The sequence below is a fragment of the Thermobia domestica genome, chromosome 5 (assembly GCF_964235325.1).
Source record: "Thermobia domestica chromosome 5, izTheDome1.hap1.1, whole genome shotgun sequence".
NCBI lineage: Eukaryota > Metazoa > Arthropoda > Insecta > Zygentoma > Lepismatidae > Thermobia > Thermobia domestica.
Window position 1 is genome coordinate 304,247,070 of NC_137458.1, and position 139,192 is coordinate 304,386,261.

Here is a 139,192-nt window from a genome sequence, read left to right on the forward strand (position 1 = left end):
AGAAATGCCTCAATAATTATTACAATCAGTTTTGTTGCTTTTCTTCTGAACTGGAACAATGATTGATTTTTTTCACTCTTGCGGCAATTCCTCCTTGTTCCAGATAAGGAGAATGAGTTTGTGTATCTTGGTCTGCAATTTTCCCCCTCCAGCTAAAATGAAGTCAGCCAGAATTTCGTCTACACCCGGAGATGTGTGTTTCTTTAATTTTTTAAATAGCAATTTATATTTCTGTCTGGTTAGGTTCCGTAATATACGGTTATACTGCATGCATTTCACTTTCCCCATGATCATTAATTTTTAGATATGTGTTAAGAAAATCGTCAAAAAAATATTTCCATCTATTCAAGATGCTATCCTGATCAGTAAGAACTGTTCTGTTGGCTTTCTTTAATAGATAAAGTACGAGGTTGATAGAATTTCTTAAGTTCGTTGATACATGTCCCGAATGTTTTTGTTTTTACTATTATTTTCAAATTAATTAATTTTAGCTTTCAAAAAATTGCGTTTCTTTCTTCTAAAAGTTTTGGAAGTTTTCCGCCAGATGACAATGAAATTTTATGTAGTTATTTCGTTCGAATTTTGTGGCCAGTGCTGTTTCTTCTGTTTTCTCTTCTCTGCTACTTTAGTGCATTCCTTGTTGAACCACGCATTGAAACCGCCTAAGAGATTTCCATATGGTATTGTGGGAGATGATCAAATACCAGTTCTATTTTTTTTCGTAAAAACTGTCTTTTTCATCGTCATCCTTATTTTATGTTGGAGCATGTGCATTGAAAACAATAATATTACATCACCGACCCTTAAGAGAAGTAAAAGAAAATCTATCAATAACAAATTCAACCCATGCAATTGCTGATATTATTCGTTTGCGAACGAAAAACCCTGTTTCTAGTTGGTAATTTTTAATTCGTTCCCGTAAAAGAACGTAAAATTTCCCGACTTGATTCCTCCATTTCCTTCTCATCTAGCTTCCTGATATCCGACTACGTCCATCCACTATTTCTGAACTCATTCGTTACAAATTTTAACGCACCTGCTCTATAGAGACTTTTTATAATCCATTTTCCAAATCTCACGTCGATTTTACTTTGCTGAATTCGTGCCAAATTATCAGTTCTGATCCGAGGATTCTGCGAATATATCTGAACACGCCTTTTTTTACAGGATGAGGTTGTTAGCCCCACACCAAATCCCCAATCTGGAGGATCACCCCCTTGTCGTCTGTCCACGACTGCTTATTCAGTATATTCGCAGCTAACTTCTATATTTAGAGATCTCCTCGATCCACAACTTGAGGACGCGCAATGCCGTGCTGACAGGAAGACCACATTTCACGGAAATTAATAAAGCTATATTTTAGAAATATAATAGGTACCGATTATCCGAACACTGCTTTAAAACACACAGGAATAATCAATATGCTCAGATATATGGATGCATATTAAGACTGAAAGCTTCGACGCCCTAAAAATCGTAAATTAGAGACTAGTTTCAATGTAGTAAATCGTGAATGCTATCCGAACTATTCTTGATGTATTACATTGTTTCGTTTTATAGCTACCTAACTTTATAATATTTTTGTAAGTGATTATACTCTTTACCTTTTCTCTGGCAGTAGAAACTTTATGAATTTACAACACAAAACTGAAATACAGGAGAATAAAATTTTAAAAATATATAATATATATAATGTGATGTTTCGCAGGGTATCTTCTGTAAAGGGCGCCTTGTATCCTTCACAGGTTCCTTATTAACAGTTACTATTTGAATTTATTAAACAAAGCTAGTATACAGGATAACTAAAACCACTTATCTATAATGTGATGTTTCGTAGGGCGCCTTATGTAAAGGGCGCACTATACCTTTCACGGGTTCTTTACCAACAGTAACTGTATGTATTTATTGTACAGAACAGTGGTATACAGAAGAGTGAATAAAATCGCTCATCTTTGATGTGTTGTAAAGAACGTACTGCACCTTTCACGGGTTCTTTACCAATAAATCTGTAAGAATTTATTACTAAAAACTTGCACCTTTATTTATACTGTGATGTTTCGGAGGGCGCACCGGGACACGTCCCGGTGTCCCGGTGGGCCAGCACGGGCCTGGTTGAGTTCGAAAACCGGTCACCTCCATCGAAGCTAATTTGAGAGGAGTGACAAACAGAACTAAATTAGTCAATATGCATTTGGCATATATGGGTGGTTTCATTTTGGGACCGTAGACAAGGGCGCCGATCCCACGGGGCCCGGGCCCCCCAAAGCTCATGCGGGCCCCTATTATATTTATGAATATACAATATTTGGCATAATTTGAGTGTAATTTGTCTTAAAATTTTCATATATATACTTCTGCATCTGAATGCCCCCCCCCCAAAAGAATTACAGAGAAATCGGCGCCCTTGACCGTAGAACTGGCATTTTTCTACTTTCCAAAAATAGAAATAACCTTATGTGTCAGACACATATTGACTAATTTAGTTTTGTTTGTCACTCCTCTCAAATTAGCTTCGATGAAGATGACCGGTTTACAAACTCAACGATTCAATTATATCTGAGACCAAACATTTTCATCATTACCTCTAAAATTACCAGCAATACTTCTTAAAATGCATTTTTAGTGGGTTTATGTATACAAAATCAGAAAGTCACTAACAAAACATCTGACCTCTTACACGTAGCAGTAATGTAGCAGAAGTAATAACATACAAGTAATCAAATATTAGAGGAAAGCATTTTATTAAACAGTTTATTCATGTAAAAAAAAAATAAATAAATAAAAGATACACTAACTTGATTTTTAAGAAGAAAATAATTTCTTTAGTTTAAGAACGGAAATCTTAATATCACATAAAAAGTAATGAGTATAATTAACTTAATTTTAAGAAAAGGCACAAAATAAATTAAAATTGTTATTAGAAAAGTATAATCATAATCATCACAAACAATACTAAAATGTTATGATTACTGATCAGTTGAACGAGAGGGAGTAAGAATATCTCAATTCTTACAATGATGAAATTGAAGTTCAAATGGAAACAAACTGAAACAATTGGAAGTCTTTGCAACACAATGTAGATCAGTACTTATTAAAAAAAAGAAAGAAAGAAAGAAAGAAAGAAAGAAAAATTGTATATACTGATGCACACGAGTCGAGATTTAAGCCTGTCTCGACTCGTCTCGAGAAAATGTTTCTGTCTCGACTCGACCCGAATTCGAGACGACACGTCTCCAAATTCGAGTCCAGACAAAATATACGAGTTAAAATATACACACACTTCAGCCAGAACATTATGATTACGTATCTAATTGTCAGTATGTCCACCTTTGGCACGGATAACAACGGCGACGCGTATTGGCATGCACGTAATGATCTTTCGTAGGACGCTGGAGAGAGCTGGCACCACATGTGCACACAAGGTCACCTAATTCCCGTAAATTCCGGGGAGGGGGCGATGCGCTCTGGCGTCACCTTCAATCACATCCCAGACGTGTTCTATTGGGTTCTGGCGAGTTGGGTGGCCAGCACATCACTTGGAACTCGCCCCTGTGTTCCTCGAACCACTCCATCACACTCTTGGCCTTGTGGCATGGTGCATTTTTCTTGCCGAAAAAGGTCACTATCGTTGGGAAACATGGTCGTCATGAAGTGTTGTATGTAGTCTACAAGCAGTGTGCGATACTCCTAGGCCGTCATGGTCCCTTGCTCGTGCTCCACTAGTCACATCACACTCACGTCATGTTCCCCAGATAATAATTAGGCTGCCGCCAGCTTGTCTCCGTCCCGCAGTACAAGTATCAAGAAGCTATTCATTTGGAACACCACGGATTCGCATCCTCCCATCGGGATTCATCAGATAATGCAACGCTCTGCCACTGCGCCAACGTCCAGTAGCGATGGTCACGTGTTCATTTCACTCGTACTTGCTGATGTCGTAGTGTTAACATTCGCACATGGATGGGTCGTCGGCTGTGGAGACTCATCGTTAGGAGTGTTCGGTGCACTGTGTGTTTAGACACATTTGTACTTTGCCCAGCATTAAAGTCTGATGTTAGTTCCGCCACAGTTCGCTGCCTGCCCTGTTTTATTAGTCTGCCCAACCTACGACGTCCGACATCTGTAATGAGGGGGGCGCCCAACCCCTCGACATTTGGACGTCGTATCCGCTTGGTTTCGCCACTTGTTGTAGACACTCACCACAGCACTCCTGAAACATCCGACAAGTCCTGCAGTTTCCGACATTCTCGTGCCGAGTCTCCGGACCATTACAACCTGCCCTCGGTCAAACTCAGATAGATCGCGCGCCTTCCCCATTCTACACACGGCCAGCACTTCACTAATTAACTGAATTGAGCTGAAAATTAAATCTTGATCTCGAAATATTAACTACTAAGTTTATGTGTTCTGTACCTTTCTAAAGTAATAAATGCTGAAATTGGTTTTAAGGCTGTTTCTGAGTGAATACTTTCTTCAAAATAATATTAAAAATTATAGAAAGACTTTCGAGACATTCAAGTCGAGTCAAGATTTTTACGAGCAGTCTCGTCTCGAAAATTCGAGTCGAGGAATACGTTTGTCTCGTCTCGTCTCGAATTTTACAAAGTGTGTCTCGACTCGTGCGTATCCCTAATTGTATAAGATTGAATGATAAGAGAAAAATTAATACTACTCCCATACTTTACTCCATCACAATATATATATATATATATATATATATATATATATATATATATATATATATATATATATATATATATATATATATATATATATATATAACAGAAGGAAACTTACCACCAACTCTTTAGAGTTCCAGTAAATAACTGGAAGAATTGAACAGCATACTATCAAAAAATGTATAAAGGTAACCACGAAAGTTTTGTCGCTTTTTCACCCACCACCTTCGAACATCGATATGCAACCTAAAACGTACCTGGAAGATCAAAAATAGTCTCTTTCAGCATTGACGACCTTCTGCCAACGTTCTGGAAGGCCATGGATTCCATCGCCGTAGTACTTGGTGGGTTGTGAAGCAAAGAAGGCATCAACTTCATTTTGCTCTTCTACTAGGGATTTGAACTGGCGTCCTCTAAGGTGATTGTGCAAAATGGAACAGGTGATAATCGGAAGGTTCATGTCCGGAGAGTATGACGGATGCAATAGTGTTTCCCATCCAAGGCGTAGAATGGTGTCCAAAATCATCCTAACCACACGAGGCTTAGTTCTCCTGTAACAAGATGACCCGTTTGTGATTCAGAAGCGCTGGCTCCAGAGCTTTGAATTGATCTTGTACACGGCTCAAACTCTGACAGTACACAGTTGCATTGATGCTCTGACTAGCTAGTAGCAGTTGCCGATGCACGATACCGTGAGCAGTTCAACAAACACACAGGAGGACTTTCTTCTGGTGCAGTGCTGTTTTGCAAACGGTTCATGGGATGCTAAGCAATGATTGCGGCTTCATACAGGACCCACTTCTCATCACATGTCAACACCCTGTCCAGAAATGGCACCTTCCAAAGAAACACAGGTGTCTGTTTGCGTTTCCTTCCGGTCCGGAGTAAAATAATGTGGGACCCATCGATCCAACTTGTAGTGCTTCCCAAGTTGATGGATGTGCTACTAAATGTTTCTCAACTCACACTGAATTGTAGTCCCAGTTCCTTACATGTTTGGCCACTGTTCGCCTCAATTGCTGCCTGAAGATCTTCATTTTGTACATGTGTTGGTTTTCCGGCACGTGGTGCGTCTTCGAATATTTCGTCACCGTCCTTAAACTTATTAAACCACCGCTGCACTACCCGTATAATCACGATAATCCGTATAATGAAAGGCCTGGCATATCTTTCGCCCCGCTGCAATAGCGTTTGGTCCCAGTTTGAACAACTCGTACACGCCCTTATAACGCTCTGTGGAGGTTCCATGTTCACTCTGTCCAGGTAGTATGTTGGATATACACATACCAACAACTGAGCTTCGCCTTATCTCCTTTCGCATTCAACTCACGGTGTGAGGGCCAATGGAACACAGACCTCCACAAAAAGCGTCAGAATTTTCTTGATTACCTTTATTGATAGGTAATATGTACAAAATTCTGTTTGAAATAAACTAAAAACTATTACCTTTTTTTTTTTTTTTTGCATTATAAAAGAAATAAAGGTGCACAGTTTGACTCAGTTTGTGATTTTTAACTCTAGGATCAATATTAAGAGACAAAAACTATATCCATGAATAAATTAAATGTCGATTGAAAGCAGGGAATTCATGTTATTATTCAGTTCAAAATCTCTTGTCGTCGCGAATTCGGTCGAGGAATCTGAAGCTTAAAATATATAAAACGATAATCATGTCTGTTGTTCTGTATGGTTTCGAAACATGGTCGCTTACTCTGAGGAAGAACATAGACTGAAAGTATTTGGAAACAAGATGCTCAGACGAATATTCGGGCCCAAGAGGAACGGGAATAGAAAATGGCGGAAACTTCATAATGAGGAACTACATAATTTATACCAAACAACGTTAGGGTCATCGAGTCTAGGAGGCTCAGATGGCAAGGTCATGCAGGCAGGATGGAAGAAAGCAGGAACGCTTTGAAGTCTTAAGGGCCTTCACTACAGCGAAATTAAACTACCGCTAATTTTAGAGTTTGTCTGTAATATCTTCAAAACAAATAAAAATATTCGAAAAGCAGAAACGTAGTGAACTAGACAATACGATTTTCCATGTGATACCGTTGTCACAATTCATCTATGTGCTTTCGATTTGCAGCTGTAGATAGATTTAGCACTTTTTTGCGGGTTCTGTAAATAACGGCATACAAAAAGCAGATAGGTGAATTGTGATAAAGGGATCACAAGCAAAATCGTGTTGTCTAGTTCACTACGTTTCTGCTTTCCGAATATTTTTTCTTTGTTTTGAAGATATTACAGAAAAACTCTAAAATCAGGGGTAGTTTAATTTCGCTGCAGTGAAGACCCTTAACTGGAAGAAAATCGGAAAACGACCATTAGGAAGACCTAGATACAGATGGGAATACAATAGGAATGCAAATGAGAAACTGAATCCAGTTGGCTAGGGATAGAAGTCAACGGAGAGGTTTTGTGAACGCGGCATTGAATCTTTGGGTTCCATAGGACATACATCATTGTTAGGTAACCAAAGAAAATCCGATCATGACACCAATAAAAAGCTTCCCCACGCTTGGATATATTTCTAATTGTACATTTTATACTAATTTGAGTACGTTGAATCTAATGAAACTATTTTAAAGTATATCTGTCTGTGAGGCCGCGAGAGAAATGACCTCAAAGATGGAGGTCTTTGAAGTACCACGTAGCCAATAGTGAATTTGCCCACGTTTCTAATTGCAATTTTTACACTACAATTTTGAGGATACTAAATCTAATGGAGCTATTTAATTTTTCATGAGACCACGCGAAAAATGACTTCAAAGTTGACAAATACATTTGAGCTTTAATTATCATAAGAAAAATCTTTGAATATGTGGGACTACAAATCATATACATAATTAATATAAATATTGTACTGTTACTTAATCGTATTCAAGTACTTTTTCTTAATAAAATTTTTAGAAGTTACTATAAAGAGTGCAATCAAAGCATGTATACTTTTTTTTAGTTTACTAGTAACGTGATCGTATATTCTTTTTAGTAGTGGTGGGTAATTCCGGAATGATCCGTTCCCAAAGAAGGAATCCAGTAGTAGAATGAAAGAGCCGAATCTCTGAAAGAACCGGATTCACTTAGGCGGAATCAGAAGACGGTTTCCACTTAGGAGAACAAAAAGATAGATTCACTCAGTGGAGTTGACGGATTGTATTAGTGGATTCGGTTGATGGAACCAGGTCATGGAACCAAACAACAGATGAGAGGACCCATTTAATGGACTGGTATGGATAGAAGCCGTCAAAATTAGTCTTTCAGAATAGGGAAACACTGTATGACGAAGAACCATATAACAAACCTACTGCAAATGTCTAGAAACAACCAGCTCTTCGATTTTGTGTCCCTTGTTTCAGGGACGTACGCAGGAATTTATTTCGGGAGTTGTCTAAAGCGTTTCGGGGGGGTTCAAATACAATTTGAGGCTAAATTATATGAACATTTCTAAAATTGCCCCTAAAAGTAGACTACATTTACAAAAAAGTTGGGATTTCGGGGGGTCCGGACCCCCAGAACCCACCCCCTGCGTACGCCCCTGCCTTGTTTGCATAGTAAGAGCAAGAAGACAGGAAGAAAAGGAATAATTCAATTCATCGGAACCGAAAGATTCGATCCTAAGGATCCGTTCCTCCAAGACGAGTTTTTTTTTTTTTTTTTTTTTTATCGTTTCGAATTTAAAAATATAGAGCCTTTCTATTTGAACTGTGCCCCTTCTGGCACTGCTGTCGAAGTGTGTTTTCCCGTACCTCCCTCGAAACAGGAGGAACAAGTTGCTGCGGCCGGCATCTTTCAATTGTTGGATACGGAAGCGTTGCCACAATGAATTATTTCACGGACTTCGCTGTGCTCTGTCTTGCTAACCACTCTAAGTAGCCTACGATCTTCACTCGTCAAGTCCAAGCGACTGAATGACAAATTGGCAACACAGCAGAGGTCATTCATTTATCTTCCCTAAGCAAAGGAAGGGTGTCATCCACCAGAGGATGGCAGGGGTGGAGCCGAAGTATAGTTCGCATAGTTTCCGAGGGCACAGGTGGAACAAACAGGTTCTGGTTCTCGTCTCAATTTCGTCTTGAAGTTTAAAAATTATTCCCAGATTCTATAACAGGAGAAAAAAATATAACAATCTGAAAACATTACATTATTTTGTTCGTTTATGCATTCGTCTTGCTTGTTATCAAATCTAAAACGTTCTTTGAAGCTGCTGTATACACTATATTTCGTGTGGTCATTTCTCGTTCTTGTGAGTTCATGTACGGGATAAACATAAGTGAATGAACTTGAGTGAAAGGATATTAACGTGTTCATTGCCACGGTGCCGTTTTTTTTTTTCTCTCTCTCTCTCTTTAGCTTAACTCCGCAAATCAATTTGGTTTTTGTGGCTTGTTCTTTTGGTAGACGTCTAGCGGCGATCTTGTTCTTCATGGTGGCCTTCAACCAAACTATTATTTAGTTTCAATATCTGCTTCTCAAAATGTCGGAAGTGGTTTTTATGATAGAAGTTCGATTTCTCATAGATTTAGGCTTAACATGTTGTAGTAAATATATTCCTCTTTTTTCCGCCGTAGGGCAAATGACGTAAACAAAAACCTTTTTGCTAATGTATAGCGCTTTCACTAAAGTCTTGGGTTCGGTTATTGGTCGTACCAGCATTTAGTGAAAGTGAGTTTTATCTTCGGCGATATCTGTGTTTTCTTAAACAAACCAGATGTGTCTCTTTTGCACATGTAACATCCGAGTCATAGCCTTGCCTTGCTGACCAAAATACTTTCTAGCCTCTTTATATAGTGCAATTAGCCGTGGCCGCTAAGATGTCAATAGTACGGCAAGTTCACTTTTTTTATCGTCCTTAAAAAATTGATTATTGGTAAATGATGTTGGCGCTTTAGAAATCAGGAGCGAAGCAGACTTTTAAAACTTATTTAGTTTAGGAAAAACAATATAGGGAAAAAATGTACTCACTTCATTTTCAGAGAAACATAGTTCAAACTCAAGAATTCAAATTACATTTTCTCCGAGATGCACTTCAATAGCACTAGGTGCTGTACTGTATTCAAGTTTTACGTCTCGTTTAGCCGCGAGATTATACGAGACATGGGTCTACAGTTTAACGTGAGGTCCGAACCCCATGAGCTTACGCCGAGAATCAAACTCACATATCGAGGATTGGAAACGCGCACGCTAACCATATATAGTCACGAGGGAGCTGGCATGGCTATATCCTAGCTGGCATCTTCCTTCATGTTACTAGTGTACAGCCAGCAGAAAAAAAAAACCCTGCAACATAAGCATGTAAGTTTATTGTGAAACGACGAAGTCTTTAGCTCCAAAATAAGCGTGCAGGGGAGGACGCAGAATTTTCATCTGGCGTGATTCGTGCCACTTACAAGGAGAAGGCAGAATTTGGTAAGTGAACATCGGGACAATTTTTTGCGAGGTGGTAGTGGACATTTAAACAGTTAATTACAAACTGGGAGAGCGCAATGGACAAAAATAACGGAGAAACTGTCTTAAAGTTTTTTACTCGACGGATATGTCGTACGACACGCGAATTTGCGAAGTGACGGTGTGCAGAGTTAGTAAAATCTGTAACTTATGTATAAAGTGTCCCGGGTTCGATTCCTTTTCGAGTCATACATCTTTTTTTTTTGTTTCAACCAATAAAGTAGGCATTTGTAACTATAAGTAAAATATTAATTCATCGTATGTTTATAATAAATAAAACAATAGAAATTTTCAAATCACTTGTAAAATCTTTCAATGTTCCATGTTAACTGTCAAACAAAATTTAATCTATTCCGTAAATATACTGATATCATGAGTTATATTATGGTTACGACCAGTGGCGTATTTATGATTTTATTTCGTGGGGGCTTTGCCGCCTTTAGTCCTGGAAATGTGAAAATTTTCCAAGATATTTCATTTACTTTAATATAGTAAATACCATTTCGGGAGGGCTTAAACCCGGAAGCGCCCCTTAAATACGCCACTGGTTACGACAGTCGTCGTGTAATAAATGTTCTTGACGTTTCGTGTCTACATCTGTTGACAGTTTGCGAATTACAAAGGAGTTGAGGGGGAAATCCCCTTTGCTAATACTGGAAGTTGCTATAATCAAAGGAGATTTCCTCCTCATTCCCCTTGTAATTCGCACACTGTCTACACATGTAGACACGAAGCGTCAAGAACTGCGGCAACAATAATATTTACGGAATAGATTAAATTTTGTTTCTAGTATAGTTAACATGGAACATTGAAAGATATCACAAGTGATCTGAAAATTTCTATTGTTTTAGTCAGTATAAGCATATAATGAATTAATATTTTACTTATACAGTAGTTACAAATGGCTACTTTATTAATTGAAGCAAAAAAATGTATAACTCGAACAGGAATCGAACCACGCCGACACTTGGTAAATTTGTGCGTCGTACAATATATGCAGCGAGTAGAAAAATTTAAGACGGTTTTTCTCCGTTATTTTTGGCCATTGCGCTCTCCCAGTTTGCAATATTAATTCTTTGAATGTGCACTACCAACTCGCAAAAAATGGCCCCGAAGTTCACTTACCAAAGTCTGCCTTCTCCTTGTTAGACGTTATGTTAATTCCCTGCGCTGTTAAACGTAGTTTCACAATAAACTTACATGCTCATGTTGAAGGTTTTTTTGCTGCGGATTTTTCCAATTGTATTGTGCCCGACGCTAGCAATCTGAGCTTCATAAATGTAAGGCAGACATTATGTTAATATACTACAGTGCTTATATCTGCGCAAATGAGTAATATTTGTGCAATCTATGTGCGTGGACTTGGATTCTATCCTCGATGGGGTCTTAGTCTCAGATAAGACTACTAAGCTACCACTTATTTCAGACCATTACGATATCACAAGTCACTTCAGAGATACCTAAATCTCTTCACATCTACCTAGATAGTGGCTTCCAGAATTCCTCATCCTTTACATATTTTCAATTATATTTATTCAAGGATTCCCGATCCTCCGGAGACATCGTTTCACAGTTTCCAGGATTCCTTTCCATATCTCTGATTGTGTCACTTCCAGGACTGTCGATCCTCTGCGCATCTTGTTATATAGCTGCCATGATTCCGGAAAAAAGAACCAAATTTCCTATCATTACTTTGGGGATAAATCAGGATGAGATTGGACTTGATGAATACCAATCCCACGAAGATGCTCACTTCTGGCTAAGATATTTGTGACTATTTGAAAGCAATTGTTTTATCAGTGATGTAGGGCGTTTATACGGCTTTGTTTGCAGAGGGAATCAGGGAATAGTTTCCTCCGCTATTTTTCGTTTCCTTGATAGTGTCTTTTCAGACTGGAAAAATCTTTCTCCAAGTAGCCGTAATTCTGAAGTGAGTGAAGGATATGTAGATATTATTTTCAGCTAATACATTTCCCTTGAGTTGATTATGCGTATGTATATACTCCAAATACATTAAAATGTACCGTACCAATATCACAGTAATGTGACTTTTTTGTTTACCGGGGGCGCGGTGGCTCAGTGGTTGAGCGTTCACCTCCAGTGTTTGGGGTTCCTGGTTCGATCTCAGCTCGCGCCGAGTGGACTTTGTGGTGGACAAACTCCGTGCTCGTGGGTTTTCTCAGGGTTCTCCCATTTCCTCCTACTTTCTTCATTCCACAATTTCATTCATTTCCCATAATCACCGTCTCCTTTAGCCTAACCGGCATAACCATTGGACGTAAAACTCAAAAGAGAGATTTTTTTGTTTACCATTATGATATACTTGCAAACTTCTCTCATCTGTATACAAAATTTAAAAAAATGTTAATGAATAGCTTTACAGAATTCTCAGCAGCAGCAGAGCAGCAGCAGCAGCAGAGATTTCTTGGCGGTTTTTTTGTGGTTGATTTAAGTACCGGGCTTGGGCCCTTGCCTTCCATTTGTGTTGTTGACTGTCGTTTGTTTTGCGTGCGTATTTGTTGTGAGAGAGGACGCAACTGTCGCGCTCCTCTTTTGCTGTTCCTATGTCAGTTTAGTGGTTGTGCGTTTTAGGGGTGCGGCATCTTGTAAGTTCGTCTTCTTGGGTTGGCCGTTCCTATGGTGGCTATGTGTTGGTGTGGCGAGGCTCTGATTGTCCTCCAGAAGTTGGCTGATCTGTGAATTCTGTAGTCATGTAGAAATGGGAGTTCCAAATCTTCATGTATTTGCTCGAGGCGAGTGTCTCTCGAGTGTCCAGTGATAGCCCTGGCTACTCTGTTCTGGATGACTTGTAGTTGGCTGAGGTGCGTTTTTGCTGCGTGTTGCCATGCAGGGTGGGCATACATCAGGATGGGACGAATGCTCATCTGATATATATGGCGTCTGGTTTTCAGGGTGAGGGATGGGGAGAGGAGTAGCGGTAGCAAGGCTTGATGGCGTTGACTGGCTTTCTTGGCGATGGAATGTATGTGGTGAGCAAATGTAAGTTTCCTGTCCAGTATTATTCCGAGGTATTTGGCATCATCTCGGTTCTGGAGGGGTGTTCCAGCCATGGTGATCCTGACGTGAACCTTTCTTCTGTTTCTTGTGAAGTTTACTACTGAGGTCTTCTGTTCGCTGACTTTGATCTTCCACTCTCTAGACCATCGGTGGAGAAGTTCGGCGTGTCGTCTGAGGTATAGTTCAGCGTATCTGATGTTTCCATGGCTGGCAAAGATTGCCGTGTCGTCTGCGAATGTTGCTACCGCTGTGTTGGGGGTTGTGGGAATGTCCGCCGTGTACATGGCGTAGAGGGTTGGGGATAGGCAGGATCCTTGGGGGACTCCTGCTAGGATAGGTCTGGAGGGTGTTAGGTGTCCTGCATGGGCAACACGAAAGGTTCTTCCTTGAAGAAAGGATTTGATGATTCTCAGAAGGTAGTGCGGAGTGCCCTGGAGCATCATCTTGTGAAAGAGGCCTTCGTGCCACACCTTGTCGAATGCTTTTTCTATGTCGAGAAAAAGCCCCAAGGTGTGGACTCCCTCGTTGAATCTGTCACATATTTTCTCTACCACCCGTACCAGCTGCTGATCCGCGCAGTGTCCTTTCCTGAAGCCGAACTGGTGGTCCGGGATGATGTCATGATCTTCTATGAATTGCTGAAGTCTGCTCTGCAGTACTCTTTCAAACACCTTGCTGGTATGCGAGAGCAGGCTGATAGGGCGGTAGTTGGCCGGGTTTGATCTTTTCTTTCCTGGTTTGGCCAGCATTATGACTTTTGCTTCTTTCCAGGCTTCTGGGTAGTGTCCGGTTCTCATAATGGCGTTGCACAACTTACAGAGTAGGACCAGGGCCTTTCTTGGGAGGTGCTTCAGTGCTTGCGGCTTCACTCGGTCTTGACCTGGAGCCCGGTGTGCATTGATCCTCTTGATGATTGCTTGTATCTCCCGCGGTGTTGTGAGGGCTTCTGGAGGAGGTGGGTCTTCTATTCGGGAGAGGTGGTAGGATCTATGTACTGCTGCAGTGGTGGTTGCTGGCGTGTTGGTAGCGTTGATCTGGAAGGTGGTTTCCAGGGTCTGGGCGAAAAGTTCTGCCTGTTCTTCCGGTTCGTGTATTGTTCCTTGTGGAGTTTGAAGTGTGAGTGTTCTGGAGTTTGCTTCTGGTCTTGTGATGTTTTTCACTAACTTCCAGAATTGCCTGCTGGGTGCATCTAGCTCCTGGAGGTGGAGGTTCCAGTTTCTGATTTTGATTCGAAGGAGCCTTTTCCTGACTCTGGATACTAGGTGGTTCCAAAGTGTTTTGAACTGGGGAATTCTGGTACGTTGCCACTGCTTCCGGGCCCAACGCTTCAAGTGGATCAAGGCTGAGGTGCGTCGTTCTTCTGGAGTGGTCTGGTGTGATGGATGAGTCGTTGTTGAGGTGGTTGAGGCGATGGCTATGGCTGAGTTGATGGCTGCGGTCAGGGATGCAGTGGTGGCCTCTATGTCTTCCGTTGTTTCAATTATCCGGCGTGGATCTAACATGTCGCTGAGCAAGGATCTGTAGTGGTCCCAGTCTGTTGTGCGCAGAGTTGGAAGGGTTCGAGTTGTGAAGTGGTAGCTGATTGCGATCGTTTGTAGAACGGGTAGATGATCCGAGTCGAGGCCGTGGATAACCTGAGGTACACCTAGGATTGCCAGGTTCGCTGTCAGTACCATGTCCAGTACATCAGGCATCCCGCCGTTTCTTGGATAATGCGTGGGTTCCGTTGGAGCCGTGGGAGTGAAGTCTATGGTGGTGAGAGCGTGGTGGAGGATCCTTCCGTTTGCGTTTGACACATTGGAGTTCCACGCCGGATGTTTACTGTTGAGGCCTCCCCCTAGTAGAATCCGGTGTCCTAGCTGTCGCAGGGCTTGCAGATCTGTTGCGTTGAGGTTGTTGTTGTGAGGCTTGTAGGCTGCTATTATTATTATCGGTCCATTAGCTGAGTGGAGGGTGATCCCTGTAGCTTCCAGGGATTGTAGAGGTGGTAGAGGGAGAGAGTCGTACGGGATACTGTCTTTGATTAGAATTGCTGTTCCTCCAAGGGGTCGGTCTGGACGGTCGGTACGGATGGTGGAGTAGTTGCGGATTTTTAGGGTAAGATGTGGTTTTAGGTGGGTCTCTGACAATAGGGCTATGTCCACTTCTTCTCTGCGGAGAAAGTCCTCCAGGTTGTTCTTCTTCTTTTGGATTCCTTCTGCGTTCCAGTGCAGCACTTTGACTTGTCTGTTGATTCTTCTTTTAGTCGGTGCCATCGTCAAGGATGGACGCGACTACCTCAAACATGATGGTGATTTTGCTTAGTGGGTCTGTCGTTTCTTTCACCTTCCGGAGTCCTACTCGCAGCTTTTCTAGCATTGAACGGAGATTGAGGCCCGAGAAGAGTTCTCGGATCTCTTTGAATGTGTCTGCCAATGATGGTTCAGTGCGTTTGTCCTCGGTGTCTTCTTCTCTGGATTGGGAGTTGTCCTGGGTTGTTTGATTTTGCTTTGTTTCTTGGTTGGGGGGCCTCCTGGTTTTCTGGTTGGTGTTGTTCTTGTCTTCCGGCGTGACTGCTCCTGCGTAAGATGTAGCGTTGTTTCTTCTGCGGCTGGTATCAGATTTTGAGGGAGGGTCCGACTTAGCTGGTGGTTGGGTTGGCTGTTTCCTCTTGGCTTTGGCCGCCTTGAGCGTGGGACAGCCCATGTAGTTGGCGGGGTGTTCGCCTCCGCAGTTACAACATTTTGCCGGAGTGTCCCTCGTTTTCTTCGGACATTCCGTGGAGAGATGGGATTCTTCGCATTTGATACAGCGAGGGGTCGCCCTGCATGTTTGCGTGGTGTGCCCTACTCGTTGGCATCGGTAGCATTGGAGAATTGACTGACCCTTGTAGGGTTCCACTGCCACTCTGTAACTAAGAAGGTACTTGAGATCGTAAATCTTGTTGTTAGTTGGGTCCTTGGGTAAAGTAACAAGGAATAGCGGAAACAGGGGCCTGTTGCCAGACGGGTCACTGCGTCCCCTCATCTGGACCACATTGGTTGGGGTGAACCCCTGGTCCTTCAAGTCCTGTAGTATGTCAGCCGTTGGAGTGTCGAGTGGCATCTTCCGGATGACTACTTTGATTGGGCGTGTTTGTTTCGGAAGTTCTGTGGCAAATGATTGTCCGGTCTGGATGCAGAAGGCTTCCATCATTTCAAAGTCGCGCCAGGTGGTGCAGTGGATTTTTATGTATGCACTCGGTTGCAGAATTTTGTAGGGATCCTTGCAGTTTGCGGTTAGCGTTTTTATGAAAGTATGTCTTTTCTCGACGTCATATATGAAGAGGGGGGGTATCTTCCTGCTGCGGACGGTGTCCTCCGGATTTTCTTCTTCATATTCGGTGGGTGTTTGACCACCCCCAGCGTTGGATGGGTCGTTGGTGGTGTCCAGCGCCGAGAAAGAGTTCCTGAATTCAACAAGTGGCGTAATGCTACTTTCTGGTCTTCTTTTCGCTTTCTTCTTGGGGTGTTGGAACTCTCCTGCGCTATCGGTAGGGTCGTATTCTTCATCACTGGACCCTGCCATCTCGATGGACTGATCTTGGATCTGGGGGGCATCCGCGTGGACGGTTGCACTGTCAGCTGTTTCGTTCATGTGAGGGGTAGAAGTGGTTTGAGCCGTGAGGGCGTGGAGTTCCTCGAGACTCATAGGAACCAATTTAGCCTGACGGGTTGTTCTGCGGCGTTGAGCAGAGCCTAAGTTACTAAAACTCATAGCTTTTAGTTGTTTCGCAAGGCTTGTTTCCGGTCCTGCGGGTGGTTTCCTGACGGGAGGCACTTGGTTGGTGTGTGGATCACTGCTTCTTGGGGGGGGGCGACCTGAGTGTTTTGCTTCATTTCTTGGCTGACGTCTAAACGCTGTCTAGGAACGTATGGGACGAGCTCCTAGCGGCCAGTTTTTCTTTTAGTCGTATTGCTGGGATCTTTTTTTATTTATGGGAACAGGACCTAATTTTTATTTTTCCCCAGCCTATGAGCCGGGCTCCCGCTCCAGCGGGCAACTGAGCTAGTTGCCAGTGGCAGTGGCAGTGTCATGGCGTGTTGGTCTGAAGTACCGGGCCGAAGCCCTTGCCTTCCATCTGTGATAGTTGTGTGTGATTGGTGGTCCAGCGTTTCTGGTGTTGGAGTCTGCTACTGTCGCAGACTCTGGCTTGGGAAGATCTGGTCGACTACTGGGGTTGAGGCATTCTGTGGTGTCTTCTGGCTGGTGGCGGTGGTCTCGCTAGGTCGGTGACTGCAGGGTTTTCGTGTTGTCGTGTTCGGTCCCAGAAGGTCGCTGAAAGGCTGCGTCTTGTTTCGCTGAGGAGCGGCAGATTGAGGTCTTCGTGGATCTGGTCGACTCTTGTATCCATCGAGTGTCCTGTTATTGCCCTTGCTGCCCTATTCTGGACAACTTGCAGCGGTCTGAGGTGGCTTTGCGCTGCGTGTTCCCATGCTTGATGGGCGTAGAGCAGAAGTGGCCGAATGTATACTATGTACACATTCCTTCTCGCCTCGTGGGATAGTTGTCTGGTGAGGAAGATAGGCAGCAGGGCACGGAATCTCCGGTTCGCTCTGTCTGTGGTATCTGTCAGGTGCTGCCGGAAGGTGAGTTTTTGGTCCAAGAGTATACCCAGGTATCTGGCACTCTGCTGCAGTCGTAGCGGAGTCCCTTGATACGTAATGTTGTATTCCTTCGGGGCTCGTTTCCTGTTGAAGTCCACCAGGGCAGTTTTGTCCGTGTTGATCTTTATTTTCCAGTTCCGCGTCCATGTCTCAAGGAGGGCGATGTGTCTTCTAAGAGCTATTTCCGCGTACCTGTGGTTTCTGTTGCTGGCGAACAATGCAGTGTCGTCCGCGAACGTCGCTGTCATCGTTGCGGTTGTGGTGGGCAGGTCTGCTGTGTAGATGTTGTACAGCAAGGGTGAAATGCATGACCCTTGTGGTACTCCTGCTCGTATTGGCCTCGGATCTGTGTTTGCTCCGGAGTGAAAGACTCGGAAGCTCCTGTTGGAGAGGTAGCTCTTCACTATTCGGGTGAGGTATCTGGGGATGCCAGCTGAGGTCATCTTATGCAGAAGTCCATCATGCCACACTCGATCGAAGGCTTTTTCCACGTCTAAGAACAAGCCTAGTGTGTGACCGCCTTCGTTAAATTGTTGGGTGATTGTTTCTACTGCTCGGACCAGTTGCAGCGTAGTACTGTGTCCAGCTCGAAAGCCGAACTGGTGGTGAGGAATGATGTTCCGGTCCGCGACGCACTGAGTCAGTTTCTTCTGGAGGATGCGCTCCACAACCTTGCTGAGATGACTGAGCAAGCTTATGGGACGGTGATTTCTGAGGTCCGTTCTTGTGCCTTTTGACTTGGGGATCATGATCAGGCGCGCTTCTTTCCAGCTGGTAGGATAGTGGCCAGTTTGTAGAATTGCGTTTGTGATGCGACACACGAGTACCATGACTTTACGCGGAGCGTGTTTGATTGCCGCTGGTGGAATTCTATCAGGACCTGCTGCTCGCTGTGTGTTGAGCTTCCTGACAATCTTCTGGACTTCCCTGGGAGTCACTAGTTGGTCTGCTGGGCAGGGCTCTGGTTGCTCTAGGATCTGTATGCTTCGTGCCACTGTTTCTGTTGTGCGTCGGTCGGGTTGTATGTTATGCTCCTGGAAGACATTCTCCCAGTGTGCTGCAAATAGGTCTGCCTGTTCTTGAGGTGAGTACACCAGTCCTTGAGGTCCGCGTAGAGGCTGTGTCCGGGGTGGGCCTGAGGGTTTGCTCAATGAGCGAAGGAGTTTCCAGAACTCTGGCGATGGCGTCTCCATTCCACGGATCTTCTGGTCCCACTTTTCCATATTTCTTCTCTGGAGTCTCTTCTTGACTCTGGTTGTAAGGTCGTTCCAGAGAGCCTTGTATTGGAGGTTGCGAGTTGTTTGCCATCTTCTTCTGACCCAGCGTTTCATATGGATGAGGGCTGTGGTCCGCAAGTCACCAGGATCTGGCTGGGGTTGGGGTCTGTCGCTTGTGGTGGTAGCCAGTGTAAGGGCGGATTTCATCGCAGCGGTTAGGTCCTGGACTGCAGTGTCGATGTCCTCCGGAGTTTGTAGAGGATGTCTGGGGTCAACCATCTCTGCTAGCAGTCTGGTGTACTCCTGCCAGTTTATTTCCTTGATCGTTGGAATCCTGCGGGTTGAGACGTGATGCCTTGTCGCTAGTGTGAGTACCACCGGGATATGGTCCGATTGGAGATCATGAATCACATCCGGTCCCTCTGTGATAGCTGCGTTAGCAGTGAGCGTAATGTCGAGGTCCTGCTCTTTTATGTGTGCTGCTAGCGAATGCTGGCTTCTGATTGGCTCTCGCACCTGCGTCTCTCCGACCAATCAGAAGCAGGTTCTTGGTTTCTGTCGTCTCGGGGCCACACAACTTGCTGAACAAAACTGTTCTTGTTCGTCGAAATGGCGGTTATAGTTGGATGTTTTTATTTAGCGCACAAGGCATTCTTCTTTCGAAATTGAGAGGTTCCGGACTAGTGCTGCCCTCTAGACGAGACAAGGTGAGTGTTTTTTCAGCTCGTCTCGATTTTCGGAAAAGCTTTTCTGGTCACGTTTCCAGGGGCGGATCTAGAAGGTAAAAAGTGGGGGGCCTGCCAGAGTCCAGATTACGATAAGTATATCATGAGTACTATAAAGTTTCAAAAATATGTAAATAGTAGCTTAAATTATTTTCATCGTTTTGAAAACTGGGGGGCTAGGCCCTAGGCTAGATCCGCCACTGCACGTTTCGTGTTATAAATTTATGCCCTAATTTTTCTTAATTTTATCTATCAGAACTAGCAGATTACCCGTTCTTCGCACGGGCGGGAAATTAGGGCATATGTGCATTTTGGACATAAAGTGCTGAATTTGAATTTAAACGGGATCTGAAGTGTCACTGTCATCTCAGCGACCCCGAAAACTGTGGTTTCGGCACTAATATCGGTCATTTTTGATCACTTTAAAATATCTTCCCCTCCCCCGAAGTTGCACCGTTAAAATGAAATGATAAAAAGCATCTCATGCCCGAACCTTATCTATGCTGAAAATTTTGAGGGATCGGGCGAGTTGTGCAAAAGTTACGAAGTCATAAAAATAGTCACTTTCAATTTTATGATTATATTCAGTGGCGTATTTAGGAGGGGGGCTTCCTGGCTGAAGCCCCTCCCCCGAAATCTTACTTACTATAGTAAAGTATATGAAATATCTTGCAGAATTTTCACATTTTCATTCAAATTCCCCCGAAACAAAATCGTAAATACGCCACTGATTATATTACAACATTATCAGAATCTTTCCGCGTCACGAGAGCTCAACGATAAGTGTGGTATATCAACATTCAAATTGTATTTATTATTGAAATATAATGTGTAATAACTTGGCTATCTTTAAATTCGTACAATCACTCTGAATCACGTAACACATCAAAATAATGTTGCTAACTATGTCATGACAATAAATTTAGTAAAAACTCTCTTGAGTTTACTATTAAAAAGGTTCTAAAATTTTAGTTATTGGAACGAACGAGCGAGGAGAGAAATTTACCGGGTCGATAAACAGAATAGCTTTGCTTTTCTGTGAAGAAGGTTGCCTTCTTTGCGAACAGATGGCTCTGAGCGCAAACGACAATGGAAAAAAGTTCTTGTTTTCTAAACAGCTGGTCCGGAATTTTTAAAAATTATATTTATTTTGTTATTTTGCCAGGTGATACATGAAATGACAATCATCCTTGAAATTACCCTAATGCTTACATTTGGAACCACGGTAATTAGTCGGTGGTAAGGAGATGCATGCACCCATCTTTTTCTCATATGAGAAACGGAGGACAATTAATTTTAAAAAAAGAAATCTTTAAAAAGTTTTGCGTCCCACGGATATGCCGGCTAAGCTAAAGTAGAAGGTGATGATGAGAAATTAATGAAATGCTGGAATAAAGAAATTTTGAGGAAACGGGAGAACTCCGAGAAAACCCACTCACACGATGTTTATCCAGGCGTAGGAGACTCGGCTTCGGTTCCCGGCGGGAGCTCATGTAGTTCGGATTCCACGTTAATCAGTAGGTTCCGTCTCACATACCCTCGCTGCTAAAAAGGGTGTTAAACTCAAAAATTAACTCATCAACGATGTTTGTCCACCATAAGGTCCATTTGGTGCAAGCTGGGATCAAACCAAGAACCCACGCACCGGAGGTGAAAGCTCTACCACTAAGCCACCATGGTCACCGAAAAATCGATTGATTGATTGATTCAATTTTAATGGGGACGTTATCATCTAGGTTGTTCGTCCCCGTCACGAAAATGGGCAACAAAAAGGAAATACTACTCTATACGAGATTTAAAATATCTCATGTCCATCTGCAAGGAATGAATAATAATGTTCGGGGCTGCAAGTATACGTGTAATTGTTACACACTAAAATTAAGAAATGAAGTAATATTGTACTTTACCGAAGTTATTTGTATTCCCTTACTTTAATAGTATTTTTGAATAATTTAGTAAAACGAATAAAAAAACATGGGTTTCCCGTTTTAATATATATATATATATATATATATATATATATATATATATATATATATATATATATATATATATATATATATATATATATATATATATATATATATATATATATATATATATATATATATTATATATATATATATTTAAATCAGTGATCACTTTTGATTGATGATAGGGTTCTCCAGTACGTCGTGTGGAATTTTTCTCTCCGAGGGGAATAACTCTTTTTGCACTGACATTGACACGATTCAACTCACTTTCGTCAGTGCGAAATCACTAGTACAGAGTCGTACCGAATCAGACCGATACACTGCGAGTCGAAACTTGTTTAGCCGAGATGCGTTTGTGTGGTAATCCGTACCCAGGGTCGGCTCTATCATATGTGCAACATGTGCATTTGCACTGGCGTCTCTGGCATGTAATTTTTTTTTTTTTTTGGGGGGGGGGTCGGTGGCGGACATCAAAGAGAGTGATTTAAATGGTACTACCCAGCCCAGCCTGTTTATTAACTTCGAGTCCATTTGTTATATTTCTGCTTATCTTCCGATTACAATCGTTTCACAGCCTGAATATTATATTCCAAATAAATATAATTATTATTATTTATATGATATTCTGTCTTTAGTAAATAAATTAAATTAGAATAAAATATTGAATATTTTGTACTTCAAAATATTGGGGGGGACGCGTCCCCCTCGTCCCCCTCGCCAGAGACACCCATGTGCATTTGCACGGGAAGGCAAATTTCGATGGGCGGTAAAATCTGTTCTAACTATATTATTTAAAATAAATATTTCTTGTTGGAAACAGACTTCATGATGATGATAGTTAAATTTACTAAGCTGAACTTCTATTTCAATACTACTTTCATAAATCATATTTAGGTCACATTAGTTTAAGGTCACATGGTCACATGAACTAAAGCAAATGATCAAACAAATCCCAGTATGAATTTCTTAATTGTTGTCAAATACAGAAACTCAATTTTCGAACACCTGTTCCATTTAGTTAGTTATCACCAGGGCCCGGATGTTGTTGACCTAAAATTTTCTAAAAAGTGACCTATAAAATGACACTAAAATTCCTGTAAAATGACCCTAAAAATCACAAAAATTGACCTTAAAACTTGCGTTTTCTTAAACCTTTATTTCGTTAAACATTGACATTTTTTAATATCCATTGGATTTTTAATTAACATTTGTCACTCATATTCAAAAAGTATTGTTTCACGTAGTTGCAGTCCATGGATCATTTATTTCTATTGATCACTCCATTGTACGGCATTGTACTTACTGAAAGCGTCAATTCACTCCTGAGTTGAAACTAGGAAGCACTCTTAAACAATAAAAGTTCGCAATTGTAGATTACATGAAAATAATAGATAGAAACCTGTTCAAAATACTTGTACGCCTTCTAATCCATTTTTAGTTATTCACATGATCACATCCTTTGTGGTCAACAACCCAAAACTATCTGTTTGGCCACCTACCAACCCCCACCTTTTGTTAACCAGCTACAGCTTAGTTTTCATTAGCTTGTTAAGAATGCAGTTTTTCCACCCCAATAGTCAGGAAGCAAGAAAAGAGATTATTCAACTTCGTCTTTTCCACATTCGTAAACTGTATTCATTTAAAGATTTCCTTATGTAGAAGAAAAATAATAAAAAGGCCATAAGTGACCTAAAAGTTACCTTAAAATATTAAAAAATGACCTGAAATTTCAAAATGGCAAAAAGTGACCAAAAGTTGACCCTAAAAAACTATATTTTTAGAACCTATAGTTGATGGATAACGTTTTTATTTGAACTTGCCTTGTCCTACGCGTAGCAGAAAAAGGTTGACTTGTCAACAAGATCCGGGCCCTGGTTATCACAGTTTTGATATGAAAACTAGTCTTGTCTTTGTCACAAACAAGTTCCTTATCATTGAAGATGGAAACTAGTTTTTTTTTTTAATTAACAGATGTAGAATGAAAATCAAGAAATAAATATAAAAGAGCTAGTTGCATTGGAATTGCAAACTGATATATTGAGATTGAAGTTCGATATTGAATTCTATAAAAAGGATTGCCATCTTTCCTCTGCAGGTGTGTTCGCTTTATCTTTTACTAACATAGTGAATTATTATTTAAAAAAATAAAAGACACTACGAGATTGCATTTGTAGTGTTTATGCCTTTCTGAGTACGAGTGCTTTTTCCCTCCCTTTTGTTGTTCAGGATGGAGTAGCATACTTAAAATCGTGGCTTTTAAGATTTGTTCTTTCTGGAGAATGGGGAAGGGCGGCAAATGGTATCATTGCACGGGACAGCAAACTGCCTAGGGTCGGCCCTGCAGTGTTTAAGATCTAAAACTTGAATTAACTAGTGTTTCTCACGAGATTCGTGAAATCTCTTATCTTTTCTCGAAAACTAGACTAGAATAGTCATGTTTTTGTCCAGTCTGGAGTTAAAAAAAAAAAACACTCTCGTCTTGACTCTCATCTATTACTTGATTTTTTCGTGATCAGTGAGTTTCCCGTATTTTGGGGTGCAAGAAAAAATATGACAAACCTCTCTGAGGAATCCCATAAAAAAAAGTCTAGAGTTGAAAATTTAGTCTTGATTAGTTGAGTGCTCTAGCGTAGATTTCTCAATATTCGGACGGACAAATTTCCAAAAACAGTTTTTCGATCTTAGGACATGATAAAACCCATAAATCCATTGAAAGCTTGAATTTTATTTTACAATAGTTTATAAGATCTTGTTCTACTTTTTGAACGCTTAAAATCGGTGAATAATAACTAGTTTTCTCATTACCTTTCTGAGATATGTCGATCTCTAAGACAACTGTTCCTAAAGTAAGCTACAGAGTGGCCACAAAGCCCCGTTACCACTTGATAAATGCTAATTTAAGTTTTCTCATTATCCTTTATAAATGCTCACGAAACAAGACTTAGGCCTCCACTCATATCGACCTACTACTGTGCAAGAATTATCGGACGCAGACATGGTTCGCAGAGTGGAGGCATATGCAGCACTCCTTCAGACATTCGACATAATACCAACGTGACAAAGTGATCTTTACCGATGGTGTGCAATTTACAGGAGTTCTCGCACACGCAATGTGGTCTTTTGGTCTAAGGTCAATCCACACTTTTATGAAGAGATGGAACAGAATTCGTCGTATGTGATGATATGGGCAGGCGTGGATAGCAGACGCATGTTCAGACCGTTCTTTTTCGACAGTGTTGTGAATTACTAGCGATACCTGGACGCGTTGTAGAACTGGTTTGTTCCTCTCTTGGAGGAGCACGGAATCAAAGAGACAGGATGGTGTCAGCATGATGGGGCACCTGCCCATTATGCCCTCGCCGTACGCGAATATCTTACGGAAGTCTTTCCGGGTCGTTGGATTGGTCGTGGTGGTCCGGATCTGCCCGCACCACTTGTCTGGCCACCACGAAGCTCAGACCTCACCACTTGTGATAATGCGCTATGGAGGGTTCCTAAAGTACATCGTTGCACAAAACCCTTACGATACCACTGCCGAACTGATAGAAACTGTAAAACAAGCTTTCGCTCAAGTTATGCCTGCAATGCTCCGCAAAATGTCGCACAGAACTGATGGCGTATTATCATCCTTCGTCATGAGAATGTCGGTTAACAGATTGATCCTTTGGACACTTAATGTTTCCTACCTCAATATAACTTTTCGAAAGTCCCGGCGGAAGCTCATGTAGTTCGGATTCCACGTTAATGAGTAGGTCCACGTCTCATATAGCCTCGCTGCTGAACGGGACGTTAAACTCAAAATCAACTCAACTCAACTCAACTTCTCGAAAGTATTTTTGTTCATGTCATTCAGTTCTTTTCCGTGTAGTTATTTCCGTACGTTTAGTGGTTTATGTTACTTATTTGCACGAGTAATGGGTCTTTGTGGCCACCCTGTAGTTGCTTTCATAACATTTATTTAAGGATTTATTTCAGAAATGAAGCATAAACTCTCTTATATTGTATCCTTGGACACTTGAAATATCCACAGCATTTCCGGGTGCAAAGCATATAAAAGCAGATTTGATCCACTTTCACTGTTTACTTGTTTCGATTTTTTTCTCTATCTCTTTTTAATCTTCTGAGTTTTATGGTTTGTCAACGAAATTATTGTGTTGCTCCAGAGTTGTAGAAAAGGTTCAAGCAAGTTGAGCAGCGACCAAGAAACGGTTAATAGCAGTAGCGTAACTAAAGGTTTGGGGGCCTCCCCGCACACAGCGTGGATTGGGGCCCCTTCTCTACACCCCACTTCACGATTTGCGGCCTCCTGATAGTTTGAGATCCCCCTCAATGCGGGGTCTGCGGGGCCCTTATTTACACCCCTGGCTAATAGGGCTGCGGTGGCTGAGTAACAGAATGCCACCTCTTTGAGTCCAGTGGCGGATCTAGGAGGTAAAAACTTGGGGGGGGGGAGGCAAATACAACCCAGAATATGATAGGTATATATCATGAGTTTACTATAAACTTTGAAAAATATAAAAACAATAGCTTAAATTATTTTTGTCACTCAAAAAGTTAAGGGGGGGGGGCTAGGCCCCCGACCCTGGCCTAGATCCGCCACTGTTGGAGTCCCTGGATCGATGACGGCTCCCGGCTTTGTTATTGGTTTTTCCAGGGTTCTTCTGTTTCCGCCCTTATTCATTTATCTTTTTCCTCAACCATTTTTCCCCTTAGTCTCGGTGCATTATCATAGGACGCTAAACTAGAAAAAAAAGAAGAAGAAGAAGTAGATTGCTAAGGTACATCCACCGTTCATAGAAATCCATTTTTTTTTTCTACCATATATCGGCAAGTCTTTACTTTGGCCATTTCATTATTTTTTGTTTCAATTCTTCAATTCAGTGATTCTGTTCCGCACAATTTTTATAAAAATGGGTCAAAACTTCCCTGTCCTTAAGCGAACCTTTTCCTACCCCTACCTTACTTATCACTATCTTACTCTTACTCTACCCTACTCTATTACACTATACGGTACCCTTTTAAAGCGGTCCTACTTATCGATGCGGGGATGGAGCATCGGAACCGAAAAAACAAATCGCTGAATCGAAGAATCGAAAAGAGAGAGAGAGAGAGAGAGAAAAAGAAGGAAAATGGAATGAAATGACCAAAGTTAAGATTTCCCCATTTATCAATACTCGTTTACGTTATAAACGTTTGACATGTTAGAATTCGTTAATTAAAAAGTAATTGATCATATAATAAACGAACATAAATTATAAATATTAAAAACAATTTATACATTAGATATACTACAATTTAATAATTTCTAATTGTTATGAATTATTAATTTCCATTGCATTGTACTGTGGAGTATTGTACTGTATGATCAGAAACATGGACATTATGCAAAAATGAAGAAAACATACTGGAAGCTTCCGAAACGTGGGTGTGGAGAAGAATAGAGAGAATTAGCTAGGTCGAGCGGAAACGAATAAGAGCGTGTTAGAAGTAGTGAAAAAAAGAACACTTTTCGATATTATTAAGAAGAGGAAGAGAAAATGATTGGGACATTGGTTAAGAAGGAACTGTATCATGAGCAGCGTACTAGAGAATATGATGGCAAGAAAGAGAGGGAGCGGCGAAGGAGACTACTTTTAATGCAGAACAGAAAAGTCGTTCGTGAAGACGAAGAGGTTAGCGGAAGACAATGGCGCCGATCCTGGGGGTCGAGGGGGAAGGAGCCCCCCAAAGCTCATGTGGGTCTCATCATTGTATTTGTAAATTTACAATATTTGGCATACAATTTGTCTTAAAATCTTCATATACGCTTTCTGCATCTGAATGTGCCCCCCCCCAAAATTTACAGAGAAATCGGCGCCCTTGGCGGAAGACCGTGGAACATGGAAGCTCCTCAGTTGCAGCAAGTGACGTGTCAATAATGGCAGAATACCAATAATGATAATTATGATTATGAGTATCTGTATTAATTTATAATAATACCTATTTCTTGAAACTTATCAGAATTGTTTCTTTTAAATCGTGAAAAGTTTCAAGAAATATTCAGCGTTGAGAAAGAGTAGAGTTTAAGGAAATTTACTAAATATTAGTGAACTGAATTTATGGTTACCACCTTTCGGTAACTTCTTAAATAAACGACAAATTTAAGAATAATTTTGATAGTGTGAATAGAAATGCGTAAACGTATATAGCTAGATACTAGAAAAAAGAGAAATATAAAAACATTCCCATGCCGGGAATCGAACCCGGGCCTCCTGGGTGAAAGCCAGGTATCCTAGCCACTAGACCACATGGGAGTACACCAGACAATCCCCCTATTCTCTTTCACTCTTATGGATGTGATTTGTAAATGAGCGATACTGTTAAGTAGAAAACTGATTCGTGAATGCCTGGAGCTCTTTCAGCTAACCTTGCTGCAATCATATAAATACGTCGTACGATACGTCTCGCGTGGAGAAATCTGCAGCGTCGCACGTGCGAACAAAGATATCTGCAGTGTTGCAAGCAGCGCTTTGTTTTATTAGTTTATCGACTGAATTCTTGTTTAAACTCTTATTGTGCCAAGGCCGAAACGTGGAGGATATTCTGACAGATCCTGCAAAACTCTTTTAAGTTTACTTGGATAAATATTACATTTTAATTCATTTCTAAATCTCTCCAAAAAGTATTTTCTGTTAAGAAATCTCTCCTATTTTCTTTTTTCTGTTATATACGCCTACTGTATATGTTTTAATTGTAGCAGTGTTTCTCAATCTTTCTGATGTCGCAGAACCTTTGAGGCGACTTCGCGGTCAGCCATGAAATAAAACATGATTTAAAAATATTTTTTATATATCCCAGGTCCGAAACTCATCTATGTTGAAAATGTCATTGAGATCGACCTGGTGCTTCAAAGTTACTAACTCAAGTGTAATCACTTTCATTCTTATACAGGGTGTTTCAAAACAACATCGACAACATTTGGGAGTTATTCCTGACACCAAGATAAGACAAAAAGTATAGACCAACCTGGGTGCACAAATGCTTCCTCTCGGAGTTATAGGCTGCCGAAAACATAAAAAAATGAAGTGAATATGATGTTTTTAAAGTGATTTCTTTTATTTGTACTGAAAATTTTCCTTTATACAGTGGCGTATTTAGGGAGCTTCCGGGCTTAAGCCCCCCGAAATCTTACTATAGTAAAGTATATGAAATATCTTGCAGAATTTTCACATTTTCAGGCAAAGCCCCCCCGGAAACAAAATCGTAAATACGCCATACATATAAATCCGTCCCCTGTAATGAAGTATGTCAGTTATATGCCAAGGCTTTCAGAAATTTGGAACGACTGCTATATTGTATATATTAACATTAGCCCAAGCTCTATAGTGTATTAGACGTATACGGAGAAATGTCTTGTAAGTATTGGTGAAGATGGTATTTGGCTTAAACCCCAATTACTTCCAATTTGAATAGGTTCACTCTGTTGCTTCTGTTCATTACAAAGAACATGTAGTTTCCAGTTAACTTTCGAATCAAAGATAAACCCTAGGCATTTTACATTTAAGTTTAGATGTATCCATATACCGTGGTTGATTGATTTTGAGTTTAATGTCTTTTTCAGTAGCGAGGCTGTATGATACGGGAGCTACTGATTAACGTGGAATCCGAACCGCATGCGCTCGCGCCGGGAAACGAACCCGGATCCCCCACGCCAAAGGCGCGTACGCTAACCGCTTAGCCACGAAGAAGCTCCCGTATCCCGTGGTCTTTGACATCAAATACAGATGTCTTGCATTGTACGCGAATTCCAGTCCTCCATAATTGAATGACTAATGATCGTTTTTAATATATTAATTTTAATCTTCCAGTGATTACACCAGATCACACCTTGCCAAATTTAGTTTCTTGCAGGGGGAAGACAAATTTTGAAAAACAGCTTTTTTTTTTTCCATATCGAAAAGGCAGGCGTGCACCCACAATTTTTTGTTGATAGGGGTCCAAGGGTTTGGGAGCAGGGATCCAATACTACTACAGTCTATGTAATACTGAGCGGGTATTATTCTGTACCCGAAAAGACAGTAAGTAATTTTAAAGTACTGTACTTCTCTTGTGCTACCAAAATATCTTGAGCCGTGGCAAAAATGCGAACTAAAGCTCACACCCTCACACACCCACGCGTTGAGCCAATAAGGGTTCAGCTGTTGCTAAGCGAGAGAAAGCGAGTGGAATTCCTTCAGCCGATAGCAGCAGTAGTAGGGACCCGCGTTGGCCCGAATGACTCATCCTCACTCTCTTTTATGACCGGGGTGAAAGGTCAATGACCTTGGTCGGGGTCAATGACCTAGGGGTACCTAGGACCACCCCCTCTAAATTTTGGCAGGGGTACCTTGGCCCACCCCCTAAATTTTGGCAGGGGTGCCTAGGACCACCCCCCTTAAATTTTGGAAATTGCCAAATCTAAAAATTGGGTGTGGTAGCCTAGGACCATAGTATGTACCTCTATCGGTATTGGGTGTCTATGTCGTTCCCTTTTATGGGTAAAAAATTGCCAAAAATTCAAATTTCGGGGGTTTTTGACCTTATTTATCCCCGTTGATGAGGTATTATTACCCTATATAGTTATATGGGCGTATACAGGGGTTCATTACCTTTCATAAGACATGGGTATATTAATGCACCCCTTGAAAAATTTGGGAGGGGTACCATGGCCCACCCCTTAAATTTTGGAAATTGACCAATTTCAACATTGGGTATTATAGTACAGGACCCTAATATGTATTATGATAAATTTGGGTGGTCCACCTCATTCCCTTCTAGGGGTACAAAATTGCCAAAATATAAACGTAAGCAATACGTTGTACCACGTGTTTGGTTTTTCGACCAAATTTATCTCCTTGGATGAGGTCCTATTACCTTATATGATTATATGGTCATGTATAGGGGTTCATTCCTTTCATAAGACATAGGTACATTTGTGCACCCCTTTAAATTTTTGGATGGCCCACCCCCTAAATTTTGGCAGGGGTACATAGGACCACCACCCCTTAAATTTTGGAAATTGCCCAATTTAAAAATTTGGTATGGTAGCCTAGGACCATAGTATGTACCTCTATCAGTATTGGGTGTCTATGTCGTTCCCTTTTAGGGGTAAAAAATTGCCAAAAATTCAAATTTCGGGGTTTTTTGACCTAATTTATCCCCTTGGATGAGGTGTTATTACCTTATATAGTTATATGGGCGTATACAGGGGTCCATTACCTTTAATAAGATATGGGTATATTTGTGCACTCCTTTAAAAATTTGGGAGAGGTACCTTGGCCCACCCCTTAAATTTTGGAAATTGACCAATTTAAACATTGGGTATTATAGCACAGGACCCTAATATGTATCGTGATAAATTTGGGCGGTCCACCTCATTCCCTTCTAGGGGTACAAAATTGCCAAAACTATAAACGTAAGCAATACGTTATACCACGTGTTTGGTTTTTGGCCCAATTTATCCTCTTGGATGATGTGTTATTATCCTATATAGTTATATGGTCATGTATAGGGGTCCATTACCTTTCATAAGATATGGGTATATTTGTGCACTCCTTTAAAAATTTGGGAGGGGTACTTTGGCCCACCCCTTAAATTTTGGAAATTGACCAATTTAAACATTGGGTATTATAGCACAGGACCCTAATATGTATCTTGATAAATTTGGGCGGTCCACCTCATTCTCTTCTAGGGGTACAAAATTGCCAAAATATAAACGTAAACAATACGTTATACCACGTGTTTGGTTTTTGGTCGATTTTATTCCCTTTGATGATGTGTTATTATCCTATATAGTTATATGGTCATGTATAGGGGTCCATTACCTTTCATAAGATATGGGTATATTTGTGCACTCCTTTAAAAATTTGGGAGGGGTACTTTGGCCCACCCCTTAAATTTTGGAAATTGCCCAATTTAAACATTGGGTATTATAGCACAGAACCCTAATATGTATCTTGATAAATTTGGGCGGTCCACCTCATTCTCTTCTAGGGGTACAAAATTGCCAAAATATAAACGTAAACAATACGTTATACCACGTGTTTGGTTTTTGGTCGATTTTATTCCCTTTGATGATGTGTTATTATCCTATATAGTTATATGGTCATGTATAGGGGTCCATTACCTTTCATAAGATATGGGTATATTTGTGCACTCCTTTAAAAATTTGGGAGGGGTACTTTGGCCCACCCCTTAAATTTTGGAAATTGACCAATTTAAACATTGGGTATTATAGCACAGGACCCTAATATGTATTATGATAAATTTGGGTGGTCCACCTCGTTCCCTTTTAGGGGTACAAATTGCCAAAATATAAACGTAAGCAATACGTTGTACCACGTGTTTGGTTTGACCTAAGTTATCCCCTTGGATGAGGTTCTATTACCTTATATGGTTATATGGTTATGTATAGGGGTCTATTCCCTATCATAAGACATAGGTACATTTGTGCACTCCTTTAAAAATTTGGGAGGGGTACTTTGGCCCACCCCTTTAATTTTGGAAATTGCCCCTTTTTACATGTTTGGTATTATAGTATAGCACCCTAATATATATTACTATAAATTTGGGTGGTTCACCACGTTTCCTTTGATGGGTACGAAATTGCCAAATTTTAGTACAACCACGTGTTTGGTTTTGGCTCAATTTATCCCCTTGGATGAGGTCCTATTACCTTATATGGTTATATGATCATGTATAGGGGTCCATTTTCTATCATAAGACATAGGTACATTGATGCACCCCGGGAGGGGTACCATAGCCAATCCCTTAAATTTTGGAATTTTTTTAATTTAAGCATTCGCTATCATAGTACATGACCTCAATATGTATCATGATAAATTTGGGTGGTCCATCTTGTTCCCTTTCATGGGTAAAAATTACTAAAATATAAACATAAGCAATATGTTGTACCATGCGTTTGGTTTTTGGCCCAATTTCTTCCCTTTGATGGGGTTCTATTACCTTATATGGTTATATGGTCATGTATATGGGTTCATTTCCTATCATAAGACATGGGTACATTGACGCACCCCTTGAAAAATTTGGGAGGGGTATCTTGGCTCATCCACTCAGTTTTAGAAATTGTTTTAATATAAGCATTTGGTATCTTCGTACAGGACTTCAATATGTACCACTATAAATTTGGATGGTCCACATCGTTCCCTTTCATGGGTAAAGAACTACCAAAAATCGAATTTCGGAGGTTATTGACACCTATTTAGCACGTTATATGGTTTATTACCTTTATATGTTTATGTTCCCTTTTAAATTTGGGAATTATCAAATAACAAAATTCGGTAAACGTTTTCTAGGACCCATTGGTGTTCCTCTTATGGCCAAATATTCAAAATTTAAATGTTATTGACCGGCTTTATTATTGAATAAGTACAGGATTTATTACTTTTTCATAAGACACAGGTGTATTTGTGTACCAATCTGTAATTTTGGGAGGGGTACATTTCTTATTGTCATATCAATAATTGGTAATTGTTCTTTGGGTAAATCATTATGATCACGTGATCAGTTATTGACCTATGATGGGATTAGGAGTCCAGGACATTGGTACATTGAAACTTTGTAGGATAATTTGAGAATGCGTCATTGGTATTGATTATTACAGCCAAATATAAACGTAAGCAATACGATGTACCACGTGATTGACCTTGATGAGGTAGTGTACAGGGATACATAGCTAACCTTATTGAATCTTATGACTCATAGTCTTAAGGGAATACATGCTACAACACTGGCAAAGTTATTGTTGATGCAATTTGATTGGTTGATCACTATCTTTCGTGCAATCTGATTGGCTGATCACTATCTTTCGTGCAATCTGATTGGTTGCTGATTTTCAAATCTTTGCTGCATTCAGTTTTTAAGTTTTGTTTAACATTTAAAAATCTTGGTTTCGTTCAACATTTTGGACTCACTGATAAATATGATCAAAACCGTTTATTTGTTAATCGAATAGTTAAAAACCGGATAAAGTTTGACGGTTAACCGTGAAACGTAAAAATTTTTTTTGTTTCAGAATTTTGTTTGAAATTTGTTTCAAAATTTTTTGTTTGAAAATTTTTTTGTTTGAAATTTTTTGTTGCAAAATTTTGTTTGAAATTTTTTTGTTTAAAATTTTTTGTTCGAAATTTTTGTTTTGAAATTTTTCGTTTCAGAATTTTGTTTGAAAATTTTTTTTTGTAAATTTTTTGTTTAAAATTTTTTTCGTTTCAAATTTTTGTTTAAAATTTTTGTTTGAAATTTTTCGTTTCCAAATTTTGTTTGAAATTTTTTGTTTCAAAATTTTGTTTGAAATTTTTTTTTGTTTCAAAATTTTGTTTGAATTTCTTTCGTTTGAAATTTTTTGTTTGAATGTTTTTCGTTTCAAAATTTTGTTTCAAAGATTTTTGTTTGAAATTTTTTGTTTCAAAGTTTGTGCACTCATTAGTAAAGAACCGGAACTGTTTAGAACTAAAACCTCTGGCAACATTGTGGTGCAATAGTACACGTCAGAATATGGGGTTGTACTTGAAATGAAAAAAACACAATTCATTGAAATGGATCATTTTATTACACTCCACATACATCCATACCAGATAGTGGTTCTGGATATTGTCGATACAATGTATTTTGAACTTCTTGCACTAGTTTGTCTTTAGCGTATAATTTTAATTCCAATTGAAGTCTTTTAAGGTCTAATGCAATATCAATTGGTGGAAACTCAATGTTCATTTGATCACAAATAAACTGTTTATCAATACAGGTATGCACCCACGAACGATGTTGACAACCATCACAATATCTAGATACATGTTGTACAATATGCATAAATAGTACTTTTTCAGGAATATACTTGTTTTGTTGCACACTTCCACTGCATGTTTCACACACTGGAATACGCTGATGAATTTGTTCCATTCTGTTTGTGTTAGATACACCATGTTGCGAGGGACATGAAATGTACTCTTTTTACGTAACAGCACCATCTTCTCTTCGAGGACTGTACGCAGCACCACTTCATGATTTGAGCCTAATGATTTGACTATGGTCACATTTAGCTCATCGTTCATTTGGTCGATTCGTGCCATTCTTCACAGGTCAGTTGTACACCAAATTGTTCTGCTTTGCCCAATCGAATTACTGGTTCAAATGTTCTAGCACTGATACCAATCATCACATGTTTTGTTTGAAATATATTTATTGGATAATAGCTTGCGAAGATGAACTCTTTATCGTTAGAAGTACACATCTTTCCTCCTGAAAAGCACTTGCTCAAATGATTTCACGGTATTGGTTGATTTACAGAACTACGGCTGACGTCATGTGCTGACGTTTGAATTCATGGTTTCATCACAGTTGCTGACGTCATGCCGACCAACCAAATTCATACAACTACAGCTGACGTCATTGGAAAGAAATGTGCTGATTCATGATTTCATCAAAATTTCTGACGAATCTGGCTGTGTACTAAATTCAAACTGATGACTTCGACCCAAGAGTCTTTTATAGCATAAAGATACAGATCCAGTATTTAAGAAACGCAGCAGTTCTTCTTGTTTTGATGCTTCCATGGGTAAATATCTTGCTGGTAAAATTATATTCTTATCATTTTCAAGCTTCACTACGATTCTTAATCCAAACTCTGTAGGGATCATTTGGCTAGCTAAGATTCTATAAGGTACATTCTGTTGTAAATCAGTAATCTTGGTAAATGATTTCATCACATCACGCGTGTTTAAAAACTGCAGACAAGTAGCCATGATGATGTTATCATGAATACTAACGCGAACGATGATGCAAAACTGATGACGTTTCATTATCATGTTCTGACGTGTACTATTGCACCACAATGTTGCCAGAGGTTTTAGTTCTAAAAAGTTCCGGTTCTTTACTAATGAGTGCACAAACTTTTAAAAATGTCAAACCAAACTTTGAAACAAAAAATTTCAAACAAAAATCTTTGAAACAAAATTTTGAAACGAAAAACATTCAAACAAAAAATTTCAAACGAAAGAAATTCAAACAAAATTTTGAAACAAAAAAAATTTCAAACAAAATTTTGAAACAAAAAATTTCAAACAAAATTTGGAAACGAAAAATTTTAAACAAAAATTTGAAACGAAAAAAATTTCAAACAAAAAAATTTTAAACAAAAAATTTACAAAAAAAATTTTCAAACAAAATTCTGAAACGAAAAATTTCAAAACAAAAATTTCGAACAAAAAATTTTAAACAAAAAAATTTCAAACAAAATTTTGCAACAAAAAATTTCAAACAAAAAAATTTTCAAACAAAAAATTTTGAAACAAATTTCAAACAAAATTCTGAAACAAAAAATTTCAAACTAAAAAAATTTTACGTTTCACGGTTAACCGTCAAACTTTATCCGGTTTTTAACTATTCGATTAACAAATAAACGGTTTTGATCATATTTATCAGAGAGTCCAAAATGTTGAACGAAACCAAGATTTTTAAATGTTAAACAAAACTTAAAAACTGAATGCAGCAAAGATTTGAAAATCAGCAACCAATCAGATTGCACGAAAGATAGTGATCAGCCAATCAGATTGCACGAAAGATAGTGATCAACCAATCAAATTGCATCAACAATAACTTTGCCAGTGTTGTAGCATGTATTCCCTTAAGACTATGAGTCATAAGATTCAATAAGGTTAGCTATGTATCCCTGTACACTACCTCATCAAGGTCAATCACGTGGTACATCGTATTGCTTACGTTTATATTTGGCTGTAATAATCAATACCAATGACGCATTCTCAAATTATCCTACAAAGTTTCAATGTACCAATGTCCTGGACTCCTAATCCCATCATAGGTCAATAACTGATCACGTGATCATAATGATTTACCCAAAGAACAATTACCAATTATTGATATGACAATAAGAAATGTACCCCTCCCAAAATTAAAGATTGGTACACAAATACACCTGTGTCTTATGAAAAAGTAATAAATCCTGTACTTATTCAATAATAAAGCCGGTCAATAACATTTAAATTTTGAATATTTGGTCATAAAAGGAACACCAATGGGTCCTAGAAAACGTTTACCGAATTTTGTTATTTGATAATTCCCAAATTTAAAAGGGAACATAAACATATAAAGGTAATAAACCATATAACGTGCTAAATAGGTGTCAATAACCTCCGAAATTCGATTTTTGGTAGTTCTTTACCCATGAAAGGGAACGATGTGGACCATCCAAATTTATAGTGGTACATATTGAAGTCCTGTACGAAGATACCAAATGCTTATATTAAAACAATTTCTAAAACCGAGTGGATGAGCCAAGATACCCCTCCCAAATTTTTCAAGGGGTGCGTCAATGTACCCATGTCTTATGATAGGAAATGAACCCATATACATGACCATATAACCATATAAGGTAATAGAACCCCATCAAAGGGAAGAAATTGGGCCAAAAACCAAACGCATGGTACAACATATTGCTTATGTTTATATTTTAGTAATTTTTACCCATGGAAGGGAACAAGATGGACCACCCAAATTTATCATGATACATGTTGAGGTCATGTACTATGATACCGAATGCTTAAATTGGAAAATTTCCAAAATTTAAGGGGATATGGAATGGACCCCTATACATGATCATATAACCATATAAGGTAATAGGACCTCATCCAAGGGGATAAATTGAGCCAAAACCAAACACGTGGTTGTACTAAAATTTGGCAATTTCGTACCCATCAAAGGAAACGTGGTAAACCACCCAAATTTATAGTAATATATATTAGGGTTCTATACTATAATACCAAACATGTAAAAAGGGGCAATTTCCAAAATTAAAGGGGTGGGCCAAAGTACCCCTCCCGGGTGTACAAATGTACCTATGTCTTATGATAGGGAATAGACCCCTATACATAACCATATAACCATATAAGGTAATAGAACCTCATCCAAGGGGATAACTTAGGTAAAACCAAACACGTGGTACAACGTATTGCTTACGTTTATATTTTGGCAATTTGTACCCCTAAAAGGGAACGAGGTGGACCACCCAAATTTATCATAATACATGTTAGGGTCCAGTACTATAATACCAAATATATAAAATGAGCAATTTCTAAAATTTAAGGGGTGGGCCAAAGTACCCCTCCCAAATTTTTAAAGGAGTGCACAAATGTACCTATGTCTTATGATAGGGAATAGACCCTATACATAACCATATAACCATATAAGGTAATAGAACCTCATCCAAGAGGATAAATTGGGCCAAAAGACCAAACACGTGGTACAACGTATTGCTTACGTTTATATTTTGACAATTTTGTACCCCTAGAAGGAAACGAGGTGGACCGCCCAAATTTATAGTGATCCATATTAGGGTCCTATACTATAATACCCAATGTTTAAATTGGTCAATTTCCAAAATTGAAGGGGTGGGCCAAGGTACCCCTCCCAAAAATTTAAAGGGGTGCACAAATGTACCTATGTCTTATGATAGGTAATGGACCCCTATACATGACCATATAATCATATAAGGTAATAGGACCTCATCCAAGGAGATAAATTTGGTCGAAAACCAAACACGTGGTACAACGTATTGCTTACGTTTATAGTTTTGGCAATTTTGTACCCCTAGAAGGGAACGAGGTGGACCACCCAAATTTATCATAATACATATTAGGGTCCTGTACTATAATACCCAATGTTTAAATTGGGCAATTTCCAAAATTTAAGGGGTGGGCCATGGTACCCCTCCCAAATTTTTCAAGGGGTGCATTAATGTACCCATGTCTTATGAAAGGTAATGAACCCCTGTATACGCCCATATAACTATATAGGGTAATAATACCTCATCAACGGGGATAAATAAGGTCAAAAACCCCCGAAATTTAAATTTTTGGCAATTTTTTACCCATGAAAGGGAACGACATAGACACCCAATACTGATAGAGGTACATACTATGGTCCTAGGCTACCACACCCAATTTTTAGATTTGGCAATTTCCGAAATTTAAGGGGGGTGGTCCTAGGCACCCCTGCCAAAATTTAGGGGGTGGGCCAAGGTACCCCTGCCAAAATTTAGAGGGGGTGGTCCTAGGTACCCCTAGGTCATTGACCCCGGGCCAAGGTCATTGACTTTTGACCTATGACGTCACAAAAATTTTTGCTGACTCGGCGAGCCATACGTCGGGGACTACTACTGCAGCGCTTGCAACGGGAGACTAGAGATCAAGTCAATGTGGTGTATCTTTACCTACATATTCAGGAAAAATATGACAGATCTAGTTGTTTTTATGAGAAAGAGACACATGAAGTGTAAGATCAAATTTTTATGCTGCATCAACCAGGGGTGTCCGAATAAAATTTTCTAAAGGGGGGCATCTCCATGGTTGCTATATTACGTATTTTGGTATTTAATATACGTGGTTTGCTATATTACGTATATATTTTCGAGAGCCAGGGGAGCTCGGACCCCACCCTGCCCCCAAATATAGTTCTATAGAGAAAGTGTATAAATGTATATTGAGTTACGAAGTTTTTTCGGGGGGATCTGGACCCGGTAGAGCCCCGGTGGGTGCGCCCGTGTAAAAGGTTCCTGATGATAACCTATACTGTTGGTAATTGGAAGAAATGAAGTTTATAGATTAATACACTATGATATCGAAGATTTTTTTCAAGATTGAATAGAAGACAGAAAAGAAGTATTTTTTAAAATAAAAATATTATGATTTAAAAAACGTATTAGTGATAAAATTGCTTAAATATAGAAAATTGTTTATTAGACTGAAAATTTTAGTCAACATCCATTGTAGGTAACTACCAACGGCGCCGACTTTCCAAAATTTATGTGGGTGCATATCAATGGCGGGACGTGATAGCCTATATGTTTTCAGGAAAGTCTCGATATTTGATTCATTTATTTTTGGTTAAAATTTTATGAACTGTGTTATAAAGGGCTGTGCTGTGATGAAGTAAAATATACAAGTGCTATAAGAAAAGATGGGGCTGCATTAGGTCAGTCGGTAACACGGCTGACTTACACGCAAGAGAGACGGGTTAGAATCCGAGTACAAACTAAAACTGTTGAGGATGCGGCGCACCCACAAGCAAAAGCGCCGATCCTGGGGGGCCAAGGGGGCCCGGGTCCCCCAAAGCTGATGTGACCCCGCCTTGTTGTATTTAAGAATATATAATATTTTTCATAATTTGAATGCAATTTGTCTTAAAATTCTCATATATGCCTTCTGCATCTGAATGCGTCCCCCCAAATTTACAGAAAAATCGGCGCCCTTGCCCATAAGATTATGTGTGGGTGCCGGAGCCCCGGAGCACCGACATAGTCGACGCGCATGGTAACTACAATAGATTCCCTTGGCATTTTGATTTAAAAAAAAAAACACTGTCTTAATCCAATGATTTGAAAAAAAATGTTTCACTGAAACAATTAATTACATTTTCTTAGATTTGTTTCGTCTTGATTTTAAGCTTACAAGGGTGAGACACTCTCATGAAGAGGAAGTGTGATCACGGAGCCATCTCCTACTGCTCTTGGAAAGATCATTCTACCAATTGGTTAATTAGAATAAAATAAAATAAAAAAAGAAGTAACACGTAATGACTAAGCATGATTGCGCTTGAATTGTCGAAGACCTTCACTGCTTCTGGTATTTTGTAACACAGAGATCCTTTCGCCGTAATAGAAATAAATAATCGCTTTGGTAACAGTTTTCAAACATTACCTCTGAAACGCTGTTTCCATTTTGAACCGTCATTGTTTATACAGGGTGAACCTGAAAGATGTGTACAAACTCCGGGAGGTGATTCGTGATATCAAAAGAAGACAAACAAGTCCTTTTGCATGTTGTCGATTCCCGTGTCGCGTACGAGTTACAGGGGTGCTAACTTGGAATCGAAAATCGAATTGTCACAATTGGAACAGAACAGAAAGATCCCACACAGCAATGAAATATTTTCAAAACGTTTCTAAAACGTACCATCATTTTCCTTCAGAAAATGTATCCTACTTCCCTTAAGGAAATATATTCCATATGTTGTTGAAAACATTTTCCAAATAATACTGAAAATATTTTCGCAATATACTTAAAAACGTTGTAGAAATATTTTATACGCCGTTAGAAAAGTTTTCCAAAGAATGTTTTCTGTACCATTTCCACACATTACTGAAAATGTATTTGAAACGTTTTATACAATGTTAACGGAATGGTTTTTAAAATGTTTCGCATGGAATATTTTAAAATCATTTGCCAATAACACTGAAAATCATTTGTCTAAAATAAAGAAATTTTTTCTAAATATTTTTACAATGTATTGGGTACTTAGTTGAAATGTTTTCTGAAGATTTCTAATCTATTTTTAACAAAAATTAATGTTCTGTAAAATAATAATTTTAAAATATTTTCCACTCATACCAAAAAATATTTTCTATACATGACAAAAAATATTTAGTGAATATTTTCTGTACATCACAGAAAATATTTAGAGAACATTTTCTGTGCATGACAGAAAATATTTAGAGAATATTTTCTGTACATGACAAAATATTTAGAGAATATTTTCTGTACAAGACAGAAAATATTTAGAGAATATTAGGTAGACATATAAAAAACATTTTCAAATTAGTTTCCTTGGGGTTTTGTAACAGTAGAAAATGTTTAGAAAATATTAAACTAGTTTCAGATATGAATTTGTGCTAAGAAAGAAAATATTTACGATTCATTTTTCAAATAGCAATTGATATGTTTTTGATTTGTTATTGTATGTAGTTTCAGAACGTACTTAAAATACTTTCTAACGAATTCTGGTTTTCACATAGAATATTTTAAATTCTTTCTGAATATTTTTTCGTCATTACCACGATATAGGTTGAACAAAGAAATGTATTTCAAACTGTAGGTGTTATGGTGGTAATGAAGGAAAAATATTCAGAAAGAATTTAAAATATTTCTCTGCGAAAATCAGAATATGTTAAATAATATCTTAAGTACGTTCTGAAACTACATACAATAACAAATCAAAAACATATCAATTTTTGAAAAAATAAATCGTAAATATTTTCTTTGTTAGCACAAATTCGTCTGAAACAAGTTTAATATTTTCTTAACATTTGCTACTGCTACAAAACACCAAGAAAAGTAATTTGAAAATGTTTTTGATATGTCTACCTTATATTCTCTGAATATTTTCTATCATGTACAGAAAATATTTTCTAAATATTTTGTCATGTATCCGGGATCCCTTAATATTACAAGGCGACACCACAGGGGGCACTGTGCAGTATAAGTGGAGAAAAATAAATTATCTCGGACACACTACATTATATCAATGCCAATATTCATTGAAAAATGATATGGAGGAACAATAACAATCGGAACAAATCACATGCATTTTGTGAAAAGTATTCTTAATGGAACTCCTAAAAAAATGCTATAGTACAGTTTCTTACAAAAGTATTAAAAATATACGAAACTTACAAACACGTGTATATAGTGAGTTTTTCTTATAAAGAATCACTGTAAAAGGTGATCATATCACCATGAAACCATTTTATTGCACCATCACTCTTAACACAAGGACGACGTAGACCACTCAGATGTTCACAGTCGAGGTGTCTTAATTGTGCTCTTCATTGTATGTTTTACACAACACTAAAATAGCTATTGTAGTGCGTAGAATAAATGACAGAGCACAAGAAAGACATCCCAGGTATCACCATGTAAGTGGTTCATGTCGTTCTTGTGCTAAAAGTCATGATGAAATAACTCGAGTATAAAGAAATCAGCTCTACTAAGTTAAAGTACATAATTACAAAAGGAAAGAAACTGCAAGAATGGACTAAGATTTGAACCTGTAATTTCAACTTACCGTGTCGATGCATTAACCACTAGGCTACTCACTGTTTCCGAATAGTCATTCATTCTACCACTCCTGAAGTCAGTGCTCAAGCAACCAGACCGCATTGACTATACCGCAACTTGTGAAGTACTTGGGCAACCAGTGTCTATACTACAGAACCCCACTGGTGGTAAGATTTATACATGATAAATGAGGAAAATAACTTATTTTATATCATGTAAATATTTAATGCGATATACAATCGATTATTTCATTGAGTTATCGTATATAATAGAGAAATTATCCTTAAAATGATCTAAATTCCACCATCCTACATTACTTATGATTACATTACAAACGGAAAGCCAAATAAAGGAATGAACCTTTAAAAGAGAATACATAAAATAAAATCCTGTAGATTTATTGAGAATAATTACAGTAGTAATTACTTAATTTTACATTAAGTATACATTTGTAGTACACAATATATTTAATGTGAATATATAAACAAAAAGTCTATATTAATTTAACTCTACTAATTGCATATCGTACATTATAATAGTTTGAAAAGTATATACACTTCATCAGTGTATCAATTTTAACAAGTTTTATATAACATTTAAAAAAAACACTTACTTTGTAAGAAAAGCTCGAACAGAGTTGCACCTTACAAACTCTTCCTCACACCCTAGTATTGTAGTTCAGAAGATGACTGTACCAATCACCTAAAACCAAGCAGCAGAATCATGCGTTTACTTACGTCTCCCCTCCCCTCAACACATACAAAATAAGTTAAACTATTTCTTGAAAAGTTCTCTGTCACCTTCATCTAAGAATATATTTAACGATACGAAGTAGGTATATTATACATTACTTTAAAATCTGAAGTGTGATTTAACTGCCATAAATTAAAACTCAGCATAATATGCACGCAAATTAGCTTAAATGAGTACCATACACATCACACGAAACGAGCTACGCCAATAAAAAAAAAAATCACAGTCAATAAGAATTAATTAGATCTTCAGTCTAGATTTTTAAATTAGTGTTATGTTGACGCTATGAATTTTGGGCTTTCTACACTAAATGTCCCTATGCCAAACTCTCTCTATATAAAACGTTTTTCGTCGAATCTGCAAATTGAGGAAGCCGCGCGCTAATGATGGGAGGCTGATGATAGTTCATCACACAGGAAGACACTTTGAAATGCTAGGTGAGTCACAACACTTTCTTCCTTTTTCTGGGATTCATCCTTACTTATGGTCAAATTTGGTACCGTCTATGTAGTACCTGTGTGCGGCGTACCTTGAAATCATCTCGGTTGATAGCCTCCAAACACAGTGGACTCCTAAAATAAAGCAATTGTTGTAAAATTACTATTTGTAGCATGTGTGGCAAAATTTAAAAACGAAAGATATCTCACACGCAGTGGCTCCGCTGAGATCCGAACGAGACAATCATGTTTGCATTTGATATGTTATAACTAGATGAATCCCAAAGTTATACGTGCCACCGGGCGGAATATCGTGAGTTACAACATATTTTGTAATGTAAAAACTACAAAAAATTACCTGGCAGAATAGTTTGAACCGAGTTATTTGTTCGGAAACGGTTTTGTAAGTGGAAATTTGGACAATACGTATCCCACCATTTCCAAGTACACACTTTTTTCGGATAAAAAAGTTTGCCCCAGGGTCCCAGACGGGGTCCAACTCAAAATTTTCAAACGGCAAGGAGTGTTAAGTAGCACATCGTTTGAAAGCTGTTGTAAAATGAAAGAAAATGCAGCAAGTCTCGACTCTCTACGACAACCCTGTGCAAAATGGCGGAGGGTCAAAGTGTAAACAAAAACTTAATTGAAAAGTCCATGGTCACCCCTATAAATCTTAAACGGTAAGACAAATGTGAAAACAGGAAAGGAAGTGTGGCACTATTTTCAAAGTACAACAATTTAAGTTAAAACCTCTTGTCCCAGGGTCCCAGGTGGGGTCCAACTAAAAAGTTTCAAACGGTAAGAGAGGCAGAACATCGTTTGAAAGCTCTTGTTAAGTGAAAGAAGATGGAGGACATCTCGACTTTCTACGACAACCCTGTCCAAAATTGCGGCGGGTCAAAATGTAAATAAAAGCTTAATTGAAAATCTATGGCCACGTTGAATCCAAGATGGTTGCTTAAAACCTATATCGAAAGGAAAAGCATACCAAACTACTGAAGCTAGGGAAGCTAAATTTGGCATTAATGTTGATTAGTACGGTAGGTGACGAAAATATGCGAAATGTTTAAAAACGCGACATCTTGAGTTCAAAATGCCGCACTATGTATCGAACGCATGTCCGTCCAGCTCACACCACTAGTGTTGGAGAAGCGAAATGTGGTATTTGCGTTTATGGTTAACAGTAGGTATCCACAAAATATTAAAGACTATAATCTGTAATCCAATATGGCTGTCAGCGTAAAAAATGAGTTCGTATATAAATATGTTATTTCTTGGAATACTGTGACCAAGCAACAAAGTCTGATGCAGCTCGATGTACTAAAATGACTTACACATGATTTAGTACTACTCGCCAATTTTGTAAATGAATCTTTTTTTTTCTTTTTTTTTTTTTTTGTTTTGTTTATTTGGGATTGCTTGAAGTATTGCGATCAAACCAACGTATGCCATGCAAATGTAACCATCACGAATACGTTGCAATAGAGCCCCAACCTACTGGTCCAGCAAGTCCTTTATGCATGAACTATGTATGACAAAATTAGAAAAAATACTCGAAGATATTCAACTTTTGTTTAGCAGTATGAGTAGGAAGTCAGAGTTGTGTGTTCATCGCATATTCGTTATATTCAAGTAAATGATGTAGAGAGTACCGTGACGAACGTGCATTAAGAACAAAACGTATGTGTTGTTACCGAATGAAATAATAGTTGCAGTGAATCAAAATTCAATTCTTCTTTACTCTTCCTATTGTTTCTAAATACATAATAGAGAAAAATAGAGATTCAGATTCGTACTGTTATGAATGACATAGATTTTAAGCGGCCATCTTGGATTCAAGGTGGCCATAGTTTTTTAAATAAGCTTTTGTTTACATTTTGACCCACCATAATTTTGGACAGTGTTGTTGTAAAAAGTCGAGACTTGCTCCATCTACTTTTATTTAACAAGATCTTGCAAACGATGAGATACTTTACCTCTTGCCATTTGAAACGTTTTAGTTGGACCCCACCTGGGACCCTGGAACAAGAGGTTTTAACTTAAATTGTTGTACTTTGAAAATAATGCCACACTCCCTTTCCTATTTTCACATTTGTCTCACCGTTTAAGATTTATAGGGGTGACCATGGACTTTTCAATTAAGTTTTTGTTTACACATTGACCCTCCGCCATTATGCACAGGGTCGTCGTAGAGAGTCAAGACTTGCTGCATTTTCTTTCACTTTACAACAGCTTTCAAACGATGTGCTACTTAACACTCCTTGCCGTTTGAAAATTTTGAGTTGGACCCCGTCTGGGACCCTGGGGCAAACTTTTTTATCCGAAAAAAGTGTGTACTTGGAAATGGTGGGATACGTATTGTCCAAATTTCCACTTACAAAACCGTTTCCGAACAAATAACTCGGTTCAAACTATTCTGCCAGGTAATTTTTTGTAGTTTTTACATTACAAAATATGTTGTAACTCACGATATTCCGCCCGGTGGCACGTATAACTTTGGGATTCATCTAGTTATAACATATCAAATGCAAACATAATTGTCTCGTTCGGATCTCAGCGGAGCCACTGCGTGACCCATCCTTCTCAGAATCAAGGTCAAGTCAAACGAAGCGTTTTATGCGTTTTTTTTAAATATATATATATATATCTTACCTCAGGCTATCCAAAACACTAAAATATTGTTTCCTATACTTTTGGAAGTTATATACTAAATATCTTAATAACTGTCACTCAAATTTGGTACGCTGAATAAAGTTATAGTGTAGATATAGAATTGAAACTATGATCCAAACTTAAAATAATGATATTACAGAACACAATAAACTTAACTTAGGATGAAAATGGAAACTGTAGATGCATGAGTATTACTGAACGAAGGAAGAAAAAAACTCAGCTAGGTTACGAGTTTGACAGAATTCATACACAGAAATCATTCGGTGGTTTATATTTCCAGCTTCGACTTAAGAGATAAAGAAGATAAACTCACTTTAAAAAGTTAAAAAGAAAAAAACTTTGAAAAGATTTAATTTATTCTGAATTTTTGTTCAGTATTTGTAAATAAATAATGTAGAAAACCGACACAGAGCTTGCCCGCTGGACTCTGGCGCCCTAACCCCAACTCCGCTATTTGCATGCCTGCCATAAAATAATAGAGATATAAACTTTTTAAAAAAAAAGTGCAGATTAAGAGTAGCTTAATATTTACATTTTTTTAACGATGCTTATAGTATGTAAATTTGTCGTACAAAAGCAGAGGACTGTTTCCTGAGAGTAAAACAAACAAAAAAGTTCCAATAAACTTAGGCCAAAAAACCCATCGTTCACGTGTTATAGGCTGCCGAAAACATGAAAAAAATCAATTCTAAAGGTCCACAGCTCCAAAACTATGGTTCCTACCAAAGTCGGGTCAAGACTTCACTTAGGAACTAGTATGTGCTCTATCTAAAAATACATGTTTTAGAATCCTAAGGAATCACCCCTCTGCTTTTGTACACCGAATTTAGCACTATACTCTATAAATTAATAAGGTAGAACTATATGTGGTCCTTCTCACTATGCTCACTTATATATATCTTAAAGGTTAGTGATAAATAACACCAGCCCTCTGCTCCTATACCACCCTGTGATACCGGAGCAGGACGTTTGGACGCAAAGCCGTATATCTAAATAGGTTAATCTACTTAAACGGGTTATAATGCATTTCAAAAATAGAAACCGGATGATTACGTACTAAAAGCCTTAAAAATAGGCACTAATATCACTAAAACTCAAAATAGTTGCACAACCTAAAATTAAGAAGTTCGGAAAGGTTAAATTTGATGCAAATTTTCTTTAAAATGCCATCTTCAAAACTCTAAATTTTCGTTACGTTATAGTCCTATGGCAAACAGTCACTAAAAGTCTCAGTTGCAACAAATGCTTAATTTAGTTCTATTTTTGTATAATGCAGAAAAAATGGGTCTAATTATTGTGTTTTCAGAATGATATATCCTAATTTCAGGAAAATCGGAGACAATGACCTGCAGAACTTTTTTTTCAGCATGAATCTATATTGGGCTAAAATAAAATTTGCTGTAGGCATCCTACAACACCTCAAAGTAAACTTCTGTGAAGTTATTTTTACAATATCTCTAACGAAAAGGATATTCATAACTTCAAAGCAATTCATAACACTGCATTACTGCTTATTACTACGTATTTGCAACACAGATAATTGGAAAGGAAACAACAGTGAAACAAGAAGTAAACAGTGAAATCTAATATACCTATTGAATAATTTACTTTGTCTTATGTTACAATTACCATGACGGAATTATGGGCCAAATCCAGCATTATTCTGCAATGTCAACAGTTTCAAAATTCTGCACGGTGAATTCTTTCATCAGCTTGAATATATTTTCTTCTTTCAGTTCAGTTGATTTTGAGTTTAACGTCCCGTAAACAGCGAGGCTATACAAAACGTGAACCTACTGATTAACATGGAATCCGAACCACGACGTGAGCTCTCGTCGGGAATTTTCTCCTTTTCTTGGGCGGATCGTCTTCTCGAAGCATTGCCTCGCGTCCTGCTTCTCTTTTTTCCTTCGAAATGCATCAATAAAGCGCCAAATCAGTCAATGTCGTTCCTTTACGTTCGATATATTATAAAGAACAAAAGTTTGTTTATTTTGGGGTGTCATTGGCTGCCTACAGTAAATTTTATTTGACCCATTCTTCCTACTTAAATGTATAGTTAGTGCCTATTTCTATGAAAGTTTATTAATATTATAGTCTCAACTTTCTATTAATACAATAGTCTCAACTATATGATTTAATGGGCATATCGAATAATAATAATAATAATAATAAATACTCACTTCCTGAACTACCCAATACATAGCATAAAGAACACCATTTTCATTCCAAAACCAGCTCGTATTCATTTTTTCTGATCTCTTGGAACAGGCCAATACTTAATAAACATTTCTTATGTTTTGTACCATGTGTTTTAATAATCTATTATAGAAAAAGAAAATGCAAAAAATTAAAATATGTACAATATTTTATAAATTTTAAGTCACATCCTTATAGTAACTAAAAATTAATGAGAAACTTAAGTTGTTTATAACTTAAATTAGATGTCCTTATTATATATCTGGTGCCTTCCATTTCAATTCAGGCAAAAAAAAAAAAAATAAAATAAAATAAAATAAAATAAAAAAAATAAAATAAAATAAAATAAATAAATAAATAAAAAATAAAATTGTACCATCACCATCTCAGATATTGTTCAAACTTTTATTTATAGGAACTAGACATGTTTTAATTTTGGGACCTTTTTTTCTTTGTCGGAAAAAAAATCCCGCCAAATAATGACCCATTAAGGACGGGGAGTACAATTCATGAACATACATAAGTAAGTTTAAAATTTGACATGGAAAATGGTCAAATTCGGAGCCTCACAATTCAGCTATGGAGACATGTAGAGTTATAATTCTTGTTGTGGTATGTACATAGGGATATGAATAAACTATATTTTATTACAGTTTGGTTTGCGCATGCGTATCTTTTTGTACATAAATTAACAAATGAACGTAAGGTTATGTGACAAGTCGAAGTTTGTGCTTTTTTTGAGCACTTCCGGTTCGAATTTTAAATTCCGTTTTCACGGTTGGTAAGACCTAGTTACCCGCTTCCCCCCCCCAAAAAAAAAAAGTGTCGCTTCTGTGTGCAACCGTTTTATCGCAAAAAATTCGAGAAATCGTCAAATTTTCAAAAATCGCCATTTTCTCAAAAACATCATAATTTAAAATTCTTAAATTTTGTCAGATGGTTCAACTGTACATGAATAATAAACACACCAAACAGCATTCTCGACCAATGCTTCATGAACGAACTACAGCCTTTTGAAGTTAGCGAACTTTCGTTAACTTTGAAGTCACAGTTGGCAACAGTGAAAACAATGAAAGTGCAACAAAGAAAGTGTAAAAAAAAATGCTACCGCAAAGCATCGTGTAAAATTTCAAGATACAAATTCTATTTTACTGCATGTGGACTTCGCTTAAACTGGACTGTTATTCTGCAAAGGGAAGTTCAGAGTGATCACTGAAGAAACGAGCAAATCTCCTTCTTTACGGGAGTGATATATTATTATGGAACAACTGAGTGTTTTGCTGTAATAAGCGACGATAAAACACACGATTCGGCTCGTACTCATAGCCATGAATAAGATTCTAAAAATACTCGAAGAAAAGCGAAAATATAAGTTATAGAAAAAGGTTCGAATACGTGAAAATAAGTGTCTACAATTTACCAAACCGTTTCAGTGATTTCTGATGGTGCTGCATTCCACTTTAAAAATTGCTTTCACATGTCCAAAACGCAGACAGGTCCGATAAAGCAGTGGCTTTTCAGTGAAACCGGCCGCGGTAAGGGTCTCTGCGACGTATTGAGGAGAGGGGGGGATAAAAATATGGCAACATGGCAAAACGAATAACAGATTCACAGTATTAAACCTGCAGAAGAAAAATGAAAATGAAATGAAATCTTTGTTTTACGTCCTACGATTATGCCGGTTAGGCTAAAGGAGACGGTGATGATGACTAATGAATGAAATTGTGGAATGAAGAAAGTGGGAGGAAACGGGAGAACCCCTAGAAAACCCACGCACACGGTGTTTGTACACCAGAAGGTTCACTTGGCGGTGGCTGGGATCGAACCCAGGACCCCAAGCACCAGAGGTGAACGCTCTACCACTGAGCCACCGCGGCCCCTACACCTGCAGAAGAATTCGTGAGTATAGTGCAAGTACCAACTCCGGGTATTACTCTCGTCTTGTCGCCAAGAAACGAATTCGGCAATTAAACAAATAAACAAACAAACAAACAAACAAAAAAAGTGGGAAAGTGTGCGGTATTTACCGAAGTCATCTTTGGCTTTTATTGCAGTAACGGGTCATCATGGACTAACTTCACGCTTTTCCCAAAATCGAGCTTCTGCAATTCAAAGTGTAGATTTAAGAAATCTGCAAAAATGAACTTTTGTTACATACATATATGACAACCAGTGATGGATAGCAGAAATATTATCAATAAATCATAAATTACATGAAATTGAAGTGTTCTTTGTGTTTCCACGAGGCGCGGTGGCTCAGTGGTAGAGCATTCACCTCCGGTGCTTGGGGTCCTTGATTCGATCCCAGCTCGCGCCGTGTGGACTTTGTGGTGGACAAACACCGTGCTCGTGGGTTTTCTAGGGGTTCTCCCGTTTCCTCCCACTTTCTTCATTCCACCATTTCACTCATTTCTCATAATCACCGTCTCCTTTAGACTAATCGGCATAAATGTGGGACGTAAAACTCCAATATTTCATTTCATTTTTTTTCTTTGTTTCCACATGGTTCTTCAACAGGGTACAAATTTCCAGAACAGAATAAGAGAAGTGAATATAAGTGTTTTGTGACTATTGACAACGTGCTATGAGTTGTGAGTGCACCAACACCTATTGGAGCATCTGAAATGGTTGCATGCTATTAGCGAAGAAGACACTAAGCAAGCAAATAATTACTGCAGTGTGGAAAAAATCAGTGAAACTTTGTTTCCGAAAACCATTTTTAAGTAAGTTTAAAATTTGTTTCGTAATCGTAATTTTCATCTCAGGTAACACCGGTTTAAGAAAACGGAGTAGGGGGAGGCTCATCATATTATTTCAGAGAGCCTTTTTGATCAAAATAATAAAAAGGAGCCAGGAAAAACTTTTATCCTTTATTTAATGAATGTGAACCACAAACATCATCAAATTGTTGCACTTTCATTGTTTTCAGTGTTGCCAACGGTGATATTAAAGTTAATGAAATTTCGCTAAATTCAAGAGGCTGTAGTTCAATCATGAAGCATTGGTCGAGAATGCTATTTGGTGTGTTTATTATTCATGTAAAGCTGAACAATTTGACAACATTTCAGGATTTTAAATTATGGTGATTTCGAAAAAGGTGATTTTTGAAAATTTGACGGTTTCTCGAATTTTTTGCGACAAAACGGTTGCACACAGAAGCAATACAATTTTTTTTTTCGAGAAGCGGGTAACTAGGTCTTATCAACCGTAAAATAGAATTTTAAAATTCGAACCGCAAGTGCTCGAAAAAAATCGCAAACTTCGACTTTTCAGATAAACTGACATTCATTTGTTAACTTATGTACCAACAGATATGCATGCGCAAACCAAAATATAATAAAATATATTTTATTTACATCCCTATGTACACTCATGTCCAAAATGATTGTCGCATATCTATAACTGTCTCCTTGTGAGAATATAATTTGATAATGATTTTGCAGGGTACTATTATAACTATCTGTTTCCATAGCTGAATGGTGAGGCTACGAAGTTTACGATTTTCCATGTCCTCTAAAATTCGTAAATTGTACTTCCCGTTTTGATGGCCCATTACTTGGCGGGAAAATCTTTTCCGACAACACAAAAAATACGGGTCATTGAAAAAACATGTCTAGTTGCTATAAAAAAAGTTTCAAAAATATCTGAGATGGTGATGGTACTTTTTTTTTTTTTTTTTGGTTGATTTGAAATGGAAGGCATCAAACACTTATGTTATTTATATGTTGATTCACTTTGCAATAGCAATCTACATGTAACGTTATATCGGAACCTTACATCTAATATAATATTTATCATAGGTAGAAATACGTAATACGTAATGCATAGTACTCCGTAACGAAGGTATTATGAACTCAAGGCATTCTGTAAAGTGATTATGCAGAACCACAGGAGTGAAGTAAAGCTATATTAGATGTAAGGCATAGTTGTATGGGATATAAAATTTTTGCACTACCCTCGGTTACGTGCATATCCACCGTCGCTGACATGCCCGCTCCATACGGAATGACAGTGTGAATATAAGTAATTACTGTCAGTGCACCCTGCACAGCATATTGAAATGAATCTTGAGTAACAGTGAAAGCATTGTATGTGTTAGTGGGGTTAAGTTCCAAAGTTGGTTGTCCGTATCTAGTAAAATTTTGAAAATTTACCGGCAACAAATAAATTTGCTTGTTCGTGTGCTTCATAATGTATAAGGAAAGCGAAAGTTGTGTTTATTTTCTTATATAAACGGTTTTAAACATGGAACTATTTGGCAAGCGGAGGGAACTACTTGGCGCAAGGTTACTTCATGGTAGGATTATGGGAATGTAATGAGCATTTGTTTTTGAAAACATTGCTGGTGCTAATCAGGAAAAGCCATTAAAAGTAAGTATAAGTCATGGCTTAATAAACCTAAAAATAAATTGTAGAGAATGTGGTAAGCAAATAACTATAAAGAAACGTGGAGAAAGTTATATTGTTTACTGTAACGTTAAGTGACATAACGAACAAAGCAGCAATTATCTAGAACACAGGCCCCTCTTCCCATTTAGCTGTAATAAAAACAGAAAACAATGTGCCCTGCGGGGCACTAACCCGTCTCCACTCGCTAACGGTCACTCGGCATTATTATGTGAATTAAATGTAAAACTTTGGTAAAGAAAGGAACCAATTATTACACTTTTAGCCAAAACCTAGGTGGACGACCAACTTCGGAATAACTGCCTGTTAGTGTGCTATTCCAGTATCATCGTTTATGCGCATAACCCCCGTCGCTGACGCGCCTGCTCCCAATGGACGCACCCTTGTCACTCGGGATTTCGTGCTGCACTCTTGCCCTGTCTCAGTTAGATAGCACTTGTGCTTTTCAGTGGCAACCTAGCACAAACTGGTTTGTGTTTTATGCACTAGTTAATTTACAACGCCCGCTCCAGCAGGTATACTCACTCAGAAAGGAGAAATTACACATTAATAATTTTATGAAAATGGATCAAAACTTACCTAACCTTAAGCTAACCCCTACCCTACCCTACTTATTTATATCTTACTCTACTCTACTATATTTTTTCAAAGGGCCCTACTTATCGATGCGCAGTTGGAGCGTGTCTTGTAGTGCTTTCGTGGTAACCGCTACTATTTTCACTTTAAAATAAATTAACTAAATAAAATTAGAGATTACAGAATCAATCTACTTTCTAAGAAACTTTTCTCCATGAGTAAAAGAAACCGTTTTTGCTATTTCAAACATATTTGTCAATAATTACGTATATTCCTAAAATCATCACACATACCTTCCACGCCAAGTTCCTTGCGTCGTCTGCTTTCACGCAAAACAAAATTTATTTCTCTCGTAGCGCTCAATTCCTCTACCAGAGTTGCCAGACTCACAGCTCGGAATTATTCCAAAACCTGATCGAAATTATGCTAGATTCGGTCAAATTATGCTAGATCCTCATAATTACTAATTGAGGAGTTAAAAAAAAAAAAAAAAAAAAACGAAGCTGAGATACGATACCGTAACTTAAAATATGCAGAGCGCAAGAATGCGTGGATAGAACTCAATACTTCACGCACCAAAGCTTTAACTCAACTAAACTAGTGCAGTTGTTGCCAGACTCAATGGCGTATATATCGTATAAATGAATGCAAAGTGTTTGTTTACATATTTTGAAAGAAAATTACCTCGCAGCATAAGCGGAGTTGGGAATTGTCTGCCTGGGGGGGGGGGGAGATTTTTGGTCGGTCTCGGACCTTTAATTTCAGGAATAAAGATGGTAATGAAGCCAGAAATAAAGATAGTGAAGTTGTCAAAAAATTGAGGGGAGAATAGCCCCCATAGCTCCGCCCATGCCTCGCAGTTAAAGGATTAGAAAACCCTGGGTGGAGCCAAAAAAAAAAAAAAAAGCCGTTTCTAACTTACTTCGGAAAATAAGACTGCCTGTATGGTTTACCGACTATATGAATCAATGGAAGAGGATGCATTTCTGCCGTTCTTTTTCTTCCCATGACCAACTTCTTTCTCATCTCCAGGTTTTACGGCTTTTTGATAAACTTGCTGAAATTATGCTAGATTTGGGCAGGATGCTAAAAGCAAGATGCTAGATGCTAAAGACATACAAATTATGCTAGATCTAGCATCACTATGCTAGATCTGGCAACGCTACCTCTACAGACAACTCTCCTTCGCACGTATTCGGACGAACAATCCCAAGGTTGGGATCATTCGCATCTTTTCATCGGTTTTCGTAATTTGCTGGTCGGAACTATTCGAGGCCTCTCTAATTTATTTACACGTGCTGGGAAATTCGCATTCGCAATCGCATTCGGAAGTAATAGAGGCGCGGCTTAAAAGACGTCCACATGTCGTATCTCCGTTATATTTGTTACCATTATTTAACGTAACAAATGACGCCATATTTCTTCGCTTGACGTCTTTTGGAATTTAAGGACCAACATTTGACGTTGTTATGACATAAGTGTGCTACTTGGGCCGGGTTCGATTCCCAGCGGGAGCTCATTTAGTTCGGATTCCACGTTAATCAGTAGGTCCACGCCTTGCTGCTAAAAGGGACGATAAACTCAATATCAACTCAACAATATATATATATATATATATATATATATATATATATATATATATATATATATATATATATATATATATATATGTGTGTGTGTGTGTGTGTGTGTGTGTGTGTGTGTTTGTGAATTTGTTCGCGTTTGTATGGTTAGCATATACGCCTTGAGCACGGGAGACCATGGTTCGATTTCCGCTGGGAGCTCATGTAGTTGTTATACCACTTTAAACTGTAGACCCATGTCTCAAATGCGCACACATATAAAGGCTTTTCAGGCTATGCCTTTGGTACACTTATGTTCTTACTTGGGAGCCGTCAAAAATTTCGGAATACAGAGTCCCCTAGACCGAAAAGTAAGAAGCATGGGTACAGTATAAAACTGCCATGGAAAAAGCTTTTTAGGCTATGTTAATCCTTATATATAATGTACCTAGCTTGGCCAAGTTAGAATGGAGGAAATGCAATCACCTTCAATACTCTCTGATAATAGAAAATATTCTCCAGGTATTATTATCCTCCTCTCCTGCAGAATGAAAGCCCTGACGAAAACGCAATATCATTTACGTATCACCACAACCATATTTTGTGTAATATAACAAACAGTGGCAGTTAGAATCCAATGTTCTTTTTTTTTTTTTCAGAAATCCTTCCGAGGGTTAGATTTCATCTCCCCCTCCCCCCAAGGACTAAAATAAATGAACATTGGGATTACTTGTTATTTTTGTACAAGGGACGCAATTAAAGTCCCAGTTCAGCACATTCACACTTAGACTTTGATCCTGGAAGAAAACCTGTTAGTATTGTCTCTTTGTTTCTCATGTGGTCTCACATACATAAAGTACAAGAGTGTAGAACTTCATATGACATCGTTAACGGAATTTTCCTGAAATCAGGAATTGTTATACGGATAAAATTAAAGGATGGAACATGTTTAGAGGACTTGCACGTGACATCCAACTATAGTTCTCAACAAATGTGTTACAGATGAAAATGTCTGTATTGACTCTATTTTCTGGTACTTACGTTTTATTTATTTATGTTCCTCAAATTCATTGGGAAGCAAGTAAAGACTGTGCCTGTGTGCGTGATAAAACGTAAATGTACCGTATAATTAAGGGATTTTTTTCTTTCTTAAAATAAAAACTACAATTTTAGTCCATCTCATATCTGCTAAGGAGGTAGCGGACCAAAAATAGATACTGTTTATTAAAGGTCGTTAACAGCAGGGGTTTCATTCAGTCAGAGGGAAAAAAAAAAGAATAATTGGAAGTTTCTATATTCGTTCGAACTGCGATATACTTCTTCCTATTATTTTAAGAACCATTTCCTTGCCATTTGTCTGCATCAGAAAGGAAACGCCAAAAATCACTAGAATGTGCAGATTTACCCGAAGTACGTACTAGATCACTAGTTCAATAGCAAATCACTAAATCTAGTCCGAAATTACTAAATGTGGCATCCCTGCTTTTGACCACATGTTCATAAACAGTTTTTCATGTTTCGATGAGTAGATTCACCTCCCAAATGCTGTGAACAGTGCACCCTGTATACATATATATATATATATATATATATATATATATATATATATATATATATATATATATATATATATATATATATATATATATATATATATATATATATATATATATATATATACACATTAGAGATCTGCAAGAGCCGAATTTTTCGGCCCGAGCCTAATCCGGCAGGAATGTAGCTAGGCCCGACCCAGCCCCATGCAGGCTCGGATAATTTTGGAAATTTTTGTCCCAAACCCGGCCCGGCCCAAATTAATAGTGGAGCCAACTCGCCCAAGCCCGGCCGGTCACTAGGGTGAACAATTAATTCTCTATATAGAAAAAGTTGAGCCGCTAAGCAATACAAACTGTAAACGTTGCATTGTTTGTAATACCTTTCACTCCTCGTTAGTTTTATTGCAATTATCATTTAACTAGAGTCAATAATTATTAAAGAACTACAAATAATCGCCCGAACCCAGCCCTACTTGAAGCGCCGGCCCGCCCTAGCCCAGCCTGGGCTAAGGAAACAGCAGAGCTGGACCGCCTGAGCCCGAACCGTGCAGTGCACTAATGTATATAGAATAAAGTAGCCAAATCCGGCACCCCAGTTTGTTTTTCAGTCCTATAGAATTAGAATTTGTCATTTTTAAGTATTCAATATAAAAAGTTAAACAAGTTTCTTATGTTCAGTTGGCGGTAGAAAGTTGATAAGCCTAACGTGGTTGAAGCTATAAAGTTTTTTCTGAAACCTATCAAATTCATGAGTCTGAAAAAAGATAGACTAAATCAGCATCCTCGTATATTACTAGCAGTGAGTTACCTAAAAATTACCAAATAAACTGAAGAAAATTAAATATGAACAGATAAGGACGTACCATGACTTTATTTCAGAAAACATAAATAATTTGACTGATAAAACACATAAAAATGTTGAAGAAATATAAACATTTTTATTTTCATTGTATGTATGCGCTTCTTGCGTAAACGTTCAATATAATTATGAAAACTGTTCAATAAACAAACAAACAAAAAACACCAATCACAATCATCGGGAAACGTCACATATGTAATCGTCTTTGTCAGCTCCAATACATTCAACATGTGCCCAGTCTGAACACATAAGACGCATAACTCACATTTCATCATTGTCTGAACAGAACATACATGAAACATCATTTTCTGGTGAAGCAGTGTATTCAATGAGAATTTCAAGTGTTGAAAAGAGAGCTGAATTCTGAGATACTGAGCGTTCTTTCATCACATTTCCTTCGATCTCACAGCAGTTATGGCCTCAGTCATATTTTCTTTTGGCCAATTGTGATTATAGTGCGTGGTTTTCTTTCCGTTTCCCTAATTAAGGCGCTGCAACAATGAAAAACTCCCTTAGAACTCGAACAACTCTATTTCATTTTATATAGGACTATAGCCTATAAAGATTAGAAGCTATAGGGTCTACTAATGACATATATGCCATTAAAGAGGGTGCCGGTTTAGGACTCCAAAAGGGGTGCCGGATTAGGATTTCAGCACATGGCGGAAACAAACGTAATAGTTTCGCAATTAAAGCTTATAATGCATTACTAAACACGTATTTACTAACTTTGTAGTTCCTTAATTAGCTACTATAATGAAAATTTTGCCTACTCATACTCATTTATCGTGAAACTTCAGATTTCTCTGACACTACCAAAACTTGCAAGTCACTCAAATCACAATGCCTACTGATTCTCAGCCCCCAAACTGTGTAGGATTACTTTCTAATATCAGCGCCTTTTCTTAATCGGAGTAAGTAATGTGCCCAGCACAACACTTGGCTGTTTACGCTTCACAGAGACGCTAGAGACTGAGGCGCCGGATTAGGGATAAGGGGCTGATACTGGTAACTTTCCTCTCTCTCTCTCTCTCTCTGTATGTACGTATGCATGTATAATCTCCAACATATTTAAATTAGAAAAATGTTTCAGAAACATTTCCGGTAAAATTCATTTTAGGTATAACAAGGATATTGTACTTTTATTGTAACTGAATCATATATTATGAGAATAATGTAAAAGTATTTCTTTGATATATAATAAAATACTATCAGCTAAAAGCACAAACTATATTTCATAAAGATGAGAGTAAACAGTTTCTATTCATTTTTAATATCTGTTTTAACTTTTTTAATTAAACATTAGATAAAACATTCTGAAAATAATTCTAAAATACTGTATGAAAATATTTTATTTAACCCTAGGAAGTCCAAGGGAGGGGGCTTCTCGAACCCACTCGTTTGTATTTCTTGAAAAAAAAACCGTCGTAAGTCTTGATTAAAATATTGAGAATTTTATTTGTTGTCTATTATTACTTCTTTGATAAATCCATATCATTAATGTGCGTTATTATTTAGTAACTTGTAAATTAAAAATTATTTCTAAGTAGTGGGCTCATCGAACCCCCTCCTTGGACTTCCATGTGACATTTTCTACAAGTATATTTCCTGAACTTAGATTTTTTCGTTTGTATTTAACAAGGATTGTGTTCTTATGTTGGGAAACAACATATCAGCCACGAGTAAGTTCTGAATGCTTATTCTATATTCATTTGTTGTTAGATGGCATTATGTGAATTATAGTATGTTATACTGGGGGTTCGAGGAGCCTCCCCTTGGACCTACTTGAGACAAAAAACATTCTTGGACTTCTTAGGGTTACGTTACAGGAGAAGGTAACAAAAACATTTCCATACAAAATTAATAGGCGTTTTAAAAGTATTTCTGGAAAATATTTCTCATATTACGAACAAATTTATTTTTAAAATATTCGAAACATTTTTAAAATTATATTTCATACATTTTCTCGTAACAATACAAAAGATTGCAGGTAACACGTTGGACAACATTTGTAAAATATATGGAATATATTTCCTATTTTTTTATATCATGTATGTAAAACATTTTTAATATTACTTTGAAAACATTTTCTCTCTCAACATTGAAAACATATTACATTACATTTAACACAATAGTACAATTTGTGAAAATTTTCCTTAGATTATTTTCCTTGTAACGTTCTAAAAATATACTTATTGTACTTCATAAAATGTTTTCCAAACATTTTTAAAAAATATTTCCGGTAAATATTTGGGATATTTCTCAGATATAACAAGGAATATATTTTCTCCAGTAACGGAAGAGTATATTCTGAAAACAATGTAAAAATATTTCTATAATATATCAGAAAATGTTGTTCACTAAAAACACAAAATATTTTCTAAAACATAACAGAAAACATTTTCTATTCATTTTTAATATGTTTTCTTTTCCCTGTTTTAAAGTTTTATATTCAAAATTCGATAAAATATTCTGGAAATAAGACTAAAATATTGTACGAAAATATACCGTTTAAGTTATAACAGAAGGTTACCAAAATACTTTTGTTAAAATCAAGTAAACCTTTTTAAAACATTTCTGAAAAATATTTCTTATATTACGAAAGAATTTATTTTTAAAACATTCTAAACGTTTTAAAAATATATGTTCAATATGTTTTCTTGTAAAAATAGAAAATATTGCAAATAACCTATTAGAAAACATTTTTCAAATATATGGAATATATTTCCTTTCATTGTTTCCCATATCATATATTAAAAACATTTTTATTATCATTTCGAAAATATTTTCCTTCTCAACAGTGAAAACATATTAGATTACATCCAATAAAATATTTCTAATACATTTTGTGAATATTTTCCTAGATATACTTTCCGGCTAACATTCTCAAAATGTACTTTCGGTAATTTCTAAACTGTTTTCTAAACATTTTTGGGAAAATATTTTCCGGAAATATTCGGAATACATTAGGGAAACCAGCATGGAAATCTCCAGAGAAGGAAAACCTTTTGGAAACCAAGGAAAATATTTTCTTTTGGTTGAGAAAATATTCCTTGCTGTGTGGGATGTGCACATACTTCGGGAGGTGATTCGTGATATTAGTGACATCAGGTGTGCACATCTTTCTGTTCTGTTCCAATTGTGACAATTCGATTTTCGATTCCAAGTTGGCACCCCTGTCACTCGTACACGACACGGGAATCGACAACATGGCAGAAGACATTTTGTCTTCTTTTGATGTCATGAATCACCTCTCGCAGTTTGTGCGCATTTTTCAGATTCAGCCTGTATATCTTGAAGTAGAGAAAAAAAGTGGCTAGGATACCTGGCTCTCACCCAGAGGGCCCGGGTTCGATTCACTGTGCCGGAAGCATCATTTCGTTCTTTGATTTTAAACAAGTAAAGAAATCTTTAGTCAGTTTCATATACAATTAACTTGTAACACCCGTTGAAGTCCGGCATGGTCTAGTGGCTAGGATACCTGGCTCTCACCCAGGAGGCCCGGGTTCGATTCCCGGTGCCGGAAGTGTTATTTTGTTCTTTGATTAAAAATGTGGCTAATTATTATTAATCTTCGGTTTTTGTCTTGCAGAAAATAATCAATTTGTATTGTGTGTTCCGCCTTACCTGTTAATCGCTATAAAGAAAGTGGTACGTAACTAACGCATGCTGATTTGGTGTTGGCTTGTATTCCTCTGCAAAATAATTTACTTCTTTTAATTATTACTTTCACTGTGTAATAATCAAACAAACCTATGGCATTGTTATAAATCATAAATATTAAATAGGATATGAATACTGTTGTTTATCTTTGTTCAAAGGTAAGGTTGAACAAATAGTAGTTTTCCATGAAAAAGTTTTGCTGGTGCCGAGTGTGATCGTCTAGTTGCAATGGTCAATATGAAAACTTATAAAAGGCGAAGATTGAGGAGCATATAGGGGATGCAACTTCTGCAATTGGTGGTATAAGAATGGGGAAAAAGTAGGAGTACCCAGAGAAAACTCACGGACACAATGTTGTCCACCACAAAGTTACTTGTTCGAGGATCGAACCGGGGACCCCATGCAGCAGAGAAAAGCGATGTATTAAAGTTCAATAGGGGTAAATTGTGGTTGTTAGACAGCAGATAACGAGCATCTCGGAAAAAGGCCGACTTTTCGGGGTTCAGGATAACCACCTGTCCCGAATTTTCGCGGCAAAACATCTCTATTTTTTTTTAATTCAGCTTCCCGAATTACTCTTAAGAGGGATACATTATATACCGGGGTGCCAAATTATCCAAAACTCTTACAAAATATGTAACAGAAATTAATATTTGTAAATTAATTTCTATGACTGTCGAGATACCGGTATGGTTCTATCGTTGAAAGTTTTTGTGTTGGTAGCCGTTGCAATTATCGCCAATGAAGTCATTCTACGTTTCCTTAGTAGCAAGAAAGCTTTCGGTTAGTTGTCGCGTGCTTAGCTTTTGGTTTTCTACGCTTGCCTTTGGAAAGCACGCTTTCATACAATCTGCCTTTTGTTGTACTTGTAAGCGATGCTTTAGACCCTTCGCAGAGCGTCATAGCATCACAGGCCATTCATAGGCTATTGACTTGACTTTACTTGTAAAACGCTTGCGCCAAGCTTGAATGGAACACTAAATTCAAGGTTGCCCCCATGTCACTTCATTACTGGAATCCAGCTTGCGGCATGCTTGCACGTTGTCCAATCAAGCTGGATGCAAGCTTGGCCGACTTGCAATTCAAGCTTCCAGCAAGCGGTTTGCAAGTTGTATCTGATACTAGTGTTATATTGGTTCAATGGTTCAACTAACCGCTACCAAGTTAGTTCGAGTTTTCTGTTTCGTATCTTTTTAGTTTAAATTTTCATTCATGAATATATGTATTCCTATCAATTATTCTTAATAAGCTGTTCCATGTACAAATTTGGATATCAGGAAGGAACCTGCGATCCGCACATGTTCGAATCTCGAACCTGACAACTTGTCAAATTTCTGGATGATGGGTCTGGTTGTCCATATAGTTATCGGGAGTGTTTTCCAGAAGTTCCCTTTCCGTATGACCAGGCGATGACTTATTTATGGAACGAGCCACCACCATACGTAGAAGTAGGCATTATCATATACGAACTGTACTTCATTTGAAGAAAAGAAATATATCCTCAAGTTAATCATTTATGTTATCGACTAATACAATCAGTCTCCTCGTTGATTTAACTCATTACTAAAGACTTCATGGTTAAAATAAAATGTGTCGCAAATTCTGGAGGTTTTCTAGATGACATAATAGTAACTTTTAAATACCAACATTTCGCAACACACCCCATGGAAGTGCGCGATAGATTAGTGTGTCGCAACACACCGGTTGGGAACAACTACTATAGTACTTAATACATTTATATTTAAGTTCTACTAATACAGTTCTACATTATACTACAGTTCTACAGTTAGTTTACTCTAGATAATAGGGATATGTGAGTAAAGTGAGTAAATAATTGTTGTCTTAAATATGACATATGTGTACGCATTTATGAAAGTGCGTGTATATTCATGACTGTTTATTTGTTGGTTTTTTGCCTCCCCTGTTGGTATCGATCCTTTGCCCTTTCCCAATCACCCTTGGAAAAATACCGTGGGCCTCTCTGGACATCCTACATTTCACTTTCAGAAGTTAGTCTGTTCCCAACAGCACACTAGGATTTGTTTTATTTTAATATTAATAGAACAAATGTATTGATTTGTCGTAACTCATGCAGTGCAAAAACATTCTTATTCATAAGTATAGAAGTACACACGGAAGAATCCAGAAAGAGATTGGAAAATATAGGCAGGGACGTACGGAGAAATTTATTTCGGGAGGGATCCAAAGCTTTTCGGGGCGGGGGTCCAAACACAATTTCAGGCTAAATTATATTTAAAATTGTAAAATTGCCCCTAAATTTAAACTACATTTACAAAAAAAGTCCGGATTTCGGGGGGGGGGGTCCGGACCAACCCCTGCGTACCTCCCTAAATACAGGGCATATCAGAAAGGGCTTTACAACTTTGAAAACTTATGTTGATTTATTCATATATCTTACAGACATGGTTTTGGTGTCATTTTGTAGCAAAATAGGGTATACATCAAATGTTGACTAACGTAGTACACTAGTTCAGAAACAAGCCACTGCAAGCGCTAGCGTCAGTTGCAGCAAAGATAGCTGCTTTTACTGGTCCCGAGCGTGCTAGCTGTGTGTATTGGCTTGAAGAATCCATGTCTGCACTGGCGTATTTACGATTTTGTTTCAGTGGGGGGGCTTTGCTAACTTTCAGGGGGGGGGGACTTTGCCTGAAAACGTGAAAATTTTGCAAGATATTTCATATACTTTACTATAGTAAATAAGGTTTCGGGGGGCTTAAGCCCGGAAGTCCCCCCTAAATACGCCAGTGCATGTCTATGACTAGGGATGCGCACGAGACGAGTCGAGACAGGATTTTCCTGGCAAAATTCGACTCGAGACACGGCTCTTCCAATAGAGAAATATACATTTTTCGAGTCGAGACATCACTTTTACAGCACATTTTCGAGACGAGACAGTCACAAATCTTGTCTCATGCGCATCCCTATCTATGACAACTGTGCAACGTAGTTTTCGTACAAAGTATGGTAAAGATTCTCCCAGTAGACCTACTATTTATCAATGGCATAAGTATTTTATTGTAACTGGATGTTCGCTAAGACACAACAAACCTTCAGGTCGTTCCCCTACGTCTGAAGACGTTGTAGATTAAGTGAAACAAGCTTTGTGGACAGTCCTAGAAAACAGGGCCGGATTTAGCATTTTGGCGCCCCTAGGCCCAATAGTTTTTTCCGCCCCCTAGTCTGGTTAAAGTTACTTTCCAAAAAACCTTTAATCAGGCCTATATGTTAATTGCTTAAACACTACTCCACAGTAGCAATACGATGCGTACCGCTCAACGACATCCTTACAGCCAGTTCTCCCGTGCTTGAGATCAATGTTGTAACGAAGTTGATGCATAATGTTGAAAAATAGTTTAACTTTACTAACAATTATTTGTTACAATGAACTTCAAAATCAGAATGCTTTATTAGCCTGATTTTTAAAAATCAATTCAAAAACTATGTTAAGTTATGGCTATTTTTATTTCTAGATTTTTTATTTTTTTCTCTCGGCCGTGCGCCCCCTGGGAGCTTGCGCCCATAGGCCCGGGCCTACCGGGCCTATTGAGAAATCCGGACCTGTTAGAAAATCAACCCGGCGTACTTCTCGATAGCTGGGCGTCCCACACATGACAGTTCGGCGTGTGTTGAGAAGACGGTTGCATCTCAACAGTGGCGGATCCAGGGGGGGGGGCGATCGGGGCGATCGTCCCCCCAGAAGACGAGACTTTTTTTATTTTATACATATAAATAAAACTCATTCCAGAGTTTGAAGCTGTTAAGTAACAGTATGACAACCCACCGCCCCCAGAAGTCCGTCCTGGATCCGCCACTGCATCTCAAACTATACAAATTACAATTGGTGCAGGAATTAAAAGAAGAAGTCACACCTAACATGCTGCAGCGAGTTTGGCAAAGAAATCGACTTCAGATGGGATATGTACCCCATCACCAACGGAAACCACATTGAACCTCTCTCTGCATAAGGTAGAAAACTTGATGGATTTTGCTACCAAATGACATCAAAACCGCGTCTCTAAGATAAATGAATAAATCAAAATGAATCTTCAGTTTTAAACTCCCTTTTGATACACCTTGTATATCTCCCTCTCCCGAAATACGAAACAAAGGACATCCAAAATATTATATATATACAGGGGTGCCCACAAGGGGGGGCTATGACGCAAACTGCGTCATTGAAATATTTGGGGGGGGGTTAAAAATCTATATAAATATGTTTGAGGAGATGTAAAAATTAATCGAATTTTTTTTTCATGGAAGAACACCTACGGATAGACAATTGGGGGGGTGCGTCATGGACATAAGGGGGGTGGGCACCACTGATATATATATATATATGTAAACAATACTCTAAGAAAACGATATATTCTGAACAACAATCACTCTGACGAAATAAAATCCTACGCATGCTTAAAAAATTATTGGGGCAGACATATCCCACCTCTATCCCGTTTCTAACGTCACTTGTGGTAGTAGCAATAACTCAGAATTTTTTTTGAATGCACGCGCAATTTTTTTATAGCTATTATTCAATAATGGAAAGTGCCACGCCTTTCAGGAAATGTAGAAAATAAACAGTTATTCACATTTCATCTATCATATGCAACAGCATTTCCTGATTTCATTGTTAAGAGTTGGATGCACAGTGAACAATATATGAAAAAAAGATATATATATCCACTCATTTTACTTTTCCAGTTCAAACATGACAAGACAACAATAACTAAATAACAAAAAAATTAGGGAAAATATTGTATTCTTGCTTTCACCAATTATGGCCCAGTTATTTGAACTGTTTTGAGATTTGAAATGCTTTGATTTTTGTCAACTGTTTCCCATGTGCAACGAGCGTTCAGTTGGAACGTTGAAACTGACAGTTTATAAGAATCGAATTAGATTCAACGGTTCGGTGGTGATTCTTTATGTGACGAACGAGTGCACGACAACAAGACATTTCTGCATGTTGTTGATGTTTAGTTATTTATTTTCTTTATTCATTTTGAAAGGAGACACCAGATCTTCGATATACGTGGGTCTGCGTTCGTTTACCACTATTAGGCAACAATTTTTGGAGTTAGAAAACTAAAAAAATGTAAATCAAATTTTTAAGTTTTACGTCCGACGGTTATGGCATGTAGGCTAAAGGGAGGCGGTCAGGGGCGGGTCCAGGACCGACTTCTGGGGGAGGGTTGTCATATTGCTACTTAGAGCGACTTTTAACAGCTTCAAACTCTGGGATGGGTTTTATTTATATGTATAAAATAAGAAAGTTTACTCTTCTGGGGGGCGATCGCCCCGATTGCCCCCCCGGATCAGCCACTGGAGGCGGTATGATGAGAAGTCAATGAAATAGTGAAATGAAGAAGGTGGGAAGAAACGGGAGAATGCTGAGAAAATCCACGCACACGGTATTTGTCCATAACAAAGTTCACTTGGCTCGAGCTGAGATCGAACCAAGGACTCCGGAGGTGAACGCTCTATCATTGAGCCACCGTGGCCCCAGTTAGAAAGCTAGTGGAGAAAGACAAATTATGAAGTAACAGTGGCGTATTAAGGGGGCTATCGGCCTCAACCCCCCCGCGAAATAAATTTAACTTCACTAAAATTTGTCGGAACCCGAAAGGAAAAATATGTGTGTTTATTCACGTATTGTGCATAGCCCCCCGAAACAAAATCCTAAATACACCACTGTGAAGTAGCAAACTGCAATCTGCGAAGAAAGAAATAGCAGAGATGAGACTCGAAGGTGCAGACAACTAGTGTCTTGATTCTTGTCTCGAACTACCAGTCTCGGCAAGCAAATCATTACACAATATTCTCCAATAATAAACATGGTTTAAATGTTTTTATTAAGGATGGACAAAACCGGTTTTTATAAAAACTGGAAACCGGTTTCTAGAAAAAATCCAAACCCGAAAAACCGACATTTCGTTTTTTCTCCAAAACCGGTTCGGTTTTTCACCGAAACCGGTTTCGTTTCCCCCCAAAACCGGTTTCGGTTTTCTTCAACCGGTTCACTCATTTCGGTTAAAACTTTTGGAAAACACATAAAACTATTTCTGTGGAAACGGGTTCGGTTTTCGGAGAACAACGAAACACTATTCTGGTCAGAAATAGAACAAATTTTGAAAAAAAAAATGGAACCGGTTTTGAAGAAAACCGAAACCAGATCCAGTGAAAACTCACACCGGTTTTGGAGAAAACCGAAACCGTTTTCGGTTAAAAACGAACCGGTTTTTCTAAAAACCGAAAAAACCGGTTTTTGTGCCCACCACTAGTTATTATGCCACACACATTGCTTGGACCTCTCGTAACGCGGAAGGATTTTAACAACTTCTACATGAAATTAAGATTTTTAAATAAATTTTAGGCACAAATTTTCTACATATATTTGCAAAACAAGGCGAGACAATTACAGCTTTCCGAGAATCGAGTCGAAAATACAAATAAGTTTTCGATAATCGAGGCGAGACGAGAATTGAAAAAAAATATACAAGACGAGACGAGAGAAACTTTCGGGGGCACGGTGGCTTAGTGATAGAGCGCTTACCTTTGGTGCGTTGGGTCCTTGATTCGATCCCCGGCCAAGTTAGGGGTGTTCGATAAGGCTGAGGACCTATCGAATTTCGGGAGTGAAAATTTATCGAGTTGTCATCAGTTACTCGAAACCGTTCGAGTATTTGATATTATCGAAATTTCGAGTATTATCGAAGTTTCGTGTATTATCGACGTTTCGAGTATTATCGAAGTTTCGGGTATTATCGAAATTTCGAGTATTATCGAAGTTTCGGGTATTATCGACATTTCGAGTATTATCGAAGTTTAGGGTGTTATCAAAAGTAGTGATGGACACTTCGGTTCCTTTACCTCTCCAATGATTTCTTCTTGCAGCCAAACTAATCAAACAACTTTTTTCATCTGATAAGTTATTGCAAAGTTGTATTTGTCGAAATCATATGTAAAATTATTTTTCTGACTGACCCGTTATTGGCGCAATCGGCAAAGTGACTATTAGTAGACTAATGGTGACTTGGGTTCCATTCCATTCGGGTGTTGCATGTTTTCTCTTCCTCTTTCTTTCTTCTGACAGACTGCTTAAGCCTTGTACAGATCTGTGGGGAAAAAACTTTTTCTTCACTTCATTGCTAAGGAGAGGTTTTAATATGAACACCCTGCATATATATAATACATATTATATACAACTATGATAACCTCGAATGCATTGTTTCTTTCGAACACTCCGATAACCCGAACTTTTCAAAATATTCAAGCGACTCGACAAATGCGATCATATTGATATATTTCTGTATTTGCTGCTTTCAAACAATTCGAGACTCTTGAACAGTTCGAGTGTCTCGAAGTTGTCTAATGTTTCTTAAATTTCGAGTGCCTCAAACACTTCGAGAGTCTCGATCATTTCGAGAGTCTCGAACATTTCGAGAGTCTCGATCATTTCGAGAGTCTCGAACATTTCGAGAGTCTCGATCATTTCGAGAGTCTCAATCACTTCGGGAGTCTCGAAAGTTCGATAATTCGATAAAATTAAAATTCTTTATCGATGAAACGGTTTTGAAATTTTCTCGAATTGTTATCGATTATTCGATTATCGGAACAGCCCTAGGCCAAGTAAGCTTGTGGTGGACAACATCGTGTCCGTGGCTTCTCTCGGAATACTCCCGTTTTCTTCTATATTCTCATTCCACCAATACTTCCATCTTTATTCACTTGCTTTAATCATCGTCTCCATTAGCTAACGGGCAGTGGCGTATTTAAGGGGCTTCCGGGCTTAAGCCCTCCTCCCGAAATCCAATAAGCTATTTTAAAGTAAATGGAATATCTTGCAGAATTTTCACATTTCCAGAAGTAGAGTTAGCAAAGCCCCCCCCCAAACAAAATCCTAAATACGCCACTGCTAACAGGAATAATCGTGGGACGTTAAATTGACAAGATACAAGCTTTCCGAGAATTGATATTGGACGAGACTTCAAAATTTACCAGACGACACTGAAAACTTAGTTCTCATCTCGTCTTGTGAGCATCACTGCTAGAAACAGTATTCTATTAAATCTATTTTGCTGTTTCATAGCCCTTCTATGGACTAACGCCGCAAGTTTAGTTTAACGTTCTATAGTTGGTGGTATAGCAGTGGCGGATCAAGAAGGTAAAAACTGGGGGGCAGCTAGAACCGAATATTTCATGAGTTTACTACTAACTTTCAAAAATATATAAATAATAGTTTTAATCACTTTTGTCACTCAAAAAAGTGGGAGTCTACTCCTCCCCGACCCTGGGCTACATCCGCCACTGTGTTATAGAAGTATTTGCTATACTACGAGGCAGCCGAATTAACGTTTAGAATGAACCTATGAGCTTGCGACATACTATTGCAGAAGTTGCGGTGAGAAGTTTTGCCTTTGAGCGGGTGACAGGCCGGTGACCAGCCCAGAAAAGTAGAGGGGGCGGTAGAAGTTAAGGGGAGCCCGATCCAACCATATTATAGTTCATCACTATATCATAGTTCATTTTTAAGCCTACCGTGAAAATTTTAGGGGCCAGTAAAATTTAGGGGGGCAAGGACCCCCTGTACCCCCCTTGGATACGGGCCTGGCGGGTAAATGTTGAGTGATGTTAACGAAGTTTTCGTCTCACTAAGAAAATATATAACTTGTTAGCCAAGAGGTAAATAAACATCACAAGGTCGACAACATCACTGTAAGGGGTTGGTCGACATACGAGTAGTGTCTACGCTCCAGTGTTGAAATGGGTCAGGGAATTAACACTAGAGACAGGAAGACTCACGTTTCACCAATTCTGGTGACTTGAAGTGACCCGGAGAGACTCGTGACGCGGTTACACCTGAAGGGGACGAAAATTCATCATGTGGTTCGAATTCGACGTTCAACTGTAGGTCCACGACTCTTATAACCTCGCTGCTGAAAGGGACATTAAACTGATCATCAAATCATTATTTACATTTGAGCCTTCCCTCAAGAACTGCCACAGTTTATTCCCAGCGATTCTAGTAACAGTGCCTAGAATGAAGTCAGATCAACGCAAAAGTGCATTTTTGACAGGAAACGAAACATATTGTTATAGAATGAATTAGTTTGCATATTGGCAGAATTATATTTCCATTGATGACAAGATGTGGCAGAAAATCGGGTCCCATTTCAACTACTGCATCTCTTAGTTGTCTTTTAAAGCTGGGAAGTAAATTATAATAACTTCTCAAAAAAAAAAAAAAAAAAAAAGTTTCGTGAGATGAGAGAGAGACGATTTTAACATGGAGTCTGAGAAATTCTACCAACCGATTCGGGCGAACCGGCTGAATGATATCACCGCTTGTTCCAACTATAAGTTTAGGTAATAGTTACATTTTTAACCAAATTTTATGTCATTTAGCAACATTCTGTAGCATCTGTTGGCAACACTGTCTCAGCTGTTTAGTTCTTGCTCTTCGACTTCGATACCTGATCAGGGCTCGAAGGCTTTTTCTTGTAGCCTATTTTCTCAACCAGCTGCTGTAAACTAGGCCTATATCTTTCACATTTAGATAATATAAATGAAAAACGAAACAAGTCGCCAATCTATAACTAACAGTGGTCATAATGTTGAACTTATAATGGAAATATGTGGTAATACCACGTGCAACGTGCACTTACTGCTGGCTAGATATATCAAACGCTCAGACGGTAGCCAGTAGAGTTGAGGTTCGAAAGAACACTTTGTGCAACATCTATCCGTGAGATAAGTAATTACGAGTTACTTGTTCAGTTCGGTGCGGGAAAGGGAGCCTTCACGTCCGGCATGGTCTAGTGGCTAGGATACCTGGCTCTCACCCAGGAGGCCCGGGTTCGATTCCCGGTGCCGGAAGTACAATTTTATTTCACAATAAAAAATGTAAACAATACAAACACTGTCATGGTTTCATTATAGAAACGAAATCATTTGGTAATTTTTCTTATTTGATAGTGGCGAGGCTAATGAGACATCGATCTATATCTTAACGTGAGTCCCGAACCACATGATCTCCCGCTGAGAATCGAACCCAGGTCTTCCATATCAAAGGTATAATCATTTCGTAGTATGGAAACTAGAATAAAGGTTGTTACCCTTACATTTTTATTGTTATAATTTTCAATACGTGTGCAATATATTGAACTGACATCATGGTGTTAAGATAATTTGCTTTCCGGTCAAGTAAGTTTGAGGTGGGCAACATCCGTGGGGTTTCTCGGGTACCTTAATTTACTCCTATATTTTCATTCCGCCATTTCTTTCCTCATTCATTTGCCTTAATCATTCGTTTCCCTTAGCCTAAAGGGCATAATGGTGCCACGTTAAACTGAGAACTTTCATTTCAACGTAATTTACTGAGTTCATTATTTTTCAGGGAGCGACATAATTTTTCGTTGAAAATGATACAGTACAATCAAACTTTGATTATGTCATAATGCTGCTTTTAAGAAGGGTAAATGGATCGAAATTTGATCTACAAAGATAGTTATATGTTCTTAAAACCCTGTTTAATAGTTATGTTAGATTCAAACTCGAGTACTCTTATGGCATCCCAACAGTCAGAAAAAACAAAGCACGTCTTGAAGCGATTCAATCTCGTTTTGTGAGGTACTTAACTTATAAGGAAACCGGACTATATCCAAAATTCGAAAAATATACCGACCTCCTTCGTAAGCACGATATCTCATCACCCAACTCTTGATTTTCTTAATGAAATTATTGCAAAATAATATAGACTCAGTGGCGTATTTACGATTTTTTTTCGGGGCGGCTTTGCCTGAAAATATCAAAATTCTGCAAGATATTTCACATACTTTACTATAGTAAGTAAGATTTCGGGGGGGGGGGTGCTATCTTACGCCCTAAATACGCCACTGTATAGACTCTGAGTATTTACTATCCCAGATAGAATTACATGTTCCAGGTAAACGCACACGTCCTAGAAATATTACTTTTCATTTACCTACAGCTAGAACAAATACGTTATACATGTCACCTATTAGGAGAATGTGTTATATTTTTAACTCCTATGCTGAAAGTCATCCTGAACTTGACATATTTACTATAAATGATCGTTCTCTAAGAACTATTGTGCAATCTTATTGAAGACTCATTAATTAAAATGGCCATATCTATAAATGTGTATTTGTAATTATGTAAGTGAATTCATGCATGCTCTAATTATATACAAACTGACTAGGTCACTATCATTAGGTAATATACCTGTTGTGATCTATATGTAACCATAAATAAATAAATAAATAAATAAATAAATAAATAAATAAAATATATTAGTTTTGTCAGAATCAATTCCCATCTCCTCTACTATATGCTGAAGAGGGTAAATGTTAAATTTCAGGGATAGTTCAGAGTACTTTAGCGCAATTGCGGAAGGGGCACAATTGAACTGCCATAATATGTATTCGTAATTGAGAAAGCACATTTGAATAATCAAAATAATAATATATTCGAGCATTTACACATTCACGACGAATATATACGAGCATAAACATTTTCAACGAACTTAAAAGTTCGTTACTGAATTCTCTATGTCTCTATGTGTGTCAGGCCCGTAGCCAGCCCAAAAATGTAGGGGGGGCGGCTAAAGTTAGGGGGGGCCGATCCAACCATATGATAGTTAATCACATATTATAGTTCTTTTGCAAGCCTACTATAAAAATTTTAGGGGGCCAGCAAAAATTTAGGAGGACTCGGCCCCCCTAGACCCCCCTGGATACGGGCCTGGTGTGTGTATGTGTCTGTCATTTGCGAATTTTCCAATTTGAGTCCTCCATTCACTAGAGCATTAAAAACTCTGAGAAAGTGATGGAATTTTTCGCGTCACTCTTACCGTTCCTGAGATATTGACCAAAAAAGTTCGGATTTCGGGAGATTTAATTAGCCATATCTCGGGAACCGTAAGTCATAGAGAGATGATATTTTGCGAATTTTTCAATTTTGAGCCCCCCCCCCATTTTGAGCATGGGCCTTCGTAAAACAACAGAACGTAGAACATTTTAACAGAACTCTTAAACAAAACATGTGGAAAAAGTTTAGTACTGAATGAAATCATAAATGGATAGACATATTACAAGAATTGTTTAATGAGTATAATAATAAAGTATATAGAACAATTAGTATAAAGCCTGTAGAAGTTAATAAGAAAAATCAATTCTTTTTAAGTTCGATCTAGCATTGCTCTTCGATCATTCTCAACTGTTTATTTTTTCTTTAGTTTCTTTAGATAAGTCATTCATATTTTGATTATGACTTTTTTATTTTTTCGAAAAATCTGACAATCATTTTACTGGCTTAGAAGTCAGCTTCGTCAGTGTTTTGAAAATGCTGCATCATTCGTGTCATATTATCACCGCTACACCATTTTAATGCAAAATAGGTGAACAGTAGCTGTTCGCTACGAAATGAAAACGATTCCCCATGTAGACATTTGAACCAACATGTAGTCGAAGCGTTAATCTAACTTAAGAGGTTTGATTCAGAGCGTTATTTGAGGGGGACAGATGGCAATTGACCCCCCCTTGAGTTTCAGAAACACATTCTCTTTAACAAATTCTGCATTTATATATTAGTAATAAATAAACGTCAAACTTATGTCAATGGACAACCTTGGCCCGCCTTGGCAAAATCTAAAATGACAATACTGATTTGATTGGGTGAAAATATAATGGAACCATTCTTTCGTTTTACTCATTTTTTATAAGCCCGGAAAATTATTTTAACACCATGGTAATGATAGTTCGATATATTGTACACACCATGATAATTCGATGTGTTGTCCTAATAATGATCTAATCATGATATCGATGCAATAATAAGCCTTATTCTAGTGTCTATAATACAAGTTAATTCCCTATATCACTGGCAAATGATTTCTTTAGCTACATTTTTCAATCAAAGAACAAAATAACACTTCCGGCACCGGGAATCAAACCCGGGCCTCCTGGGTGAGAGCCAGGTATCCTAGCCACTAGAACATGCCGTACTCCAATGAGTATTACAAATTAATTGTATATGAAACTGACTGATGATTTCTTTACTTGTTTAAAATCAAAGAACGAAATGACGCTTCCGGCACAGGGAATCGAACCCGGGCTCCTGGCCACTTTTTTCATTTTCTTTATTGCAGTAGAATTACATATTAGACAAAAAGTACAGTCAAATTACATGAATATCAGAGAACAGTTATTGCTTTCTATTAGTAGTGTGACAGAATCAGAATGTACGATTATACATTGGTAAGACCAGTGGCGTAACTAAGGGCTTGGGGGACACCCCGCAGACAACGTGGAATTGGGCCTCTTCTCTACGTCCTACATCACGATTTGGAAGCCCGTGATGGCTTGGGGCCCCCCGCAATGCGGGGTCTGCGGAGCCCTTATTTACGCCCCTGGGTAAGACGTCCAAAGGTGAGGACGTTAGTTATAATCTTCAACTAGAGCTACATCGAGGAAATTTGCAAAGAGGACTTTCCTTCTAGTTGGTGGAAAATGTCTATATCTGGTATACTAGTAATCTTGGTATTCGGTGATACGGCGTAACTCAGGAGTAAGGATATAATGAACAGAGTCGATATAAACCATGGCACTGAGTTCTGTTTCGCGCTTGGAAAGAGACGGAAATCAGGAAATAAGACTAGATCACTGGTAACAGAGGCTGGCACTGTATGGCAAATAGTACTGATCATAAGTTGAAACTTGACCCAAATATGAATTGTATTACAACAGTATGTTAATCGATGTTCCAAATCATCGACACGACCACACTTGATACAAAGGGCACTGCCACTGAAGTGTAAGCGATGTCGTTTAGCACGAGTAAGGCCCGTATCTACGGGGGGTCTAGAGGAGGCCGGGCCCTGCCTAAAAGTTTCACGAAGGGCTTGCAAATGAACTATAGTATGGTGATAAACTATAACCGCCCTCTAACTTCTACCGCTCCCCCCTTACATTTTTGGGCTGGCTACCGGCCTGGCACAAGTGTCCACCACAGCATACCGACTCCATATTGTCGGTCAAGAAAGGTGAGAGGCAAAAATATTGCTCCACACTCTCGTCCATTGTCGTGCAGGGTGCTTTTCGTTGAGGTAATGATTGAGGAGAGAGAGTTGGCGAAGTAAATACTGATACAAGTCCTTCACTGAACTATTCAACGGAGCAGTCAGAGCTGCAGACGCATAAGAACAAATAACATCACTGCAATACCAATAAACATAAGGGATATGGCAGATATTAAGTAGAAATGTATATGAAACAGTGTCAAGACAGTGAGTATGAAAGAAGAGTATGGTTGATTCCCATAAGGTAGGGTGTAAGGCTCTGGAAGCCTCGGAATAGAAACAAAGCCCGAGCTTTGAGGCCGACCATCAGCTTTTAGCGAGAAGCATGTGAAGGGATACTTAACTCTGACGACGTCACCATGCCAAAGAAACCAGTTAACAACACTTGTAATGCGTTGAACAATATCATTGGGCATATGAAGCAGCTGACACACATACCACAATTTTGATAGAGCATAAGTATACAGAAAGTATATCCGAGACAATAAACACAACTGGCGTGATCGATGTGACTGGAGGACATGCCGGATGCTGTTTACGAGTAAGTTATAGTTCACATGGACTGTGTCAAGAATGGTAGAGGAAAATGTGATTCCCAAGATTTTTAACTGAGGCACAATGTTAGCGATAGTTGGATACACAGAAGAAACTTGAGTGCCATGAACCAAAACCTTAGTTTTCGACTGATTGACCTGAGCGGTGTATTCTATAAAACAGGTGTCGAGGGCCCGAATATCACTGGAATTGTGGATGAAAACTGTCACATTATCAGCCTAACTGCAGACTCCTAAGGTATGACCATGAAAGAAAAGGCCAGAGAGACGAGCATTAATACTGTAAAGAGGAGGCCAAAGAGAAATGGCAAACAAGCTCGTACTCACAAGGAGAAAGCAGACTTTGGTAAATGAACTTCTTGGCCATTTTTTGCAAGGTGACAGTGCACATTTAAAGTGTTCATATTACAAACTGGGGGAGCGCAATGGCCTAATATAGAAGATAAAAAGCGTCTTAAAGTTTTCGACTGGCCACATATATCGTACGTTGCGCATAATTCATCAAGTGACGGCATGGCAGAATCAGTAGTTTAAGTCAATTTTCTGAAGGTCGAAGGAAAAGAATTCTTCGTGAGGAGACACTTAACATTTCCAAAGGAATTCCTCATTCACATCATAGATGCCTAAAGGCATTTAAAAGATCTCAAATTTAATTCAAATGTACTGGTAGTTATTGGTGCAGCCCCCTCAGAAAATCCTGCATATATATAGAGAGAGTCTTCCAAAAGTCCTCAAAAAAAGTAAAAAGCTGTAACTTTGAAAGTAGTACTTACAATTTTGTATTTTGTTTGTAATGTTTACTGGAAATGTTAAAATTTTTGTTCGGAACAGTGAGCGGAAGTAAACGTTGACGTCATAACTGCAAATCACGTGACAAAGATGGTGTCTACTCAAGAGAAAGCGCAGTGTGTGGCGTGGTTTGTGAGTTAAAATCTAGTGTTTTGGTGAGAAGAAAATTCCGACAAAAATATCACAAACAACCACCCGCAGGTTCCAGTATCAAGAGATGGTACGATAAGTTCCTAGCTACCGGAAGTGTCTTGGACTTGCCTCGTAGCGGAAGGCCAACAACCAGTGTTGATGTGATTCAGTCCGTGCAGGAAAGCGTGTTGCGAAGTCCAAAGAAATCGTTTAAACGCAGATCCTTGAAGCTGCGAGTGCCAATGACAACGCTACACAATATCCTTCGTAAGAAAATGATACAGAAGTTTACAAGCAAAAACCGAAAGATGTTCAGGACCTCCGGAAGAAGATACGTGATGTGATTGGGAGTATTACGGATGAAGCACGTCGAAATGCCATTCTTGGATTCCCGAAAAGACTTCAGCAATGTTTGGACGTAAATGGTGCTCAGCTGGAGGATTGGCGTTGAAAAAAATGCTTGGAAACAAAGTTTCAGGCTTTCTTACAAGTCCACTAAAAGTTTTGTACAAATACAATAAATAGTTACAAAGTTACAGGTTTTTAGTTTTTTGCAGGACTTTTGGAAGAATATATATATAAGTTGTGTTTATTAATTAGTAAGTCAGACCTGACTCTATTTATTTATTCTAAGTATAGTGTAATATATAATTTTACTATATTTTTTCTGTGTAAATGTATGTAAATATCAATTAGATATTTATTATCTAAACCATTTATATATACTAAAATTTTCTCAAGATTTTGTTTCAGTTAGTTAGATCGGATATTATTCTTGCGCTCACCTGTTCATAGACCTGGTTGAGAGGCTAGTTTTGAAGATTTCTCCTCGTTGCTTGCTTTTTCCAGTAATTTTCCATTGCTCCAGAAGTTTCCAGAACCGTTGCTAAGTTAATTTTTTCTACATTTTTTCTGTCCCCGGCAAAACATAAAAAGGCGAATTTTTAAAATGGCTTTCGCTGTTTCAGCTAGGGAGGCCTATAGGGTGGAGGTCTCTATTCTGGTGGCTGTTTCAGTAAGAAGGAAATTAGCAAGTAAGCTTTTTTTCGGGAGTTTGTTAGTTAGAATAGTTACTGGATGTTCAATGGATACGTTAGTCCTTGGCTTCCAGTCCCGCTAGAGAAAGTGGTCTCTGGCCATAACTTATATGATTTCCCAAGATAGGAGTAGGAATTAAAGAATCAAGTAGGGAGTTTGAGCTCTACGTCACAATAATAAGTAACACTTCCGGCACCGGGAATCGAACCCGGGCCTCCTGGGTGAGAGCCAGGTATCCTAGCCACTAGACCATGCCGGACTTAAGAAACTACTCCAGGCTAATTCTATATGTAACTGACAGATGATTTCTTTGCATTTTTAATGAAAGGACAAAATAACACTTACTGCAACGGGAATCAAACCCGGGCCTCCTGGGTGAGAGCCAGGTATCCTAGCCACTAGACCATGCCGGACTTAAGAAACTATTGCAGGCTAATTCTATATGTAACTAACAGATGATTCTACATTTTTAAATCAAAGGACAAAATAACACTTCCGGTACCGGGAATCGAACCCAGGCCTCCTGGGTGAGAGCCAGGTATCCTAGCCACTAGACCATCCCGGACTTAAGAAACTATTGCGGGCTAATTCTATATGTAACTGAGAGATGATTTCTTTGCATTGTTTAATCAAAGGACAAAATAACACTTCCTGCAACGGGAATCAAACCCGGGCCTCCTGGGTGAGAGCCAGGTATCCTAGCCACTAGACCATGCCGGACTTAAGAAACTATTGCAGGCTAATTCTATATGTAACTAACAGATGATTCTACATTTTTAAATCAAAGGACAAAATAACACTTCCGGTACCGGGAATCGAACCCAGGCCTCCTGGGTGAGAGCCAGGTATCCTAGCCACTAGACCATCCCGGACTTAAGAAACTATTGCGGGCTAATTCTATATGTAACTGACAGATGATTTCTTTGCATTGTTTAATCAAAGGACAAAATAACACTTCCGGTACCGGGAATCGAACCCGGGCCTCCTGGGTGAGAGCCAGGTATCCTAGCCACTAGACCATGCCGGACTTAAGAAACTATTGCAGGCTAATTCTATATGTAACTAACAGATGATTTCTTTGCATTTTTAATGAAAGGACAAAATAACACTTCCTGCAACGGGAATCAAACCCGGGCCTCCTGGGTGAGAGCCAGGTATCCTAGCCACTAGACCATGCCGGACTTAAGAAAATACTCCAGGCTAATTCTATATGTAACTGACAGATGATTTCTTTGCATTTTTAATGAAAGGACAAAATAAAACTTCCTGCAACGGGAATCGAACCCGGGCCTCCTGGGTGAGAGCCAGGTATCCTAGCCACTAGACCATGCCGGACTTAAGAAACTACTCCAGGCTAATTCTATATGTAACTGACAGATGATTTCTTTGCATTTTTAATGAAAGGACAAAATAACACTTCCTGCAACGGGAATCAAACCCGGGCCTCCTGGGTGAGAGCCAGGTATCCTAGCCACTAGACCATGCCGGACTTAAGAAACTATTGCAGGCTTATTCTATATGTAACTAACAGATGATTCTACATTTTTAAATCAAAGGACAAAATAACACTTCCGGTACCGGGAATCGAACCCAGGCCTCCTGGGTGAGAGCCAGGTATCCTAGCCACTAGACCATCCCGGACTTAAGAAACTATTGCGGGCTAATTCTATATGTAACTGACAGATGATTTCTTTGCATTGTTTAATCAAAGGACAAAATAACACTTCCGGTACCGGGAATCGAACCCGGGCCTCCTGGGTGAGAGCCAGGTATCCTAGCCACTAGACCATGCCGGACTTAAGAAACTATTGCAGGCTAATTCTATATGTAACTAACACATGATTTCTTTGCATTTTTAATGAAAGGACAAAATAACACTTCCTGCAACGGGAATCAAACCCGGGCCTCCTGGGTGAGAGCCAGGTATCCTAGCCAGTAGACCATGCCGGACTTAAGAAAATACTCCAGGCTAATTCTATATGTAACTGACAGATGATTTCTTTGCATTTTTAATGAAAGGACAAAATAACACTTCCTGCAACGGGAATCGAACCCGGGCCTCCTGGGTGAGAGCCAGGTATCCTAGCCACTAGACCATGCCGGACTTAAGAAACTATTGCAGGCTAATTCTATATGTAACTGACAGATGATTTCTTTGCATTGTTTAATCAAAGGACAAAATAACACTTCCGACACCGGGAATCGAACCCGGGCCTCCTGGGTGAGAGCCAGGTATCCTAGCCACTAGACCATGCCGGACTTAAGAAACTACTCCAGGCTAATTCTATATGTAACTGACAGATGATTTCTTTGCATTTTTAATGAAAGGACAAAATAACACTTACTGCAACGGGAATCAAACCCGGGCCTCCTGTGTGAGAGGCAGGTATCCTAGCCACTAGACCATGCCGGACTTAAGAAACTATTGCAGGCTAATTCTATATGTAACTAACAGATGATTCTACATTTTTAAATCAAAGGACAAAATAACACTTCCGGTACCGGGAATCGAACCCAGGCCTCCTGGGTGAGAGCCAGGTATCCTAGCCACTAGACCATCCCGGACTTAAGAAACTACTCCAGGCTAATTCTATATGTAACTGACAGATGATTTCTTTGCATTTTTAATGAAAGGACAAAATAACACTTCCTGCAACGGGAATCAAACCCGGGCCTCCTGGGTGAGAGCCAGGTATCCTAGCCACTAGACCATGCCGGACTTAAGAAACTATTGCAGGCTAATTCTATATGTAACTAACAGATGATTCTACATTTTTAAATCAAAGGACAAAATAACACTTCCGGTAGCGGAAATCGAACCCGGGCCTCCTGGGTGAGAGCCAGGTATCCTAGCCACTAGACCATGCCGGACTTAAGAAACTATTGCAGGCTAATTCTATATGTAACTGACAGATGATTTCTTTGCATTGTTTAATCAAAGGACAAAATAACACTTCCGACACCGGGAATCGAACCCGGGCCTCCTGGGTGAGAGCCAGGTATCCTAGCCACTAGACCATGAAGGACTTAAGAAACTACACCAGGCTAATTCTATATATAACTGACAGATGATTTCTTTGTATTTTTAATGAAAGGACAAAATAACACTTCCTGCAACGGGAATCAAACCCTGGCCTCCTGTGTGAGAGGCAGGTATCCTAGCCACTAGACCATGCCGGACTTAAGAAACTATTGCAGGCTAATTCTATATGTAACTAACAGATGATTCTACATTTTTAAATCAAAGGACAAAATAACACTTCCGGCACCGGTAATCGAACCCGGGCCTCCTGGGTGAGAGCCAGGTATCCTAGCCACTAGACCATGCCGGACTTAAGAAACTACTCCAGGCTAATTCTATATGTAACTAACAGATGATTTCTTTGCATTTTTAATGAAAGGACAAAATAACACTTCCTGCAACGGGAATCAAACCCGGGCCTCCTGGGTGAGAGCCAGGTATCCTAGCCACTAGAACATGCCGGACTTAAGAAACTATTGCAGGCTAATTCTATATGTAACTGACAGATGATTTCTTTGCATTGTTTAATCAAAGGACAAAATAACACTTCCGGTACCGGGAATCGAACCCAGGCCTCCTGGGTGAGAGCCAGGTATCCTAGCCACTAGACCATCCCGGACTTAAGAAACTACTCCAGGCTAATTCTATATGTAACTGACAGATGATTTCTTTGCATTTTTAATGAAAGGACAAAATAACACTTCCTGCAACGGGAATCAAACCCGGGCCTCCTGGGTGAGAGCCAGGTATCCTAGCCACTAGACCATGCCGGACTTAAGAAACTATTGCAGGCTAATTCTATATGTAACTAACAGATGATTCTACATTTTTAAATCAAAGGACAAAATAACACTTCCGGTAGCGGAAATCGAACCCGGGCCTCCTGGGTGAGAGCCAGGTATCCTAGCCACTAGACCATGCCGGACTTAAGAAACTATTGCAGGCTAATTCTATATGTAACTGACAGATGATTTCTTTGCATTGTTTAATCAAAGGACAAAATAACACTTCCGACACCGGGAATCGAACCCGGGCCTCCTGGGTGAGAGCCAGGTATCCTAGCCACTAGACCATGAAGGACTTAAGAAACTACACCAGGCTAATTCTATATATAACTGACAGATGATTTCTTTGTATTTTTAATGAAAGGACAAAATAACACTTCCTGCAACGGGAATCAAACCCTGGCCTCCTGTGTGAGAGGCAGGTATCCTAGCCACTAGACCATGCCGGACTTAAGAAACTATTGCAGGCTAATTCTATATGTAACTAACAGATGATTCTACATTTTTAAATCAAAGGACAAAATAACACTTCCGGCACCGGTAATCGAACCCGGGCCTCCTGGGTGAGAGCCAGGTATCCTAGCCACTAGACCATGCCGGACTTAAGAAACTACTCCAGGCTAATTCTATATGTAACTAACAGATGATTTCTTTGCATTTTTAATGAAAGGACAAAATAACACTTCCTGCAACGGGAATCAAACCCGGGCCTCCTGGGTGAGAGCCAGGTATCCTAGCCACTAGAACATGCCGGACTTAAGAAACTATTGCAGGCTAATTCTATATGTAACTGACAGATGATTTCTTTGCATTGTTTAATCAAAGGACAAAATAACACTTCCGACACCGGGAATCGAACCCGGGCCTCCTGGCTGAGAGCCAGGTATCCTAGCCACTATACCATGCCGGACTTAAGAAACTACTCCAGGCTAATTCTATATGTAACTGACAGATGATTTCTTTGCATTTTTAATGAAAGGACAAAATAACACTTCCGGCACCGGGAATCAAACCCGGGCCTCCTGGGTGAGAGCCAGATATCCTAGCCACTAGACCATGCCGGACTTAAGAAACTATTGCAGGCTAATTCTATATGTAACTAACAGATGATTCTACATTTTTAAATCAAAGGACAAAATAACACTTCCGGTAGCGGGAATCGAACCCGGGCCTCCTGGGTGAGAGCCAGGTATCCTAGCCACTAGACCATGCCGGACTTAAGAAACTATTGCAGGCTAATTCTATATGTAACTGACAGATGATTTCTTTGCATTGTTTAATAAAAGGACAAAATAACACTTCCGGCACCGGGAATCGAATCCGGGCCTCCTGGGTGAGAGCCAGGTATCCTAGCCACTAGACCATGCCGGACTTAAGAAACTATTGCAGGCTAATTCTATATGTAACTAACAGATGATTTCTTTGCATTGTTTAATAAAAGGACAAAATTACACTTCCGACACCGGGAATCGAACCCGGGCCTCGTGGGTGAGAGCCAGGTATCCTAGGCACTAGACCATGCCGGACTTAAGAAACTACTCCAGGCTAATTCTATATGTAACTGACAGATGATTTCTTTGCATTTTTAATGAAAGGACAAAATAACACTTCCTGCAACGGGAATCAAACCCGGGCCTCCTGGGTGAGAGCCAGGTATCCTAGCCACTAGACCATGCCGGACTTAAGAAACTACTCCAGGCTAATTCTATATGTAACTGACAGATGATTTCTTTGCATTTTTAATGAAAGGACAAAATAACACTTCCGGCACCGGGAATCGAACCCGGGCCTCCTGGGTGAGAGGCAGGTATCCTAGCCACTAGACCATGCCGGACTTAAGAAACTATTGCAGGCTAATTCTATATGTAACTAACAGATGATTCTACATTTTTAAATCAAAGGACAAAATAACACTTCCGGTAGCGGGAATCGAACCCGGGCCTCCTGGGTGAGAGCCAGGTATCCTAGCCACTAGACCATGCCGGACTTAAGAAACTATTGCAGGCTAATTCTATATGTAACTGACAGATGATTTCTTTGCATTGTTTAATCAAAGGACAAAATAACACTTCCGACACCGGGAATCGAACCCGGGCCTCCTGGGTGAGAGCCAGGTATCCTAGCCACTAGACCATGAAGGACTTAAGAAACTACTCCAGGCTAATTCTATATATAACTGACAGATGATTTCTTTGTATTTTTAATGAAAGGACAAAATAACACTTCCTGCAACGGGAATCAAACCGGGGCCTCCTGTGTGAGAGGCAGGTATCCTAGCCACTAGACCATGCCGGACTTAAGAAACTATTGCAGGCTAATTCTATATGTAACTAACAGATGATTCTACATTTTTAAATCAAAGGACAAAATAACACTTCCGGCACCGGTAATCGAACCCGGGCCTCCTGGGTGAGAGCCAGGTATCCTAGCCACTAGACCATGCCGGACTTAAGAAACTACTCCAGGCTAATTCTATATGTAACTAACAGATGATTTCTTTGCATTTTTAATGAAAGGACAAAATAACACTTCCTGCAACGGGAATCAAACTCGGGCCTCCTGGGTGAGAGCCAGGTATCCTAGCCACTAGAACATGCCGGACTTAAGAAACTATTGCAGGCTAATTCTATATGTAACTGACAGATGATTTCTTTGCATTGTTTAATCAAAGGACAAAATAACACTTCCGACACCGGGAATCGAACCCGGGCCTCCTGGCTGAGAGCCAGGTATCCTAGCCACTATACCATGCCGGACTTAAGAAACTACTCCAGGCTAATTCTATATGTAACTGACAGATGATTTCTTTGCATTGTTTAATCAAAGGACAAAATAACACTTCCGACACCGGGAATCGAACCCGGGCCTCCTGTGTGAGAGCCAGGTATCCTAGCCACTAGACCATGCCGGACTTAAGAAACTACTCCAGGCTAATTCTATATGTAACTGACAGATGATTTCTTTGCATTTTTAATGAAAGGACAAAATAACACTTCCTGCAACGGGAATCAAACCCGGGCCTCCTGGGTGAGAGCCAGGTATCCTAGCCACTAGACTATGCCGGACTTAAGAAACTATTGCAGGCTAATTCTATATGTAACTAACAGATGATTCTACATTTTTAAATCAAAGGACAAAATAACACTTCCGGCACCGGGAATCGAACCTGGGCCTCCTGGGTGAGAGCCAGGTATCCTAGCCACTAGACCATGCCGGACTTAAGAAACTATTGCGGGCTAATTCTATATGTAACTGACAGATGATTTCTTTGCATTGTTTAATCAAAGGACAAAATAACACTTCCGGCACCGGGAATCGAAACCGGGCCTCCTGGGTGAGAGCCAGGTATCCTAGCCACTTGACCATGCCGGACTTAAGAAACTATTGCAGGCTAATTCTATATGTAACTAACAGATGATTCTACATTTTTAAATCAAAGGACAAAATAACACTTCCGGCACCGGTAATCGAACCCGGGCCTCCTGGGTGAGAGCCAGGTATCCTAGCCACTAGACCATGCCGGACTTAAGAAACTACTCCAGGCTAATTCTATATGTAACTAACAGATGATTTCTTTGCATTTTTAATGAAAGGACAAAATAACACTTCCTGCAACGGGAATCAAACCCGGGCCTCCTGGGTGAGAGCCAGGTATCCTAGCCACTAGAACATGCCGGACTTAAGAAACTATTGCAGGCTAATTCTATATGTAACTGACAGATGATTTCTTTGCATTGTTTAATCAAAGGACAAAATAACACTTCCGGTACCGGGAATCGAACCCAGGCCTCCTGGGTGAGAGCCAGGTATCCTAGCCACTAGACCATCCCGGACTTAAGAAACTACTCCAGGCTAATTCTATATGTAACTGACAGATGATTTCTTTGCATTTTTAATGAAAGGACAAAATAACACTTCCTGCAACGGGAATCAAACCCGGGCCTCCTGGGTGAGAGCCAGGTATCCTAGCCACTAGACCATGCCGGACTTAAGAAACTATTGCAGGCTAATTCTATATGTAACTAACAGATGATTCTACATTTTTAAATCAAAGGACAAAATAACACTTCCGGTAGCGGAAATCGAACCCGGGCCTCCTGGGTGAGAGCCAGGTATCCTAGCCACTAGACCATGCCGGACTTAAGAAACTATTGCAGGCTAATTCTATATGTAACTGACAGATGATTTCTTTGCATTGTTTAATCAAAGGACAAAATAACACTTCCGACACCGGGAATCGAACCCGGGCCTCCTGGGTGAGAGCCAGGTATCCTAGCCACTAGACCATGAAGGACTTAAGAAACTACACCAGGCTAATTCTATATATAACTGACAGATGATTTCTTTGTATTTTTAATGAAAGGACAAAATAACACTTCCTGCAACGGGAATCAAACCCTGGCCTCCTGTGTGAGAGGCAGGTATCCTAGCCACTAGACCATGCCGGACTTAAGAAACTATTGCAGGCTAATTCTATATGTAACTAACAGATGATTCTACATTTTTAAATCAAAGGACAAAATAACACTTCCGGCACCGGTAATCGAACCCGGGCCTCCTGGGTGAGAGCCAGGTATCCTAGCCACTAGACCATGCCGGACTTAAGAAACTACTCCAGGCTAATTCTATATGTAACTAACAGATGATTTCTTTGCATTTTTAATGAAAGGACAAAATAACACTTCCTGCAACGGGAATCAAACCCGGGCCTCCTGGGTGAGAGCCAGGTATCCTAGCCACTAGAACATGCCGGACTTAAGAAACTATTGCAGGCTAATTCTATATGTAACTGACAGATGATTTCTTTGCATTGTTTAATCAAAGGACAAAATAACACTTCCGACACCGGGAATCGAACCCGGGCCTCCTGGCTGAGAGCCAGGTATCCTAGCCACTATACCATGCCGGACTTAAGAAACTACTCCAGGCTAATTCTATATGTAACTGACAGATGATTTCTTTGCATTTTTAATGAAAGGACAAAATAACACTTCCGGCACCGGGAATCAAACCCGGGCCTCCTGGGTGAGAGCCAGATATCCTAGCCACTAGACCATGCCGGACTTAAGAAACTATTGCAGGCTAATTCTATATGTAACTAACAGATGATTCTACATTTTTAAATCAAAGGACAAAATAACACTTCCGGTAGCGGGAATCGAACCCGGGCCTCCTGGGTGAGAGCCAGGTATCCTAGCCACTAGACCATGCCGGACTTAAGAAACTATTGCAGGCTAATTCTATATGTAACTGACAGATGATTTCTTTGCATTGTTTAATAAAAGGACAAAATAACACTTCCGGCACCGGGAATCGAATCCGGGCCTCCTGGGTGAGAGCCAGGTATCCTAGCCACTAGACCATGCCGGACTTAAGAAACTATTGCAGGCTAATTCTATATGTAACTAACAGATGATTTCTTTGCATTGTTTAATAAAAGGACAAAATTACACTTCCGACACCGGGAATCGAACCCGGGCCTCGTGGGTGAGAGCCAGGTATCCTAGGCACTAGACCATGCCGGACTTAAGAAACTACTCCAGGCTAATTCTATATGTAACTGACAGATGATTTCTTTGCATTTTTAATGAAAGGACAAAATAACACTTCCTGCAACGGGAATCAAACCCGGGCCTCCTGGGTGAGAGCCAGGTATCCTAGCCACTAGACCATGCCGGACTTAAGAAACTACTCCAGGCTAATTCTATATGTAACTGACAGATGATTTCTTTGCATTTTTAATGAAAGGACAAAATAACACTTCCGGCACCGGGAATCGAACCCGGGCCTCCTGGGTGAGAGGCAGGTATCCTAGCCACTAGACCATGCCGGACTTAAGAAACTATTGCAGGCTAATTCTATATGTAACTAACAGATGATTCTACATTTTTAAATCAAAGGACAAAATAACACTTCCGGTAGCGGGAATCGAACCCGGGCCTCCTGGGTGAGAGCCAGGTATCCTAGCCACTAGACCATGCCGGACTTAAGAAACTATTGCAGGCTAATTCTATATGTAACTGACAGATGATTTCTTTTCATTGTTTAATCAAAGGACAAAATAACACTTCCGACACCGGGAATCGAACCCGGGCCTCCTGGGTGAGAGCCAGGTATCCTAGCCACTAGACCATGAAGGACTTAAGAAACTACTCCAGGCTAATTCTATATATAACTGACAGATGATTTCTTTGTATTTTTAATGAAAGGACAAAATAACACTTCCTGCAACGGGAATCAAACCGGGGCCTCCTGTGTGAGAGGCAGGTATCCTAGCCACTAGACCATGCCGGACTTAAGAAACTATTGCAGGCTAATTCTATATGTAACTAACAGATGATTCTACATTTTTAAATCAAAGGACAAAATAACACTTCCGGCACCGGTAATCGAACCCGGGCCTCCTGGGTGAGAGCCAGGTATCCTAGCCACTAGACCATGCCGGACTTAAGAAACTACTCCAGGCTAATTCTATATGTAACTAACAGATGATTTCTTTGCATTTTTAATGAAAGGACAAAATAACACTTCCTGCAACGGGAATCAAACTCGGGCCTCCTGGGTGAGAGCCAGGTATCCTAGCCACTAGAACATGCCGGACTTAAGAAACTATTGCAGGCTAATTCTATATGTAACTGACAGATGATTTCTTTGCATTGTTTAATCAAAGGACAAAATAACACTTCCGACACCGGGAATCGAACCCGGGCCTCCTGGCTGAGAGCCAGGTATCCTAGCCACTATACCATGCCGGACTTAAGAAACTACTCCAGGCTAATTCTATATGTAACTGACAGATGATTTCTTTGCATTGTTTAATCAAAGGACAAAATAACACTTCCAACACCGGGAATCGAACCCGGGCCTCCTGTGTGAGAGCCAGGTATCCTAGCCACTAGACCATGCCGGACTTAAGAAACTACTCCAGGCTAATTCTATATGTAACTGACAGATGATTTCTTTGCATTTTTAATGAAAGGACAAAATAACACTTCCTGCAACGGGAATCAAACCCGGGCCTCCTGGGTGAGAGCCAGGTATCCTAGCCACTAGACTATGCCGGACTTAAGAAACTATTGCAGGCTAATTCTATATGTAACTAACAGATGATTCTACATTTTTAAATCAAAGGACAAAATAACACTTCCGGCACCGGGAATCGAACCTGGGCCTCCTGGGTGAGAGCCAGGTATCCTAGCCACTAGACCATGCCGGACTTAAGAAACTATTGCGGGCTAATTCTATATGTAACTGACAGATGATTTCTTTGCATTGTTTAATCAAAGGACAAAATAACACTTCCGGCACCGGGAATCGAAACCGGGCCTCCTGGGTGAGAGCCAGGTATCCTAGCCACTTGACCATGCCGGACTTAAGAAACTATTGCAGGCTAATTCTATATGTAACTAACAGATGATTCTACATTTTTAAATCAAAGGACAAAATAACACTTCCGGCACCGGGAATCGAACCCGGGCCTCCTGGGTGAGAGCCAGGTATCCTAGCCACTAGACCATGCCGGACTTAAGAAACTATTGCAGGCTAATTCTATATGTAACTAACAGATGATTTCTTTGCATTGTTTAATAAAAGGACAAAATAACACTTCCGGCACCGGGAATCGAATCCGGGCCTCCTGGGTGAGAGCCAGGTATCCTAGCCACTAGACCATGCCGGACTTAAGAAACTATTGCAGGCTAATTCTATATGTAACTAACAGATGATTTCTTTGCATTGTTTAATCAAAGGACAAAATAACACTTCCGACACCGGGAATCGAACCCGGGCCTCGTGGGTGAGAGCCAGGTATCCTAGCCACTAGACCATGCCGGACTTAAGAAACTATTGCAGGCTAATTCTATATGTAACTAACAGATGATTCTACATTTTTAAATCAAAGGACAAAATAACACTTCCGGCACCGGGAATCGAAACCGGGCCTCCTGGGTGAGAGCCAGGTATCCTAGCCACTTGACCATGCCGGACTTAAGAAACTATTGCAGGCTAATTCTATATGTAACTAACAGATGATTCTACATTTTTAAATCAAAGGACAAAATAACACTTCCGGCACCGGGAATCGAACCCGGGCCTCCTGGGTGAGAGCCAGGTATCCTAGCCACTAGACCATGCCGGACTTAAGAAACTATTGCAGGCTAATTCTATATGTAACTGACAGATGATTTCTTTGCATTGTTTAATAAAAGGACAAAATAACACTTCCGGCACCGGGAATCGAATCCGGGCCTCCTGGGTGAGAGCCAGGTATCCTAGCCACTAGACCATGCCGGACTTAAGAAACTATTGCAGGCTAATTCTATATGTAACTAACAGATGATTTCTTTGCATTGTTTAATCAAAGGACAAAATAACACTTCCGACACCGGGAATCGAACCCGGGCCTCGTGGGTGAGAGCCAGGTATCCTAGCCACTAGACCATGCCGGACTTAAGAAACTACTCCAGGCTAATTCTATATGTAACTGACAGATGATTTCTTTGCATTTTTAATGAAAGGACAAAATAACACTTCCTGCAACGGGAATCAAACCCGGGCCTCCTGGGTGAGAGCCAGGTATCCTAGCCACTAGACCATGCCGGACTTAAGAAACTATTGCAGGCTAATTCTATATGTAACTAACAGATGATTCTACATTTTTAAATCAAAGGACAAAATAACACTTCCGACACCGGGAATCGAACCCGGGCCTCCTGGGTGAGATCCAGGCATCCTAGCCACTTTTTTTTTTATCACTTTTTATTTTTACTAATTGACGTTACATATTGTATCAAAATACAAAAATAAAGTTACATATTGGTACACACTGTGTACATTGGTACAAAGTCAATGTATAGTAGGGAAAATTAAACAAAAAAAAATTACATGCCAATTATAGCGGGCGTCCATACAATAAGTAGTTGAGGTAATGTGCAAAGAGTTTTTTCTTTCTTGGTGGTGGGAATTTACCATATCGTGAACACAGGAAATCCTTGTATGTGTGATGTGCTTGAGGTAACCTAGGCGACAGAATAAATTCTATAGTATTAGCCGATAGCCAAACAACAGAATTTTGCTTCTCTGTAGGAAAAAATCTAAAATCAGGAAACAAGATCATTTGAACAGTAATGCAATCCAAGCTTATTTTACACAAGTACTGAACCATTTCACAATAAGTTTTCCAAACGGAGAGCGATTCGTTGCAGGTAGTGAGACGATGTTCCAAAGTATCAACTTTCCCACAAATATGACATTGGTTGTCATCTGTAATTTGAAGATGATGCCGTTTAGCCTTAGTATCTATTATGTTATTAACAGATCTGTACCATAACGAACGAGCTGAGGTAGACACAAAATTACATGAAATGTTCCTCCAAATACGTTGCCAATTCGCAGATGGGAATTTGGAAATTATATGATGACGTTCGCTGGGTTGTTCGTGTAGAAACAATTTATAGAGAAGTTTTACTGTTTGAGGTAAGTTTTGCAGGCCACTCACAGACAAATAAAAATAATTACATATGACATCTTTCAAATACCAGAAATCGGTAGGAATCATAGATAAGTTCACTGGTAGTAATCCATCATTAGTAGCTACGAGAGACGAAAGGAGCGTAGTACTGAGGTGATCTCCAATACCTTGAATGTTTTGGAATCCCCGGTGAGAAAATAAGGCTTTCGTTTTGCTGGCAACATGTAGAAGGTTTAGTCCCCCGGCACTATATGGTAGACATGGAATTGGATAGCGTACTCGAAAAATCATACCTGTCCACACAAATAAGTTAGCAATGCTGGTGAACTTCTGAATGTAAGGTGTAGGCATAGGCAGAATTTGACAGATGTACCACAACTTGGAAAAGGCATATGTATTTACAAAGTAGACCCTAGATATCAACGAGAGGTTGCGAGATCTATGCTGATGTAAAACAGATCTTATCTTCAGAAAAACATCGTCAAAATTTTTGGCTATACTCTCATGCAAGTTACAGGAAAAATAAATGCCAAGTACTTTCATATTCTTCACTACTTGAGGAAAATTTTTAAATGCAGTTGTAGAACCATTTCCTAACGGCAGGAGGTTCGTTTTCAGTCTATTAAGAACTGCTCCTGACTGTTCAGAGTACTCTTGAACGCAGTCTTCAACTATTGCTAAATCCTGTGGATCACGAAGGAAAACATGCACATCATCAGCAAAACTATACACCTTGACAGGAACATTACAAATATTAAGGCCTTGGATACGCTCGGCAATACTGTATAGTAGGGGACAGATAGAAATGACAAAAAGAGTCATGCTTAATGGACATCCTTGCCTGACGCTGTGTTTGAGTTGAAAAGGTGTAGTAAGGAACCCATTGATTTTTAATTTTGATTGCGCATCATCATACAGGATGCGAATCCAACGAACAAATAAGTCTCCAATGTTCATATGCTTCATTAGTGACCACAAATAATTGTGATCTACACGATCAAAGGCTTGGTTAAAATCTAAGGCAAGCAAGGCATGACTAGTAGTGTGAGTCTGAAAATTTGCGATAACATCTCGAATAGTTTGAAGTACGTGGTATATTTTCTTCACACCTACTCTTGCATATTGAAATGGTCCAGCAAGAATATCAATATAGAGTCTGAGTCTGTTGTTCAAACAACGGGCAAGTAACTTGTAATCACAATTGAGGAGAGTGATAGGGCGATAATGATTAACACTTGTGGGATGTGCTTGCTTAGGTATAAATACTGTAACACCTGGGCTACGGTACAGTCGCTGTGGGTTAGTACTGAAATACTCGTTAACGATACAGGTCAGTATTTCACCAATGAGAGGGAAAAACTTGACATACCATTCTGCAGAGATTCCATCGAGCCCTGGAGATTTACCTTTGGGAGCTGCAAGGACAGCGTGCTGTACCTCTTCAATACTAAAAGGGCGAACAAGAGATTGCTGTGCAGCATCATCAAGAAGAGCAGAGGGTGGTGTAGAAAATTCCTCAGACGTTGGAGTAATGTTAGCCATACCATAAAGTTTGGAGTAGTGCAACCAAAACACATGTTTAATGGAAGCAGCATCCTGATGAAGATGTCCTTCGTCATCAGTGATGCGATGGATCCATTTTCCTTGGCCTCGTTTGATTTCTTTGAGAATGTGATGTAATGATGGCTCTTCATCAGCATCTATTATTGGAACCTTGCTTCTGACCTTGATACCTGCTATACGGCGGCGATGCAAATTGAGAAGCAAGGCTTGATAACGCTTAACCTGAGAGAACATAGTGAAGTCAGAAACAGCTGAACAGCGAGCTTCGCGCAAACACCTGGTATAAAAGTAAAGCAGATTACGAAGATCTCTGGACTTTTCAGCTGAGTACCACCGACAGAAACTTGCAAACCGTGGTTTGAAATAAGCATGCCACCAATCACTAACAGTGGGAAAGTATTGACGTTGTCTAAGCCAGTAATGCCATTTGGATTGAAACTCAGCACAAAATTGATCGTCTTCCAATAACGATGCGTTGAATTGCCAATAACCGCGACCTCGTTCAACACTTAGATCAGGAATGGTGAAGGATACAATATAAGCTGAGTGATCAGAAAAGGAGGTGGGGGCAATTTCAACTTGCTTAATGCATGGCACCAATACGGCAGATACATATATGCGGTCAAGGCGTGACGCACTCTGGTGTGATAGATAAGTGTAATCGCGGGCTTGCGGCTTCAGACAGATCCATGTGTCTCGTAAATGAAGTCCAGTCACTAATTCCTGGAGAGCATGGCAGTAGTTAAATCCCGGCGTTTGATCTTCAGGCCTTAAAACGCAATTGTAATCTCCCGCCAAAATTAACCTTTCAACATTGGATCCAAGCGACAGAGCAACGTCCTGGGAAAAGAAGGTATTTCGCCTGGTTCGAGCTTGTGAACCACTCGGAGAATAAAGATTGACAAGATTGATATCGCCTAGGTTACCACGTATGATTCGAGCGGATGGATGGAACACAGGAGAAGAGAAACTTGTTGAATCGCGAAAAACAATCGCTGTACCAGTGCCACTATTGTCAAAATTATTTTCAACAGTATAAGTTGGACCGAGATTCAGTTCAAAAAGACCAACTTCTTGTAAAAGGGCAACATCAATACCCTCTACATGCAAAAAGTCACGTAGTGCAGATTGTTTGGCAGAACTTTGCAAATTATTAATGTTAATGGTAGCAATTTTAAGCATCATCACACTAGAAAGCACAGAACACCACCAATACAAAAGAAAGAGCGAAGAAAATAAAGATAAAAGCATAATTAAAAACAAGTAAAACTGTGAAGGGAAGCGTAGAACATCGGAACGACATACAAGTCAATCTAACGCAGTATAGGAGATACTAACTTATCATAACACGATTGATCTCGAGCCATTAAAACATAACACATACACCAACCATGATATTATGACATAGTATCAATATTTGTAGACAGAATAGATGTGGTCGGGTCATTTTCACATTTCTTAAACAGTTTTTGACTCAGTTCATTACGTTTGGAACGCTTGCGGCGATTTCGATTTTCGTCACTAATTGCATTGAAGTCCGTGATAGGAGAAGCTCCCTGCATCTCACTAGGCTGGGATGGTGTGGGTGGTGCACGAAGCATATCCTCAGACGAACCACAATTGTCCTGGGAACCAGAAGTACAGCACTCGTTATGATGAACGAGCGTAGAAGCCGACGTAATCGAGGAGAAGTCCTGTTCACCAGAAATTGGTTCAACATCCGTAGCACAATTAGACAAGGGGGCATCAGATGTAATTGGTAACTGCTGTGGGGCTTCTGTTTTTTCAGTGGAAGGATTAGGACACGCACGTACAGACAATTCTGAAGAGACACGAGTAGCATTGTTCGACTCACAGGAAACATTCGTAGTTGGTAGTTCTGGAAATTGAGTTGCATCTACTGTAGGCACACTTGGGTCAGATGAGCATGATACAGTGATGGTGGGTTTGTTCCAAGGGCGGGAAGGAATGGGCAAACTGTCAAATTTAGGCATGAGACGATCTGCAGAATTATTAGTGCGAAGTGTAGGGGCTACCTTAGCTGCATAACTGTTGGGATCACTGGGAACTCGAAGGGGGCAATTAGAATACATATGTGCCCCATTGCACCTGAGGTATATACGGGTCTGATTGGGGTATGTAACACAAAACTTTTGTCCTTGGATTACAACAAACGATGGAATAGGTCGTTTCACTTCCATTCGTATCAACTTACGCCCGGTTCGTATAGGGTAAACATGATCAGCAGAATAAAGTTCATCTGAAATTTTAGAAATAACACCATAGTCCCCAAGAACTCTTCTAATTTCAGCATCATCAAGTTCCATTGGCGTACAAAGCAACTTAACGGTTACAATTTGCACATCGGCCCACAAAACTGGTACTGGATGTTTCCCATCTGTATCACTATAGTACACAGTTCCGTCAGAAGCACGCAAAACTGATTCACAAAGCTCTTCGGTACGAAGTTTCACATACAACAATTTGCGATAAACATCCATTTCGATACTTAATACATCATCAACAGTAAACTTGAAGTTATCACTGAGCCACTGATGCAAACTCAAGGTGCTTGGTCGCTGCGAAACACCACCAAAATCATATTTAAGAGTATTTACCCTTTTTAACGACATGGTTCATTCAACTAATTCACTCACAAAAAGAACACAGAAAAAAAGAAAGAAAAAAAAAAACAACAACAGCAAACCTGATTGCTAAGGAAGGCAGCGTTGAAAGTAAACACGTCAGAGCTTGTTGCACAGAGCGAAGACACGTCTACTCACTTCAACAAGCGAACACAGTATGCCACTAGACCATGCCGGACTTAAGAAACTATTGCAGGTTAATTCTATATGTAACTAACAGATGATTCTACATTTTTAAATCAAAGGACAAAATAACACTTCCGGCACCGGGAATCGAACCCGGGCCTCCTGGGTGAGAGCCAGGTATCCTAGCCACTAGACCATGCCGGACTTAAGAAACTATTGCAGGCTAATTCTATATGTAACTAACAGATGATTCTACATTTTTAAATCAAAGGACAAAATAACACTTCCGGCACCGGGAATCGAACCGGGGCCTCCTGGGTGAGAGCCAGGTATCCTAGCCAGTAGACCATGCGGGACTTAAGAAACTACTCCAGGCTAATTCTATATGTAACTGACAGATGATTTCTTTGCATTTTTAATGAAAGGACAAAATAACACTTCCTGCAACGGGAATCAAACCCGGGCCTCCTGGGTGAGAGCCAGGTATCCTAGCCACTAGACCATGCCGGACTTAAGAAACTTCTCCAGGCTAATTCTATATGTAACTGACAGATGATTTCTTTGCATTGTTTAATCAAAGGACAAAATAACACTTCCGGCACCGGGAATCGAACCCGGGCCTTCTGGGTGAGAGCCAGGTATCCTAGCCACTAGACCATGCCGGACTTAAGAAACTACTCCAGGCTAATTCTATATGTAACTGGCAACTGATTTCTTTGCATTTTTAATGAAAGGACAAAATAACACTTCCTGCAACGGGAATCAAACCCGGGCCTCCTGGGTGAGAGCCAGGTATCCTAGCCACTAGACCATGCCGGACTAAAGAAGCTACTCCAGGCTAATTCTATATGTAACTGACAGATGATTTCTTTGCATTTTTTAATCAAAGGACAAAATAACACTTCCGGCACCGGGAATAGAACCCGGGCCTCCTGGGTGAGAGCCAGGTATCCTAGCCACTAGACCATGCCGGACTTAAGAAACTATTGCAGGCTAATCTATATATATAAAAGAGAACGCACAAAATCCTTTGTCCGCTCATCACGCTAATACGGCTGAACCGATTTCTTTCATTTTTGGGGGGTTGTTAGGATTTGGACCCTAGATGGTTTTTATCATATCACTTTAATTTTCAATTACCAGTGTCTTGAGATAATTGACCATTCAGGTGTCCATACGTACAAATCCTTTGTTATTAGTTCATCATAGGTATAAAAATAAACGTATTTATATGCAACCCGCATGACCCTGTGACTCGGCGGGTTAACATACATGACAGGCGTTATAATGGTTTTTATCATATCACTTGAAAGCGAAAAAGTAAAAATTATCTAAGTAACAAAGTTTATTGCGTTCGGGGGTGACCGCAGCGAAGCGGGGCGGGTTAACATAAATGACAGGCGATATAATGTTAACATTTACTGCAATCTTCTATGGTTTTTATCATATCACTTGAAAGCGAAAAAGTAAAAATTATCTAAGTAACAAAGTTTATTGCGTTCCGGGGTGACCGCAGCGAAGCGGGGTGAACGCTGGTAGTTCTATATGTAACTGACAGATGATTTCTTTGCATTGTTTAATCAAAAGGACAAAATAACACTTCCGGCACCGGGAATAGAACCCGGGCCTCCTGGATGAGAGCCAGGTATCCTAGTCATTAGACCATGCCGGACTAAAGAAGCTACTCCAGGCTAATTCTATATGTAACTGACAGATGATTTCTTTGCATTGTTTAATCAAAGGACAAAATAACACTTCCGGCACCGGGAATAGAACCCGGGCCTCCTGGGTGAGAGCCAGGTATCCTAGCCACTAGACCATGCCGGACTTAAGAAACTATTTCAGGCTAATTCTATATGTAACTGACAGATGATTTCTTTACATTTTTAAATCAAAGGACAAAATGACTATTCCGGCACCGGGAATCGAACCCGGGCCTCGTGGGTGAGAGCCAGGTATCCTAGCCACTAGACCATGCCGGACTTGAATACCTGTTCTTTAGCACTATGTTGAACAAGTAACTCATCTCACTTACAGATGTCACACAAAGCGTAGCTTGGAATTTCAACCCTACCCTACCCCATAGCTAGCTAGCGTCTGACGTAACGAGGCGAGCCAACAACACAAGATTACTAGAAACAAGTGAAACAATGCCGAACGTTAATGTTTGGCATTTTATGGATTTCCACTTAACTTTCTCCTTATTAATATTGCTTTTTCATACGTAAATTTTGTTTGTGTGTGGATGTGGGGGGAAAAAGTGAGAGAAGAATTCGCGGAACTTGATTGTCAAGATACAAAGACGAACCCCACCAGAACTTTAGATTTTAGCTGAAGACAGTGGCGGATCTAGAAAGAAAAAATTGGCGAGAATGGCAACTAGAATCCAGACTACGTTTGGTATATCATGAGTTTACTATAAACTTTCAAAAATATATAAATAAGGGCTTCCATTATTTTTCTTCCTCAAAAGACTGAGGGGGGAGGGGCTAGGCCCACCGGTTCCAAGCTATATCCGCCTCTGGCTGAAGAGCTCAGTTTTAATCATAAACTAACATGGTTGAGTTGGAAATAAACTAATAATACTGATATTACAGTTATTACTGATTTGCTCGTATATTTAGGTAGAGTACTTCAATACAGTAGAATCATAGACTAAGACAGTGGTTCTCAACTGATGTGTCGCGACACACTGGTCTGTCACGTAGTACTCTAAGGTGTGTCGCGAAACTTTATAATTTAAAAGTAATGAAGAATTTAATGCAGTCGCGGACAGACGACTAGGAGTGGTCCTCCAGCTTGGGGGTTTGGGTAAGGCTAACACCCTCATCCTGTAAAAAAAGGTACTTGTTCAGAAACATTCACAAAAGCCTCGGACAAGGACTGATAACTTGGCACGACATCAGCAAAAGAAAATGGACATGAGATTTGGAACATGGAATATTAGAAGTCTTTATAGGGCAGGCGCGTTAAAATCTGTAACGAGTGAGTTAGAGAAATACAGGATGGACTTAGTAGGAGTTCAGGAAGTTAGGTGGGAAGGAAATGGATCTGAGAATTCCGGAAATTTTACGTTCTTTTACGGGGAAGGAAATAAAAATCACCAGTTAGGAACAGGGTTTTTCGTTCACAAACGAATATTACCAGCAATTAAACGGGTTGAATTTGTTACTGACAGACTTTCTTTTATTACTCTTAAGGGACGGTGGTGTGATATTATTGTTTTAAATATACATGCTCCAACTGAAGATAAGGGTGATGATATAAAAGATAGTTTTTACGAAGAAGTGGAACGGATATTTGACCAACTCCCGCGATACCATATGAAGATTCTATTAGGGGATTTCAATGCGAAGGTAGGACGAGAGGATATTTTCAAACCGATTATAGGGAACGAAAGTTTGCATAAGGAAAGTAATGACAACGGTGCTAGACTCGTGAACTTTGCAACATCCAAAAACCTAATCGTGAAGAGTACAAAATTCCCACATCGCGACGTTCATAAATACACTTGGACATCACCAGACGGAAAAACACATAATCAAATTGATCACGTTTTAGTAGATAGAAGAAGACAATCTAGCATAATTGACGTCCGGTCGTTTAGAGGGGCTGATTGTGACACTGATCACTACCTGGTAGCAGCGATAATACGGGAGAGATTATCGTTGAATAAAGGTAATACTCAATGTCCGAAAACGGAGAGATTTAATTTAAAGAAATTAGAAGAGAGCCAAGGAAGAGAGGAATACCAGATTGAAGTTTCGAATAGATTCTCGGTTTTAGAAGACTCGGAGTGCACTAGTGTTGAGGATACTTGGATTGAAATTAGAGATAGCATTAAAAGTTCAGCAATAGAAAAATTGGGACACGCGGAAATACGTAGGAACAAACCATGGTTCGACCAAGAATGTATTAAACTAGCAGAGAAGAGAAAACAGGCAAAATTACGGTGGCTACAAAATCCGAATGAAATAACTACACAAAATTTCGCAGATATCAGGCGGGAAACTTCCAAAACTTTTAGAACAAAGAAACGGGATTTTTTGAAAGCTAAAATTAAGGAACTTGAAGATAATAGTAAAAATAAAAATATTCGGGACATGTATAAGGGGATCAGCGAATTTAAGAAAGGCTATCAACCTCGTGCTTATATATTAAAGAAATCTGACGGGACAGTTCTCACTGATACGGATAGCCTCTTAAATAGATGGAAAGATTTCTTTGACGATTTGCTGAACACGCAGCCAAAAACTAATGTGCGTGGAGAAAAGGAGATACACACCGCAGAACCGTATATTCCAGAACCCAATCGAATAGAAGTGGAAGCCGCTATAAAGAAATTAAAGAAACACAAATCTCCGGGTGTAGATGAAATTCCGGCTGAGTTAATTTTAGCTGGAGGCGAAAAATTGTGGAACAAGATACACAAACTCATTCTCCTTATCTGGAACAAGGAAGAATTGCCACAAGAGTGGAAAGAGTCAATCATTGTTCCAATTCACAAGAAAGGCGACAAAACTGACTGTAATAATTATCGAGGCATTTCTCTTCTGTCAACATCCTATAAAATCCTTTCAAATATTCTGTTAGCAAGATTGACCCCATACGCAGATGAAATTATTGGAGATTATCAGTGCGGATTTAGACGAAATCGATCAACTATCGACCAAATATTTACCATTCGCCAAATACTCGAAAAGAAGTGGGAATACAATACCCCGGTACATCAACTATTTATTGATTTTAGAAAGGCTTACGACTCGGTTAGGAGAGAAACATTATACAACGTTCTTACAGAGCTTGGAATACCGAGAAAGCTAATTAGATTAATTAAGATATGTTTAAGTGAATCCCAAAGTAAAGTCCGGGTAGGAAAATTTTTGTCTACGAGCTTCCACGTCGAAAATGGCCTGAAACAAGGAGATGCGTTGTCGCCATTATTATTTAACTTTGTGCTGGAATACGCCATAAGAAAAATCAAAGATAGCAACCAGGGCCTAGAGTTGAACGGCATTCACCAGGTTATGGCATATGCTGATGATGTAAATTTAATAGGGGATGATAGGAGAACAGTAGAAATAAATGCAGAGATATTATTAAACGCTTGCAGGGATATGGGTTTAGAAGTAAATGCAGAGAAAACTAAATACATGGAAGTGCGTCGGGACCGTAATACGGCAAATTGTGGAGGCGTTAAAATATTAAATAATACTTTTGATGAAGTGGATACTTTCAAATATTTAGGATCAATATTAACAGACGAAAATCATATTCACGAAGAAATTAAATGTCGATTAAAAGCAGGGAATTCGTGTTACTATTCGGTTCAAAATCTCTTGTTGTCGCGAATTCTGTCGAGGAATTTGAAGCTTAAAATATATAAAACGATAATCATGCCTGTTGTTCTGTATGGTTGCGAAACATGGTCGCTTACTCTGAGGGAAGAACATAGACTGAAAGTATTTGAGAACAGGATCCTGAGAAGAATATTCGGACCCAAGAGGAACGAGAATGGGGAATGGCGAAAGCTTCATAACGAGGAACTACATAGTTTATACGGTTTACCCAACATTGTTAGGGTCGTCAAGTCTAGGAGGCTTAGGTGGGCAGGTCCTGTAGCTAGAATGGAAGAAAGTAGAAACGCTTTCAAAGTCTTGACTGGTAGATCCATAGGAAAACGACCATTAGGAAGACCTAGGCGCAGATGGGAGGATAATATTAAGATGGATCTCGCAGAGATAGGAATACAAAGTAGAAACTGGATCCAATTAGCTAAGGATAGAAGTCAGTGGAGAGCTTTTGTGAACGCGGCACTGAACCTCCGGGTTCCATAGGCCATAGAGTTAGTTAGTTAGTTAGTTAGTTAGATAAAATAGAGACAAACTTTACCAGTGAACACCCGCAGCAGTAGTAATAATGCTTAGTGCTATATAGAGTTTTTATAAAAAATAATAGGTTTCATTATTATAGTAGATAATATTATCTATTTATTAAAATGCTACAATAGCAATTTAGAGCGACCGAGCTCCAACCTATAACTTTAGCCTTCAAACCTTTGATTTACGGTTATTTGTGATTTCACGTTTATAACAAAGATAAATATTTTTTTTTTTTTTTTTTTAGAAAGGTGTACTTTAAATAAATTCTTTAAACAGATCTTTTTCACAAAGTTTATCCTTTTAAATTATTGTTCAAAGCCTTTGCACTTTAATAAGTCTTCTCCGAAATAAATGCAAGTGAATTGTGCTGCCTCTCTGGAGGTTTTTAAAACTATACGTTTCTGGACGTTTATATGTTTGTAGCAAATCCTTTCGACAGTGAGATCTCGGAAACTACAGGCTCTAGAAAGATGACGTTTTCACTGATCGATTGCAAATTTTGCGTAGATTGTCCAGTTCTAATTGAATATTTAAAAAACATGGTTACTATTTCTTTTATTACATTTTTACCGGTACATTGGAAGTGTTGAATTTTTTTGATAAAGACTAAAGCATCACAACCTACGCATTATACATTCCAACACCACATTGTTGTATATGGAGGTTGTATATGTCTCAGGCGTTTATTTCATGGCCAAATAATAATTGAAATGAAGGATAGCCATTTCTTCAGTCTAAGATGAACCTTTATTTTTGGAGTGTTTTGTCCAATGAACACCATATACGTATCACTGACATTATAATTAATTGTGTATGTAATGTATTTGCTTATTACATACTGCATGTAAGAAGAAAGAAAACACTGGTTATACATGAATTAGAAACTCCAACCGGAAGTAGGCTCAAATCTTGCAAACGGTGCAAGATATTGAGAAAAAATAATTGAAAAACTCTCCCCTTTATGATACCCCTTGTTTTTTTTTTTTTTTTTAATCAATACGTCTTTCACTTGTGTCTGTAAAGGGACATGTACAGATGTTGTGAGGAATGAGAAGGAGATTTATGCTCATATGCGAATGATGCGCTGTGTAGAGAGCGCAGGTTCAGCTAGTTTATAATAAAAATATCAAACAAGTGTCTCGTGATTTCCTGGACTATCAGTAAAGTGTGCCGTCAATCAAAAAAGGTTGACAATCACTTTACTAAGAATACAACGGTTATGCTTTTAGAAAACTTAATTTACTACCGTTGTTCCACAGCGGATGATATTGTCCCTATTCGATTATTGGAAACGAACCCATGGACGCTGGAGACTAAGCACTGATCCTTTGAGCCCTCACAGTATCACAGTAATACATACCTACTCTTATACAGGGTGTTTCAAAACAATCCGACAACGTTTGGAAGTTGATTCCTGACATCAAGATAAGACAAAAAGTATAGACCAACCTGGGTGCACAAATGCTTCCTTTCGGAGTTATAGGCTGCCGTAAACATGAAAAAAAAAATTAAAGGCCTATAGCTCCAAAACTACGGAACCTACCGTTGTCGGGTCAAGACTTTAGGTAGGAACTAATATGTGCCCTATCCAAAAATCAATGTTTCAGAATCCGAAAGTACTTATGCGACAACTTTCATAGAGGGAGTTTGGCTACGGGCATATAATTTGAAGTACTCACCAATTACCTCTATAAAAACTGTTGCGGAAGTACCGCAGGATTCTGAAACATGTATTTTTGGAGAATGTACATATTAGTTCCTAAGTGAAGACTTAACCCGACTACGGTAGGTCCCATAGTTTTGGAACTATGGACCTGCAGTCTGTAACTCTGAAAGGAAGCATTTGTGCACCCAGGTTGGTCTATACTTTTTGTCTTATCTTGGTATCAGGAATCACCTCCCAAACATTGACGGTGTTGTTTTGAAACACCCTGTATATTCTAGTAAATGTTTGTTTTTCCACAATATCTTGCTCAAGGGAACCTTGAACCTCGAATATCCCCTTGAGCACGCCACTGCTTCACGATATTTTATTGTCAAGTAATTTAGATAGATCATTTCGGTGGGGCAGGGGTAATTGACCCCCTGAGCTTGGGAAACATATGTTTTTTAAATAAACTGTATATTAATATACTTATAAACAGGTGAAACTTTTATGTTAGTGGACGATCTTGATCCCTAACGGAAATGACGCCAGTTGAGGCATTTTTAACTGTACATTGACGTAGTATTAGTGTCTACCACTTAATGTGGTTTTGTTTTTCTCTCCAAATACGAAATAAAATTTGTTCTAGTTTTTTGAGGAAATGTTTTTCTTTCTAAACATTAGATTACCTTTAAGGTGATATTTTTTAGTCATATTTCTTGTAGAGGTAGCAAAATTAAATAACAAGGACGTGTAGCGTTCAAGCGCACTAGTAATTAAAATAGTGCTCCAGCTTACCAGCATCCAGGGACGGATCCAGGACGGACTTCTGGGGGGGGGGGAGCGGTGGGTTGTAATACTGCTACTTGCAGCTACTTTCAAGAGCTCCAAACTCTGGGATGGGTTTTATTTATATATAAAATAAAAATGTTTCCTCTTCTGCGGGGGGGGGGGAGATTGCCCCGATCGCCCCCTGGATCCGCCACTGCCAGCATCGACTCGGATTTGATTCCCGATGGGAGGTCATGTGGTTCGGATCCTACGTTATGCACTTTGATATAGTCTCGCTGCTGAAATGAACGCTAAACTCCGGACGAAAACAATTAATCAGAGTGTAATTAAAATGTTATTATGTTACGACGGCATAGTCGTATTGAAAAGTGTTAGTGGGATGTTATTCTTTCTAAAAATAAATAAATAAAACTTGATATAGAATGTAGTGAGAGCTATCACAAACTATACAGCACAAAAATTAGCTATAAACTTATTTCGCTGTCTGCCCGATGTCCAAATAATAAACTTGCACTCTGCACAAACACCAACTAACTTTATTTATAATTACAAACAAGGAGGAACTCAGACATAGCAAATACACGCAAAATATTAGCAAGTCCTGTCATGTTTCTACATTCTTCGCTCAAAATTTTCTCTCGCAATACACAGATTATAAATTAGTACAAAATAGTAGCTGTTTCTTGTGTTTTTTTTCTCGGAAACCTTACATAGAAATTATATGTCTACTACTTCGTTTTTCAGTAACTGAATCCGCATGCTTTCGAAGTTTACGGTAATTTTATTTCTTTATATCAACTTCTATATCTTCTTCTGCAGGTTGGTTTCACTTTTGTTAGAGTGGCCCAAAAGTAGGTATGCAATCCTACATACTGTATATAAAACATACAGGACTGTATGTCTACTTTTGGGCCGCTACAAATTGCTTGTTAAAGGGAAGGTAAAACCTCCTAAAGGTATTCATTTTAAGAAGGAGTGAAATAACTTATTTAAAAAAAAGATATCATGTAAAACTCTGGAGTAAATAACATACTACCTGTTGCATTTTTAATATAATAAAATAATAATACTCGTATAAGAAAAATGTAATAAAATTCAGCAAAAATCAGCATCTCTTTTGGTATTTCGTGCTTACAGTGTACCTTGCCAGATGGCAGAACAAACCAAGTACTCCAAGCTGCACCGAAGCATTGAGAGTCATCTAGGAGCAAATGTCTGAACTATGTAGCAGATACATTTTATGCAACTACTTCATTGCATGATATCAATGTAATTGGAGATGCGCTCTTCAAATCCAAACACATCATAAAATATATATTTAAAAGTAATTTACATGGCTCTATATAGTTATATCGCCAATATTCTACTGTAAATTCACGTGATACACAGCATGACGTTGAAAAGTTACAGTAAACTCCAAAACAACTACCAAATTAAGAGACTTCTTTAGCACTTTATACAACTTTATTCACGGGCGTCAATCCAACCGGTGACACCGGAGACGTGTCCTCTCCAATATTTGTAAAACGATTTTCGTCCACCCCAATTTTTTCAAGTAACGTAGGCAGTGGCGTATTTACGATTTTGCTTCGGGGTGCTTTACTAACTTTATTCCTGGATATGTGAAAATTTTGCAAGATATTTCATTTACTTTAAAATAGTAAATAAAATTTCGGGGGAGATTAAGCCTGGAAGCCCCCTAAATACGCCACTGAACCAGCGCCGTAACTTAGATTTTTCTGGGAGGGAGGAAGCATTAATACGCGTATTTGGGTCCCCTAGAAAGTTTTTTTTTAATTCTTGGGCCGCTTCTTCCCATCTTTATGGGTCCCCCAGAACCTGTGGACCCTCCCGCACGGTAAGGTCTGCGGGGCCGTTAGTTACGCTCCTGGGCTCGTTCCATACATGACAAATTAATTAAGGAGACAATATTGACAAACCTCAAAGCCATACGAATAAATATTATTTAGTGCCCCTAATAGTAGACATGTTTACTGAAATGGGCCCACTACTCGTTTTTGTTTTAATTATCTTTTGTGTGCAGTTTTGTTTATGTAATGTAGTGAACCTGTTTGATGCTTCATTTATAATTTCATGTTCGTATCGAATATGGAATAAGAAAATTTTTCTGAAAGTGGGCCCACCTAGAACGATGAGCAGCTTCCCCGGGGGGAGCAGTTGCCCCTTGCCCCCACAAGTTACGGCGCTGCACTGAACGTAAATGGACTATGACTGAACCACGTAGCAGTTTGCTACGTTCACAAAACAATATTAGTCAAAGTAAATATGAAAATAGTATTAGAAAAGTTTGTTTGCAATTGTAGAAACAGTCGTTCAGTTTTAGGTTCTATGAAGGTGAAGGTGGATTAAAGTGTAAAGTAACAAACTGTTTTTTTAAGCCTCATTTACGATAATTGTACGCTTTTTTGACCTAGAACCTGTTTTCAAAACTTTATTGTTTCTGAGTATCCACCTCACATTACTTTTTATAATTATTTTATTTTTGACATACACTTATTGTCATTTAACGAAAATTGTAAAACAAGATTGAATAAACAAACAAACTATAAAATATGTCTGTGTTGTTTTACAAGAAAAAAAACTATCAAAGGTAAAAATAAAACACAAAAAATTTAAGTTTTTGTTTACCTTTTAAGTCAAACATGTTTTAAAATACAATGTACGAAGACTATTGTTTTAAAAAAGACTCCCGAACTTCTCGCATTCCTGGATGTATTACATATACCACAGTCACCCCAAAGTTTATATGCTGCTGTCGCCAATGACTATTCTTGTCAAAGATTTTCTCATTCATTGTACAGTACAGTACTTCCGGTCAACTACATTTGAATACTCTGTTTCTCGATGGGTGGCTTACTATGATTTGCTCTAGATACCCGCTCCTGAGTAGTGCTTTGGTGTAAAGTTAGATTACAGGAACAAAATATCATGAGTATGGAGTAAACGGACAAAATATCATGGGTATACAATAAACGGACAAAATATCGTGTACGAAATAAATGGACAAAAAATCATGGGTACACAAACAAAAAAACGGACAAAATATCGTATACGAAATAAAGGTACAAAATATCATGTAGCCTATAAGAAATAAACGGAAATAAAAGGTAGGGTCATCTTTCCTGCTTCCGTTTCGTAAAATGAATTATATCAAGGAACCATTTTTTTTTTAATTTATGAAATATGAAAAAAATCAGACAGTTTTTGAGAAATTGTCACAAAGAAAGAAAAAAGAGACTGGCCCTTAAGAGCAAATTAGTTCTCGTGATTGTTTTCATGAGAACCTACTTATCTATATATTAATATGATACAATAGCAACAAAAGCGCCTGAGCTCCAATCTATAACTTTGGATTTCACGTTTACTAAAGACAAATATTTTAAAGTATGTGTACTTTAAATAAATTATTTATTAAATAGATCTATTCCAAAATCAATGCAAATGAATTGTGCTGCCATCTTTAGAGTTCTTTTAAACTATACTTTTGTGGACGTTTCTATGTTTGTGGTCAATCCTTTCGACAATGAGATCTCGAAAACTAGAAAGATGACGTTTTCACTGGTCGATTGCAAATTTTATGTAGATTGTCCAGTTTTAATTTAATATTTTTTTTTATAAAAAAACATGGCCATTATTTCTTTATTACATCTTTACGGGTACGCTGGAAGTGTTGAAAGTAGAGAAAACTAAAGCATCATATCCTACGCATTATACATGCTAACACCACATAACTGTATACGGGGTTGCATACCTTTCAGGCGTTTGTTTCATGGCCAAATGATAATGAGAAACAAAGGATAACCATTTCTCCAGTCTAAGTTGAATCTTTATTGTTTGGAGTGTTTTTCCCAATGAACACCATATACGTATCACTGACATTATAATTAATTGTGTGTGTAATGTATTTGCTTATTACATACTGCATGCAAGAAGAAAGAAAACACTGATCATACATGAATTAAAAACTCCAACCGGAAGTAGGCTCAAATCTTGCAAACGGTGCGAGATATTGAAAAAGTAATCGAAAAAATCTAACCTTTATGGTATTTCTTGCCAATTTTTATCAAGACTTCTTTCACTTGTCTTTGTAAAGGGACATGTACAGATATGAGGAATAACAAGGAGATTCATGCTCATATGTGAGTGATGCGTTGTGTAGAGAGCGCAGGTTCAGCTAGTCTATATATTAAAATGTTAGGTTTATATGTTTGTCTCCAATCCTTTCGACAATGAAATCTCGAGAACCACAAATGCTTGAAACATGCCGTTTTCACTGGTCGATTCCAAATTTTGCGTAGATTGTCCAGTTCTAATTGAATATTAAAAAAGAACATGGCCGTTATTTCTTTACTATATTTTTAGGAGTACACAGGAAGTGTTGAAATTTTAAAAACGTAAAGCATCATATCCTATCAGTTATACATTCCGACACAACATAGTTGTATATAGGGGTTGTATATCTCTCAGGCGTTTGCTTCATGGTTAAATGATAATGAGAAACGAAGGTTAACCATTTCTGCAGGCTAATATGAATCTTTATTGTTTGGGGCGTTTTGCCCAATGAACATATATATCACTGACATTATAATTAATTTTGTGTGTGTAATGTATTTGCTTATTACAAACTCCATGTAAGAAGAAAGAAAACTCTGATCATACATAAATTATAAACTTCCACCGGAAGTAGGCTCAAATCTTGCAAACGATGCGAGATATTTAAAAAATAATCAAAAAAATGTCCTCTTTATGATACCACTTGCCGATTTTTATTAAGACGTCTTTCACTTGTGTCTGTAAAGGAACATTTACAGATGTTGTGAGCAATGATAAGGAAATTCATGCTTATACGCGTATGTGAATGATGCGCTGTGAAGAGGGCGCAGGTTTAGCTAGTCCTATATTATAATTTTGTAACGAAATATTTATTTGTGAAATACTAATAAAATCGTCAGAGTTGTCAGAAAATCATTGCAAGAGTAAACTACTCTTCCTGGATTTCTCCCCACATACATGACTTTAAGAGTCATTAATAAAATGTTGATTTGTGGAAAATGAACAAGGGAGACAATTCAAACTGTTTCAAAGTCGTGCAAAGCCATGCAAAAAGTTTTTTTTTTTTTTTTTTTTTGTAATCATGCTTTATCTTGAAATCATATAAACACATTCTTTAAGTAATTATTTAATGGATTTGGAAGGAATCAAAGAAATAAAGTACATTCCATTCATAATCTTATTGCAGATTGTTAAACCTGGTACAATTTGTGGAAAAGCAAAGGTGTTACAAATTCAAAAGACACAAAATATATTGATTTAGTGGAGTATTGCTCCAAGTTCTATTCTGTAGTGGATTCTTTCGTTGCAGACATAGGTCCTAGTTACCCACATAAAATAGTCACGCAGACTCGCGCTCAGAAATTCTAGTTGGGAGGGGCCCAATATTAAAAGACATTACTCCTGCGTAGCATTGAATTGGTGTTATTCTACACCCGAAAAAGCATAATATTTATTAATTGCTAAACACTGTCACCTATAGACCTATTCTTAAAAAAAAAAAAAACCGAAGAAGTAGATTGTTTTTATAAGAAGAGAAAGAGTAGAGATGAAATATAACATCAAATCTTTATCCTAAATTAATCATTTTTCTAATTAACAAGTGTAGTCTTTGCCTTTGCCATGCTTTCAAAATCTCAACATTTTTCCACCAGTAAAAGTAATTTGAAGTGTAATGTTCAAACTGCCAAAACGTTATTTTTAGTGCTAACTTAATTTTGGAGAATTCTCTAAGCCAAAATAAGCGTTCAGTTTATGGTAATTCTTAAGATTAAATAATCAGCAAGTAGATGAAGCACGTTGAATCATTGATGAAATAAAAGTTATTTTTTTTCTTAAAAAAAAAAAGATATTTCCCAAATTGTTGTTTAATATAATCGTTTTTTTTTTTACCACAGATTCAGTTTAATACTTCATTTTCAGCTTTATTAATTACATTTGAGGTGTTTGACATACCTTTTTCCCGCAAAAATTAGCAAAATTGCTAAATGTATTAAAGAACGAAAATTAAATACAACTAGTGTCCATTTGCGTTGCTCTTATCTCAATCCCCAGACGTTCCTCAAATCAGGGGTTTACACATCTGTTTCCAGGGTAGCGTTACATTAAAGTATATGGGAATGTAAACATAATATACAAGACTAGAATATAATCCGGTTATTTTTAATAATCATCGGGTTTACAGATTCAACAATTTTGAAATTATTTATCCCACTTTAAAGAAATCGAATATTTATAATACGATGATACTGAAATGACATAAATTCATGTAATTTAGAAAAAAAAAACCTAAATATGTCGTATTGCAATGGGTAATGAAATTGATCATTTTATCACTACGTTCATACGATATAACTAGTCAAATCAAGACCTGACTAATTGACATAAACTAAAAATTGAATAAATATTAGTAATACACAAAATTTGCAACAAATTATTAAAAAAATAACACTGTAGGAAAAATTAAATATTGAATTCCTACACCTTTGGGGTTTTACTTTTGTTCTAAGATTACCAGCATCATAATTATGTATTCAAATCAGTGGCGTATTTACGATTTTGTTTCGGGGAGGGGGCTTTGCTAACTTTCGGGGGGGGGGGATTTGCCTGAAAATGTGAAAATTCTGCAAGATATTTCATATACTTTACTATAGTAAGTAAGATTTCGGGGGGCTTAAGCCCGGAAGCTCCCCTAAATACGCCAGTGATTCAAATATTCTGCTTAGTTCATTTAAAGTTTAATGTTCTTTCTGAACTCCAAAGCACCTAAAACACGAACCCAAGAGTTAGTCGGGAGAGCTGGAATCCGATCCACATTAAGTTCTAACTGGAAACGGAACACGCATCGAAGTAGATGCATACCATACACTAACCCTACGCCCACTGGAAACGGGATACGGGGCTAAGACGCCCCAGTAAGGCTCATATTAATTTTCTACTTTAGTTTAAGGGCAATTTTGTCGTTTAATTGAAATGTAAGAACGTTTATTATTATTATTATTATTATTATTATTATTATTATTATTATTATTATTATTATTATTATTATTATTATTATTATTATTATTAATCCGCATTTTTCCTAAATTTTTTTTGAAGATATCATATTATGTTAAGGGTCTTCATCACAGCGAAATTAAACTACCGCTAATTTTACTTTTCTTGTAATATCTTCAAAACAAATATAAATATTCGAAAAAAAAAAAGATCTAGTGCATTAGACAATTTTATTTTGCATGTGATACCGTTATCACATCTCATCTATCTGCTTTCGATTTGCAACTGTCGATACATTTAGCATTTTTTTTTTTTTTGTTAATCCTGTAAACAGCTGCATATCACATGCCGGTTATACTATATCTACTACACGGATATACTGTACCCACCGGCTAGTATAGATATAGGCTTTCCTCAAAGTACATGGAAAGCAAATCGACTCAGCAACGCGTCACGTGGGAAGTTTTTTCTTATTTCTGATTGCAAAATAAGTTATTTTAAACACTGGATTAAGCATTAATATATAACTGTTGGGTTAGAAAAAAATAGATTGATTATCATAATACAATATTCAGCAATTTTATACAATCAACTAAAATGTTCACCTTTTGCAAAGCTACATGTACGTATTTTCTCGTCGTTCGATCCACGGTCAAATAAATTTGTGGTGGACAACATTGTGTTCTTGGTGGGTTTTCTTGGGATATTCCCCGCTTCTTCCTAATTTTCCATTCCACCAATTTCTCCATCTTCATTCACTTGTAATCAGTGGCGTAGGGAAGGGGGGGCCCAGAGGGGCCGGGCCCTCCCAAAGGGGTCCGACGATGTACTTTGGTACTGTGATGTTTGTAATTTTTTATATATTTTTATGTTTATATATTTTTTTGTTTGTAATTTTTCTATATGTACCTATAACAGCACTTCCCCCCCCCAACACACATCCTGGCTACGCTACTGCTTGTAATCATATTCTCCTTTAACCTAAAAATTATAATCGTGGGACGTTGGAATATGTCATTTCATTTATCTACTTTCTTGATTAAATTAGAGCCACGATTGTTTAGTTGATGAGGCTTAATTTATTTTCGACCTCGTAACAGGATTGCCTCGAGCTCCTTCGTGGCTAAGCGGTTAGCGTACGCGCCTTTGGCGTGGGAGACCCGGGTTCGATTCCCGGCGGGAGCTCATGTGGTTCGGATTCCACGTTCATCAGTAGGTCAACGTCTAATATAGCCTCACTGCTGAACGGGACGTAAAACTCAAAATCACCTCACCTCAGGATTGCCTCGTTTTGATTTTGGATTAAGGGAAGGGGCATTCTCACAAGGGAACCTTCCGAAAATGATAGTTGCAGTGAAAGATGTGACCTATGCCAATTCAAAGAGCTGTAACAGAGATGAGCATTCCCAAAAAATTAGCTGCCCATAGCAATAGGCTCAAGAAATATAAAGGGTGGAAGTTCGGGAAACAGCAAGGCTGAACAAGGGGGAAAAGTGCAAATTCCACAAAAAAAAGGGGGGCACGGCAAAATACAATGCTGACAAGTGATGTATAGAAAGAGACTTGCCACAATATGGAACAAATGAAGGCCACCACTGGGGTTAACAGTGTTGCCAACTGCAATGAAAAGTACATGTTTTGCAAAGAGCACTATATGAAGTGAGTGCAATATTCAGTGTCAATCTGTCATGTAGAACATAAGATATGACGTGTATAATCAGTGGTACAATCTAACAAAAGAAAATAGAAAAAACAGAAGTACGAAAAATATGGAAAAGACGAAGTTGGCCATAATGCGCCACATTTAATCACGAGCTGTGCATATTAGAATGAACAAAGCAAGAAAGCACCATCTATGCAGGAAACCGACGTACCTAGAGTCGAAAAGAAAAACGAGTTCCAAAGTTGGCAGCACTGGCCATGAAAATCCAGACAATTCTAATATAGTTAGGCTACTCGCTTCACAAAAAGGAAATTCCGGCAACAGGCATTAGCCTTCGCATCATTTGTACATGCTCGTCCACATTGTACGTGCAATTGTTCGATGAGACTATGGTCCAAACAGAAGATACATTTGCAGTGAGCACAGCAGAATACTGTCAATCCGTTACACATGGTACAATGATCGCCTGTGAATGTCTCGAAACAGTACTCTAGAGGTGTCGGAACCTTTGGTGGTCTTTCTATCACATATCCACACCTGTAGAAAGCAAACATAATCAAAGGCTTGATCTGCTGTGTGTTGCTGTCTGCAGTACTATCACCGCCTATATGATATATCCAGAGTATCCCACCTAACTCTGCGACTGAAATAGTTTCAAAGCGAAAAAAATGTGACACATCGAGTTGTGCAGGAATGTACCCATGTCAGCGGGCGACAAACTTTTGTGAGACGCAAGTGCCCCCAAGTCCCCCATCATAGGGTCCCAGGGGCCAATTTAAAAATTTCAAATAGCACCATCGGTAGAGTTATATTTCTTTCGATAAATCTTGGAATATGCAACAACGCATATCAGAGATATTTACTATATGGGATTTCAAAATGGCCGCCAAAAATATCTGCTGGGTGACAAGAACAACGTGCATTTTTGGCGGCCATTTTGAAACCCGTGTTTCATATAGCAAGTGTTTTTTTATAGACGGTGTTGTATCTATCCAGAGAAATATCATCCGCCCCTGTTCCCATTTGAAATGTTGCGGTTGACCCCCTTGAGCCTTATGATGGGGGCCCTGGGGGACTTGCTTCTTACAAAGTTCTCTTGGCCCTCGACATGAGTACATTCCTGTGCAATTGGATTTGCAACATCTCTTTTCGCCTCGCAGCAATTTGAGATCACATTGTTCGATGCCATGTTAAGACAGCACATATTTGTGGCGGCCATTTTGAAAAACATGTTTCATATAGCAAATGTTTCCTATATATGTTGTTGCACATTCCATGATCAATCGAGAGAGGTAACACTCGGTCCCTGTTTCCATTTGAAAATTTGAAGTTGGCTCCTGGGGCCCTATGTTGGGGATCCTGGGGGCACTTGCTTCTCACAGACTTTTATCACCCCCTGACATTGGTACATTCCTGGACAACTGGATCCGTCACATTTTTGTTCGTTTCGCAAATCTTTCAGGTCACAAAGTTTGGTGGGACACCCTGCATATTCCCACATACGACCCAACCATGACATAATGTTCACTACTTCTATTATCGGTTGTTGGCTCAACCCAACCATTTCATGTTCCCCGACTTGACATTGCCTCAATCACTCTAACATTGATGCATTCCGAGTGATGCCTGTTGCCGGAATTTTCTTTTTCTGAAGCGAGTGGCCTAACTATATTAGACTTGTCTGGATGTCCATGGCCAGTCTTGTCAACTTTGGAACTCGTTTTTCTTTTCGACTCTAGGTACGTCGGTTTCCTGCATATTCGGTGCTTCTTGTTTTGTTCATTCTAATATGTACAGCCCCTGATCAAATGTGGCGCATTATGGCCAACTCCGTTTTTTTCGTATTTTTCGTACTTCTGTTTTTTCTATTTTCTTTTGTTAGATAGTACCACTGATTAGACACGCCATATCTTATGTTCTACATGACAGGTTGACACTGAATATTGCACTCACTTCATATAGTGCTCTTTGCAAAACATGTACTTTTCATTGCAGTTGGCAACACTGTTAACCCCAGTGGTGGCCTTCATTTGTTCCATATTGTGGCAAGTCTCTTTCTATACATCACCTGTCAGCATTGTATTTTGCCGTGCCCCCCCTTTTTTTTTGTGGAATTTGCACTTTTCCCCCTTGTCCAGTCTTGCTGTTTCCCGAACTTCCACCCCTTATATTTCTTGAGCCTATTGCTATGGGCAGCTAATTTTTTGGGAATGCTCATCTCTGTTACAGCTCTTTCAATTGGCATAGGCCACACCTTTCACTGCAGCTATCATTTTTGGAAGGTTCCCTTGTCAGTTTTATGCTGGTTCAAGTGTGGTTTTGTTATCCAATCTCTGTGAAATGAACACCTTGGGAAACGTGATGATAGAAGCGGTTGAAATGTTCTCCTGTCCTCTGTCAATACTGAGGTCATGGCAGTATAGAGGACGCGTTCAGACGATGACCAGTCGGGAGACTTTGAATTTAGCACAAAGAAGCCGTCATAAAGTTTATGGTAGGAGTAATCTTGTATGGTAGGTCTCTTTGGAAGAAGAAAAAGCTAAACGTTGCCATACGTAGTGCCTTCCTTTTCCTCTTCCCCTTTTTTCTCTCTCTATCTCTTTCATCCATGTGTCTATAGTGCTGCCAAAATGTCTTGAACCGTGGCAAAAATGTGAACTAAGCTCACACCCACGCGTTGAGCCAATAAGAGTCCAGCTGTTGCTAAGCAAGAGAGCCTTAGCGAAAGGGAGTGGAATCCGTTCAGCCGATAGCAGCGCTTGAAATGGAAGACTAGGTGTCAAGTCAATGCGGTATATGTTTAGCAGTTTGTGTGTGGGGAGGAAATTGTGCAGAAGAAAAAAAGATCATTGACAAAGATTTGGCAACAATTTGGGTTCAGTTTATTGCCTGTCGCTTACTTTTCAAGGGAGAGAGAAACTAAACAGGACAGGATGAAAAGAAATCTCACACGGGGCGGCATCCCTTTGTAAGGAAGTGGCTGTCTTTATACTGAGGCTACTTTATAAACCAGGACTGGATTAACCCATCTGAAGGCCCGGTGCTAGAAAAAAATATGTGGCCCCTGCTAACTTGGCCTAATACATTTCTGTGAAACTACAGTACGAAAGTTAAGGGAAAATGTTTCATGTTTTTGATCATATTTTATTTTATGGTAATGATTGTATCTTCATGATACTTTTTTAGATAACCAGTTAAGATTTTGATCAAAGTGGAGGCTCCTATCCACCTGGAACCCGGGGCTCCCCCTATGCGCCCCCTTAATCCGGCCCTGGTATAAACCCGTATTGCCCTTGAGTTTAACCCAAATGGAGAGCGTACCTGTATCTTTCAGTTTCATAGAGAAAATGTTTTTTTTTCATCATATATCTCTTTCGAACTACAACCTTTTGGATAAAACTCAATTCAAGGGTACACATCTGTTATCGTGATTTTCATCAGAAGATTTGCTTCTTCCCTGGAGATCGTTCCACGTGAATGCCCACATCACCCTCTGGTGTGTTAGTCATACTTGAAGCGACCACTTTCTCATGCTTGTCATAGTTATTATCAGCACTTGCCCGGGGCGATAAGACTTATACGATCCCAATTCAAGGGGACACATTATTAGAAATACAATTCTGATTTTTGGCAAAGTTCCTATTTAATATTCTTAAAGAAGAAGAGGTAATAACGAAAAACTTGAGCAATGTGTTTTAGAATCAGTTTCACTCTAATACAGGTGCCGTGTTATTAAGTCTGTTATTGTTGGCCACAAACGATATTTTTTATTATCGTAAAAATTCGCTTTTGTACATTTTCTAAAAAGAAAAAAAGAACAAGAAAAAACTACAAATGAGAGGATTTATCCTGACGTAATTTTGTTCTGCTTAACGAGTTCTATCGATTGATATATTTTTCCTATCGCTTGTGGATAACTAACAGACGCTAAATCTTTGAAGAATTTAAAGAGATAACATAATTGTTTTAGAAATAGGTATATTAATGCGTACATTAAAAAAAAAAAAAAAAAAAAAAAAAAAAAAAAACGTAAGTGTAGAACTAGATTGTTATCCGAAAATATTATCGTAAAATTTGTTAGTTAGATGCTTCTGTATTGTCCACGTATCACGTCTACTGGAACTTTTTCAGACTATACAGAATAAATATCAGTAATGAAAGCCAACTCATAGAAAAAAAATACTCATACTCTGACTAATTTTAGTGGAAAAGAACTTACTGCATCCGTGGAAAAACGAAATACGAACAGAAAATAAAAGATATTTTTGTTCATGCTTCATACAAACTATAGTTCCTTTTTCAAGTTGACCTTTTCTTTAATATCGGATATTTGAAAAACACTAGGAAATTAAAAGGTACTTTTGAAAAACATTAATCTTTCAAAAAAAAAAAAAAAAAAATTAGCAAAAAACGTAAGGATGTCATACAAATCAATCAACAGGAAATAAACTACCACGCAGCAGTAGCTATAAAACTTGTTGCTTTCGTCTTATCATCATTCAAATCATTACGAGCTAAAGCCACACATCGTTTTAGAATTATTTAATGAAATAACTACAATTATTTTTCACAACATACAAAATCTTGATTTTGATACATCTTATCAAATAAGTATTATTTACAAAATTCTGCCTTATGTGAAGATCTTTAAAAAGCTACTTCCTATAATATTTTTTGCAGTAACATTATATTACAATAAATTACAATGCGCCATTAATTACTAAATTCCGGTCCATTTACAGTCCAGTCAAATTACTAAAAAGTAAGGAACAAATTAGTAACAAGCTGAAAATTGACATAGATGTTAGGAATGATGTTCTAAACAACATACTAAAAGTCCCTTGAAATCCCACCTCACCTTCGCCTGCCATATTGGAATATGGCCGCTGGAAGTATCAAATTAACAATATCCACATATAATAGCAATATCTTCATTATGATTGAACATAAAGAGATAAATTTAGTGTTTTATAGAACACATATACTACTATATTTTTTTTTTGTAGAGAAACAGTTTTTCATTAAAAAAAAAACACTTTTAGAAATATTTAGCTCCAAATTCTAAAATTCCGAAAACTACTGTCAAACTGATTTAAATTTTATTGAACTTAGGAAGTAATTATTAACAAACTGAAATTAGACATAGATGTTGGTAAAGATTATTTAAATGACATAATAAACCAACACAATATCTTTGTTCGCTGTACTGGAAAATGGCCGGATTGTTCGAAGTATTTGAAAGATGATATTTTTAAAGTGAAATACAAAGTCTAGACCGGGCTAAATATTTGAGAAACTGTAAATGCAGTCAATGCGAAGTCAATTGGGATCAATGTTGATGGAAGGGGGAAAACATTATGACGAGATTAAGGTTTTCGTTCGCCATCTTAGTGGAAGCCATCTTGGAATCAACTTGTTTACTATAAATGGCAACATGCTGGTATGGCATATTAAACAACATCTTCGTTTGAAGAGAAACCCAACGGTAAGGTTATTGTGCCAAAACCTGCAACGGTTTTGAAGTTGTGAATATATTTAGAGTATGTTATGTGTGAAATGCTGTGAACTGTGCTGTGCGAAGTTTCGAACTGAAGGATAAAGTGAAAAACAATCTTTGTAACATCTCTCATTAAGTATTCTTTAATAACCATGAAAAGAGAACTAACACATATGAGACAAATACAATCACATGATGTGTTCAACGTGTCCACCATTCAGTTGTTGCACATCCTTAACCTTGCGACTCAGTGCTTGTGCACTGTGCGAAGGGTGGCCAATGCCATTAATTTTACACTGGTAGACAATAGTATTAAAATGCTCCCGAAGATAAAAATCCAGCGGAGTTAGATCGGGGGACCTTGCTTGCAACTCAACTGGACCATGCCTACCTATCCAGCAACCGGGAAATTGTCCATTTAGTCATCGATTATATTACGACCATAATGCGGTGGTGCCCCATCTTGCTGCCAATATTGAAGAAATCTCCCTTCTTCGTTCAAAATAAAGTGGCATAACAGTGTTTTAAAGTATATCTCCATACTGTGTAGCACCCAAGGTTCAATTAAGCCCAATAAAATTTAAATCAGTTTGACGGTAGTTTTCAGAATTTTAGAATTTAGAACAAAATATTTCTAAAAGTATGCGTTTTATGAAAAACTGTTTTTCTACAAAAAATATTGGAGTATCTGTGTTCTATAAAACGACACTAAATCTATCTCTTTATGTTCAATCATAACGAAGATATTGCTATTTTATCTGGATATTGTTAATTTGACACTTCAAGCGTCCATTTTCCAAAATGGAGGGCCCAATGTTACGTGAAAATTCAACGTTGTCATTTATCTGGGACTTGGGGAGGGAAGGTCGGGACGGGAGGTGGACAAATTTTGTAAGAGTATGGTGAGTGGGGGTATGTTTGAAATGAGGACTGGCTATCGACACGTTAAGCATGACAGACAGTAACTTCATTCATTTATGTTGTGGATCCAGGTAAATTGCAACGTTTCATTTTCACGTAACATTGGGCACATAAAGAGTGTGCAGCCAAACGGCTCGTCCGATTTAAAAAATTCCTTCACTTTAGATTGAAAACATTATATTTGGAGACTGTTTCTCCTTCTTACATTTTATTGTTACTCTGATAATAACAGTTACCCTATGTCAGGGGACTTTTGAGACACTTTGTGTATACGGTAAAAAAAAGTAACAATATGTAGTCTATAAATAGACTTTATTACATACCTAAATACATGCAAAGTAAATGATATAAATAATTGATGTATTCCGATACTTTAGTATAATAATAATAATGAATCTCACGAGACATTTAGAAGTCTTGACAGAGCCACGTCTGGACGTGGGACTTTTTCTCCAAAATCGGGACAGGTGATAATTCTAATGCGTAGGGACCGAAAACAAAGTGCCATGTCGAATCGAAGATTTCTTCCTACAGTTCCTAGTTGCAGGGCCGCCCACAGGGGGGATGTATGGCGCAAGCTGCGCCATTGAGAAAAATTTGGGGGGGGGGGGATTTTACTCTACTTTCGAACTAGCAATTTTACTGTCGGAATAGCATTAAAACACGATTTTGAGAAGCTAATTTTCAAAAATTTTCCGGGGTGAACCCCCGTACCCCCTGCTTCGATACTCGATGAATGAAGTACCGCGCAAGTAGCCGTATGAAAGGAAAGGTTGGTTCGTTTTAAGAAAGAAGGGCCGCCCACAGGAGGGATGAATGGCGCAAGTTGTGCCATCGAGAAAAATATTGGGGGGAATAAAAAAAATTGGGAAAGAATTTTACTCTAATGTCGAATAAGTAATTTTGCTGTCGTCAGAATAACATTGGAACACGATGCGTTTTTTTTTTAATCTCGAGAATGAATCCCCCTACCCCCTGCTTAGAAACTCTATGAATGAAGTACCGCGCAAGTTGCTATATGAAAGGATGGCGCCAAGTTCTTGTGAACAACAGTTACAAACACTCAAGGAATCACTTTCAAATTTAGATTTGAAACTTGCCTATGTTGTCTGTTGAAAATTATAAAGTAGTTTGACATAATTATGAGCTAGTGGTAACCATACAGACAACAGCCAAGTTTCAAATCTAAATTTGAAATGAGCCAGTGAGTGTTTGTAACTGTTGTCCACCAGAACTTGGCGCCTATTTTTGTGATTTCAATTCTTTTTAAGGCCACTCGTACTTGGCTCTTTTACAGGAATGTTTTTTGTTGGATATCACTTCTTTTTTGTAGGCTAATTTCGAGGATAACTTTTTTTTTTTTTGTATCAAACTCAATAACTTGCAACTTTTGTCTTGCTTTTCATGTACAAGGGAATTATATCAATATATTGTAAAGAAAAAAATAATACTACTAATTGTAAAAAAAGAATACCTGTGCCATACACAGTGTGTAGAAGTTTTTATACCCTTCAATTTTTTTATAGAACATATTTAGTATTGTACACTACCGAGACCACTAATAAAAGTATTGCCATTTTTATAATTACTACTGCAACTACTACTACTACAAGCATTCTATACTACTACTACAGGAAATAAAAATAACAACAAAAATAACAATTACTAGTACTATAAAAACTACTGCTACACTGGGCAATAGTTTTTAGAGGACTTGAGTTTTGAGGAGGGAAGAGATTATTAGTTTTGGGGGGGAGTGCGCCATCAGCTTTGGGGGGGGGGGATGGGCACCCCTGCCTAGTTGAACATCTGTAGCAAGTTCTTTACCTATTAAAAAAAAAAACAAGTACTGTAGATTGGTTGATATAATAATTCTAAATGTTGTTTTCATATTTATCTCTTGCTACTTTTTATAGTAACACATTTTTAAAGGGCATGGTGGAAAATGGACTTAGTAGGTAATTAGAACATATGTTGTGTACTTAAATTTTGCAATTTTCCAAGCATCACTGTTAGATTTCATTTTAAACAAAAGAGAATTAATGTATCTTCTGTTCATAATTAAAAACTAATGCCTGTTATGAACGCGTCATGTATAGCAAATGCTAATGCACAATATGAGTCTCACAAATTTTCGGTATTAAAGAGATTAACATTTAACAAAATACAAGATAATTTGTAATTGTAACACATTTAATTGTATAAAAACCGATATCTTCATTATTTATGACATAAAGCAAAATATATTGTATAATTCATATTTCTTCGCTTAGACAAACTTCCATAACTACTCATATTTGTTAAAGAGACTTAAAATAACTTAAAATTTCCATTTTTACAAATATAGCTATTGCCTCCGCATGTACCACACAACTTCAAAACTTGAACCAGATGCCACTGCAAGAGAAATTGCTTCAGTTCATAAGTGGCGATAGTTCTACGTAGCCCTGTAATGCTTTTAAAGGTGTCTACGTTGACTGGCCTGTAAACTATACCCTGGCCGGTGAACGATGATTTCTGACAGCTTTGCACAAGGCCACGGCGGGCGAGCAGAAGACAGCAGGCCAACCAACCTTAGGCTCAGAACCTGTCGCGTCTCCATGGTAACCACCGCACATTGCCAAACTTTCACTCACCCATCTCACTCTCAACGAGGAAGCAGATGATTCTTTCCTTGCGCGAGAAGCACATGGCAACACCGCACTCCTCAGTCGTCCTCGCGAGCTGAGCTGTCAGAAATCATCGTTCGCCGGCCAGGGTATAGTTGACAACTGATTAAAATGTGTACCCTTGAAATGAGATCGTGTAAGTCTTAACGTCTAGGGGTTGGAGCTGATAACAACTATGACAACTGAGGGGGGAGAGTCGCGTAGCCTCTCGCGTGGGAAAATCAAGTATGACTAATTGGTCAGGTGGAACGACCTCAAGGAAAGAAACAAATCTTCTGATGGAAATCACGATAACAGATGTGTACCCTTGAATTGAGTTTTATCCCAACCTTTTAATTAAAGATACGCATCGGAAATATTTTTCTTATTTCATAGATGTAGAAAAATCTATTTAATAATGAACTAATGCTAACTTAACTTCTTTTTAAAGATTGGAAGTAAAGTTCCAGTTTGAAATTCTACAACCATGAAAATAAATTTGAATTATAGGAAGTAATTGCATCCAACTTGAAAATGTTACGAATCAGAGACTGTCAATATTTTAACATAAAGGGTTTTAAGTTTCTCTTGAAAGTTTAGAGAAACTAGGAACCAAAGATGTTAAGATTTCAGGCTACTAGCCTGAGACTATAGCTGGGGCTATAGTCGTATGTGGTGAGAATCATATTATTGCAGTTACAACAGTTAAAGAACCCCCAACACCAAATAAAAGGGATACGGTGGTTTAGTGACATACATTTACCTCTGGTGGGTGAGGTCCCTGGTTTGATCCCCGCACTGAATTTGTGGTGGACAACACCGTGTTCGTAGGTTTTCTCGGGATACTCCCTTTTCCTTCCACTTTTCCATTCTACCAATTCTTCCATCATTATTCATTTGCCTTAATAATCACCTTCCTTAGCGTAATGGACATAATCGAGGAATGTTAACCTAAAATATTTAATTTCATTTCATTTCTCGGCCAACACAGAATACATAATTACACTATAGATACCACGATTATATCGAAAACTGCAGTCCGCGTAGAGCTAAAGAAAGAGAGAATATATTTCTAGCACTTTTATGGCTTAAAACAAGTAAAAATAAAGTTGTTAGAAATATTAACACACATTTGAGTGTAAAGTATTGGTTCGTAGTTCTAATCAATTCTCTGGTATAATTTGACGTTCTTTCTTCTTTCATGATCTAGCCCTATTCTATTTCAAAAATTTTGCTCCTAGTCTCCTCCGATTTTAAAAATTTTACCCGCAGTTTTAAACGAAAGTTGGTACCATTAATTATATGAGCGGTTGCACTTGAACAACAACAATTTTTAAAAATATCATCTCTTGGAAAATTCACAAATTGTGTGGAACAAATTGTTAGGAGATTGAAGCCATATTTGTTTCTTTTACAAAATTAGATTTCGGAATATGTTGTCCTTGAGTAATTAAAATGAATGGAAGAGAATAAAATATATCGAATTTAACTCAAAAGTGAAACACTTCCGATATACCATATGATCAGAGGTGGCGTTTGTCACCAACTTTTTCCCGTGTATACGCCTATGATTACACTATCCAAGACCCATTAATTCACCGTCTTATATGCTAGATAACAATGCACGAATTTTAAGCAAAGCTAATTTGAGAAATTTTTGTGTCAATATACGATACGAGATCCAGACTAGGCTTAGTCTCATCTTGGTATCGTCTCGAATTACAAGTGTATGTCTCGATAACTTAAATCTCGTCTCGATTTATAAACGTCCATCTTGATTTACGGTCTCGTTTTGAAATTTAGAGACAAAACGAGACTCAGAACGAGACTAACCTCGGACCGTATCTAGTCCACCATCTTCTATTGTTTTTCATCCTGAGCCTAGATATATGACTAACAATAATATATGGCTAATAAAATACACCATTAGCTTACGGAACAGCTATATCGCTGGCTAAGTAAGTTTGTGGTAGACAACATTGTGTCCGTGAGTTTTCTCGGGTTCTCTCGTTTCCTCCCACATTCCCATTCCATCAATTTGTCCATCATCAATAGGCGTAATCGTGGAATTAAACTAAATGATTTTCGAAATAACTATACATAGATATTTGCAGCTAAAAATCTGGTTTTGTTGGTTATGTCTAATTAATTAATTCTAGTAGATATCTTGCAATTAATTCACGTTGACACCTCTTCCCTTTCACCTTGGAGGAAAGAATCTTTGAATATGATCAAATCATACATGTTCTGAATGTCTCTTTCATTACATATTTAACGGTATTTGCATAGTGTATATAGTTCTCTTTTCGTCTCAGTGACGTCACTGGAATATAACTCGGTATTTTGTTGTAAATTAGTCCAGTAACAAAGCATTTACGTGTGAAATTAGGCTCAGTAATTAGAAGTTATTGAAATTCATTAACTTTTTTCTTTTGCAAGCTTTGAGCTTTTCTAGGTGAACATAGAAAACAGAAATACGCACACAATTATATATATATTATAATAATTTATTTAATTTTGAACATAATAGCTAGCTATATGCTTTTTATTTAACCATAGAAGGGAGCGGCAGCAACAGCTGGGGCAGCAGCGTAGGTGGCGACAGCTGGAGCAGCGATGGCTGGGGCAGCGTAAGCGGCTCTGAGGACGGGAGCTCTGTAGGTGTTAGCGTAGGAGGTGGCGATTGGAGCAGCAACAGCTGGAGCAGCAACAACTGGGGCAGCGACAGCTGGAGCAGCGGCGTAGGTGGCAACAGCTGGGGCGCCAAGGTAGCCAGCAGAAGCGGCGGCGATCAAGACGGCGAAAACGATCTGCAATAGAAAGGTAGAACAAAATAAGTATTTTTTCTGATTATGTATAAAGTTTAAATCATTACAAGATAATATAAACGTTTGGACTCTCAAACTCTGAGTTATTATTGATTTTAACCTTTTGTAAATTACGAATATATGTTCAAGTGTTAATTGGAATATTACGTGCTAATTCTTTATATTTCAGTTGTAATATAAGTGCAGTAGAGGGCAGGGTGACACAAGTTTTCTTATACTTTAATTTCAAGCCACCAGATGGCAGTTTTCTTCTTATACTTTAATTTTAAATTACCAGATGGCAGTTTCTTCTTAAACTTTAATTTTAAGTCACCAGATAGCAATAGTATTGAATAGATTTTCGATACACCCTTAAACTTTACTTTCGATAGTCGCACTTTCATTAATCATCTTACCTAGAGGATAATCGTGGAACGCAAACCCGAAAGATTCAATTTCATGTTTTTTTTTTCTCCAATGGCAAAACATTTTTGTATGCGTTTCTAATATAAGAGACTTTTGGGTTCCTGAATGGTTAACTTACGTGACGTGTATACTCTGGAGTCCGATTCGTGGTAGAAATATTGATGAAATGTTGACATGGCATCGAAAGCTAGTAATCAAGAGGTACGAACCCGGCCCATAAGGCTTGCATTAGAGTTTAGCGTCCCTTTTAAGACCGAGGTTGTATAAGACATGGAACTACAGTTTAACTGGAATTCGAACCGTCTGAGTGCTCGCCCCAAATAGAACGTGAGTTTCCCTGGTCTATAAGAGCAGAGCAAGCTAAGCAAGTTCCAAGCAAGGGCCAACTTCCTGGCCAAGCAAGTTTGTGGTGGACAACCTTGTGTCCGTGGGTTTTCGAAAGGTACTCCTTTTTCTTCCTAATTTCTTGTTCTACTAATTCTTCCATCATTCACTTGCATTAATCATTGTAACGTTAGCCTAAAGGGAATAATGGTGGGACGTTAAACTGAGAGATTTTATTTCATTTTCAGTTACGCATCCTAAAGCAGAATGTAGGTTTACATGTTGGCCTACTATTCAAATATTTTCCCACATATCTACTCTTCCCGTGCAAATAACGGACATTTCAGCTGGTAATATATGTATATAAACTATGCGAATTGCGTTTATATATATATTCATCCTTGATATCTTTTAAAAATCGAGTATTTTTGAAAATAAAGGAGAAAATTTAATAGATTTTCCTTTAGCTTAATGGAAATGATTGTGGTACGTCAAACTAGATTTTTTAAATTTCATTTCATTTACTAAGAATTAGTTTTTATTTAAAAAAAAAAACGGACACTGAAAATACACTTTTGCGTAAAGTATCTCTTAAGAGATTTTTTAAAAAAAAAAAAACTACTTTTTGTAAATCTTTCAAAATAAAAGAATCATTAACTTGTTTTGCCTTTCGTGAAGAGATCCAGGTTCAACTCCAAACTGAAGCTGATGTAGATTGTTGAAAGCAACAGCGCCGCGCACCCACGGGCCCCACCTTCTCCGGACATCTCCAAAATTTCCTAAGTTCATATACATTTGTACATTTTCTCAATAAAACTGCACTTATTTAGCACAGAAATGATTGAGTAACATGAAGATTAAATCTTACACTTCATCTGTACTATTTCTCTTTTTATAAAATCTCTATTCCCGGTGGGAATATTCGGTCGAAAAGGTGTAAAATTCTTTTCAGGCAAGTCATCTTGAATGAGGTTTTCCTCATTGACACCACCAGACAAATGCCGAGGTGGTACCTAACATATAGGTTCCAGGCCGCTTCCTTCCTTTCCCAATCCTTTCTTCCTTCCCTTTCCCCGGATAGTGTGCTCTCCGAGGAACGTCATCCCTCATATGCAGTAGCGTAGCCAGGATGTGTGTTTAGGGGGGGGGGGGCAAGTGCTGTCATAGGTACATATAGAAAAATTACAAACAAAAAATATATATAAACATAAAAATATATATATAAAAATTACAAACATCAAAGTTCCAAAGTACATTGTCGGACCTCTTTGGGAGGCCCGGCCCCTCTGGCTCCCCTTCCCTACGCCACTGCTCATACGTGACAAGCTAAATGGCCATAGGTACCGAAAAGCCAGAAATCTAATTCCTAAATCCTAAATATTCTTATAAAAGCAATCTAGTTATTTTTTTCTGAAAATATGTGCGGAAGTATTTTACAATTACTTATCGTCTTTTCAGGTGCAGTAGGGCCTATAATACTCATTTAATATTTCATGGACGTAATGGCTTGTAGTACTGGACTTTACCAAACCTTGGACCGCCCTAACAAACAAAAAAAAAAAAAAAAAAAAAAAAAAAAAATCTGGATACGCGCCTGGTTGAGGTATACGTTTCATATATCCTCGATGCCAAATGAGGTACGTTCAACTCCAAAAATAAGCAAAAAACAAGATTTTAGAAGAAATCGAGATAGGATAGAAAGACAATATCTTACCAGCTTGTACATGTTGATGGTTGAGTTAGTTGTTACTGCTTTGGTTGAGCAAAACTAATGTAATGTTCTATTCCAGTGTCCAGTCTTTATATAGGGGAACCGCCTTCGCACGAAATGCATGGAGAAGTTGAAAATCTCCGCTGCAAGAATCATGAATAGAGGCCAAGGTTGCAACCTTGCTGTGAACAGAATAATCTGTGGATTGCAGAGCGTGTGTGAGAGTAATACGTCTAAACAACGGAAAGAAATTTGTTCTCTTTCGTTGTGGGAGAATAGCCATTCATGTGTGCTTTTTTTTAAAAAAGAAAAAGATACTTTTCATGTTCGTGTAAATTAAGGGGACGCTTTTTACAAAAATAAAGTATTACATGTTGGACATTCAAGGCGAGATTTACATTGTTTAAATTATTAAGTATGATACAGTGAATTCAAGAAAAATCTTGCGCACGAGATCAGCTTTCGGGCTGTCTCCTTTTGATAAAGTGTCGTGAAAGTGCTTTCTCGTCTCGAAAAGTGTGTGTGTTTCTATTGGAGGAGTCTGTCTCGTCTCGTATCTTGTCAGACGAATCTGTCTTGTTTTGTCTCGGATTTCGTTAAAAGAAATCTGTCTCATTTCGTCTTGTACTTCGTGAAGAGAAACCTTTCTCGTTTCGTCTCGTATCTTGTTAAGAGATATACATCTCGTTTCGTCTCGTATCTCGTAACAATAAATTTGTCTCGTTTCGACTCGTATCTTGTTACAAGAAATATGTTTCGTTTCGTCTCGGATCTTGTTAAAAGAAATCTCTCATTTCGTCTCATATCTCGTCATAAGAAATCTGTCTTGTTTCGCGTTGTGTCTCGTTACAAAAAAATCTGTCTCGTATCTTGTTACAAAAATCTGTCTCGTTTCGTCTCGTATCTCGTCACAAGAAATCTGCCTCACTTCGTCTCGTATCTCTTTACAAGAAATCTGTCTTGTTTTGTCTCGTATCTCGTCACAAGAAATTTGTCTCGTGTCTCGTAATAAGAAATCTGTATCGTATCTCACCACAAGAAATCTGTCTCGTTTTGCCTCGTGTCTCGTTATAGAAAATCTGTCTCGTTTCGTTGTCTATCTCGTTACGAGAAATCTGTCGCGTTTCTTCTCCTATCTAGTTACAAAAATCTGTCTCATTTCGTCTCATATCTCGTTACAAGAAATCTGTCTCATTTCATCTCGTGTCTCGTAACAAGAAATATATCTAGTTTCGTCTCGTGTCTCATCACAAGAAACATGACTCGTTTTGTCTTGTGCGCAAGACTATTCACGAATACTTCCCAATTGACAGGGTGTCATTTCCTTAATCCAATACAGTGATGAATGTAAGGAAGGAATGCGTAGTTTTACCTTCCTTTTTGCAAGATATTACGCAGAATGAAAATGAGAGGTCACGGTGGCTCAGTGGTAGAGCCCTCACTTCTGCTGCGAGGTGTCTGTGATTCATTTGCAGGACTTGTGAGTTCGTGTTGGACAACATCGTGTTTTTTTCAGGCTCCCACATTCCCATTCTATCAATTCTATCACAATTCCTCTTAGGCCCGTGAGACTCGAATTTGATTTCCGGCGGGAGATCATGTGCGGATCCACGTTAAGCTGTAAGCCCACGCCTCATATAGCCCGGTTGCTAAAAGGGACTCTAAACTCTAATCCAGTAATCGTCAAACCGTCGCTCCAATCGCGAGCTACTAGTAGTTCGTGGAGACATTTTCGCTAGATCGCGTCAACACTCCGGTTGGCTAACCTTGATTCCTGCACTGAGCTGAAACTAATGACTGGGGTTGCTGACGACAATGACTCCTCCGTGTGGCGTGGGGTTGTGCACTTTGTTTTTCATGTGTATATTAGACATTTGCTAAACGTTATATTTTTCGTGTGTATATTAGACATTTGCTAAACGTTATATTTTTCGTGTGTATATTAGACATTTGCTAAACGTTATGTTTTTCGTGTGTATATTAGACATTTGCTAAACGTTATGGTTTTCGTGTGTATATTAGACATTTGCTAAACGTTATGTTTTTCGTGTGTATATTAGACATTTGCTAAACGTTATGTTTTTCGTGTGTATATTAGACATTTTCTAATTTGGATGATTTGATTTTATATTTGCTAGAAATATAAGTTTATAGGCAATAAACAAATGTAAGATTTTTTTAAAAGTTGGTAGTTCTTTTGGTTGGTAACTCAGAAACAGTAGGAGTACGGTAGTTTAGAAACAGTAGGAGTACGGTAACCCAGAAACAATAGGAATACGGTAGCTCAGAAACAGTAGGAGTATGGTAGCACAGGATGGTACGGTAGCTCAGAAACTTCATAAGACGAAACAATCTGTTTTCAGTTTGGCGAAACAATCTGTTTTCTTTAGGCTACAGAGTATAAACATGGAACATAAAACTTAATTAATTAAAATTCTAGCCTCAAATTTCGTTTTAATCACCAATACAAATATTTTGATACATTTTTAAGTTATCTAAGAATACATAGATTATCTGTAGCTATCATATTTGTTCCAAAATAAACATCGGACAAATAAACAATATCATTCGGGTCTTTAACGATTTTGAGTAACAAAGTAAAATCTGTAGATAATGTTGCTACCACTCCCAAATTTACCGGTATTAGCCATGACTTCCAACAATGTATATTTATCCAAACTGTATTCAAAACATTCTTCATGAACATAGTGAAAGTGGTTGTCAGCCTCCTCGGATATGTCTCCTTCCGTCTTATTGTGTGTTATAGAAGAAAAATCTCGTCCAGTTCTTTACCAGGAGGTAATGTGCCTAAGATCGATGACACATTCCCGCACTGGACGGCGATGCTGATACGTTGGAAAAGGAATGCAGTAGCTCGGGGGTCACCAGTTTTGATTGCTATTCGATGACAAACTTCATTAATGAAATTAGATCCTTCGTGACCCCAAGACCCACTGGTTTCTATTGCTACTGTTACAAACCAATATTTGTCCAATAGGTTTGAGTATTTTAGTCTTTTGTCTGATTCTCTGTGAGCGGCGACGAGACCTGCCTGAATTGAAGAATGGGGTAAGTTGGAAGGAGCAAACGTATCGGAACATGTGAAATCCCAGACTAGTGCTTTTCCATTTTTCCACGGTACCAAGGTCATGCCATCAGGCCTTTTACCATCAGAGCGGCAACAACCATTTGGTTCTTTTATTGAAGGAACTCCCGCTGAAACGAGGGCTCTACAAATAATGTCGTTTACAATATGATGTCGAGATTGTCTTCCCGCACTTTTTTTTACATGAAAAGCCATGTAATCCTTTATTATCAACATATGCGTTGCAAGCAGGACAAAAGTGAGGCTCACAAATATTAGCACCTAAGCGCAGAGCTGTAGCAATACGAAAGCCTCAAATTATGTATTGTATGCCCCTTGCTTATTGGAAGTATTTGGACCTAAATTCAAAACAGCGGATTTCAAGATGGCCGCCATGATGCCAAATGGCACCATCTAGTACCCCTGCACCCCAGTTACTGACATCCAAAGTTTCATCATCTTTCCTGAAGCCGTTTCAAAAATACAAGGGTGGTGCTTAGACTTTTTCCTCACCCTGTAGAAATTTTAACTCTAAGAAATAGAAGAGTAACCTAATAAAAGATTTGACTCTAACGTAAAGGTAACCTAATTAAAGCCTTGTAAGGGAGCTGTAAAGAACAGAATAAGAATAGTAGTTCGCGGTAGTCGTAGTGTAGCGAAACGTAGGTAGATCACAACGAGACATTTTGCCTATTTTGGATTCTCCCATCATCATCTTCATGTATTCAATCATCATTATACATTTGTAATCGAAATAAAAACAAGATACTTCCTATTTTTCTACCTTTCCCAAACTGCTGAGATATTATTCTTTCTTTTTCATAGTTTCTGTCTGCTTCCTAAAACCAATCTCAGCCATGATTATCTCTCAGGTCAGCATAACTCTACACTTCCTATTTTTCAATTCTTACAATTTCGTGTTGAGGTGGACAACACAGAAGAAACAGAGAACAAAACCACTGAATAGTCCAAACAAAGGACTTTTATCACGTTGGAGAATCAAGAAGGTAAGAAGAGGTTAATTTCAGAGGAAGCATCTTCATCAAAGACGTGAGGCCATCCGTAGCTACATACCACTCATATGACAGTGGTGTCATACTGACAGGAGCCATCACCATTCTGAAGGAACATTGCCCCTTTCACGATCTCGCAAGGAGAGAGAAATTGACATCCTTACTAGAGGTCAGGATTCAGGTACCTGCCAATTGGACACCAGGAACGTAAAAAAGCTATAGGTGCTCTCGCAGAATTCTGTTTGACACCTTACCAGCAACTAACATAAATATGAAATGAAATGAAATGAAATCTTTAAGCTTAACGTCCCAAGTTATGCTCTTTAGGCTAAGGGAGAGAACGATTAAAGCAAGTGAATGATAATGGAAGAATTGGTGCAATGAGAAAGTGGAAGGAAAATGGAGTAGCTCGAGAAAACCCACAAACACGATGTTGTCCCCCACAAACTTACTTGGCTGGGGATTGAACCAGGGACCTCATGCACGAGAGGTAAGCACTATACCACTGAACCACCGCGCCCCGCAGCTAATAATATAAGGATTCTGTAAGCTGCATCGTGACTCACAAGGGAACATCTTATATTGATAGTAGCATTGCCCAATCAAACAATGCGCAATCGATAGAGGAGTGAAGGAAAGTGAGAAATCCAAAATTTTATAGGCCGACACCCAGAAACACGGGAGATACAGAGGAAAGAAGGATCTAGAATCATGGGAAGATAGCAATGCAAAAGATACACTGACACAGAAAGAACTTTATTTTGTGCTCAGTTGGCAACACTGCATTATATATGGTGTTATTGAGCACGTCTGTGAGTACGATGTTTGCTTACTGTACTGTTATGTAAATATCATTTTGATTACTTTAATCATTTTGAAGTTCTTTCTGTATCAGAGTATCTTTTGCATTGCTATCTTTACATGATTCTAGATCCTTCTTTCCTCTGTGTCTCCCGTGTTTCTGGGTGTCGGCCTGTAACATTTTGAATTTCTCACTTTCCTTCACTCGTCTATCGATTGCGCATTGTTTGATCGGGCAATTCTACTATCAACATAAGATGTTCCCTTGTCAGGTATAGTACATCCTTTCCTTCACTTTACTTGCCTCTCTTCGATCTTTTCCATTAATGAATTTAGCGTGCATCATTTATTGTTATTCCTAATTTAATTTATAATTGCAGTACTAATTTGATCTCAGCGGGATAATTTATCTCGCAATGCTGAGTACTATTCCTACATTTTCTAAGAGATTTTCCTCCCTAAACTCAGTACTCCAAAAGCAGTACCAAACCTAGGGCGGTCAGGACCCATGATGATCTAAATGCCTTTTTTAATTGAATGATACAGTACATGGTCATTACATCAGTTCCTGTCATTAGAATTCTAGACTACAAATCTTTACATTCTGTATGGAAAATCGAACCTGGAACAAGGGTGCAATAAAATTATGCAAGGTAATCATTATCATATAAGCTTCTGAACTTTTGAATATTTAGGTATCTCTGTTGCAATGTATATATTAGACCGTTCCTTGATTTCCAAGTTGTAAATGTTTATTGTGCTATGAAAGCTAGGTTGAGGTGTTTTCAATCAAATAGGTGATTTTCCGGCCTTGAGTAATAATGTATACGACAACCGTTCCATAACTTTTGCAACCTGAAGAATTTGTAAGAGCAAAACAAACGTTATTTTCATCTTCTTTATTTATTACACATAAGAATCATACGAAAATGCAGAGAAGAAGAAATTCAGTTACAGCTTAGTTATTTGTACACAAACCAACCATCTGTCATGTAAAATATAGGTACTTTCAGTGTTAGAATGGAATTTGTCACGAGAAGCAATTCGAGTTTTTTTTTTTAAAACTTCTGTTTTTGATTTAAGCGATGAGCTCGGCCTACGTCGTTTCTCTCTCAAAGAACGGAAAGAAGCTGAGTACAGAAAGAAACAAAATTCTGATGAGTGCACATTGAACCTTGTTATTTCATAAAGGTTGTCAGAAATTTTGACTGCCATTTAACCATACTGATTATGAGTGAGTGCTGCTATTTGCGTATCGTGGGCCAAGTGGGTGCCTGAGCCGTTCAGTCCACTGTGAGACGGGTAGAAGCAGTATTGCCAATAACCTCTGAAAAAATAGGCTAGATGTAATAACTTACATACTTTTTTTTTACAAAATAAATACAAATATTATTTAAAAAGTAGTTAACAAGGAACACAGATAACATGATAAGTCATTAATTACCGTTGAGTTTATTTTTCTAGTCTCTGTATTAACATAGATTTTTGGGTAATTCAAATTTTGGTCACATTGTAATTTCTGTGGATGGCAACACTGATTATTCTTTCAATTCGTATTTTCGGGTGTAGAATAGCATTATTTTTTTCTATCTATTATTCTGATAAGTTACCTTTCATTATCTCTTCTCACTTACGAAAAACAGACAAAAGAAAAATTGTTAGTTTTTGAAAAGTGTATTTAGTAGTCTGCCCCCTTAACGTGTTTCCAGCGTGCAAAGGTCCCATTACCCAGCATCAGTCACAGTGTGGTGGGATTTGAGCTTCAACTACACAACACAGCCCCATTTTTGTGAACAAGGTGTGAAGACATCGGTTATCGCGTACCAAATCACAGCACTAGAGTCCATTGTCAAACCACTGTGCATAACCGTGCTTCCCAACAGTGGACTTTAGAAAAGGTTTCTGTTTCCGCAAATAAGCCACAGTCAATACCGGAGTGGCTACCAGCCAACGTCCCAGAAACCGCTCGACTACAAACTATGGTTAGTGTTTCAATCAATGTATGAAGGGTCCCTAATATGGACACCCTGAAGCTCGTCACTCCGCATTGACATTAATCGCAATTCCATTGACGAGTGAATCGACAAACTTCAAGCCTGCATCCGGGTGGACATTTTGAAAACTGATTGGCGCTGTTAATGCTAGCTTGGCTTCTCGAAGACAGTTGGGGTATAATAACCAAACTTTGCGTGTTAATAATGAAAATGTAGATAAGCACATCCCAATCTTTCTGATGTCGCGGACCCCTCCTAGCGATTATTAATTCTCCGCGACCTCGCATGAAATCAAAAATATTATATATATATATATATATATATATATATATATATATATATATATATATATATATATATATATATATATATATGAATTTATAATATTATAAATTCAACATTCAACTAATGGTATGCGTGACGCATGTTTCAGTCCTACAGGGTCGTATCCAGAAGTAGTAGGACTGATTTTTTCCCGCCCGCGCGGAGCAATGTAGGGGGAGGCTGCAAGACTGGATGTTATGGAGAGGAGCCTTGGGAACAGGTGACGCCCGGCGGCAGTCGCCTGCGTGCGTTAGTTGCAGATTTTACGTGGAAGTACTCACACGGCTGCGAAATCGGATCACACGCGTGCGACCAGACCTGGTAGGGAAATGGAAGCTCCACCATGACAACGTGCCATGCCACGGCGCGTGGGTTGTGAGGGATCTCCTGACCAAATTCGGCGTTTCCACGTTGCCTCATTCCCCCTTACAGCCCTGATGTGGCACCGCCGGACTTCTTCCTGTTCCCCTGTATCAAGAGGCAGCTTAAGGGGCATCGTTTCGACTCGGTCCAAGCGGCAATGACGAGGGCGTTGAACGACATCCAGGAGGACGACTTCCAGAAGGCCTTCGCGACCTGGAAGGCTCGCTACCAGAAGTGTGTGAATGCCCAAGGGGCCTATTTTAAAGAGTACTAGCAGCGTTCACCCCGCTTCGCTGGGGTCACCCCGGAACGCAATAAACTTTGTTACTTAGATAATTTTTACTTTTTCGCTTTCAAGTGATATGATAAAAACCATAGAAGATTGCAGTAAATGTTAACATTATATCGCCTGTCATTTATGTTAACCCGCCGAGTGACACGGTCATGTGGGTTGCATATAAATACGGTTAGATTTAGCTATGATGAGCTAACAAAGGATTTCTACGTTATGGACACTTGAATGGTCAATTATCTCAAGACACTGGTAATTGAAAATTAAAGTGATATGATAAAAACCATCTAGGGTCCAAATCTTAATAACCCCCCAAAAATGAAAGAAATTGGTTCAGCCGTATTAGCGTGATGAGCTAACAAAGGATTTGTACGTTCTCTTTTATATATATAGATAGATGAAGTTGATGTACCAAAATGTTCAATATTAAAAAAACAAAGTCCTACTACTTCTGGATACGACCCTGTATTTGGTATTTTTTATATTTTCTTTCATTTTTTAGTATTCTATTTTTGTCAATCGGTTGAGACCTAAGTAATATGAATTAGAAATGTCCCAGGAATGAGAAATATGAAAAAGGTTTCTCTTCTTGTCTCGTAAATTTTTGTAGAATTCTCTTCTGATTTTCGATTCTCGGAAAGCTTTTCTCATCACGTCTCGAAACTTTTCTTGTCCCGTTTTGTAAATAATGTACAAAATTTATGGCCTAATTTTTCAAAGAAAAACTTCTTAAAGTTTATTAGAATATTACCGCGCCATAAGAACTCCACGAAAGGTGTGATAAACAACTTTAAACCATATTTATTATTGGAGTATATTCTAATAATGACTTGTGTATCTTTAAACGTTTATAAATACCGGTACACTTCATTGTGTTCTTGCAATCACGTTATCAATATATTGTTTTTTTTTATACTCTGAATCACGTAATACTAAAACAGTGCTTCCAAACTAACAATAAAACTTGAGTAAACTAGTGTTGCACACGGGACTTCAGAAATTTCTCGTCTTGTCTGGAATTATGAAAATGGTCTCCTCGTCTCGTGGCAGCACTAGTTAATATGAAATGAAATCTTTTAGTTTAACGTTCCACGTTTTTGACCATTAGGCTAAGGGATACAATGATCAAAACAAGTGAATGATGATGGTACAATTGGTGGAATGAGAAAGTAAAAAGTAAATGGGAGTACCCGAAGAAAACCTACGGACACGATCACAAATTCACTTGCTCGGAGATCGAACCAGGGACCCGACGCACCAGAGGTAAGAGCTCTGCTACCGAACCACCGTGCGCCCCGGCATTAGTTGAGTTAGGTTCAAACGTCCCGTTTAGCAGCGAGGCTATATGAGACAAAGACTTAAAACTTAATTGTGGGGTCTGACCAATTTGAGACCCTGCCAGGAATCGAACACGGCTCACCGGTGCTGAAGACAAAACCGACTGAAGAACGAGCAGTAGGTTAAAAAAAATGGACGAAGTGTGAGAAATGAAATGAAATGAAGTTTTTCAGGTTAACGTGCCACGATTATGCTCTTTCAGGTCAAAGGAGATGATGATTAAGGCAAGTAAATGATGATAGAGAATTAGTGGAATCAGAAAGTTGGAGGGAACAGGATTATCCCGAGAAAACTCTCGGACACGGAAGTAAGGTGGATAATATAAGGAAAGGACATATGATATAAAATGAAAGAACTAGCATAAGCTAAGCAGAGAAACGAGTCCTCCCACTTACACGTCACCCAGCAAACCTTTGATTGAGAGAAGATCACCCTCAAGTCAGTGAATTTAGTAAACGCTGGTTTATTCTCCCTTTTTTAACGCTTCCTCAAGTGTGCCGCTAAGATCAAACTGCCCCATTCACCCCTGCCCTCGCTACACCACCACTGGGATTTTTTTTATGTGAATATAGATATTCCCTTTCACAATCAGAGTCTTTGAAAGTCAAAAATGAAGGGGAAAGAAAAAATGAAGTTACAATAAAGTGGCATGAGGATTACAGGTGATGATAAAGAATCAAAAGAATCAGAGAGGGAGGGAGAAGATGGAATATTTGATCCAGAATGGAAGAGAAAAGTGGCTACTACAAGGAAGATTTATTTTGCACTTCGTAAAAGAAAAAAAAAGTGGAAACTATAAAAGAGTTCAATAGCGCAAGTATAGACTTGAGACCTTAGACCATTTTTTGTTCATTCATTACTATTGTTACCCACGAGATGAGAAATTTCTGTCTCGTCTCGAAAATGAGACGAGAAGTTCATTTTTAAATTCAAGACGAGACAAGACATTTGACGAATCTCGTGTGAGCAACCAGTTCCCCCACGTCTTAGATTTTAACCATTATTTTAGTGTTACGGGATTCACAGTACAAAAACTATAAAGTGTTAAAGTGATTGTACGAACCCAATGAAGAACATGTATCAACGTTTGAAGTGATTACACAGTATATATCAGTGGCGTAACAAGACGGGGGGGCAAGGGGGCATTGCCCCCCTTAAAGTTCTGGGAGAAGTTATTGGGGGCGCCGAAGGCGCCTAATGATTACTTTGCCTTTTTTTGAAAGCCGATTGAAGAATGAAAAGTTTATGTACAAAAGCAGTGTTTTGTATGCACTGCCAAATCTTCGACAAAATATAGAGTGCAGTGCTTTGTATTATTATTACTAATTAACACTTTTTCTGTTCCTTTTGTGATGATTGTCTAGGGCACGTTTGATACAATAAAATAAAGAAATAAAAATTATCTATAGGCTATGACAGTCAAGCAGCGATATAAACATTTTCTTAATCCTTTGTCGCTCCTCATTATGTACGGGCGACATAATGCTTCGATAGAATAAAAAAGGAAATAATGTTACAATGGCGGAGCATTGTAAATATATTAATTATTCCTTTTGTCGCCCCTAACTGTAAAGGGGTACCTTCGATAGAATAAAAAAGAAATAATATTGCACCAAGGGGCGCTGTAGATATATTAATTATTCCTTTTGTCGACCTTGATTGTATAGGGCGCCATCAATAGAACAAAAAGGGATATAATATTGCACCAGGGGCACTGTATATATATTAATTATTTCTTTTTTTCGCCCCTGATTGTAGACCTATAGGGGCGCCTGTGATAGAACAAACAAGGATGTAATATTGCACCAAGGGCGCCGTAGATATATTAATTATTCCTTTCGTCGCCCCTGACTGTATAGGGGTGGCTTCGATAGGATAAAAAGGAAATAATATTGCACCAAGGGCGCTGCTCGTCCTTTATTGTATAGGGCGCCTTCGATAGAACAAAAAGGGATATAACATTGCACCAAGGGCGTTGTAGATATATTAAATATTTCTTTTGTCGTTCCTGATTATATAAGGACGCCTTCGATAGAACAAAGATGTAATATTGCACAAAGGGCGCTGTAGATATATTAATTATTCTTTTTTTTCCCCCTGATTGTATAGGGGCGCTTCGATAGAACAAACAAAGATGTAATATTGCACCAAGGGCGCTGTAAATATATTAATTATTCCTCTTATCACCCCTGATTGTATAGGGGCGCCTTCGATAGAACAAACAAAGTTGTAATATTGCACCAAGGGCGCCGTAGATATATTAATTATTCCTTCCGTCGCCCATGACTGTATATGGGCGCCTTCGATAGAATAAAAAAGAAATAATATTGCACCAAGGGCGCTGTAGATATATTAATTATTCCTTTTGTCGCCCCTGATTATATAGGGGCCTTTGATCTTAATATTGCACTAAGGGCGCTGTACATATATTAATTATTCATTTTGTAGCCCCTGATTGTATAGGGCGCCTTCGATAGAACAAACAAGGATCTCCTCATCTACCGCGCAGGAAACAGACCCCGAAAAGACTAGAACACTCGCAGACATCCGCGAAAAATTACCAATTCAACACCGCAGAAGAGAAATTACGCGTAACCTATTATGAATGTTTGGACAATATCATTTGCAAAATTTAGCCGATTCCATCAGCTTGAACTGAAGAAGTATCGTGCAATAGTGGATGTAATTCTGGAAGAAACTTTTCTCACGACATTAGTGACATTTTAAAAGAATACCATGTCAATCCGAACCGACTACAACTAAAGATGCAACAGTTACTCACCACTATTCCCACTTCAAAAAATCTGAGAGACCTGCTTGAGAACTTCAAGAAACTCTGTAAAGAAACAAGAGAGTTGTTTCCTGAAGTGTTGAAAGTCCACGTCTTCTGGTTGTCATCCCGGCGACATCTGCAACTGCCGAGAGAAGTTTCTCAATGTTCCGGCGATTCAAAACTTATCTGAGGTCCACAATGACCCAGGCAAGACTGAACCATTTTGCAGTTCTTAATGCAAACTCAGACAGGCTTGACTCACTAGACGTGAAGGAACTGTGTAGAGAATTCACAAATAGCTCCTACCGTACAACTGTCTTCGGAAAAGTGTGAA

At 38.6% G+C, this 139,192-nt stretch overlaps 1 protein-coding gene, 1 long non-coding RNA gene and 77 other non-coding genes across 79 annotated transcripts; 2 read left to right on the forward strand and 77 right to left on the reverse strand.

Moving 5' to 3' along the window:
- Positions 1–27,909: 27,909 nt before the first annotated feature.
- On the reverse strand, positions 27,910–27,981 carry TRNAE-UUC (transfer RNA glutamic acid (anticodon UUC)). The gene has a single exon. It is a non-coding gene; the product is annotated as a tRNA-Glu (tRNA).
- A 15,003-nt stretch (positions 27,982–42,984) lies between these two features.
- On the reverse strand, positions 42,985–54,025 carry LOC145684931 (uncharacterized). Its single transcript, XR_014131430.1, has 3 exons — positions 53,906–54,025; positions 48,614–48,752; positions 42,985–43,892 (listed from the first exon to the last, which is right to left on the reverse strand). It is a non-coding gene; the product is annotated as an uncharacterized LOC145684931 (long non-coding RNA).
- A 7,018-nt stretch (positions 54,026–61,043) lies between these two features.
- On the forward strand, positions 61,044–61,115 carry TRNAE-CUC (transfer RNA glutamic acid (anticodon CUC)). The gene has a single exon. It is a non-coding gene; the product is annotated as a tRNA-Glu (tRNA).
- Positions 61,116–71,074: 9,959 nt separating this feature from the next.
- TRNAE-CUC (transfer RNA glutamic acid (anticodon CUC)) lies at positions 71,075–71,146 on the forward strand. The gene has a single exon. It is a non-coding gene; the product is annotated as a tRNA-Glu (tRNA).
- A 6,922-nt stretch (positions 71,147–78,068) lies between these two features.
- TRNAE-CUC (transfer RNA glutamic acid (anticodon CUC)) lies at positions 78,069–78,140 on the reverse strand. The gene has a single exon. It is a non-coding gene; the product is annotated as a tRNA-Glu (tRNA).
- A 234-nt stretch (positions 78,141–78,374) lies between these two features.
- Positions 78,375–78,446, reverse strand: TRNAE-CUC (transfer RNA glutamic acid (anticodon CUC)). The gene has a single exon. It is a non-coding gene; the product is annotated as a tRNA-Glu (tRNA).
- Positions 78,447–78,529: 83 nt separating this feature from the next.
- Positions 78,530–78,601, reverse strand: TRNAE-CUC (transfer RNA glutamic acid (anticodon CUC)). The gene has a single exon. It is a non-coding gene; the product is annotated as a tRNA-Glu (tRNA).
- An 80-nt stretch (positions 78,602–78,681) lies between these two features.
- TRNAE-CUC (transfer RNA glutamic acid (anticodon CUC)) lies at positions 78,682–78,753 on the reverse strand. The gene has a single exon. It is a non-coding gene; the product is annotated as a tRNA-Glu (tRNA).
- An 83-nt stretch (positions 78,754–78,836) lies between these two features.
- On the reverse strand, positions 78,837–78,908 carry TRNAE-CUC (transfer RNA glutamic acid (anticodon CUC)). The gene has a single exon. It is a non-coding gene; the product is annotated as a tRNA-Glu (tRNA).
- Positions 78,909–78,990: 82 nt separating this feature from the next.
- On the reverse strand, positions 78,991–79,062 carry TRNAE-CUC (transfer RNA glutamic acid (anticodon CUC)). Its single transcript has one exon. It is a non-coding gene; the product is annotated as a tRNA-Glu (tRNA).
- Positions 79,063–79,144: 82 nt separating this feature from the next.
- Positions 79,145–79,216, reverse strand: TRNAE-CUC (transfer RNA glutamic acid (anticodon CUC)). The gene has a single exon. It is a non-coding gene; the product is annotated as a tRNA-Glu (tRNA).
- An 82-nt stretch (positions 79,217–79,298) lies between these two features.
- TRNAE-CUC (transfer RNA glutamic acid (anticodon CUC)) lies at positions 79,299–79,370 on the reverse strand. Its single transcript has one exon. It is a non-coding gene; the product is annotated as a tRNA-Glu (tRNA).
- Positions 79,371–79,450: 80 nt separating this feature from the next.
- On the reverse strand, positions 79,451–79,522 carry TRNAE-CUC (transfer RNA glutamic acid (anticodon CUC)). Its single transcript has one exon. It is a non-coding gene; the product is annotated as a tRNA-Glu (tRNA).
- Positions 79,523–79,605: 83 nt separating this feature from the next.
- TRNAE-CUC (transfer RNA glutamic acid (anticodon CUC)) lies at positions 79,606–79,677 on the reverse strand. Its single transcript has one exon. It is a non-coding gene; the product is annotated as a tRNA-Glu (tRNA).
- A 236-nt stretch (positions 79,678–79,913) lies between these two features.
- TRNAE-CUC (transfer RNA glutamic acid (anticodon CUC)) lies at positions 79,914–79,985 on the reverse strand. Its single transcript has one exon. It is a non-coding gene; the product is annotated as a tRNA-Glu (tRNA).
- Positions 79,986–80,068: 83 nt separating this feature from the next.
- Positions 80,069–80,140, reverse strand: TRNAE-CUC (transfer RNA glutamic acid (anticodon CUC)). The gene has a single exon. It is a non-coding gene; the product is annotated as a tRNA-Glu (tRNA).
- A 234-nt stretch (positions 80,141–80,374) lies between these two features.
- Positions 80,375–80,446, reverse strand: TRNAE-CUC (transfer RNA glutamic acid (anticodon CUC)). The gene has a single exon. It is a non-coding gene; the product is annotated as a tRNA-Glu (tRNA).
- Positions 80,447–80,528: 82 nt separating this feature from the next.
- TRNAE-CUC (transfer RNA glutamic acid (anticodon CUC)) lies at positions 80,529–80,600 on the reverse strand. Its single transcript has one exon. It is a non-coding gene; the product is annotated as a tRNA-Glu (tRNA).
- Positions 80,601–80,680: 80 nt separating this feature from the next.
- On the reverse strand, positions 80,681–80,752 carry TRNAE-CUC (transfer RNA glutamic acid (anticodon CUC)). Its single transcript has one exon. It is a non-coding gene; the product is annotated as a tRNA-Glu (tRNA).
- Positions 80,753–80,835: 83 nt separating this feature from the next.
- On the reverse strand, positions 80,836–80,907 carry TRNAE-CUC (transfer RNA glutamic acid (anticodon CUC)). Its single transcript has one exon. It is a non-coding gene; the product is annotated as a tRNA-Glu (tRNA).
- A 234-nt stretch (positions 80,908–81,141) lies between these two features.
- On the reverse strand, positions 81,142–81,213 carry TRNAE-CUC (transfer RNA glutamic acid (anticodon CUC)). The gene has a single exon. It is a non-coding gene; the product is annotated as a tRNA-Glu (tRNA).
- Positions 81,214–81,450: 237 nt separating this feature from the next.
- TRNAE-CUC (transfer RNA glutamic acid (anticodon CUC)) lies at positions 81,451–81,522 on the reverse strand. Its single transcript has one exon. It is a non-coding gene; the product is annotated as a tRNA-Glu (tRNA).
- An 82-nt stretch (positions 81,523–81,604) lies between these two features.
- Positions 81,605–81,676, reverse strand: TRNAE-CUC (transfer RNA glutamic acid (anticodon CUC)). The gene has a single exon. It is a non-coding gene; the product is annotated as a tRNA-Glu (tRNA).
- An 80-nt stretch (positions 81,677–81,756) lies between these two features.
- TRNAE-CUC (transfer RNA glutamic acid (anticodon CUC)) lies at positions 81,757–81,828 on the reverse strand. Its single transcript has one exon. It is a non-coding gene; the product is annotated as a tRNA-Glu (tRNA).
- Positions 81,829–81,911: 83 nt separating this feature from the next.
- TRNAE-CUC (transfer RNA glutamic acid (anticodon CUC)) lies at positions 81,912–81,983 on the reverse strand. The gene has a single exon. It is a non-coding gene; the product is annotated as a tRNA-Glu (tRNA).
- A 234-nt stretch (positions 81,984–82,217) lies between these two features.
- Positions 82,218–82,289, reverse strand: TRNAE-CUC (transfer RNA glutamic acid (anticodon CUC)). Its single transcript has one exon. It is a non-coding gene; the product is annotated as a tRNA-Glu (tRNA).
- Positions 82,290–82,526: 237 nt separating this feature from the next.
- Positions 82,527–82,598, reverse strand: TRNAE-CUC (transfer RNA glutamic acid (anticodon CUC)). Its single transcript has one exon. It is a non-coding gene; the product is annotated as a tRNA-Glu (tRNA).
- Positions 82,599–82,680: 82 nt separating this feature from the next.
- On the reverse strand, positions 82,681–82,752 carry TRNAE-CUC (transfer RNA glutamic acid (anticodon CUC)). Its single transcript has one exon. It is a non-coding gene; the product is annotated as a tRNA-Glu (tRNA).
- An 80-nt stretch (positions 82,753–82,832) lies between these two features.
- TRNAE-CUC (transfer RNA glutamic acid (anticodon CUC)) lies at positions 82,833–82,904 on the reverse strand. The gene has a single exon. It is a non-coding gene; the product is annotated as a tRNA-Glu (tRNA).
- An 83-nt stretch (positions 82,905–82,987) lies between these two features.
- On the reverse strand, positions 82,988–83,059 carry TRNAE-CUC (transfer RNA glutamic acid (anticodon CUC)). The gene has a single exon. It is a non-coding gene; the product is annotated as a tRNA-Glu (tRNA).
- Positions 83,060–83,142: 83 nt separating this feature from the next.
- Positions 83,143–83,214, reverse strand: TRNAE-CUC (transfer RNA glutamic acid (anticodon CUC)). The gene has a single exon. It is a non-coding gene; the product is annotated as a tRNA-Glu (tRNA).
- Positions 83,215–83,296: 82 nt separating this feature from the next.
- Positions 83,297–83,368, reverse strand: TRNAE-CUC (transfer RNA glutamic acid (anticodon CUC)). The gene has a single exon. It is a non-coding gene; the product is annotated as a tRNA-Glu (tRNA).
- Positions 83,369–83,450: 82 nt separating this feature from the next.
- On the reverse strand, positions 83,451–83,522 carry TRNAE-CUC (transfer RNA glutamic acid (anticodon CUC)). Its single transcript has one exon. It is a non-coding gene; the product is annotated as a tRNA-Glu (tRNA).
- Positions 83,523–83,602: 80 nt separating this feature from the next.
- TRNAE-CUC (transfer RNA glutamic acid (anticodon CUC)) lies at positions 83,603–83,674 on the reverse strand. The gene has a single exon. It is a non-coding gene; the product is annotated as a tRNA-Glu (tRNA).
- Positions 83,675–83,757: 83 nt separating this feature from the next.
- TRNAE-CUC (transfer RNA glutamic acid (anticodon CUC)) lies at positions 83,758–83,829 on the reverse strand. Its single transcript has one exon. It is a non-coding gene; the product is annotated as a tRNA-Glu (tRNA).
- A 234-nt stretch (positions 83,830–84,063) lies between these two features.
- TRNAE-CUC (transfer RNA glutamic acid (anticodon CUC)) lies at positions 84,064–84,135 on the reverse strand. Its single transcript has one exon. It is a non-coding gene; the product is annotated as a tRNA-Glu (tRNA).
- A 237-nt stretch (positions 84,136–84,372) lies between these two features.
- TRNAE-CUC (transfer RNA glutamic acid (anticodon CUC)) lies at positions 84,373–84,444 on the reverse strand. The gene has a single exon. It is a non-coding gene; the product is annotated as a tRNA-Glu (tRNA).
- Positions 84,445–84,527: 83 nt separating this feature from the next.
- On the reverse strand, positions 84,528–84,599 carry TRNAE-CUC (transfer RNA glutamic acid (anticodon CUC)). The gene has a single exon. It is a non-coding gene; the product is annotated as a tRNA-Glu (tRNA).
- Positions 84,600–84,681: 82 nt separating this feature from the next.
- On the reverse strand, positions 84,682–84,753 carry TRNAE-CUC (transfer RNA glutamic acid (anticodon CUC)). The gene has a single exon. It is a non-coding gene; the product is annotated as a tRNA-Glu (tRNA).
- An 80-nt stretch (positions 84,754–84,833) lies between these two features.
- TRNAE-CUC (transfer RNA glutamic acid (anticodon CUC)) lies at positions 84,834–84,905 on the reverse strand. The gene has a single exon. It is a non-coding gene; the product is annotated as a tRNA-Glu (tRNA).
- An 83-nt stretch (positions 84,906–84,988) lies between these two features.
- TRNAE-CUC (transfer RNA glutamic acid (anticodon CUC)) lies at positions 84,989–85,060 on the reverse strand. The gene has a single exon. It is a non-coding gene; the product is annotated as a tRNA-Glu (tRNA).
- An 80-nt stretch (positions 85,061–85,140) lies between these two features.
- On the reverse strand, positions 85,141–85,212 carry TRNAE-CUC (transfer RNA glutamic acid (anticodon CUC)). Its single transcript has one exon. It is a non-coding gene; the product is annotated as a tRNA-Glu (tRNA).
- Positions 85,213–85,449: 237 nt separating this feature from the next.
- TRNAE-CUC (transfer RNA glutamic acid (anticodon CUC)) lies at positions 85,450–85,521 on the reverse strand. The gene has a single exon. It is a non-coding gene; the product is annotated as a tRNA-Glu (tRNA).
- Positions 85,522–85,603: 82 nt separating this feature from the next.
- Positions 85,604–85,675, reverse strand: TRNAE-CUC (transfer RNA glutamic acid (anticodon CUC)). Its single transcript has one exon. It is a non-coding gene; the product is annotated as a tRNA-Glu (tRNA).
- An 80-nt stretch (positions 85,676–85,755) lies between these two features.
- TRNAE-CUC (transfer RNA glutamic acid (anticodon CUC)) lies at positions 85,756–85,827 on the reverse strand. The gene has a single exon. It is a non-coding gene; the product is annotated as a tRNA-Glu (tRNA).
- Positions 85,828–85,910: 83 nt separating this feature from the next.
- Positions 85,911–85,982, reverse strand: TRNAE-CUC (transfer RNA glutamic acid (anticodon CUC)). Its single transcript has one exon. It is a non-coding gene; the product is annotated as a tRNA-Glu (tRNA).
- A 234-nt stretch (positions 85,983–86,216) lies between these two features.
- Positions 86,217–86,288, reverse strand: TRNAE-CUC (transfer RNA glutamic acid (anticodon CUC)). Its single transcript has one exon. It is a non-coding gene; the product is annotated as a tRNA-Glu (tRNA).
- Positions 86,289–86,525: 237 nt separating this feature from the next.
- On the reverse strand, positions 86,526–86,597 carry TRNAE-CUC (transfer RNA glutamic acid (anticodon CUC)). The gene has a single exon. It is a non-coding gene; the product is annotated as a tRNA-Glu (tRNA).
- Positions 86,598–86,679: 82 nt separating this feature from the next.
- On the reverse strand, positions 86,680–86,751 carry TRNAE-CUC (transfer RNA glutamic acid (anticodon CUC)). The gene has a single exon. It is a non-coding gene; the product is annotated as a tRNA-Glu (tRNA).
- Positions 86,752–86,831: 80 nt separating this feature from the next.
- TRNAE-CUC (transfer RNA glutamic acid (anticodon CUC)) lies at positions 86,832–86,903 on the reverse strand. The gene has a single exon. It is a non-coding gene; the product is annotated as a tRNA-Glu (tRNA).
- Positions 86,904–86,986: 83 nt separating this feature from the next.
- Positions 86,987–87,058, reverse strand: TRNAE-CUC (transfer RNA glutamic acid (anticodon CUC)). Its single transcript has one exon. It is a non-coding gene; the product is annotated as a tRNA-Glu (tRNA).
- Positions 87,059–87,141: 83 nt separating this feature from the next.
- On the reverse strand, positions 87,142–87,213 carry TRNAE-CUC (transfer RNA glutamic acid (anticodon CUC)). The gene has a single exon. It is a non-coding gene; the product is annotated as a tRNA-Glu (tRNA).
- An 82-nt stretch (positions 87,214–87,295) lies between these two features.
- TRNAE-CUC (transfer RNA glutamic acid (anticodon CUC)) lies at positions 87,296–87,367 on the reverse strand. The gene has a single exon. It is a non-coding gene; the product is annotated as a tRNA-Glu (tRNA).
- An 82-nt stretch (positions 87,368–87,449) lies between these two features.
- TRNAE-CUC (transfer RNA glutamic acid (anticodon CUC)) lies at positions 87,450–87,521 on the reverse strand. Its single transcript has one exon. It is a non-coding gene; the product is annotated as a tRNA-Glu (tRNA).
- An 80-nt stretch (positions 87,522–87,601) lies between these two features.
- Positions 87,602–87,673, reverse strand: TRNAE-CUC (transfer RNA glutamic acid (anticodon CUC)). The gene has a single exon. It is a non-coding gene; the product is annotated as a tRNA-Glu (tRNA).
- An 83-nt stretch (positions 87,674–87,756) lies between these two features.
- On the reverse strand, positions 87,757–87,828 carry TRNAE-CUC (transfer RNA glutamic acid (anticodon CUC)). The gene has a single exon. It is a non-coding gene; the product is annotated as a tRNA-Glu (tRNA).
- Positions 87,829–88,062: 234 nt separating this feature from the next.
- TRNAE-CUC (transfer RNA glutamic acid (anticodon CUC)) lies at positions 88,063–88,134 on the reverse strand. Its single transcript has one exon. It is a non-coding gene; the product is annotated as a tRNA-Glu (tRNA).
- A 237-nt stretch (positions 88,135–88,371) lies between these two features.
- On the reverse strand, positions 88,372–88,443 carry TRNAE-CUC (transfer RNA glutamic acid (anticodon CUC)). The gene has a single exon. It is a non-coding gene; the product is annotated as a tRNA-Glu (tRNA).
- An 83-nt stretch (positions 88,444–88,526) lies between these two features.
- Positions 88,527–88,598, reverse strand: TRNAE-CUC (transfer RNA glutamic acid (anticodon CUC)). Its single transcript has one exon. It is a non-coding gene; the product is annotated as a tRNA-Glu (tRNA).
- Positions 88,599–88,680: 82 nt separating this feature from the next.
- Positions 88,681–88,752, reverse strand: TRNAE-CUC (transfer RNA glutamic acid (anticodon CUC)). The gene has a single exon. It is a non-coding gene; the product is annotated as a tRNA-Glu (tRNA).
- Positions 88,753–88,832: 80 nt separating this feature from the next.
- TRNAE-CUC (transfer RNA glutamic acid (anticodon CUC)) lies at positions 88,833–88,904 on the reverse strand. The gene has a single exon. It is a non-coding gene; the product is annotated as a tRNA-Glu (tRNA).
- An 83-nt stretch (positions 88,905–88,987) lies between these two features.
- On the reverse strand, positions 88,988–89,059 carry TRNAE-CUC (transfer RNA glutamic acid (anticodon CUC)). Its single transcript has one exon. It is a non-coding gene; the product is annotated as a tRNA-Glu (tRNA).
- Positions 89,060–89,139: 80 nt separating this feature from the next.
- Positions 89,140–89,211, reverse strand: TRNAE-CUC (transfer RNA glutamic acid (anticodon CUC)). The gene has a single exon. It is a non-coding gene; the product is annotated as a tRNA-Glu (tRNA).
- Positions 89,212–89,294: 83 nt separating this feature from the next.
- On the reverse strand, positions 89,295–89,366 carry TRNAE-CUC (transfer RNA glutamic acid (anticodon CUC)). The gene has a single exon. It is a non-coding gene; the product is annotated as a tRNA-Glu (tRNA).
- Positions 89,367–89,449: 83 nt separating this feature from the next.
- TRNAE-CUC (transfer RNA glutamic acid (anticodon CUC)) lies at positions 89,450–89,521 on the reverse strand. Its single transcript has one exon. It is a non-coding gene; the product is annotated as a tRNA-Glu (tRNA).
- Positions 89,522–89,601: 80 nt separating this feature from the next.
- TRNAE-CUC (transfer RNA glutamic acid (anticodon CUC)) lies at positions 89,602–89,673 on the reverse strand. The gene has a single exon. It is a non-coding gene; the product is annotated as a tRNA-Glu (tRNA).
- An 80-nt stretch (positions 89,674–89,753) lies between these two features.
- TRNAE-CUC (transfer RNA glutamic acid (anticodon CUC)) lies at positions 89,754–89,825 on the reverse strand. Its single transcript has one exon. It is a non-coding gene; the product is annotated as a tRNA-Glu (tRNA).
- An 83-nt stretch (positions 89,826–89,908) lies between these two features.
- TRNAE-CUC (transfer RNA glutamic acid (anticodon CUC)) lies at positions 89,909–89,980 on the reverse strand. Its single transcript has one exon. It is a non-coding gene; the product is annotated as a tRNA-Glu (tRNA).
- Positions 89,981–90,063: 83 nt separating this feature from the next.
- On the reverse strand, positions 90,064–90,135 carry TRNAE-CUC (transfer RNA glutamic acid (anticodon CUC)). Its single transcript has one exon. It is a non-coding gene; the product is annotated as a tRNA-Glu (tRNA).
- Positions 90,136–90,217: 82 nt separating this feature from the next.
- On the reverse strand, positions 90,218–90,289 carry TRNAE-CUC (transfer RNA glutamic acid (anticodon CUC)). Its single transcript has one exon. It is a non-coding gene; the product is annotated as a tRNA-Glu (tRNA).
- Positions 90,290–95,623: 5,334 nt separating this feature from the next.
- Positions 95,624–95,695, reverse strand: TRNAE-CUC (transfer RNA glutamic acid (anticodon CUC)). The gene has a single exon. It is a non-coding gene; the product is annotated as a tRNA-Glu (tRNA).
- Positions 95,696–95,929: 234 nt separating this feature from the next.
- Positions 95,930–96,001, reverse strand: TRNAE-CUC (transfer RNA glutamic acid (anticodon CUC)). The gene has a single exon. It is a non-coding gene; the product is annotated as a tRNA-Glu (tRNA).
- An 83-nt stretch (positions 96,002–96,084) lies between these two features.
- Positions 96,085–96,156, reverse strand: TRNAE-CUC (transfer RNA glutamic acid (anticodon CUC)). The gene has a single exon. It is a non-coding gene; the product is annotated as a tRNA-Glu (tRNA).
- An 82-nt stretch (positions 96,157–96,238) lies between these two features.
- TRNAE-CUC (transfer RNA glutamic acid (anticodon CUC)) lies at positions 96,239–96,310 on the reverse strand. Its single transcript has one exon. It is a non-coding gene; the product is annotated as a tRNA-Glu (tRNA).
- Positions 96,311–96,393: 83 nt separating this feature from the next.
- Positions 96,394–96,465, reverse strand: TRNAE-CUC (transfer RNA glutamic acid (anticodon CUC)). The gene has a single exon. It is a non-coding gene; the product is annotated as a tRNA-Glu (tRNA).
- Positions 96,466–97,091: 626 nt separating this feature from the next.
- On the reverse strand, positions 97,092–97,163 carry TRNAE-CUC (transfer RNA glutamic acid (anticodon CUC)). The gene has a single exon. It is a non-coding gene; the product is annotated as a tRNA-Glu (tRNA).
- Positions 97,164–97,246: 83 nt separating this feature from the next.
- On the reverse strand, positions 97,247–97,318 carry TRNAE-CUC (transfer RNA glutamic acid (anticodon CUC)). The gene has a single exon. It is a non-coding gene; the product is annotated as a tRNA-Glu (tRNA).
- An 83-nt stretch (positions 97,319–97,401) lies between these two features.
- TRNAE-CUC (transfer RNA glutamic acid (anticodon CUC)) lies at positions 97,402–97,473 on the reverse strand. Its single transcript has one exon. It is a non-coding gene; the product is annotated as a tRNA-Glu (tRNA).
- Positions 97,474–124,093: 26,620 nt separating this feature from the next.
- LOC145684933 (uncharacterized) lies at positions 124,094–126,978 on the reverse strand. Its single transcript, XM_081757289.1, has 2 exons — positions 126,879–126,978; positions 124,094–124,417 (listed from the first exon to the last, which is right to left on the reverse strand). The coding sequence occupies exons 1-2, from the start codon at positions 126,888–126,890 to the stop codon at positions 124,157–124,159; spliced, it is 273 nt and encodes a 90-aa protein (XP_081613415.1). The 5' UTR covers positions 126,891–126,978; the 3' UTR covers positions 124,094–124,156.
- Positions 126,979–139,192: the final 12,214 nt, after the last annotated feature.